Consider the following 144179-nt stretch of genomic DNA (forward strand, 5'->3'; position numbering starts at 1 on the left):
TGCGGCCTGTGTCTTCTCGATTCTTGTCTTCTCAAGTGAGAGGTCCATTGGTGCGCCTGCTGGAGTGAATGGTACCTCCATTTTTACTTTTAAACACAGCTCCTTTCTGTTCTCATTATTGGCTGTTACCCCTTTACGTCTCACCAGCAGGTAGAGGGTACACAGTTCCCTAAAACCCCTTCAGCATTTATTGTTTGTAGACTTTTTGCTCATGGTCAGTCGACTGGTGTAAGTTGAAACTTTTTGTAGATTAGATTGCATGGGTCTAACACTCCCTGAGGTTGAGCTTTTATCCATTTTCCTTTTTTTTAAAAGAGCGTGAGTAAAACTTAACTCTTCATACTCTCTTCTTGAAACATTTGCCTGTTTTGAATTGTTTTGTCCATTCCCTCCTTCAGCACAATTTTTTAGGGCAGGTGTCCTTTACAGCCCTGAGTCCTTGGGAATGTTAAGTGACCATTAGCTGTGAGTTTAAAGCTGTTCTTGGAGGAAACGGCCACAAGGTGGCAGCATTTCCCCTTTACCATATTTGGTTACTAGGGAAACAGAGCCTTAATGGAAGTGGTGTTGTAGGTTGTAAATTAGAATGGAATGTGCCAGGGAAAAGCCCTTTAAGTTTATGTCTCATTACTTCTTGTTCATATTTGTAGTTTACTTTTTATTTTTTATCCCAGTAAATATGATTACAATGGTTTGTTTGTTCTAGGTGTGCAAGATGTGGTTCTTTCACACATATACATGTATCTATTGTTCCTCGCATCCTTTTCCCATGTAGGTTATGACACAATGTTGAGTAGTCTTCTCCTGGTCTTCCGTACGTCTTTGGTGGTTATATATTTCACATGGTTTGTATATCTCTGTTAACCCCAATGTGGCAATGTATCCAATCCTCATCCCTTTCTATTTGGTGAACCATAAGTTTTTTAATGAATCTGTGATTGCCTTTCTCTGTGGAAATATCTTCATTGGTATCAATTTTTAAGTAACTCTTAAAAGTGATATGATAGGATATGTGTCTTTTGCTTTCTCACTTACTACACGTGGCGTGATTACGTCTAGACTCATCTATGGTGCTGCAAACGGCATTGTTTCATTTTTTTCACTAGCGAATATTCCATCTGTACATGGAGGAGTTCTTCTTTGTCCATCCATCTGTTGGTGGACTTTTCGGTTACTTCCATATCTTGGCTATTGTAATACTGTGCAGTGCAGATTTGCCTGCCTGTGTCTTTCCAATTCTCTCTTCTTAGGTTTTACGTCGAGGAGTGGGCCTGCTGGATCATATAGTAGCTCAATGTTTACCTTTTAAGGCACCTGCATTCTGTTCTCATTCGTGGCCCTTTCCAAGTTACGTCCCCTTTGAAGTTGAGGGTATGCATTTCTCCACAACACCTTCAGCATTTAGTGTTTGTAGTTTTCTTGCTGATGGTTATTCTGACAAGTGTGAGCTGATACCTCTCTGTGGTTGAATTCGAATGTGCCACATAATCTGTTGAAATTGAGCTTTAAGGCATGTCCTTTTCTATTTTTCAAGCTGTGATTACCCCTTAGTTCTTCAAAGTGTTCTCTTTAAGTATGTGTCATATTTTGAAATGTTTTGGCCTTTACCTCCCTCAAGACATTTTGAGGGCCTGTTTCATTTACAGTTCTGCAGTACTTGTTCCTATGAAGTGACCATTAGCACAGGCTTTAAAGCTGCTTTTGCAGGTAACTGCCAGAGGGCGGCAGCCTTTCTAGGTCCCCCACCCTGGTAACTAGGGAAAAGCCCTTGCGGCCTGTGGTGTTTCTCGGTTATAAATTAGAGTGGAGTGTGCCCGGACAAACCCACACAAGCTGATGTCTCCTTACTTTTGTTGGATTTTTACATTTAATTTTTATTTTTTATTGGAGTAATTTTCCACTGTGTACGTGGACCACTTCTACTTTGTGCATTCCTCGGTTGATGGACATTTTCATTGCTTCCAAGTGTTGGCTATGGTAAATATTGTTGGAGTGCAGGATTGCCAGCCTGTGACTTTTTGATTCTCATTTTCTCAGGTGATAGGCCCAGCAGTGGGTGTGATTGATTGACTGGTAGCACCGTGTTTCCCTTTTCAAAGCACCTTCTTTGTGTTTTCATTAGTGGCTCTTACCACGTCCCCCTTAGAATCCAGGGTACGCATTTCTCCACAATCGCTTCAGCATTTATTGTTTGCAGCATTTATGCTAATGGCCCTTCTGGCTGCTGTGAGCTGATAGGTTTTTGTAATTTGGGTTTGCATGTCTTTGAAAATTCGTAAAACTCATCATTTTTCTCCACCGTTTTCTTTTCTGTTAAAAAAAAGGAAACAATTGGGAGTACAATAGAACTCTTGAAATTGTGTTCTTGGAAGGTTGCCCTCTTTTGAAATTTTTGGTCGATTTTCCACCCCAGAATTTTTTTAGAAAGCAGGTGTCTTTTAGCGAACTGCAAGTTTGGTGAATATTTAGTGACCTTTAGCAATGGGTTTAAATCTGCTGTTGTGGGAAGTGGCCTCAAGCAGGCAGCATATCTCCATTCCCATATCTGGGTACTAGGGCAGCAGAGCCTTTCTGGAGGTCGTGTTCCTAGTTTGTAAATTACATTGGAATGTGCATGGAGAAAGCCCCATAAGTTTATGTCTCATTATTTCTTCTTGGTTTTAAAATTTTTTTTAATTGGGGTAAAGCTTAGAATATTGTTTGTCCTAGGTGTACACCATCTGGTTCGTTTGTACATTATATATGTCTATTCAAGTACAGATACTCTTCCCATGTAAAATGTTACTGAGGGTTCCGCAGACCTCCCTTGTTATATGGTTGGGCTTTTTGAGATATGTATATAATATGTGTTTGTATACATATAGTAACAGTAATCTTAATTTATCCATTCCCCCAACCTTTCCTTTTAGATGAGCATAGTTGGTTTTCTAAGTCTGTGAGTGTCTTTCTCTGTGGAAATATGTTCCTTTGTGTCAGTTATTAGATAACGCCTATAAGTGATATCATAGAATATAGGTCTTTTGCTTTCCGACTTACCTCATGTTTTGTGATTATCTCCAGACTCATTTGTGGTGCCTCAGAGAGCAGTGGTTCATTGTTTTCCATGGCTATTATTCCATTGTGTACATGGACCACTTCTTCTTTATCCATTTACCGGTTGTTGGACATTTTGATTGCTTCACTGTCTTGGCTATTGTGAATAAGGCTGCACTGCAACTTTTGCGGCCTGTGTCTTCTCGATTCTTGTCTTCTCAAGTGAGAGGTCCATTGGTGCGCCTGCTGGAGTGAATGGTACCTCCATTTTTACTTTTAAACACAGCTCCTTTCTGTTCTCATTATTGGCTGTTACCCCTTTACGTCTCACCAGCAGGTAGAGGGTACACAGTTCCCTAAAACCCCTTCAGCATTTATTGTTTGTAGACTTTTTGCTCATGGTCAGTCGACTGGTGTAAGTTGAAACTTTTTGTAGATTAGATTGCATGGGTCTAACACTCCCTGAGGTTGAGCTTTTATCCATTTTCCTTTTTTTTAAAAGAGCGTGAGTAAAACTTAACTCTTCATACTCTCTTCTTGAAACATTTGCCTGTTTTGAATTGTTTTGTCCATTCCCTCCTTCAGCACAATTTTTTAGGGCAGGTGTCCTTTACAGCCCTGAGTCCTTGGGAATGTTAAGTGACCATTAGCTGTGAGTTTAAAGCTGCTCTTGGAGGAAACGGCCACAAGGTGGCAGCATTTCCCCTTTACCATATTTGGTTACTAGGGAAACAGAGCCTTAATGGAAGTGGTGTTGTAGGTTGTAAATTAGAATGGAATGTGCCAGGGAAAAGCCCTTTAAGTTTATGTCTCATTACTTCTTGTTCATATTTGTAGTTTACTTTTTATTTTTTATCCCAGTAAATATGATTACAATGGTTTGTTTGTTCTAGGTGTGCAAGATGTGGTTCTTTCACACATATACATGTATCTATTGTTCCTCGCATCCTTTTCCCATGTAGGTTATGACACAATGTTGAGTAGTCTTCTCCTGGTCTTCCGTACGTCTTTGGTGGTTATATATTTCACATGGTTTGTATATCTCTGTTAACCCCAATGTGGCAATGTATCCAATCCTCATCCCTTTCTATTTGGTGAACCATAAGTTTTTTAATGAATCTGTGATTGCCTTTCTCTGTGGAAATATCTTCATTGGTATCAATTTTTAAGTAACTCTTAAAAGTGATATGATAGGATATGTGTCTTTTGCTTTCTCACTTACTACACGTGGCGTGATTACGTCTAGACTCATCTATGGTGCTGCAAACGGCATTGTTTCATTTTTTTCACTAGCGAATATTCCATCTGTACATGGAGGAGTTCTTCTTTGTCCATCCATCTGTTGGTGGACTTTTCGGTTACTTCCATATCTTGGCTATTGTAATACTGTGCAGTGCAGATTTGCCTGCCTGTGTCTTTCCAATTCTCTCTTCTTAGGTTTTACGTCGAGGAGTGGGCCTGCTGGATCATATAGTAGCTCAATGTTTACCTTTTAAGGCACCTGCATTCTGTTCTCATTCGTGGCCCTTTCCAAGTTACGTCCCCTTTGAAGTTGAGGGTATGCATTTCTCCACAACACCTTCAGCATTTATTGTTTGTAGTTTTCTTGCTGATGGTTATTCTGACAAGTGTGAGCTGATACCTCTCTGTGGTTGAATTCGAATGTGCCACATAATCTGTTGAAATTGAGCTTTAAGGCATGTCCTTTTCTATTTTTCAAGCTGTGATTACCCCTTAGTTCTTCAAAGTGTTCTCTTTAAGTATGTGTCATATTTTGAAATGTTTTGGCCTTTACCTCCCTCAAGACATTTTGAGGGCCTGTTTCATTTACAGTTCTGCAGTACTTGTTCCTATGAAGTGACCATTAGCACAGGCTTTAAAGCTGCTTTTGCAGGTAACTGCCAGAGGGCGGCAGCCTTTCTAGGTCCCCCACCCTGGTAACTAGGGAAAAGCCCTTGCGGCCTGTGGTGTTTCTCGGTTATAAATTAGAGTGGAGTGTGCCCGGACAAACCCACACAAGCTGATGTCTCCTTACTTTTGTTGGATTTTTACATTTAATTTTTATTTTTTATTGGAGTAATTTTCCACTGTGTACGTGGACCACTTCTACTTTGTGCATTCCTCGGTTGATGGACATTTTCATTGCTTCCAAGTGTTGGCTATGGTAAATATTGTTGGAGTGCAGGATTGCCAGCCTGTGACTTTTCGATTCTCATTTTCTCAGGTGATAGGCCCAGCAGTGGGTGTGATTGATTGACTGGTAGCACCGTGTTTCCCTTTTCAAAGCACCTTCTTTGTGTTTTCATTAGTGGCTCTTACCACGTCCCCCTTAGAATCCAGGCTACGCATTTCTCCACAATCGCTTCAGCATTTATTGTTTGCAGCATTTATGCTAATGGCCCTTCTGGCTGCTGTGAGCTGACAGGTTTTTGTAATTTGGGTTTGCATGTCTTTGAAAATTCGTAAAACTCATCATTTTTCTCCACCGTTTTCTTTTCTGTTAAAAAAAAGGAAACAATTGGGAGTACAATAGAACTCTTGAAATTGTGTTCTTGGAAGGTTGCCCTCTTTTGAAATTTTTGGTCGGTTTTTCACCCCAGAATTTTTTTAGAAAGCAGATGTCTTTTACCGAACTGCAAGTTTGGTGAATATTTAGTGACCTTTAGCAATGGGTTTAAATCTGCTGTTGTGGGAAGTGGCCTCAAGCAGGCAGCATATCTCCATTCCCATATCTGGGTACTAGGGCAGCAGAGCCTTTCTGGAGGTCGTGTTCCTAGTTTGTAAATTACATTGGAATGTGCATGGAGAAAGCCCCATAAGTTTATGTCTCATTATTTCTTCTTGGTTTTAAAATTTTTTTTAATTGGGGTAAAGCTTAGAATATTGTTTGTCCTAGGTGTACACCATCTGGTTCGTTTGTACATTATATATGTCTATTCAAGTACAGATACTCTTCCCATGTAAAATGTTACTGAGGGTTCCGCAGACCTCCCTTGTTATATGGTTGGTCTTTTTGAGATATGTATATAATATGTGTTTGTATACATATAGTAACACTAATCTTAATTTATCCATTCCCCCCACCTTTCCTTTTAGATGAGCATAGTTGGTTTTCTAAGTCTGTGAGTGTCTTTCTCTGTGGAAATATGTTCCTTTGTGTCAGTTATTAGATAACGCCTATAAGTGATATCATAGAATATAGGTCTTTTGCTTTCCGACTTACCTCATGTTTTGTGATTATCTCCAGACTCATTTGTGGTGCCTCAGAGAGCAGTGGTTCATTGTTTTCCATGGCTATTATTCCATTGTGTACATGGACCACTTCTTCTTTATCCATTTACCGGTTGTTGGACATTTTGATTGCTTCACTGTCTTGGCTATTGTGAATAAGGCTGCACTGCAACTTTTGCGGCCTGTGTCTTCTCGATTCTTGTCTTCTCAAGTGAGAGGTCCATTGGTGCGCCTGCTGGAGTGAATGGTACCTCCATTTTTACTTTTAAACACAGCTCCTTTCTGTTCTCATTATTGGCTGTTACCCCTTTACGTCTCACCAGCAGGTAGAGGGTACACAGTTCCCTAAAACCCCTTCAGCATTTATTGTTTGTAGACTTTTTGCTCATGGTCAGTCGACTGGTGTAAGTTGAAACTTTTTGTAGATTAGATTGCATGGGTCTAACACTCCCTGAGGTTGAGCTTTTATCCATTTTCCTTTTTTTTAAAAGAGCGTGAGTAAAACTTAACTCTTCATACTCTCTTCTTGAAACATTTGCCTGTTTTGAATTGTTTTGTCCATTCCCTCCTTCAGCACAATTTTTTAGGGCAGGTGTCCTTTACAGCCCTGAGTCCTTGGGAATGTTAAGTGACCATTAGCTGTGAGTTTAAAGCTGTTCTTGGAGGAAACGGCCACAAGGTGGCAGCATTTCCCCTTTACCATATTTGGTTACTAGGGAAACAGAGCCTTAATGGAAGTGGTGTTGTAGGTTGTAAATTAGAATGGAATGTGCCAGGGAAAAGCCCTTTAAGTTTATGTCTCATTACTTCTTGTTCATATTTGTAGTTTACTTTTTATTTTTTATCCCAGTAAATATGATTACAATGGTTTGTTTGTTCTAGGTGTGCAAGATGTGGTTCTTTCACACATATACATGTATCTATTGTTCCTCGCATCCTTTTCCCATGTAGGTTATGACACAATGTTGAGTAGTCTTCTCCTGGTCTTCCGTACGTCTTTGGTGGTTATATATTTCACATGGTTTGTATATCTCTGTTAACCCCAATGTGGCAATGTATCCAATCCTCATCCCTTTCTATTTGGTGAACCATAAGTTTTTTAATGAATCTGTGATTGCCTTTCTCTGTGGAAATATCTTCATTGGTATCAATTTTTAAGTAACTCTTAAAAGTGATATGATAGGATATGTGTCTTTTGCTTTCTCACTTACTACACGTGGCGTGATTACGTCTAGACTCATCTATGGTGCTGCAAACGGCATTGTTTCATTTTTTTCACTAGCGAATATTCCATCTGTACATGGAGGAGTTCTTCTTTGTCCATCCATCTGTTGGTGGACTTTTCGGTTACTTCCATATCTTGGCTATTGTAATACTGTGCAGTGCAGATTTGCCTGCCTGTGTCTTTCCAATTCTCTCTTCTTAGGTTTTACGTCGAGGAGTGGGCCTGCTGGATCATATAGTAGCTCAATGTTTACCTTTTAAGGCACCTGCATTCTGTTCTCATTCGTGGCCCTTTCCAAGTTACGTCCCCTTTGAAGTTGAGGGTATGCATTTCTCCACAACACCTTCAGCATTTAGTGTTTGTAGTTTTCTTGCTGATGGTTATTCTGACAAGTGTGAGCTGATACCTCTCTGTGGTTGAATTCGAATGTGCCACATAATCTGTTGAAATTGAGCTTTAAGGCATGTCCTTTTCTATGTTTCAAGCTGTGATTACCCCTTAGTTCTTCAAAGTGTTCTCTTTAAGTATGTGTCATATTTTGAAATGTTTTGGCCTTTACCTCCCTCAAGACATTTTGAGGGCCTGTTTCATTTAGAGTTCTGCAGTACTTGTTCCTATGAAGTGACCATTAGCACAGGCTTTAAAGCTGCTTTTGCAGGTAACTGCCAGAGGGCGGCAGCCTTTCTAGGTCCCCCACCCTGGTAACTAGGGAAAAGCCCTTGCGGCCTGTGGTGTTTCTCGGTTATAAATTAGAGTGGAGTGTGCCCGGACAAACCCACACAAGCTGATGTCTCCTTACTTTTGTTGGATTTTTACATTTAATTTTTATTTTTTATTGGAGTAATTTTCCACTGTGTACGTGGACCACTTCTACTTTGTGCATTCCTCGGTTGATGGACATTTTCATTGCTTCCAAGTGTTGGCTATGGTAAATATTGTTGGAGTGCAGGATTGCCAGCCTGTGACTTTTCGATTCTCATTTTCTCAGGTGATAGGCCCAGCAGTGGGTGTGATTGATTGACTGGTAGCACCGTGTTTCCCTTTTCAAAGCACCTTCTTTGTGTTTTCATTAGTGGCTCTTACCACGTCCCCCTTAGAATCCAGGCTACGCATTTCTCCACAATCGCTTCAGCATTTATTGTTTGCAGCATTTATGCTAATGGCCCTTCTGGCTGCTGTGAGCTGACAGGTTTTTGTAATTTGGGTTTGCATGTCTTTGAAAATTCGTAAAACTCATCATTTTTCTCCACCGTTTTCTTTTCTGTTAAAAAAAAGGAAACAATTGGGAGTACAATAGAACTCTTGAAATTGTGTTCTTGGAAGGTTGCCCTCTTTTGAAATTTTTGGTCGGTTTTTCACCCCAGAATTTTTTTAGAAAGCAGATGTCTTTTACCGAACTGCAAGTTTGGTGAATATTTAGTGACCTTTAGCAATGGGTTTAAATCTGCTGTTGTGGGAAGTGGCCTCAAGCAGGCAGCATATCTCCATTCCCATATCTGGGTACTAGGGCAGCAGAGCCTTTCTGGAGGTCGTGTTCCTAGTTTGTAAATTACATTGGAATGTGCATGGAGAAAGCCCCATAAGTTTATGTCTCATTATTTCTTCTTGGTTTTAAAATTTTTTTTAATTGGGGTAAAGCTTAGAATATTGTTTGTCCTAGGTGTACACCATCTGGTTCGTTTGTACATTATATATGTCTATTCAAGTACAGATACTCTTCCCATGTAAAATGTTACTGAGGGTTCCGCAGACCTCCCTTGTTATATGGTTGGTCTTTTTGAGATATGTATATAATATGTGTTTGTATACATATAGTAACACTAATCTTAATTTATCCATTCCCCCCACCTTTCCTTTTAGATGAGCATAGTTGGTTTTCTAAGTCTGTGAGTGTCTTTCTCTGTGGAAATATGTTCCTTTGTGTCAGTTATTAGATAACGCCTATAAGTGATATCATAGAATATAGGTCTTTTGCTTTCCGACTTACCTCATGTTTTGTGATTATCTCCAGACTCATTTGTGGTGCCTCAGAGAGCAGTGGTTCATTGTTTTCCATGGCTATTATTCCATTGTGTACATGGACCACTTCTTCTTTATCCATTTACCGGTTGTTGGACATTTTGATTGCTTCACTGTCTTGGCTATTGTGAATAAGGCTGCACTGCAACTTTTGCGGCCTGTGTCTTCTCGATTCTTGTCTTCTCAAGTGAGAGGTCCATTGGTGCGCCTGCTGGAGTGAATGGTACCTCCATTTTTACTTTTAAACACAGCTCCTTTCTGTTCTCATTATTGGCTGTTACCCCTTTACGTCTCACCAGCAGGTAGAGGGTACACAGTTCCCTAAAACCCCTTCAGCATTTATTGTTTGTAGACTTTTTGCTCATGGTCAGTCGACTGGTGTAAGTTGAAACTTTTTGTAGATTAGATTGCATGGGTCTAACACTCCCTGAGGTTGAGCTTTTATCCATTTTCCTTTTTTTTAAAAGAGCGTGAGTAAAACTTAACTCTTCATACTCTCTTCTTGAAACATTTGCCTGTTTTGAATTGTTTTGTCCATTCCCTCCTTCAGCACAATTTTTTAGGGCAGGTGTCCTTTACAGCCCTGAGTCCTTGGGAATGTTAAGTGACCATTAGCTGTGAGTTTAAAGCTGTTCTTGGAGGAAACGGCCACAAGGTGGCAGCATTTCCCCTTTACCATATTTGGTTACTAGGGAAACAGAGCCTTAATGGAAGTGGTGTTGTAGGTTGTAAATTAGAATGGAATGTGCCAGGGAAAAGCCCTTTAAGTTTATGTCTCATTACTTCTTGTTCATATTTGTAGTTTACTTTTTATTTTTTATCCCAGTAAATATGATTACAATGGTTTGTTTGTTCTAGGTGTGCAAGATGTGGTTCTTTCACACATATACATGTATCTATTGTTCCTCGCATCCTTTTCCCATGTAGGTTATGACACAATGTTGAGTAGTCTTCTCCTGGTCTTCCGTACGTCTTTGGTGGTTATATATTTCACATGGTTTGTATATCTCTGTTAACCCCAATGTGGCAATGTATCCAATCCTCATCCCTTTCTATTTGGTGAACCATAAGTTTTTTAATGAATCTGTGATTGCCTTTCTCTGTGGAAATATCTTCATTGGTATCAATTTTTAAGTAACTCTTAAAAGTGATATGATAGGATATGTGTCTTTTGCTTTCTCACTTACTACACGTGGCGTGATTACGTCTAGACTCATCTATGGTGCTGCAAACGGCATTGTTTCATTTTTTTCACTAGCGAATATTCCATCTGTACATGGAGGAGTTCTTCTTTGTCCATCCATCTGTTGGTGGACTTTTCGGTTACTTCCATATCTTGGCTATTGTAATACTGTGCAGTGCAGATTTGCCTGCCTGTGTCTTTCCAATTCTCTCTTCTTAGGTTTTACGTCGAGGAGTGGGCCTGCTGGATCATATAGTAGCTCAATGTTTACCTTTTAAGGCACCTGCATTCTGTTCTCATTCGTGGCCCTTTCCAAGTTACGTCCCCTTTGAAGTTGAGGGTATGCATTTCTCCACAACACCTTCAGCATTTAGTGTTTGTAGTTTTCTTGCTGATGGTTATTCTGACAAGTGTGAGCTGATACCTCTCTGTGGTTGAATTCGAATGTGCCACATAATCTGTTGAAATTGAGCTTTAAGGCATGTCCTTTTCTATTTTTCAAGCTGTGATTACCCCTTAGTTCTTCAAAGTGTTCTCTTTAAGTATGTGTCATATTTTGAAATGTTTTGGCCTTTACCTCCCTCAAGACATTTTGAGGGCCTGTTTCATTTACAGTTCTGCAGTACTTGTTCCTATGAAGTGACCATTAGCACAGGCTTTAAAGCTGCTTTTGCAGGTAACTGCCAGAGGGCGGCAGCCTTTCTAGGTCCCCCACCCTGGTAACTAGGGAAAAGCCCTTGCGGCCTGTGGTGTTTCTCGGTTATAAATTAGAGTGGAGTGTGCCCGGACAAACCCACACAAGCTGATGTCTCCTTACTTTTGTTGGATTTTTACATTTAATTTTTATTTTTTATTGGAGTAATTTTCCACTGTGTACGTGGACCACTTCTACTTTGTGCATTCCTCGGTTGATGGACATTTTCATTGCTTCCAAGTGTTGGCTATGGTAAATATTGTTGGAGTGCAGGATTGCCAGCCTGTGACTTTTTGATTCTCATTTTCTCAGGTGATAGGCCCAGCAGTGGGTGTGATTGATTGACTGGTAGCACCGTGTTTCCCTTTTCAAAGCACCTTCTTTGTGTTTTCATTAGTGGCTCTTACCACGTCCCCCTTAGAATCCAGGGTACGCATTTCTCCACAATCGCTTCAGCATTTATTGTTTGCAGCATTTATGCTAATGGCCCTTCTGGCTGCTGTGAGCTGATAGGTTTTTGTAATTTGGGTTTGCATGTCTTTGAAAATTCGTAAAACTCATCATTTTTCTCCACCGTTTTCTTTTCTGTTAAAAAAAAGGAAACAATTGGGAGTACAATAGAACTCTTGAAATTGTGTTCTTGGAAGGTTGCCCTCTTTTGAAATTTTTGGTCGATTTTCCACCCCAGAATTTTTTTAGAAAGCAGGTGTCTTTTAGCGAACTGCAAGTTTGGTGAATATTTAGTGACCTTTAGCAATGGGTTTAAATCTGCTGTTGTGGGAAGTGGCCTCAAGCAGGCAGCATATCTCCATTCCCATATCTGGGTACTAGGGCAGCAGAGCCTTTCTGGAGGTCGTGTTCCTAGTTTGTAAATTACATTGGAATGTGCATGGAGAAAGCCCCATAAGTTTATGTCTCATTATTTCTTCTTGGTTTTAAAATTTTTTTTAATTGGGGTAAAGCTTAGAATATTGTTTGTCCTAGGTGTACACCATCTGGTTCGTTTGTACATTATATATGTCTATTCAAGTACAGATACTCTTCCCATGTAAAATGTTACTGAGGGTTCCGCAGACCTCCCTTGTTATATGGTTGGGCTTTTTGAGATATGTATATAATATGTGTTTGTATACATATAGTAACAGTAATCTTAATTTATCCATTCCCCCCACCTTTCCTTTTAGATGAGCATAGTTGGTTTTCTAAGTCTGTGAGTGTCTTTCTCTGTGGAAATATGTTCCTTTGTGTCAGTTATTAGATAACGCCTATAAGTGATATCATAGAATATAGGTCTTTTGCTTTCCGACTTACCTCATGTTTTGTGATTATCTCCAGACTCATTTGTGGTGCCTCAGAGAGCAGTGGTTCATTGTTTTCCATGGCTATTATTCCATTGTGTACATGGACCACTTCTTCTTTATCCATTTACCGGTTGTTGGACATTTTGATTGCTTCACTGTCTTGGCTATTGTGAATAAGGCTGCACTGCAACTTTTGCGGCCTGTGTCTTCTCGATTCTTGTCTTCTCAAGTGAGAGGTCCATTGGTGCGCCTGCTGGAGTGAATGGTACCTCCATTTTTACTTTTAAACACAGCTCCTTTCTGTTCTCATTATTGGCTGTTACCCCTTTACGTCTCACCAGCAGGTAGAGGGTACACAGTTCCCTAAAACCCCTTCAGCATTTATTGTTTGTAGACTTTTTGCTCATGGTCAGTCGACTGGTGTAAGTTGAAACTTTTTGTAGATTAGATTGCATGGGTCTAACACTCCCTGAGGTTGAGCTTTTATCCATTTTCCTTTTTTTTAAAAGAGCGTGAGTAAAACTTAACTCTTCATACTCTCTTCTTGAAACATTTGCCTGTTTTGAATTGTTTTGTCCATTCCCTCCTTCAGCACAATTTTTTAGGGCAGGTGTCCTTTACAGCCCTGAGTCCTTGGGAATGTTAAGTGACCATTAGCTGTGAGTTTAAAGCTGCTCTTGGAGGAAACGGCCACAAGGTGGCAGCATTTCCCCTTTACCATATTTGGTTACTAGGGAAACAGAGCCTTAATGGAAGTGGTGTTGTAGGTTGTAAATTAGAATGGAATGTGCCAGGGAAAAGCCCTTTAAGTTTATGTCTCATTACTTCTTGTTCATATTTGTAGTTTACTTTTTATTTTTTATCCCAGTAAATATGATTACAATGGTTTGTTTGTTCTAGGTGTGCAAGATGTGGTTCTTTCACACATATACATGTATCTATTGTTCCTCGCATCCTTTTCCCATGTAGGTTATGACACAATGTTGAGTAGTCTTCTCCTGGTCTTCCGTACGTCTTTGGTGGTTATATATTTCACATGGTTTGTATATCTCTGTTAACCCCAATGTGGCAATGTATCCAATCCTCATCCCTTTCTATTTGGTGAACCATAAGTTTTTTAATGAATCTGTGATTGCCTTTCTCTGTGGAAATATCTTCATTGGTATCAATTTTTAAGTAACTCTTAAAAGTGATATGATAGGATATGTGTCTTTTGCTTTCTCACTTACTACACGTGGCGTGATTACGTCTAGACTCATCTATGGTGCTGCAAACGGCATTGTTTCATTTTTTTCACTAGCGAATATTCCATCTGTACATGGAGGAGTTCTTCTTTGTCCATCCATCTGTTGGTGGACTTTTCGGTTACTTCCATATCTTGGCTATTGTAATACTGTGCAGTGCAGATTTGCCTGCCTGTGTCTTTCCAATTCTCTCTTCTTAGGTTTTACGTCGAGGAGTGGGCCTGCTGGATCATATAGTAGCTCAATGTTTACCTTTTAAGGCACCTGCATTCTGTTCTCATTCGTGGCCCTTTCCAAGTTACGTCCCCTTTGAAGTTGAGGGTATGCATTTCTCCACAACACCTTCAGCATTTATTGTTTGTAGTTTTCTTGCTGATGGTTATTCTGACAAGTGTGAGCTGATACCTCTCTGTGGTTGAATTCGAATGTGCCACATAATCTGTTGAAATTGAGCTTTAAGGCATGTCCTTTTCTATTTTTCAAGCTGTGATTACCCCTTAGTTCTTCAAAGTGTTCTCTTTAAGTATGTGTCATATTTTGAAATGTTTTGGCCTTTACCTCCCTCAAGACATTTTGAGGGCCTGTTTCATTTACAGTTCTGCAGTACTTGTTCCTATGAAGTGACCATTAGCACAGGCTTTAAAGCTGCTTTTGCAGGTAACTGCCAGAGGGCGGCAGCCTTTCTAGGTCCCCCACCCTGGTAACTAGGGAAAAGCCCTTGCGGCCTGTGGTGTTTCTCGGTTATAAATTAGAGTGGAGTGTGCCCGGACAAACCCACACAAGCTGATGTCTCCTTACTTTTGTTGGATTTTTACATTTAATTTTTATTTTTTATTGGAGTAATTTTCCACTGTGTACGTGGACCACTTCTACTTTGTGCATTCCTCGGTTGATGGACATTTTCATTGCTTCCAAGTGTTGGCTATGGTAAATATTGTTGGAGTGCAGGATTGCCAGGCTGTGACTTTTCGATTCTCATTTTCTCAGGTGATAGGCCCAGCAGTGGGTGTGATTGATTGACTGGTAGCACCGTGTTTCCCTTTTCAAAGCACCTTCTTTGTGTTTTCATTAGTGGCTCTTACCACGTCCCCCTTAGAATCCAGGCTACGCATTTCTCCACAATCGCTTCAGCATTTATTGTTTGCAGCATTTATGCTAATGGCCCTTCTGGCTGCTGTGAGCTGATAGGTTTTTGTAATTTGGGTTTGCATGTCTTTGAAAATTCGTAAAACTCATCATTTTTCTCCACCGTTTTCTTTTCTGTTAAAAAAAAGAAAACAATTGGGAGTACAATAGAACTCTTGAAATTGTGTTCTTGGAAGGTTGCCCTCTTTTGAAATTTTTGGTCGATTTTCCACCCCAGAATTTTTTTAGAAAGCAGGTGTCTTTTAGCGAACTGCAAGTTTGGTGAATATTTAGTGACCTTTAGCAATGGGTTTAAATCTGCTGTTGTGGGAAGTGGCCTCAAGCAGGCAGCATATCTCCATTCCCATATCTGGGTACTAGGGCAGCAGAGCCTTTCTGGAGGTCGTGTTCCTAGTTTGTAAATTACATTGGAATGTGCATGGAGAAAGCCCCATAAGTTTATGTCTCATTATTTCTTCTTGGTTTTAAAATTTTTTTTAATTGGGGTAAAGCTTAGAATATTGTTTGTCCTAGGTGTACACCATCTGGTTCGTTTGTACATTATATATGTCTATTCAAGTACAGATACTCTTCCCATGTAAAATGTTACTGAGGGTTCCGCAGACCTCCCTTGTTATATGGTTGGGCTTTTTGAGATATGTATATAATATGTGTTTGTATACATATAGTAACAGTAATCTTAATTTATCCATTCCCCCCACCTTTCCTTTTAGATGAGCATAGTTGGTTTTCTAAGTCTGTGAGTGTCTTTCTCTGTGGAAATATGTTCCTTTGTGTCAGTTATTAGATAACGCCTATAAGTGATATCATAGAATATAGGTCTTTTGCTTTCCGACTTACCTCATGTTTTGTGATTATCTCCAGACTCATTTGTGGTGCCTCAGAGAGCAGTGGTTCATTGTTTTCCATGGCTATTATTCCATTGTGTACATGGACCACTTCTTCTTTATCCATTTACCGGTTGTTGGACATTTTGATTGCTTCACTGTCTTGGCTATTGTGAATAAGGCTGCACTGCAACTTTTGCGGCCTGTGTCTTCTCGATTCTTGTCTTCTCAAGTGAGAGGTCCATTGGTGCGCCTGCTGGAGTGAATGGTACCTCCATTTTTACTTTTAAACACAGCTCCTTTCTGTTCTCATTATTGGCTGTTACCCCTTTACGTCTCACCAGCAGGTAGAGGGTACACAGTCCCCTAAAACCCCTTCAGCATTTATTGTTTGTAGACTTTTTGCTCATGGTCAGTCGACTGGTGTAAGTTGAAACTTTTTGTAGATTAGATTGCATGGGTCTAACACTCCCTGAGGTTGAGCTTTTATCCATTTTCCTTTTTTTTAAAAGAGCGTGAGTAAAACTTAACTCTTCATACTCTCTTCTTGAAACATTTGCCTGTTTTGAATTGTTTTGTCCATTCCCTCCTTCAGCACAATTTTTTAGGGCAGGTGTCCTTTACAGCCCTGAGTCCTTGGGAATGTTAAGTGACCATTAGCTGTGAGTTTAAAGCTGCTCTTGGAGGAAACGGCCACAAGGTGGCAGCATTTCCCCTTTACCATATTTGGTTACTAGGGAAACAGAGCCTTAATGGAAGTGGTGTTGTAGGTTGTAAATTAGAATGGAATGTGCCAGGGAAAAGCCCTTTAAGTTTATGTCTCATTACTTCTTGTTCATATTTGTAGTTTACTTTTTATTTTTTATCCCAGTAAATATGATTACAATGGTTTGTTTGTTCTAGGTGTGCAAGATGTGGTTCTTTCACACATATACATGTATCTATTGTTCCTCGCATCCTTTTCCCATGTAGGTTATGACACAATGTTGAGTAGTCTTCTCCTGGTCTTCCGTACGTCTTTGGTGGTTATATATTTCACATGGTTTGTATATCTCTGTTAACCCCAATGTGGCAATGTATCCAATCCTCATCCCTTTCTATTTGGTGAACCATAAGTTTTTTAATGAATCTGTGATTGCCTTTCTCTGTGGAAATATCTTCATTGGTATCAATTTTTAAGTAACTCTTAAAAGTGATATGATAGGATATGTGTCTTTTGCTTTCTCACTTACTACACGTGGCGTGATTACGTCTAGACTCATCTATGGTGCTGCAAACGGCATTGTTTCATTTTTTTCACTAGCGAATATTCCATCTGTACATGGAGGAGTTCTTCTTTGTCCATCCATCTGTTGGTGGACTTTTCGGTTACTTCCATATCTTGGCTATTGTAATACTGTGCAGTGCAGATTTGCCTGCCTGTGTCTTTCCAATTCTCTCTTCTTAGGTTTTACGTCGAGGAGTGGGCCTGCTGGATCATATAGTAGCTCAATGTTTACCTTTTAAGGCACCTGCATTCTGTTCTCATTCGTGGCCCTTTCCAAGTTACGTCCCCTTTGAAGTTGAGGGTATGCATTTCTCCACAACACCTTCAGCATTTATTGTTTGTAGTTTTCTTGCTGATGGTTATTCTGACAAGTGTGAGCTGATACCTCTCTGTGGTTGAATTCGAATGTGCCACATAATCTGTTGAAATTGAGCTTTAAGGCATGTCCTTTTCTATTTTTCAAGCTGTGATTACCCCTTAGTTCTTCAAAGTGTTCTCTTTAAGTATGTGTCATATTTTGAAATGTTTTGGCCTTTACCTCCCTCAAGACATTTTGAGGGCCTGTTTCATTTACAGTTCTGCAGTACTTGTTCCTATGAAGTGACCATTAGCACAGGCTTTAAAGCTGCTTTTGCAGGTAACTGCCAGAGGGCGGCAGCCTTTCTAGGTCCCCCACCCTGGTAACTAGGGAAAAGCCCTTGCGGCCTGTGGTGTTTCTCGGTTATAAATTAGAGTGGAGTGTGCCCGGACAAACCCACACAAGCTGATGTCTCCTTACTTTTGTTGGATTTTTACATTTAATTTTTATTTTTTATTGGAGTAATTTTCCACTGTGTACGTGGACCACTTCTACTTTGTGCATTCCTCGGTTGATGGACATTTTCATTGCTTCCAAGTGTTGGCTATGGTAAATATTGTTGGAGTGCAGGATTGCCAGGCTGTGACTTTTCGATTCTCATTTTCTCAGGTGATAGGCCCAGCAGTGGGTGTGATTGATTGACTGGTAGCACCGTGTTTCCCTTTTCAAAGCACCTTCTTTGTGTTTTCATTAGTGGCTCTTACCACGTCCCCCTTAGAATCCAGGCTACGCATTTCTCCACAATCGCTTCAGCATTTATTGTTTGCAGCATTTATGCTAATGGCCCTTCTGGCTGCTGTGAGCTGATAGGTTTTTGTAATTTGGGTTTGCATGTCTTTGAAAATTCGTAAAACTCATCATTTTTCTCCACCGTTTTCTTTTCTGTTAAAAAAAAGGAAACAATTGGGAGTACAATAGAACTCTTGAAATTGTGTTCTTGGAAGGTTGCCCTCTTTTGAAATTTTTGGTCGATTTTCCACCCCAGAATTTTTTTAGAAAGCAGGTGTCTTTTAGCGAACTGCAAGTTTGGTGAATATTTAGTGACCTTTAGCAATGGGTTTAAATCTGCTGTTGTGGGAAGTGGCCTCAAGCAGGCAGCATATCTCCATTCCCATATCTGGGTACTAGGGCAGCAGAGCCTTTCTGGAGGTCGTGTTCCTAGTTTGTAAATTACATTGGAATGTGCATGGAGAAAGCCCCATAAGTTTATGTCTCATTATTTCTTCTTGGTTTTAAAATTTTTTTTAATTGGGGTAAAGCTTAGAATATTGTTTGTCCTAGGTGTACACCATCTGGTTCGTTTGTACATTATATATGTCTATTCAAGTACAGATACTCTTCCCATGTAAAATGTTACTGAGGGTTCCGCAGACCTCCCTTGTTATATGGTTGGGCTTTTTGAGATATGTATATAATATGTGTTTGTATACATATAGTAACAGTAATCTTAATTTATCCATTCCCCCCACCTTTCCTTTTAGATGAGCATAGTTGGTTTTCTAAGTCTGTGAGTGTCTTTCTCTGTGGAAATATGTTCCTTTGTGTCAGTTATTAGATAACGCCTATAAGTGATATCATAGAATATAGGTCTTTTGCTTTCCGACTTACCTCATGTTTTGTGATTATCTCCAGACTCATTTGTGGTGCCTCAGAGAGCAGTGGTTCATTGTTTTCCATGGCTATTATTCCATTGTGTACATGGACCACTTCTTCTTTATCCATTTACCGGTTGTTGGACATTTTGATTGCTTCACTGTCTTGGCTATTGTGAATAAGGCTGCACTGCAACTTTTGCGGCCTGTGTCTTCTCGATTCTTGTCTTCTCAAGTGAGAGGTCCATTGGTGCGCCTGCTGGAGTGAATGGTACCTCCATTTTTACTTTTAAACACAGCTCCTTTCTGTTCTCATTATTGGCTGTTACCCCTTTACGTCTCACCAGCAGGTAGAGGGTACACAGTCCCCTAAAACCCCTTCAGCATTTATTGTTTGTAGACTTTTTGCTCATGGTCAGTCGACTGGTGTAAGTTGAAACTTTTTGTAGATTAGATTGCATGGGTCTAACACTCCCTGAGGTTGAGCTTTTATCCATTTTCCTTTTTTTTAAAAGAGCGTGAGTAAAACTTAACTCTTCATACTCTCTTCTTGAAACATTTGCCTGTTTTGAATTGTTTTGTCCATTCCCTCCTTCAGCACAATTTTTTAGGGCAGGTGTCCTTTACAGCCCTGAGTCCTTGGGAATGTTAAGTGACCACTAGCTGTGAGTTTAAAGCTGCTCTTGGAGGAAACGGCCACAAGGTGGCAGCATTTCCCCTTTACCATATTTGGTTACTAGGGAAACAGAGCCTTAATGGAAGTGGTGTTGTAGGTTGTAAATTAGAATGGAATGTGCCAGGGAAAAGCCCTTTAAGTTTATGTCTCATTACTTCTTGTTCATATTTGTAGTTTACTTTTTATTTTTTATCCCAGTAAATATGATTACAATGGTTTGTTTGTTCTAGGTGTGCAAGATGTGGTTCTTTCACACATATACATGTATCTATTGTTCCTCGCATCCTTTTCCCATGTAGGTTATGACACAATGTTGAGTAGTCTTCTCCTGGTCTTCCGTACGTCTTTGGTGGTTATATATTTCACATGGTTTGTATATCTCTGTTAACCCCAATGTGGCAATGTATCCAATCCTCATCCCTTTCTATTTGGTGAACCATAAGTTTTTTAATGAATCTGTGATTGCCTTTCTCTGTGGAAATATCTTCATTGGTATCAATTTTTAAGTAACTCTTAAAAGTGATATGATAGGATATGTGTCTTTTGCTTTCTCACTTACTACACGTGGCGTGATTACGTCTAGACTCATCTATGGTGCTGCAAACGGCATTGTTTCATTTTTTTCACTAGCGAATATTCCATCTGTACATGGAGGAGTTCTTCTTTGTCCATCCATCTGTTGGTGGACTTTTCGGTTACTTCCATATCTTGGCTATTGTAATACTGTGCAGTGCAGATTTGCCTGCCTGTGTCTTTCCAATTCTCTCTTCTTAGGTTTTACGTCGAGGAGTGGGCCTGCTGGATCATATAGTAGCTCAATGTTTACCTTTTAAGGCACCTGCATTCTGTTCTCATTCGTGGCCCTTTCCAAGTTACGTCCCCTTTGAAGTTGAGGGTATGCATTTCTCCACAACACCTTCAGCATTTAGTGTTTGTAGTTTTCTTGCTGATGGTTATTCTGACAAGTGTGAGCTGATACCTCTCTGTGGTTGAATTCGAATGTGCCACATAATCTGTTGAAATTGAGCTTTAAGGCATGTCCTTTTCTATTTTTCAAGCTGTGATTACCCCTTAGTTCTTCAAAGTGTTCTCTTTAAGTATGTGTCATATTTTGAAATGTTTTGGCCTTTACCTCCCTCAAGACATTTTGAGGGCCTGTTTCATTTACAGTTCTGCAGTACTTGTTCCTATGAAGTGACCATTAGCACAGGCTTTAAAGCTGCTTTTGCAGGTAACTGCCAGAGGGCGGCAGCCTTTCTAGGTCCCCCACCCTGGTAACTAGGGAAAAGCCCTTGCGGCCTGTGGTGTTTCTCGGTTATAAATTAGAGTGGAGTGTGCCCGGACAAACCCACACAAGCTGATGTCTCCTTACTTTTGTTGGATTTTTACATTTAATTTTTATTTTTTATTGGAGTAATTTTCCACTGTGTACGTGGACCACTTCTACTTTGTGCATTCCTCGGTTGATGGACATTTTCATTGCTTCCAAGTGTTGGCTATGGTAAATATTGTTGGAGTGCAGGATTGCCAGGCTGTGACTTTTCGATTCTCATTTTCTCAGGTGATAGGCCCAGCAGTGGGTGTGATTGATTGACTGGTAGCACCGTGTTTCCCTTTTCAAAGCACCTTCTTTGTGTTTTCATTAGTGGCTCTTACCACGTCCCCCTTAGAATCCAGGGTACGCATTTCTCCACAATCGCTTCAGCATTTATTGTTTGCAGCATTTATGCTAATGGCCCTTCTGGCTGCTGTGAGCTGATAGGTTTTTGTAATTTGGGTTTGCATGTCTTTGAAAATTCGTAAAACTCATCATTTTTCTCCACCGTTTTCTTTTCTGTTAAAAAAAAGGAAACAATTGGGAGTACAATAGAACTCTTGAAATTGTGTTCTTGGAAGGTTGCCCTCTTTTGAAATTTTTGGTCGATTTTCCACCCCAGAATTTTTTTAGAAAGCAGGTGTCTTTTAGCGAACTGCAAGTTTGGTGAATATTTAGTGACCTTTAGCAATGGGTTTAAATCTGCTGTTGTGGGAAGTGGCCTCAAGCAGGCAGCATATCTCCATTCCCATATCTGGGTACTAGGGCAGCAGAGCCTTTCTGGAGGTCGTGTTCCTAGTTTGTAAATTACATTGGAATGTGCATGGAGAAAGCCCCATAAGTTTATGTCTCATTATTTCTTCTTGGTTTTAAAATTTTTTTTAATTGGGGTAAAGCTTAGAATATTGTTTGTCCTAGGTGTACACCATCTGGTTCGTTTGTACATTATATATGTCTATTCAAGTACAGATACTCTTCCCATGTAAAATGTTACTGAGGGTTCCGCAGACCTCCCTTGTTATATGGTTGGGCTTTTTGAGATATGTATATAATATGTGTTTGTATACATATAGTAACAGTAATCTTAATTTATCCATTCCCCCCACCTTTCCTTTTAGATGAGCATAGTTGGTTTTCTAAGTCTGTGAGTGTCTTTCTCTGTGGAAATATGTTCCTTTGTGTCAGTTATTAGATAACGCCTATAAGTGATATCATAGAATATAGGTCTTTTGCTTTCCGACTTACCTCATGTTTTGTGATTATCTCCAGACTCATTTGTGGTGCCTCAGAGAGCAGTGGTTCATTGTTTTCCATGGCTATTATTCCATTGTGTACATGGACCACTTCTTCTTTATCCATTTACCGGTTGTTGGACATTTTGATTGCTTCACTGTCTTGGCTATTGTGAATAAGGCTGCACTGCAACTTTTGCGGCCTGTGTCTTCTCGATTCTTGTCTTCTCAAGTGAGAGGTCCATTGGTGCGCCTGCTGGAGTGAATGGTACCTCCATTTTTACTTTTAAACACAGCTCCTTTCTGTTCTCATTATTGGCTGTTACCCCTTTACGTCTCACCAGCAGGTAGAGGGTACACAGTTCCCTAAAACCCCTTCAGCATTTATTGTTTGTAGACTTTTTGCTCATGGTCAGTCGACTGGTGTAAGTTGAAACTTTTTGTAGATTAGATTGCATGGGTCTAACACTCCCTGAGGTTGAGCTTTTATCCATTTTCCTTTTTTTTAAAAGAGCGTGAGTAAAACTTAACTCTTCATACTCTCTTCTTGAAACATTTGCCTGTTTTGAATTGTTTTGTCCATTCCCTCCTTCAGCACAATTTTTTAGGGCAGGTGTCCTTTACAGCCCTGAGTCCTTGGGAATGTTAAGTGACCATTAGCTGTGAGTTTAAAGCTGCTCTTGCAGGAAACGGCCACAAGGTGGCAGCATTTCCCCTTTACCATATTTGGTTACTAGGGAAACAGAGCCTTAATGGAAGTGGTGTTGTAGGTTGTAAATTAGAATGGAATGTGCCAGGGAAAAGCCCTTTAAGTTTATGTCTCATTACTTCTTGTTCATATTTGTAGTTTACTTTTTATTTTTTATCCCAGTAAATATGATTACAATGGTTTGTTTGTTCTAGGTGTGCAAGATGTGGTTCTTTCACACATATACATGTATCTATTCTTCCTCGCATCCTTTTCCCATGTAGGTTATGACACAATGTTGAGTAGTCTTCTCCTGGTCTTCCGTACGTCTTTGCTGGTTATATATTTCACATGGTTTGTATATCTCTGTTAACCCCAATGTGGCAATGTATCCAATCCTCATCCCTTTCTATTTGGTGAACCATAAGTTTTTTAATGAATCTGTGATTGCCTTTCTCTGTGGAAATATCTTCATTGGTATCAATTTTTAAGTAACTCTTAAAAGTGATATGATAGGATATGTGTCTTTTGCTTTCTCACTTACTACACGTGGCGTGATTACGTCTAGACTCATCTATGGTGCTGCAAACGGCATTGTTTCATTTTTTTCACTAGCGAATATTCCATCTGTACATGGAGGAGTTCTTCTTTGTCCATCCATCTGTTGGTGGACTTTTTGGTTACTTCCATATCTTGCTATTATAATACTGTGCAGTGCAGATTTGCCTGCCTGTGTCTTTCCAATTCTCTCTTCTTAGGTTTTACGTCGAGGAGTGGGCCTGCTGGATCATATAGTAGCTCAATGTTTACCTTTTTAAGGCACCTTCATTCTGTTCTCATTCGTGGCCCTTTCCAAGTTACGTCCCCTTTGAAGTTGAGGGTATGCATTTCTCCACAACACCTTCAGCATTTATTCTTTGTAGTTTTCTTGCTGATGTTTATTCTGACAAGTGTGAGCTGATACCTCTCTGTGGTTGAATTCGAATGTGCCACATAATCTGTTGAAATTGAGCTTTAAGGCATGTCCTTTTCTATGTTTCAAGCTGTGATTACCCCTTAGTTCTTCAAAGTGTTCTCTTTAAGTATGTGTCACATTTTGAAATGTTTTGGCCTTTGCCTCCCTCAAGACATTTTGAGGGCCTGTTTCATTTACAGTTCTGCAGTACTTGTTCCTATGAAGTGACCATTAGCACAGGCTTAAAAGCTGCTTTTGCAGGTAACTGCCAGAGGGCGGCAGCCTTTCTAGGTCCCCCACCCTGGTAACTAGGGAAAAGCCCTTGCGGCCTGTGGTGTTTCTCGGTTATAAATTAGAGTGGAGTGTGCCCGGACAAACCCACACAAGCTGATGTCTCCTTACTTTTGTTGGATTTTTACATTTAATTTTTATTTTTTATTGGAGTAATTTTCCACTGTGTACGTGGACCACTTCTACTTTGTGCATTCCTCGGTTGATGGACATTTTCATTGCTTCCAAGTGTTGGCTATGGTAAATATTGTTGGAGTGCAGGATTGCCAGCCTGTGACTTTTTGATTCTCATTTTCTCAGGTGATAGGCCCAGCAGTGGGTGTGATTGATTGACTGGTAGCACCGTGTTTCCCTTTTCAAAGCACCTTCTTTGTGTTTTCATTAGTGGCTCTTACCACGAACCCCCTTAGAATCCAGGGAACGCATTTCTCCACAATCGCTTCAGCATTTATTGTTTGCAGCATTTATGCTAATGGCCCTTCTGGCTGCTGTGAGCTGATAGGTTTTTGTAATTTGGGTTTGCATGTCTTTGAAAATTCGTAAAACTCATCATTTTTCTCCACCGTTTTCTTTTCTGTTAAAAAAAAGGAAACAATTGGGAGTACAATAGAACTCTTGAAATTGTGTTCTTGGAAGGTTGCCCTCTTTGGAAATTTTTGGTCGATTTTCCACCCCAGAATTTTTTTAGAAAGCAGGTGTCTTTTACCAAACTGCAAGTTTGGTGAATATTTAGTGACCTTTAGCAATGGGTTTAAATCTGCTGTTGTGGGAAGTGGCCTCAAGCAGGCAGCATATCTCCATTCCCATATCTGGGTACTAGGGCAGCAGAGCCTTTCTGGAGGTCGTGTTCCTAGTTTGTATATTACATTGGAATGTGCATGGAGAAAGCCCCATAAGTTTATGTCTCATTATTTCTTCTTGGTTTTAAAATTTTTTTTAATTGGGGTAAAGCTTAGAATATTGTTTGTCCTAGGTGTACACCATCTGGTTCGTTTGTACATTATATATGTCTATTCAATTACAGATACTCTTCCCATGTAAAATATTACTGAGGGTTCCGCAGACCTCCCTTGTTATATGGTTGGTCTTTTTGAGATATGTATATAATATGTGTTTGTATACATATAGTAACACTAATCTTAATTTATCCATTCCCCCTACCTTTCCTTTTAGATGAGCATAGTTGGTTTTCTAAGTCTGTGAGTGTCTTTCTCTGTGGAAATATGTTCCTTTGTGTCAGTTATTAGATAACGCCTATAAGTGATATCATAGAATATAGGTCTTTTGCTTTCCGACTTACCTCATGTTTTGTGATTATCTCCAGACTCATTTGTGGTGCCTCAGAGAGCAGTGGTTCATTGTTTTCCATGGCTATTATTCCATTGTGTACATGGACCACTTCTTCTTTATCCATTTACCGGTTGTTGGACATTTTGATTGCTTCACTGTCTTGGCTATTGTGAATAAGGCTGCACTGCAACTTTTGCGGCCTGTGTCTTCTCGATTCTTGTCTTCTCAAGTGAGAGGTCCATTGGTGCGCCTGCTGGAGTGAATGGTACCTCCATTTTTACTTTTAAACACAGCTCCTTTCTGTTCTCATTATTGGCTGTTACCCCTTTACGTCTCACCAGCAGGTAGAGGGTACACAGTTCCCTAAAACCCCTTCAGCATTTATTGTTTGTAGACTTTTTGCTCATGGTCAGTCGACTGGTGTAAGTTGAAACTTTTTGTAGATTAGATTGCATGGGTCTAACACTCCCTGAGGTTGAGCTTTTATCCATTTTCCTTTTTTTTAAAAGAGCGTGAGTAAAACTTAACTCTTCATACTCTCTTCTTGAAACATTTGCCTGTTTTGAATTGTTTTGTCCATTCCCTCCTTCAGCACAATTTTTTAGGGCAGGTGTCCTTTACAGCCCTGAGTCCTTGGGAATGTTAAGTGACCATTAGCTGTGAGTTTAAAGCTGCTCTTGCAGGAAACGGCCACAAGGTGGCAGCATTTCCCCGTTACCATATTTGGTTACTAGGGAAACAGAGCCTTAATGGAAGTGGTGTTGTAGGTTGTAAATTAGAATGGAATGTGCCAGGGAAAAGCCCTTTAAGTTTATGTCTCATTACTTCTTGTTCATATTTGTAGTTTACTTTTTATTTTTTATCCCAGTAAATATGATTACAATGGTTTGTTTGTTCTAGGTGTGCAAGATGTGGTTCTTTCACACATATACATGTATCTATTCTTCCTCGCATCCTTTTCCCATGTAGGTTATGACACAATGTTGAGTAGTCTTCTCCTGGTCTTCCGTACGTCTTTGGTGGTTATATATTTCACATGGTTTGTATATCTCTGTTAACCCCAATGTGGCAATGTATCCAATCCTCATCCCTTTCTATTTGGTGAACCATAAGTTTTTTAATGAATCTGTGATTGCCTTTCTCTGTGGAAATATCTTCATTGGTATCAATTTTTAAGTAACTCTTAAAAGTGATATGATAGGATATGTGTCTTTTGCTTTCTCACTTACTACACGTGGCGTGATTACGTCTAGACTCATCTATGGTGCTGCAAACGGCATTGTTTCATTTTTTTCACTAGCGAATATTCCATCTGTACATGGAGGAGTTCTTCTTTGTCCATCCATCTGTTGGTGGACTTTTTGGTTACTTCTATATCTTGCTATTATAATACTGTGCAGTGCAGATTTGCCTGCCTGTGTCTTTCCAATTCTCTCTTCTTAGGTTTTACGTCGAGGAGTGGGCCTGCTGGATCATATAGTAGCTCAATGTTTACCTTTTTAAGGCACCTTCATTCTATTCTCATTCGTGGCCCTTTCCAAGTTACGTCCCCTTTGAAGTTGAGGGTATGCATTTCTCCACAACACCTTCAGCATTTATTCTTTGTAGTTTTCTTGCTGATGTTTATTCTGACAAGTGTGAGCTGATACCTCTCTGTGGTTGAATTCGAATGTGCCACATAATCTGTTGAAATTGAGCTTTAAGGCATGTCCTTTTCTATGTTTCAAGCTGTGATTACCCCTTAGTTCTTCAAAGTGTTCTCTTTAAGTATGTGTCACATTTTGAAATGTTTTGGCCTTTGCCTCCCTCAAGACATTTTGAGGGCCTGTTTCATTTACAGTTCTGCAGTACTTGTTCCTATGAAGTGACCATTAGCACAGGCTTAAAAGCTGCTTTTGCAGGTAACTGCCAGAGGGCGGCAGCCTTTCTAGGTCCCCCACCCTGGTAACTAGGGAAAAGCCCTTGCGGCCTGTGGTGTTTCTCGGTTATAAATTAGAGTGGAGTGTGCCCGGACAAACCCACACAAGCTGATGTCTCCTTACTTTTGTTGGATTTTTACATTTAATTTTTATTTTTTATTGGAGTAATTTTCCACTGTGTACGTGGACCACTTCTACTTTGTGCATTCCTCGGTTGATGGACATTTTCATTGCTTCCAAGTGTTGGCTATGGTAAATATTGTTGGAGTGCAGGATTGCCAGCCTGTGACTTTTTGATTCTCATTTTCTCAGGTGATAGGCCCAGCAGTGGGTGTGATTGATTGACTGGTAGCACCGTGTTTCCCTTTTCAAAGCACCTTCTTTGTGTTTTCATTAGTGGCTCTTACCACGAACCCCCTTAGAATCCAGGGAACGCATTTCTCCACAATCGCTTCAGCATTTATTGTTTGCAGCATTTATGCTAATGGCCCTTCTGGCTGCTGTGAGCTGATAGGTTTTTGTAATTTGGGTTTGCATGTCTTTGAAAATTCGTAAAACTCATCATTTTTCTCCACCGTTTTCTTTTCTTTTAAAAAAAAGGAAACAATTGGGAGTACAATAGAACTCTTGAAATTGTGTTCTTGGAAGGTTGCCCTCTTTTGAAATTTTTGGTCGATTTTCCACCCCAGAATTTTTTTAGAAAGCAGGTGTCTTTTAGCGAACTGCAAGTTTGGTGAATATTTAGTGACCTTTAGCAATGGGTTTAAATCTGCTGTTGTGGGAAGTGACCTCAAGCAGGCAGCATATCTCCATTCCCATATCTGGGTACTAGGGCAGCAGAGCCTTTCTGGAGGTCGTGTTCCTAGTTTGTAAATTACATTGGAATGTGCATGGAGAAAGCCCCATAAGTTTATGTCTCATTATTTCTTCTTGGTTTTAAAATTTTTTTTAATTGGGGTAAAGCTTAGAATATTGTTTGTCCTAGGTGTACACCATCTGGTTCGTTTGTACATTATATATGTCTATTCAATTACAGATACTCTTCCCATGTAAAATGTTACTGAGGGTTCCGCAGACCTCCCTTGTTATATGGTTGGTCTTTTTGAGATATGTATATAATATGTGTTTGTATACATATAGTAACACTAATCTTAATTTATCCATTCCCCCTACCTTTCCTTTTAGATGAGCATAGTTGGTTTTCTAAGTCTGTGAGTGTCTTTCTCTGTGGAAATATGTTCCTTTGTGTCAGTTATTAGATAACGCCTATAAGTGATATCATAGAATATAGGTCTTTTGCTTTCCGACTTACCTCATGTTTTGTGATTATCTCCAGACTCATTTGTGGTGCCTCAGAGAGCAGTGGTTCATTGTTTTCCATGGCTATTATTCCATTGTGTACATGGACCACTTCTTCTTTATCCATTTACCGGTTGTTGGACATTTTGATTGCTTCACTGTCTTGGCTATTGTGAATAAGGCTGCACTGCAACTTTTGCGGCCTGTGTCTTCTCGATTCTTGTCTTCTCAAGTGAGAGGTCCATTGGTGCGCCTGCTGGAGTGAATGGTACCTCCATTTTTACTTTTAAACACAGCTCCTTTCTGTTCTCATTATTGGCTGTTACCCCTTTACGTCTCACCAGCAGGTAGAGGGTACACAGTTCCCTAAAACCCCTTCAGCATTTATTGTTTGTAGACTTTTTGCTCATGGTCAGTCGACTGGTGTAAGTTGAAACTTTTTGTAGATTAGATTGCATGGGTCTAACACTCCCTGAGGTTGAGCTTTTATCCATTTTCCTTTTTTTTAAAAGAGCATGAGTAAAACTTAACTCTTCATACTCTCTTCTTGAAACATTTGCCTGTTTTGAATTGTTTTGTCCATTCCCTCCTTCAGCACAATTTTTTAGGGCAGGTGTCCTTTACAGCCCTGAGTCCTTGGGAATGTTAAGTGACCATTAGCTGTGAGTTTAAAGCTGCTCTTGCAGGAAACGGCCACAAGGTGGCAGCATTTCCCCTTTACCATATTTGGTTACTAGGGAAACAGAGCCTTAATGGAAGTGGTGTTGTAGGTTGTAAATTAGAATGGAATGTGCCAGGGAAAAGCCCTTTAAGTTTATGTCTCATTACTTCTTGTTCATATTTGTAATTTACTTTTTATTTTTTATCCCAGCAAATATGATTACAATGGTTTGTTTGTTCTAGGTGTGCAAGATGTGGTTCTTTCACACATATACATGTATCTATTGTTCCTCGCATCCTTTTCCCATGTAGGTTATGACACAATGTTGAGTAGTCTTCTCCTGGTCTTCCGTACGTCTTTGCTGGTTATATATTTCACATGGTTTATATATCTCTGTTAACCCCAATGTGGTAATGTATCCAATCCTCATCCCTTTCTATTTGGTGAACCATAAGTTTTTTAACGAATCTGTGATTGCCTTTCTCTGTTGAAATATCTTCATTGGTATCAATTTTTAAGTAACTCTTAAATATGATATGATAGGATATGTGCCTTTTGCTTTCTCACTTACTACACGTGACGTGATTACGTCTAGACTCATCTATGGTGCTTCAAATAGCATTGCTTCATTTTTTTCACTAGCGAATATTCCATCTGTACATGGAGGAGTTCTTCTTTGTCCATCCATCTTTTGGTGGACTTTTTGGTTACTTCCATATCTTGGCTATTGTAATGGTGTGCAATGCAGATTTGCCTGCCTGTGTCTTTCCAATTCTCTCTTCTTAGGTTATACGTCAAGGAGTGGGCCTGCTGGATCATGTGGTAGCTCAATGTTTACCTTTTTAAGGCACCTCCATTCTGTACTCATTCGTGGCCCTTTCCAAGTTACGTCCCCTTTGAAGTTGAGGGTATGCATTTCTCCACAACACCTTCAGCATTTATTGTTTGTAGTTTTCTTGCTGATGGTTATTCTGACAAGTGTGAGCTGATACCTCTCTGTGGTTGAATTCGAATGTGCCACATAATCTGTTGAAATTGAGCTTTAAGGCATGTCCTTTTCTATGTTTCAAGCTATGATTACCCCTTAGTTCTTCAAAGTGTTCTCTTTAAGTATGTGTCATATTTTGAAATGTTTTGGCCTTTACCTCCCTCAAGACATTTTGAGGGCCTGTTTCATTTACAGTTCTGCAGTACTTGTTCGTATGAAGTGACCATTAGCACAGGCTTTAAAGCTGCTTTTGCAGGTAACTGCCAGAGGGCGGCAGCCTTTCTTGGTCCCCCACCCTGGTAACTAGGGAAAAGCCCTTGCGGCCTGTGGTGTTTCTCGGTTATAAATTAGAGTGGAGTGTGCCCGGACAAACCCACACAAGCTGATGTCTCCTTACTTTTGTTGGATTTTTACATTTAATTTTTATTTTTTATTGGAGTAATTTTCCACTGTGTACGTGGACCACTTCTACTTTGTGCATTCCTCGGTTGATGGACATTTTCATTGCTTCCAAGTGTTGGCTATGGTAAATATTGTTGGAGTGCAGGATTGCCAGCCTGTGACTTTTTGATTCTCATTTTCTCAGGTGATAGGCCCAGCAGTGGGTGTGATTGATTGACTGGTAGCACCGTGTTTCCCTTTTCAAAGCACCTTCTTTGTGTTTTCATTAGTGGCTCTTACCACGTCCCCCTTAGAATCCAGGGTACGCATTTCTCCACAATCGCTTCAGCATTTATTGTTTGCAGCATTTATGCTAATGGCCCTTCTGGCTGCTGTGAGCTGATAGGTTTTTGTAATTTGGGTTTGCATGTCTTTGAAAATTCGTAAAACTCATCATTTTTCTCCACCGTTTTCTTTTCTGTTAAAAAAAAGGAAACAATTGGGAGTACAATAGAACTCTTGAAATTGTGTTCTTGGAAGGTTGCCCTCTTTTGAAATTTTTGGTCGATTTTTCACCCCAGAATTTTTTTAGAAAGCAGGTGTCTTTTACCAAACTGCAAGTTTGGTGAATATTTAGTGACCTTTAGCAATGGGTTTAAATCTGCTGTTGTGGGAAGTGGCCTCAAGCAGGCAGCATATCTCCATTCCCATATCTGGGTACTAGGGCAGCAGAGCCTTTCTGGAGGTCGTGTTCCTAGTTTGTAAATTACATTGGAATGTGCATGGAGAAAGCCCCATAAGTTTATGTCTCATTATTTCTTCTTGGTTTTAAAATTTTTTTTATTTGGGGTAAAGCTTAGAATATTGTTTGTCCTAGGTGTACACCATCTGGTTCGTTTGTACATTATATATGTCTATTCAATTACAGATACTCTTCCCATGTAAAATGTTACTGAGGGTTCCGCAGACCTCCCTTGTTATATGGTTGGTCTTTTTGAGATATGTATATAATATGTGTTTGTATACATATAGTAACACTAATCTTAATTTATCCATTCCCCCTACCTTTCCTTTTAGATGAGCATAGTTGGTTTTCTAAGTCTGTGAGTGTCTTTCTCTGTGGAAATATGTTCCTTTGTGTCAGTTATTAGATAACGCCTATAAGTGATATCATAGAATATAGGTCTTTTGCTTTCCGACTTACCTCATGTTTTGTGATTATCTCCAGACTCATTTGTGGTGCCTCAGAGAGCAGTGGTTCATTGTTTTCCATGGCTATTATTCCATTGTGTACATGGACCACTTCTTCTTTATCCATTTACCGGTTGTTGGACATTTTGATTGCTTCACTGTCTTGGCTATTGTGAATAAGGCTGCACTGCAACTTTTGCGGCCTGTGTCTTCTCGATTCTTGTCTTCTCAAGTGAGAGGTCCATTGGTGCGCCTGCTGGAGTGAATGGTACCTCCATTTTTACTTTTAAACACAGCTCCTTTCTGTTCTCATTATTGGCTGTTACCCCTTTACGTCTCACCAGCAGGTAGAGGGTACACAGTTCCCTAAAACCCCTTCAGCATTTATTGTTTGTAGACTTTTTGCTCATGGTCAGTCGACTGGTGTAAGTTGAAACTTTTTGTAGATTAGATTGCATGGGTCTAACACTCCCTGAGGTTGAGCTTTTATCCATTTTCCTTTTTTTTAAAAGAGCGTGAGTAAAACTTAACTCTTCATACTCTCTTCTTGAAACATTTGCCTGTTTTGAATTGTTTTGTCCATTCCCTCCTTCAGCACAATTTTTTAGGGCAGGTGTCCTTTACAGCCCTGAGTCCTTGGGAATGTTAAGTGACCATTAGCTGTGAGTTTAAAGCTGCTCTTGCAGGAAACGGCCACAAGGTGGCAGCATTTCCCCTTTACCATATTTGGTTACTAGGGAAACAGAGCCTTAATGGAAGTGGTGTTGTAGGTTGTAAATTAGAATGGAATGTGCCAGGGAAAAGCCCTTTAAGTTTATGTCTCATTACTTCTTGTTCATATTTGTAATTTACTTTTTATTTTTTATCCCAGCAAATATGATTACAATGGTTTGTTTGTTCTAGGTGTGCAAGATGTGGTTCTTTCACACATATACATGTATCTATTGTTCCTCGCATCCTTTTCCCATGTAGGTTATGACACAATGTTGAGTAGTCTTCTCCTGGTCTTCCGTACGTCTTTGCTGGTTATATATTTCACATGGTTTGTATATCTCTGTTAACCCCAATGTGGTAATGTATCCAATCCTCATCCCTTTCTATTTGGTGAACCATAAGTTTTTTAACGAATCTGTGATTGCCTTTCTCTGTTGAAATATCTTCATTGGTATCAATTTTTAAGTAACTCTTAAATATGATATGATAGGATATGTGCCTTTTGCTTTCTCACTTACTACACGTGACGTGATTACGTCTAGACTCATCTATGGTGCTTCAAATAGCATTGCTTCATTTTTTTCACTAGCGAATATTCCATCTGTACATGGAGGAGTTCTTCTTTGTCCATCCATCTTTTGGTGGACTTTTTGGTTACTTCCATATCTTGGCTATTGTAATGGTGTGCAATGCAGATTTGCCTGCCTGTGTCTTTCCAATTCTCTCTTCTTAGGTTATACGTCAAGGAGTGGGCCTGCTGGATCATGTGGTAGCTCAATGTTTACCTTTTTAAGGCACCTCCATTCTGTACTCATTCGTGGCCCTTTCCAAGTTACGTCCCCTTTGATGTTGAGGGTATGCATTTCTCCACAACACCTTCAGCATTTATTGTTTGTAGTTTTCTTGCTGATGGTTATTCTGACAAGTGTGAGCTGATACCTCTCTGTGGTTGAATTCGAATGTGCCACATAATCTGTTGAAATTGAGCTTTAAGGCATGTCCTTTTCTATGTTTCAAGCTATGATTACCCCTTAGTTCTTCAAAGTGTTCTCTTTAAGTATGTGTCATATTTTGAAATGTTTTGGCCTTTACCTCCCTCAAGACATTTTGAGGGCCTGTTTCATTTACAGTTCTGCAGTACTTGTTCGTATGAAGTGACCATTAGCACAGGCTTTAAAGCTGCTTTTGCAGGTAACTGCCAGAGGGCGGCAGCCTTTCTTGGTCCCCCACCCTGGTAACTAGGGAAAAGCCCTTGCGGCCTGTGGTGTTTCTCGGTTATAAATTAGAGTGGAGTGTGCCCGGACAAACCCACACAAGCTGATGTCTCCTTACTTTTGTTGGATTTTTACATTTAATTTTTATTTTTTATTGGAGTAATTTTCCACTGTGTACGTGGACCACTTCTACTTTGTGCATTCCTCGGTTGATGGACATTTTCATTGCTTCCAAGTGTTGGCTATGGTAAATATTGTTGGAGTGCAGGATTGCCAGGCTGTGACTTTTCGATTCTCATTTTCTCAGGTGATAGGCCCAGCAGTGGGTGTGATTGATTGACTGGTAGCACCGTGTTTCCCTTTTCAAAGCACCTTCTTTGTGTTTTCATTAGTGGCTCTTACCACGTCCCCCTTAGAATCCAGGGTACGCATTTCTCCACAATCGCTTCAGCATTTATTGTTTGCAGCATTTATGCTAATGGCCCTTCTGGCTGCTGTGAGCTGATAGGTTTTTGTAATTTGGGTTTGCATGTCTTTGAAAATTCGTAAAACTCATCATTTTTCTCCACCGTTTTCTTTTCTGTTAAAAAAAAGGAAACAATTGGGAGTACAATAGAACTCTTGAAATTGTGTTCTTGGAAGGTTGCCCTCTTTTGAAATTTTTGGTCGATTTTTCACCCCAGAATTTTTTTAGAAAGCAGGTGTCTTTTACCAAACTGCAAGTTTGGTGAATATTTAGTGACCTTTAGCAATGGGTTTAAATCTGCTGTTGTGGGAAGTGGCCTCAAGCAGGCAGCATATCTCCATTCCCATATCTGGGTACTAGGGCAGCAGAGCCTTTCTGGAGGTCGTGTTCCTAGTTTGTATATTACATTGGAATGTGCATGGAGAAAGCCCCATAAGTTTATGTCTCATTATTTCTTCTTGGTTTTAAAATTTTTTTTAATTGGGGTAAAGCTTAGAATATTGTTTGTCCTAGGTGTACACCATCTGGTTCGTTTGTACATTATATATGTCTATTGAAGTACAGATACTCTTCCCATGTAAAATGTTACTGAGGGTTCCGCAGACCTCCCTTGTTATATGGTTCGGCTTTTTGAGATATGTATATAATATGTGTTTGTATACATATAGTAACAGTATTCTTAATTTATCCATTCCCCCAACCTTTCCTTTTAGATGAGCATAGTTGGTTTTCTAAGTCTGTGAGTGTCTTTCTCTGTGGAAATATGTTCCTTTGTGTCAGTTATTAGATAACGCCTATAAGTGATATCATAGAATATAGGTCTTTTGCTTTCCGACTTACCTCATGTTTTGTGATTATCTCCAGACTCATTTGTGGTGCCTCAGAGAGCAGTGGTTCATTGTTTTCCATGGCTATTATTCCATTGTGTACATGGACCACTTCTTCTTTATCCATTTACCGGTTGTTGGACATTTTGATTGCTTCACTGTCTTGGCTATTGTGAATAAGGCTGCACTGCAACTTTTGCGGCCTGTGTCTTCTCGATTCTTGTCTTCTCAAGTGAGAGGTCCATTGGTGCGCCTGCTGGAGTGAATGGTACCTCCATTTTTACTTTTAAACACAGCTCCTTTCTGTTCTCATTATTGGCTGTTACCCCTTTACGTCTCACCAGCAGGTAGAGGGTACACAGTTCCCTAAAACCCCTTCAGCATTTATTGTTTGTAGACTTTTTGCTCATGGTCAGTCGACTGGTGTAAGTTGAAACTTTTTGTAGATTAGATTGCATGGGTCTAACACTCCCTGAGGTTGAGCTTTTATCCATTTTCCTTTTTTTTAAAAGAGCGTGAGTAAAACTTAACTCTTCATACTCTCTTCTTGAAACATTTGCCTGTTTTGAATTGTTTTGTCCATTCCCTCCTTCAGCACAATTTTTTAGGGCAGGTGTCCTTTACAGCCCTGAGTCCTTGGGAATGTTAAGTGACCATTAGCTGTGAGTTTAAAGCTGCTCTTGCAGGAAACGGCCACAAGGTGGCAGCATTTCCCCGTTACCATATTTGGTTACTAGGGAAACAGAGCCTTAATGGAAGTGGTGTTGTAGGTTGTAAATTAGAATGGAATGTGCCAGGGAAAAGCCCTTTAAGTTTATGTCTCATTACTTCTTGTTCATATTTGTAGTTTACTTTTTATTTTTTATCCCAGTAAATATGATTACAATGGTTTGTTTGTTCTAGGTGTGCAAGATGTGGTTCTTTCACACATATACATGTATCTATTCTTCCTCGCATCCTTTTCCCATGTAGGTTATGACACAATGTTGAGTAGTCTTCTCCTGGTCTTCCGTACGTCTTTGGTGGTTATATATTTCACATGGTTTGTATATCTCTGTTAACCCCAATGTGGCAATGTATCCAATCCTCATCCCTTTCTATTTGGTGAACCATAAGTTTTTTAATGAATCTGTGATTGCCTTTCTCTGTGGAAATATCTTCATTGGTATCAATTTTTAAGTAACTCTTAAAAGTGATATGATAGGATATGTGTCTTTTGCTTTCTCACTTACTACACGTGGCGTGATTACGTCTAGACTCATCTATGGTGCTGCAAACGGCATTGTTTCATTTTTTTCACTAGCGAATATTCCATCTGTACATGGAGGAGTTCTTCTTTGTCCATCCATCTGTTGGTGGACTTTTCGGTTACTTCCATATCTTGGCTATTGTAATACTGTGCAGTGCAGATTTGCCTGCCTGTGTCTTTCCAATTCTCTCTTCTTAGGTTTTACGTCGAGGAGTGGGCCTGCTGGATCATATAGTAGCTCAATGTTGACCTTTTTAAGGCACCTCCATTCTGTTCTCATTCGTGGCCCTTTCCAAGTTACGTCCCCTTTGAAGTTGAGGGTATGCATTTCTCCACAACACCTTCAGCATTTATTCTTTGTAGTTTTCTTGCTGATGTTTATTCTGACAAGTGTGAGCTGATACCTCTCTGTGGTTGAATTCGAATGTGCCACATAATCTGTTGAAATTGAGCTTTAAGGCATGTCCTTTTCTATTTTTCAAGCTGTGATTACCCCTTAGTTCTTCAAAGTGTTCTCTTTAAGTATGTGTCATATTTTGAAATGTTTTGGCCTTTGCCTCCCTCAAGACATTTTGAGGGCCTGTTTCATTTACAGTTCTGCAGTACTTGTTCCTATGAAGTGACCATTAGCACAGGCTTAAAAGCTGCTTTTGCAGGTAACTGCCAGAGGGCGGCAGCCTTTCTAGGTCCCCCACCCTGGTAACTAGGGAAAAGCCCTTGCGGCCTGTGGTGTTTCTCGGTTATAAATTAGAGTGGAGTGTGCCCGGACAAACCCACACAAGCTGATGTCTCCTTACTTTTGTTGGATTTTTACATTTAATTTTTATTTTTTATTGGAGTAATTTTCCACTGTGTACGTGGACCACTTCTACTTTGTGCATTCCTCGGTTGATGGACATTTTCATTGCTTCCAAGTGTTGGCTATGGTAAATATTGTTGGAGTGCAGGATTGCCAGCCTGTGACTTTTTGATTCTCATTTTCTCAGGTGATAGGCCCAGCAGTGGGTGTGATTGATTGACTGGTAGCACCGTGTTTCCCTTTTCAAAGCACCTTCTTTGTGTTTTCATTAGTGGCTCTTACCACGAACCCCCTTAGAATCCAGGGAACGCATTTCTCCACAATCGCTTCAGCATTTATTGTTTGCAGCATTTATGCTAATGGCCCTTCTGGCTGCTGTGAGCTGATAGGTTTTTGTAATTTGGGTTTGCATGTCTTTGAAAATTCGTAAAACTCATCATTTTTCTCCACCGTTTTCTTTTCTGTTAAAAAAAAGGAAACAATTGGGAGTACAATAGAACTCTTGAAATTGTGTTCTTGGAAGGTTGCCCTCTTTTGAAATTTTTGGTCGATTTTCCACCCCAGAATTTTTTTAGAAAGCAGGTGTCTTTTACCAAACTGCAAGTTTGGTGAATATTTAGTGACCTTTAGCAATGGGTTTAAATCTGCTGTTGTGGGAAGTGGCCTCAAGCAGGCAGCATATCTCCATTCCCATATCTGGGTACTAGGGCAGCAGAGCCTTTCTGGAGGTCGTGTTCCTAGTTTGTAAATTACATTGGAATGTGCATGGAGAAAGCCCCATAAGTTTATGTCTCATTATTTCTTCTTGGTTTTAAAATTTTTTTTAATTGGGGTAAAGCTTAGAATATTGTTTGTCCTAGGTGTACACCATCTGGTTCGTTTGTACATTATATATGTCTATTCAATTACAGATACTCTTCCCATGTAAAATATTACTGAGGGTTCCGCAGACCTCCCTTGTTATATGGTTGGTCTTTTTGAGATATGTATATAATATGTGTTTGTATACATATAGTAACACTAATCTTAATTTATCCATTCCCCCTACCTTTCCTTTTAGATGAGCATAGTTGGTTTTCTAAGTCTGTGAGTGTCTTTCTCTGTGGAAATATGTTCCTTTGTGTCAGTTATTAGATAACGCCTATAAGTGATATCATAGAATATAGGTCTTTTGCTTTCCGACTTACCTCATGTTTTGTGATTATCTCCAGACTCATTTGTGGTGCCTCAGAGAGCAGTGGTTCATTGTTTTCCATGGCTATTATTCCATTGTGTACATGGACCACTTCTTCTTTATCCATTTACCGGTTGTTGGACATTTTGATTGCTTCACTGTCTTGGCTATTGTGAATAAGGCTGCACTGCAACTTTTGCGGCCTGTGTCTTCTCGATTCTTGTCTTCTCAAGTGAGAGGTCCATTGGTGCGCCTGCTGGAGTGAATGGTACCTCCATTTTTACTTTTAAACACAGCTCCTTTCTGTTCTCATTATTGGCTGTTACCCCTTTACGTCTCACCAGCAGGTAGAGGGTACACAGTTCCCTAAAACCCCTTCAGCATTTATTGTTTGTAGACTTTTTGCTCATGGTCAGTCGACTGGTGTAAGTTGAAACTTTTTGTAGATTAGATTGCATGGGTCTAACACTCCCTGAGGTTGAGCTTTTATCCATTTTCCTTTTTTTTAAAAGAGCGTGAGTAAAACTTAACTCTTCATACTCTCTTCTTGAAACATTTGCCTGTTTTGAATTGTTTTGTCCATTCCCTCCTTCAGCACAATTTTTTAGGGCAGGTGTCCTTTACAGCCCTGAGTCCTTGGGAATGTTAAGTGACCATTAGCTGTGAGTTTAAAGCTGCTCTTGCAGGAAACGGCCACAAGGTGGCAGCATTTCCCCTTTACCATATTTGGTTACTAGGGAAACAGAGCCTTAATGGAAGTGGTGTTGTAGGTTGTAAATTAGAATGGAATGTGCCAGGGAAAAGCCCTTTAAGTTTATGTCTCATTACTTCTTGTTCATATTTGTAATTTACTTTTTATTTTTTATCCCAGCAAATATGATTACAATGGTTTGTTTGTTCTAGGTGTGCAAGATGTGGTTCTTTCACACATATACATGTATCTATTGTTCCTCGCATCCTTTTCCCATGTAGGTTATGACACAATGTTGAGTAGTCTTCTCCTGGTCTTCCGTACGTCTTTGCTGGTTATATATTTCACATGGTTTGTATATCTCTGTTAACCCCAATGTGGTAATGTATCCAATCCTCATCCCTTTCTATTTGGTGAACCATAAGTTTTTTAACGAATCTGTGATTGCCTTTCTCTGTTGAAATATCTTCATTGGTATCAATTTTTAAGTAACTCTTAAATATGATATGATAGGATATGTGCCTTTTGCTTTCTCACTTACTACACGTGACGTGATTACGTCTAGACTCATCTATGGTGCTTCAAATAGCATTGTTTCATTTTTTTCACTAGCGAATATTCCATCTGTACATGGAGGAGTTCTTCTTTGTCCATCCATCTTTTGGTGGACTTTTTGGTTACTTCCATATCTTGGCTATTGTAATGGTGTGCAATGCAGATTTGCCTGCCTGTGTCTTTCCAATTCTCTCTTCTTAGGTTATACGTCAAGGAGTGGGCCTGCTGGATCATGTGGTAGCTCAATGTTTACCTTTTTAAGGCACCTCCATTCTGTACTCATTCGTGGCCCTTTCCAAGTTACGTCCCCTTTGAAGTTGAGGGTATGCATTTCTCCACAACACCTTCAGCATTTATTCTTTGTAGTTTTCTTGCTGATGTTTATTCTGACAAGTGTGAGCTGATACCTCTCTGTGGTTGAATTCGAATGTGCCACATAATCTGTTGAAATTGAGCTTTAAGGCATGTCCTTTTCTATGTTTCAAGCTGTGATTACCCCTTAGTTCTTCAAAGTGTTCTCTTTAAGTATGTGTCATATTTTGAAATGTTTTGGCCTTTGCCTCCCTCAAGACATTTTGAGGGCCTGTTTCATTTACAGTTCTGCAGTACTTGTTCGTATGAAGTGACCATTAGCACAGGCTTAAAAGCTGCTTTTGCAGGTAACTGCCAGAGGGCGGCAGCCTTTCTAGGTCCCCCACCCTGGTAACTAGGGAAAAGCCCTTGCAGCCTGTGGTGTTTCTCGGTTATAAATTAGAGTGGAGTGTGCCCGGACAAACCCACACAAGCTGATGTCTCCTTACTTTTGTTGGATTTTTACATTTAATTTTTATTTTTTATTGGAGTAATTTTCCACTGTGTACGTGGACCACTTCTACTTTGTGCATTCCTCGGTTGATGGACATTTTCATTGCTTCCAAGTGTTGGCTATGGTAAATATTGTTGGAGTGCAGGATTGCCAGCCTGTGACTTTTTGATTCTCATTTTCTCAGGTGATAGGCCCAGCAGTGGGTGTGATTGATTGACTGGTAGCACCGTGTTTCCCTTTTCAAAGCACCTTCTTTGTGTTTTCATTAGTGGCTCTTACCACGAACCCCCTTAGAATCCAGGGAACGCATTTCTCCACAATCGCTTCAGCATTTATTGTTTGCAGCATTTATGCTAATGGCCCTTCTGGCTGCTGTGAGCTGATAGGTTTTTGTAATTTGGGTTTGCATGTCTTTGAAAATTCGTAAAACTCATCATTTTTCTCCACCGTTTTCTTTTCTGTTAAAAAAAAGGAAACAATTGGGAGTACAATAGAACTCTTGAAATTGTGTTCTTGGAAGGTTGCCCTCTTTTGAAATTTTTGGTCGATTTTCCACCCCAGAATTTTTTTAGAAAGCAGGTGTCTTTTACCAAACTGCAAGTTTGGTGAATATTTAGTGACCTTTAGCAATGGGTTTAAATCTGCTGTTGTGGGAAGTGGCCTCAAGCAGGCAGCATATCTCCATTCCCATATCTGGGTACTAGGGCAGCAGAGCCTTTCTGGAGGTCGTGTTCCTAGTTTGTAAATTACATTGGAATGTGCATGGAGAAAGCCCCATAAGTTTATGTCTCATTATTTCTTCTTGGTTTTAAAATTTTTTTTAATTGGGGTAAAGCTTAGAATATTGTTTGTCCTAGGTGTACACCATCTGGTTCGTTTGTACATTATATATGTCTATTCAATTACAGATACTCTTCCCATGTAAAATATTACTGAGGGTTCCGCAGACCTCCCTTGTTATATGGTTGGTCTTTTTGAGATATGTATATAATATGTGTTTGTATACATATAGTAACACTAATCTTAATTTATCCATTCCCCCTACCTTTCCTTTTAGATGAGCATAGTTGGTTTTCTAAGTCTGTGAGTGTCTTTCTCTGTGGAAATATGTTCCTTTGTGTCAGTTATTAGATAACGCCTATAAGTGATATCATAGAATATAGGTCTTTTGCTTTCCGACTTACCTCATGTTTTGTGATTATCTCCAGACTCATTTGTGGTGCCTCAGAGAGCAGTGGTTCATTGTTTTCCATGGCTATTATTCCATTGTGTACATGGACCACTTCTTCTTTATCCATTTACCGGTTGTTGGACATTTTGATTGCTTCACTGTCTTGGCTATTGTGAATAAGGCTGCACTGCAACTTTTGCGGCCTGTGTCTTCTCGATTCTTGTCTTCTCAAGTGAGAGGTCCATTGGTGCGCCTGCTGGAGTGAATGGTACCTCCATTTTTACTTTTAAACACAGCTCCTTTCTGTTCTCATTATTGGCTGTTACCCCTTTACGTCTCACCAGCAGGTAGAGGGTACACAGTTCCCTAAAACCCCTTCAGCATTTATTGTTTGTAGACTTTTTGCTCATGGTCAGTCGACTGGTGTAAGTTGAAACTTTTTGTAGATTAGATTGCATGGGTCTAACACTCCCTGAGGTTGAGCTTTTATCCATTTTCCTTTTTTTTAAAAGAGCGTGAGTAAAACTTAACTCTTCATACTCTCTTCTTGAAACATTTGCCTGTTTTGAATTGTTTTGTCCATTCCCTCCTTCAGCACAATTTTTTAGGGCAGGTGTCCTTTACAGCCCTGAGTCCTTGGGAATGTTAAGTGACCATTAGCTGTGAGTTTAAAGCTGCTCTTGCAGGAAACGGCCACAAGGTGGCAGCATTTCCCCTTTACCATATTTGGTTACTAGGGAAACAGAGCCTTAATGGAAGTGGTGTTGTAGGTTGTAAATTAGAATGGAATGTGCCAGGGAAAAGCCCTTTAAGTTTATGTCTCATTACTTCTTGTTCATATTTGTAATTTACTTTTTATTTTTTATCCCAGCAAATATGATTACAATGGTTTGTTTGTTCTAGGTGTGCAAGATGTGGTTCTTTCACACATATACATGTATCTATTGTTCCTCGCATCCTTTTCCCATGTAGGTTATGACACAATGTTGAGTAGTCTTCTCCTGGTCTTCCGTACGTCTTTGCTGGTTATATATTTCACATGGTTTGTATATCTCTGTTAACCCCAATGTGGTAATGTATCCAATCCTCATCCCTTTCTATTTGGTGAACCATAAGTTTTTTAACGAATCTGTGATTGCCTTTCTCTGTTGAAATATCTTCATTGGTATCAATTTTTAAGTAACTCTTAAATATGATATGATAGGATATGTGCCTTTTGCTTTCTCACTTACTACACGTGACGTGATTACGTCTAGACTCATCTATGGTGCTTCAAATAGCATTGTTTCATTTTTTTCACTAGCGAATATTCCATCTGTACATGGAGGAGTTCTTCTTTGTCCATCCATCTTTTGGTGGACTTTTTGGTTACTTCCATATCTTGGCTATTGTAATGGTGTGCAATGCAGATTTGCCTGCCTGTGTCTTTCCAATTCTCTCTTCTTAGGTTATACGTCAAGGAGTGGGCCTGCTGGATCATGTGGTAGCTCAATGTTTACCTTTTTAAGGCACCTCCATTCTGTTCTCATTCGTGGCCCTTTCCAAGTTACGTCCCCTTTGAAGTTGAGGGTATGCATTTCTCCACAACACCTTCAGCATTTATTCTTTGTAGTTTTCTTGCTGATGTTTATTCTGACAAGTGTGAGCTGATACCTCTCTGTGGTTGAATTCGAATGTGCCACATAATCTGTTGAAATTGAGCTTTAAGGCATGTCCTTTTCTATGTTTCAAGCTGTGATTACCCCTTAGTTCTTCAAAGTGTTCTCTTTAAGTATGTGTCATATTTTGAAATGTTTTGGCCTTTGCCTCCCTCAAGACATTTTGAGGGCCTGTTTCATTTACAGTTCTGCAGTACTTGTTCCTATGAAGTGACCATTAGCACAGGCTTAAAAGCTGCTTTTGCAGGTAACTGCCAGAGGGCGGCAGCCTTTCTAGGTCCCCCACCCTGGTAACTAGGGAAAAGCCCTTGCAGCCTGTGGTGTTTCTCGGTTATAAATTAGAGTGGAGTGTGCCCGGACAAACCCACACAAGCTGATGTCTCCTTACTTTTGTTGGATTTTTACATTTAATTTTTATTTTTTATTGGAGTAATTTTCCACTGTGTACGTGGACCACTTCTACTTTGTGCATTCCTCGGTTGATGGACATTTTCATTGCTTCCAAGTGTTGGCTATGGTAAATATTGTTGGAGTGCAGGATTGCCAGCCTGTGACTTTTTGATTCTCATTTTCTCAGGTGATAGGCCCAGCAGTGGGTGTGATTGATTGACTGGTAGCACCGTGTTTCCCTTTTCAAAGCACCTTCTTTGTGTTTTCATTAGTGGCTCTTACCACGAACCCCCTTAGAATCCAGGGAACGCATTTCTCCACAATCGCTTCAGCATTTATTGTTTGCAGCATTTATGCTAATGGCCCTTCTGGCTGCTGTGAGCTGATAGGTTTTTGTAATTTGGGTTTGCATGTCTTTGAAAATTCGTAAAACTCATCATTTTTCTCCACCGTTTTCTTTTCTGTTAAAAAAAAGGAAACAATTGGGAGTACAATAGAACTCTTGAAATTGTGTTCTTGGAAGGTTGCCCTCTTTTGAAATTTTTGGTCGATTTTCCACCCCAGAATTTTTTTAGAAAGCAGGTGTCTTTTACCAAACTGCAAGTTTGGTGAATATTTAGTGACCTTTAGCAATGGGTTTAAATCTGCTGTTGTGGGAAGTGGCCTCAAGCAGGCAGCATATCTCCATTCCCATATCTGGGTACTAGGGCAGCAGAGCCTTTCTGGAGGTCGTGTTCCTAGTTTGTAAATTACATTGGAATGTGCATGGAGAAAGCCCCATAAGTTTATGTCTCATTATTTCTTCTTGGTTTTAAAATTTTTTTTAATTGGGGTAAAGCTTAGAATATTGTTTGTCCTAGGTGTACACCATCTGGTTCGTTTGTACATTATATATGTCTATTCAATTACAGATACTCTTCCCATGTAAAATATTACTGAGGGTTCCGCAGACCTCCCTTGTTATATGGTTGGTCTTTTTGAGATATGTATATAATATGTGTTTGTATACATATAGTAACACTAATCTTAATTTATCCATTCCCCCTACCTTTCCTTTTAGATGAGCATAGTTGGTTTTCTAAGTCTGTGAGTGTCTTTCTCTGTGGAAATATGTTCCTTTGTGTCAGTTATTAGATAACGCCTATAAGTGATATCATAGAATATAGGTCTTTTGCTTTCCGACTTACCTCATGTTTTGTGATTATCTCCAGACTCATTTGTGGTGCCTCAGAGAGCAGTGGTTCATTGTTTTCCATGGCTATTATTCCATTGTGTACATGGACCACTTCTTCTTTATCCATTTACCGGTTGTTGGACATTTTGATTGCTTCACTGTCTTGGCTATTGTGAATAAGGCTGCACTGCAACTTTTGCGGCCTGTGTCTTCTCGATTCTTGTCTTCTCAAGTGAGAGGTCCATTGGTGCGCCTGCTGGAGTGAATGGTACCTCCATTTTTACTTTTAAACACAGCTCCTTTCTGTTCTCATTATTGGCTGTTACCCCTTTACGTCTCACCAGCAGGTAGAGGGTACACAGTTCCCTAAAACCCCTTCAGCATTTATTGTTTGTAGACTTTTTGCTCATGGTCAGTCGACTGGTGTAAGTTGAAACTTTTTGTAGATTAGATTGCATGGGTCTAACACTCCCTGAGGTTGAGCTTTTATCCATTATCCTTTTTTTTAAAAGAGCGTGAGTAAAACTTAACTCTTCATACTCTCTTCTTGAAACATTTGCCTGTTTTGAATTGTTTTGTCCATTCCCTCCTTCAGCACAATTTTTTAGGGCAGGTGTCCTTTACAGCCCTGAGTCCTTGGGAATGTTAAGTGACCATTAGCTGTGAGTTTAAAGCTGCTCTTGCAGGAAACGGCCACAAGGTGGCAGCATTTCCCCTTTACCATATTTGGTTACTAGGGAAACAGAGCCTTAATGGAAGTGGTGTTGTAGGTTGTAAATTAGAATGGAATGTGCCAGGGAAAAGCCCTTTAAGTTTATGTCTCATTACTTCTTGTTCATATTTGTAATTTACTTTTTATTTTTTATCCCAGCAAATATGATTACAATGGTTTGTTTGTTCTAGGTGTGCAAGATGTGGTTCTTTCACACATATACATGTATCTATTGTTCCTCGCATCCTTTTCCCATGTAGGTTATGACACAATGTTGAGTAGTCTTCTCCTGGTCTTCCGTACGTCTTTGCTGGTTATATATTTCACATGGTTTGTATATCTCTGTTAACCCCAATGTGGTAATGTATCCAATCCTCATCCCTTTCTATTTGGTGAACCATAAGTTTTTTAACGAATCTGTGATTGCCTTTCTCTGTTGAAATATCTTCATTGGTATCAATTTTTAAGTAACTCTTAAATATGATATGATAGGATATGTGCCTTTTGCTTTCTCACTTACTACACGTGACGTGATTACGTCTAGACTCATCTATGGTGCTTCAAATAGCATTGTTTCATTTTTTTCACTAGCGAATATTCCATCTGTACATGGAGGAGTTCTTCTTTGTCCATCCATCTTTTGGTGGACTTTTTGGTTACTTCCATATCTTGGCTATTGTAATGGTGTGCAATGCAGATTTGCCTGCCTGTGTCTTTCCAATTCTCTCTTCTTAGGTTATACGTCAAGGAGTGGGCCTGCTGGATCATGTGGTAGCTCAATGTTTACCTTTTTAAGGCACCTCCATTCTGTACTCATTCGTGGCCCTTTCCAAGTTACGTCCCCTTTGAAGTTGAGGGTATGCATTTCTCCACAACACCTTCAGCATTTATTCTTTGTAGTTTTCTTGCTGATGTTTATTCTGACAAGTGTGAGCTGATACCTCTCTGTGGTTGAATTCGAATGTGCCACATAATCTGTTGAAATTGAGCTTTAAGGCATGTCCTTTTCTATGTTTCAAGCTGTGATTACCCCTTAGTTCTTCAAAGTGTTCTCTTTAAGTATGTGTCATATTTTGAAATGTTTTGGCCTTTGCCTCCCTCAAGACATTTTGAGGGCCTGTTTCATTTACAGTTCTGCAGTACTTGTTCCTATGAAGTGACCATTAGCACAGGCTTAAAAGCTGCTTTTGCAGGTAACTGCCAGAGGGCGGCAGCCTTTCTAGGTCCCCCACCCTGGTAACTAGGGAAAAGCCCTTGCAGCCTGTGGTGTTTCTCGGTTATAAATTAGAGTGGAGTGTGCCCGGACAAACCCACACAAGCTGATGTCTCCTTACTTTTGTTGGATTTTTACATTTAATTTTTATTTTTTATTGGAGTAATTTTCCACTGTGTACGTGGACCACTTCTACTTTGTGCATTCCTCGGTTGATGGACATTTTCATTGCTTCCAAGTGTTGGCTATGGTAAATATTGTTGGAGTGCAGGATTGCCAGCCTGTGACTTTTTGATTCTCATTTTCTCAGGTGATAGGCCCAGCAGTGGGTGTGATTGATTGACTGGTAGCACCGTGTTTCCCTTTTCAAAGCACCTTCTTTGTGTTTTCATTAGTGGCTCTTACCACGAACCCCCTTAGAATCCAGGGAACGCATTTCTCCACAATCGCTTCAGCATTTATTGTTTGCAGCATTTATGCTAATGGCCCTTCTGGCTGCTGTGAGCTGATAGGTTTTTGTAATTTGGGTTTGCATGTCTTTGAAAATTCGTAAAACTCATCATTTTTCTCCACCGTTTTCTTTTCTGTTAAAAAAAAGGAAACAATTGGGAGTACAATAGAACTCTTGAAATTGTGTTCTTGGAAGGTTGCCCTCTTTTGAAATTTTTGGTCGATTTTCCACCCCAGAATTTTTTTAGAAAGCAGGTGTCTTTTACCAAACTGCAAGTTTGGTGAATATTTAGTGACCTTTAGCAATGGGTTTAAATCTGCTGTTGTGGGAAGTGGCCTCAAGCAGGCAGCATATCTCCATTCCCATATCTGGGTACTAGGGCAGCAGAGCCTTTCTGGAGGTCGTGTTCCTAGTTTGTAAATTACATTGGAATGTGCATGGAGAAAGCCCCATAAGTTTATGTCTCATTATTTCTTCTTGGTTTTAAAATTTTTTTTAATTGGGGTAAAGCTTAGAATATTGTTTGTCCTAGGTGTACACCATCTGGTTCGTTTGTACATTATATATGTCTATTCAATTACAGATACTCTTCCCATGTAAAATATTACTGAGGGTTCCGCAGACCTCCCTTGTTATATGGTTGGTCTTTTTGAGATATGTATATAATATGTGTTTGTATACATATAGTAACACTAATCTTAATTTATCCATTCCCCCTACCTTTCCTTTTAGATGAGCATAGTTGGTTTTCTAAGTCTGTGAGTGTCTTTCTCTGTGGAAATATGTTCCTTTGTGTCAGTTATTAGATAACGCCTATAAGTGATATCATAGAATATAGGTCTTTTGCTTTCCGACTTACCTCATGTTTTGTGATTATCTCCAGACTCATTTGTGGTGCCTCAGAGAGCAGTGGTTCATTGTTTTCCATGGCTATTATTCCATTGTGTACATGGACCACTTCTTCTTTATCCATTTACCGGTTGTTGGACATTTTGATTGCTTCACTGTCTTGGCTATTGTGAATAAGGCTGCACTGCAACTTTTGCGGCCTGTGTCTTCTCGATTCTTGTCTTCTCAAGTGAGAGGTCCATTGGTGCGCCTGCTGGAGTGAATGGTACCTCCATTTTTACTTTTAAACACAGCTCCTTTCTGTTCTCATTATTGGCTGTTACCCCTTTACGTCTCACCAGCAGGTAGAGGGTACACAGTTCCCTAAAACCCCTTCAGCATTTATTGTTTGTAGACTTTTTGCTCATGGTCAGTCGACTGGTGTAAGTTGAAACTTTTTGTAGATTAGATTGCATGGGTCTAACACTCCCTGAGGTTGAGCTTTTATCCATTTTCCTTTTTTTTAAAAGAGCGTGAGTAAAACTTAACTCTTCATACTCTCTTCTTGAAACATTTGCCTGTTTTGAATTGTTTTGTCCATTCCCTCCTTCAGCACAATTTTTTAGGGCAGGTGTCCTTTACAGCCCTGAGTCCTTGGGAATGTTAAGTGACCATTAGCTGTGAGTTTAAAGCTGCTCTTGCAGGAAACGGCCACAAGGTGGCAGCATTTCCCCTTTACCATATTTGGTTACTAGGGAAACAGAGCCTTAATGGAAGTGGTGTTGTAGGTTGTAAATTAGAATGGAATGTGCCAGGGAAAAGCCCTTTAAGTTTATGTCTCATTACTTCTTGTTCATATTTGTAATTTACTTTTTATTTTTTATCCCAGCAAATATGATTACAATGGTTTGTTTGTTCTAGGTGTGCAAGATGTGGTTCTTTCACACATATACATGTATCTATTGTTCCTCGCATCCTTTTCCCATGTAGGTTATGACACAATGTTGAGTAGTCTTCTCCTGGTCTTCCGTACGTCTTTGCTGGTTATATATTTCACATGGTTTGTATATCTCTGTTAACCCCAATGTGGTAATGTATCCAATCCTCATCCCTTTCTATTTGGTGAACCATAAGTTTTTTAACGAATCTGTGATTGCCTTTCTCTGTTGAAATATCTTCATTGGTATCAATTTTTAAGTAACTCTTAAATATGATATGATAGGATATGTGCCTTTTGCTTTCTCACTTACTACACGTGACGTGATTACGTCTAGACTCATCTATGGTGCTTCAAATAGCATTGTTTCATTTTTTTCACTAGCGAATATTCCATCTGTACATGGAGGAGTTCTTCTTTGTCCATCCATCTTTTGGTGGACTTTTTGGTTACTTCCATATCTTGGCTATTGTAATGGTGTGCAATGCAGATTTGCCTGCCTGTGTCTTTCCAATTCTCTCTTCTTAGGTTATACGTCAAGGAGTGGGCCTGCTGGATCATGTGGTAGCTCAATGTTTACCTTTTTAAGGCACCTCCATTCTGTTCTCATTCGTGGCCCTTTCCAAGTTACGTCCCCTTTGAAGTTGAGGGTATGCATTTCTCCACAACACCTTCAGCATTTATTCTTTGTAGTTTTCTTGCTGATGTTTATTCTGACAAGTGTGAGCTGATACCTCTCTGTGGTTGAATTCGAATGTGCCACATAATCTGTTGAAATTGAGCTTTAAGGCATGTCCTTTTCTATGTTTCAAGCTGTGATTACCCCTTAGTTCTTCAAAGTGTTCTCTTTAAGTATGTGTCATATTTTGAAATGTTTTGGCCTTTGCCTCCCTCAAGACATTTTGAGGGCCTGTTTCATTTACAGTTCTGCAGTACTTGTTCCTATGAAGTGACCATTAGCACAGGCTTAAAAGCTGCTTTTGCAGGTAACTGCCAGAGGGCGGCAGCCTTTCTAGGTCCCCCACCCTGGTAACTAGGGAAAAGCCCTTGCAGCCTGTGGTGTTTCTCGGTTATAAATTAGAGTGGAGTGTGCCCGGACAAACCCACACAAGCTGATGTCTCCTTACTTTTGTTGGATTTTTACATTTAATTTTTATTTTTTATTGGAGTAATTTTCCACTGTGTACGTGGACCACTTCTACTTTGTGCATTCCTCGGTTGATGGACATTTTCATTGCTTCCAAGTGTTGGCTATGGTAAATATTGTTGGAGTGCAGGATTGCCAGCCTGTGACTTTTTGATTCTCATTTTCTCAGGTGATAGGCCCAGCAGTGGGTGTGATTGATTGACTGGTAGCACCGTGTTTCCCTTTTCAAAGCACCTTCTTTGTGTTTTCATTAGTGGCTCTTACCACGAACCCCCTTAGAATCCAGGGAACGCATTTCTCCACAATCGCTTCAGCATTTATTGTTTGCAGCATTTATGCTAATGGCCCTTCTGGCTGCTGTGAGCTGATAGGTTTTTGTAATTTGGGTTTGCATGTCTTTGAAAATTCGTAAAACTCATCATTTTTCTCCACCGTTTTCTTTTCTGTTAAAAAAAAGGAAACAATTGGGAGTACAATAGAACTCTTGAAATTGTGTTCTTGGAAGGTTGCCCTCTTTTGAAATTTTTGGTCGATTTTCCACCCCAGAATTTTTTTAGAAAGCAGGTGTCTTTTACCAAACTGCAAGTTTGGTGAATATTTAGTGACCTTTAGCAATGGGTTTAAATCTGCTGTTGTGGGAAGTGGCCTCAAGCAGGCAGCATATCTCCATTCCCATATCTGGGTACTAGGGCAGCAGAGCCTTTCTGGAGGTCGTGTTCCTAGTTTGTAAATTACATTGGAATGTGCATGGAGAAAGCCCCATAAGTTTATGTCTCATTATTTCTTCTTGGTTTTAAAATTTTTTTTAATTGGGGTAAAGCTTAGAATATTGTTTGTCCTAGGTGTACACCATCTGGTTCGTTTGTACATTATATATGTCTATTCAAGTACAGATACTCTTCCCATGTAAAATATTACTGAGGGTTCCGCAGACCTCCCTTGTTATATGGTTGGTCTTTTTGAGATATGTATATAATATGTGTTTGTATACATATAGTAACACTAATCTTAATTTATCCATTCCCCCTACCTTTCCTTTTAGATGAGCATAGTTGGTTTTCTAAGTCTGTGAGTGTCTTTCTCTGTGGAAATATGTTCCTTTGTGTCAGTTATTAGATAACGCCTATAAGTGATATCATAGAATATAGGTCTTTTGCTTTCCGACTTACCTCATGTTTTGTGATTATCTCCAGACTCATTTGTGGTGCCTCAGAGAGCAGTGGTTCATTGTTTTCCATGGCTATTATTCCATTGTGTACATGGACCACTTCTTCTTTATCCATTTACCGGTTGTTGGACATTTTGATTGCTTCACTGTCTTGGCTATTGTGAATAAGGCTGCACTGCAACTTTTGCGGCCTGTGTCTTCTCGATTCTTGTCTTCTCAAGTGAGAGGTCCATTGGTGCGCCTGCTGGAGTGAATGGTACCTCCATTTTTACTTTTAAACACAGCTCCTTTCTGTTCTCATTATTGGCTGTTACCCCTTTACGTCTCACCAGCAGGTAGAGGGTACACAGTTCCCTAAAACCCCTTCAGCATTTATTGTTTGTAGACTTTTTGCTCATGGTCAGTCGACTGGTGTAAGTTGAAACTTTTTGTAGATTAGATTGCATGGGTCTAACACTCCCTGAGGTTGAGCTTTTATCCATTATCCTTTTTTTTAAAAGAGCGTGAGTAAAACTTAACTCTTCATACTCTCTTCTTGAAACATTTGCCTGTTTTGAATTGTTTTGTCCATTCCCTCCTTCAGCACAATTTTTTAGGGCAGGTGTCCTTTACAGCCCTGAGTCCTTGGGAATGTTAAGTGACCATTAGCTGTGAGTTTAAAGCTGCTCTTGCAGGAAACGGCCACAAGGTGGCAGCATTTCCCCTTTACCATATTTGGTTACTAGGGAAACAGAGCCTTAATGGAAGTGGTGTTGTAGGTTGTAAATTAGAATGGAATGTGCCAGGGAAAAGCCCTTTAAGTTTATGTCTCATTACTTCTTGTTCATATTTGTAATTTACTTTTTATTTTTTATCCCAGCAAATATGATTACAATGGTTTGTTTGTTCTAGGTGTGCAAGATGTGGTTCTTTCACACATATACATGTATCTATTGTTCCTCGCATCCTTTTCCCATGTAGGTTATGACACAATGTTGAGTAGTCTTCTCCTGGTCTTCCGTACGTCTTTGCTGGTTATATATTTCACATGGTTTGTATATCTCTGTTAACCCCAATGTGGTAATGTATCCAATCCTCATCCCTTTCTATTTGGTGAACCATAAGTTTTTTAACGAATCTGTGATTGCCTTTCTCTGTTGAAATATCTTCATTGGTATCAATTTTTAAGTAACTCTTAAATATGATATGATAGGATATGTGCCTTTTGCTTTCTCACTTACTACACGTGACGTGATTACGTCTAGACTCATCTATGGTGCTTCAAATAGCATTGTTTCATTTTTTTCACTAGCGAATATTCCATCTGTACATGGAGGAGTTCTTCTTTGTCCATCCATCTTTTGGTGGACTTTTTGGTTACTTCCATATCTTGGCTATTGTAATGGTGTGCAATGCAGATTTGCCTGCCTGTGTCTTTCCAATTCTCTCTTCTTAGGTTATACGTCAAGGAGTGGGCCTGCTGGATCATGTGGTAGCTCAATGTTTACCTTTTTAAGGCACCTCCATTCTGTTCTCATTCGTGGCCCTTTCCAAGTTACGTCCCCTTTGAAGTTGAGGGTATGCATTTCTCCACAACACCTTCAGCATTTATTCTTTGTAGTTTTCTTGCTGATGTTTATTCTGACAAGTGTGAGCTGATACCTCTCTGTGGTTGAATTCGAATGTGCCACATAATCTGTTGAAATTGAGCTTTAAGGCATGTCCTTTTCTATGTTTCAAGCTGTGATTACCCCTTAGTTCTTCAAAGTGTTCTCTTTAAGTATGTGTCATATTTTGAAATGTTTTGGCCTTTGCCTCCCTCAAGACATTTTGAGGGCCTGTTTCATTTACAGTTCTGCAGTACTTGTTCCTATGAAGTGACCATTAGCACAGGCTTAAAAGCTGCTTTTGCAGGTAACTGCCAGAGGGCGGCAGCCTTTCTAGGTCCCCCACCCTGGTAACTAGGGAAAAGCCCTTGCAGCCTGTGGTGTTTCTCGGTTATAAATTAGAGTGGAGTGTGCCCGGACAAACCCACACAAGCTGATGTCTCCTTACTTTTGTTGGATTTTTACATTTAATTTTTATTTTTTATTGGAGTAATTTTCCACTGTGTACGTGGACCACTTCTACTTTGTGCATTCCTCGGTTGATGGACATTTTCATTGCTTCCAAGTGTTGGCTATGGTAAATATTGTTGGAGTGCAGGATTGCCAGCCTGTGACTTTTTGATTCTCATTTTCTCAGGTGATAGGCCCAGCAGTGGGTGTGATTGATTGACTGGTAGCACCGTGTTTCCCTTTTCAAAGCACCTTCTTTGTGTTTTCATTAGTGGCTCTTACCACGAACCCCCTTAGAATCCAGGGAACGCATTTCTCCACAATCGCTTCAGCATTTATTGTTTGCAGCATTTATGCTAATGGCCCTTCTGGCTGCTGTGAGCTGATAGGTTTTTGTAATTTGGGTTTGCATGTCTTTGAAAATTCGTAAAACTCATCATTTTTCTCCACCGTTTTCTTTTCTGTTAAAAAAAAGGAAACAATTGGGAGTACAATAGAACTCTTGAAATTGTGTTCTTGGAAGGTTGCCCTCTTTTGAAATTTTTGGTCGATTTTCCACCCCAGAATTTTTTTAGAAAGCAGGTGTCTTTTACCAAACTGCAAGTTTGGTGAATATTTAGTGACCTTTAGCAATGGGTTTAAATCTGCTGTTGTGGGAAGTGGCCTCAAGCAGGCAGCATATCTCCATTCCCATATCTGGGTACTAGGGCAGCAGAGCCTTTCTGGAGGTCGTGTTCCTAGTTTGTAAATTACATTGGAATGTGCATGGAGAAAGCCCCATAAGTTTATGTCTCATTATTTCTTCTTGGTTTTAAAATTTTTTTTAATTGGGGTAAAGCTTAGAATATTGTTTGTCCTAGGTGTACACCATCTGGTTCGTTTGTACATTATATATGTCTATTCAAGTACAGATACTCTTCCCATGTAAAATATTACTGAGGGTTCCGCAGACCTCCCTTGTTATATGGTTGGTCTTTTTGAGATATGTATATAATATGTGTTTGTATACATATAGTAACACTAATCTTAATTTATCCATTCCCCCTACCTTTCCTTTTAGATGAGCATAGTTGGTTTTCTAAGTCTGTGAGTGTCTTTCTCTGTGGAAATATGTTCCTTTGTGTCAGTTATTAGATAACGCCTATAAGTGATATCATAGAATATAGGTCTTTTGCTTTCCGACTTACCTCATGTTTTGTGATTATCTCCAGACTCATTTGTGGTGCCTCAGAGAGCAGTGGTTCATTGTTTTCCATGGCTATTATTCCATTGTGTACATGGACCACTTCTTCTTTATCCATTTACCGGTTGTTGGACATTTTGATTGCTTCACTGTCTTGGCTATTGTGAATAAGGCTGCACTGCAACTTTTGCGGCCTGTGTCTTCTCGATTCTTGTCTTCTCAAGTGAGAGGTCCATTGGTGCGCCTGCTGGAGTGAATGGTACCTCCATTTTTACTTTTAAACACAGCTCCTTTCTGTTCTCATTATTGGCTGTTACCCCTTTACGTCTCACCAGCAGGTAGAGGGTACACAGTTCCCTAAAACCCCTTCAGCATTTATTGTTTGTAGACTTTTTGCTCATGGTCAGTCGACTGGTGTAAGTTGAAACTTTTTGTAGATTAGATTGCATGGGTCTAACACTCCCTGAGGTTGAGCTTTTATCCATTATCCTTTTTTTTAAAAGAGCGTGAGTAAAACTTAACTCTTCATACTCTCTTCTTGAAACATTTGCCTGTTTTGAATTGTTTTGTCCATTCCCTCCTTCAGCACAATTTTTTAGGGCAGGTGTCCTTTACAGCCCTGAGTCCTTGGGAATGTTAAGTGACCATTAGCTGTGAGTTTAAAGCTGCTCTTGCAGGAAACGGCCACAAGGTGGCAGCATTTCCCCTTTACCATATTTGGTTACTAGGGAAACAGAGCCTTAATGGAAGTGGTGTTGTAGGTTGTAAATTAGAATGGAATGTGCCAGGGAAAAGCCCTTTAAGTTTATGTCTCATTACTTCTTGTTCATATTTGTAATTTACTTTTTATTTTTTATCCCAGCAAATATGATTACAATGGTTTGTTTGTTCTAGGTGTGCAAGATGTGGTTCTTTCACACATATACATGTATCTATTGTTCCTCGCATCCTTTTCCCATGTAGGTTATGACACAATGTTGAGTAGTCTTCTCCTGGTCTTCCGTACGTCTTTGCTGGTTATATATTTCACATGGTTTGTATATCTCTGTTAACCCCAATGTGGTAATGTATCCAATCCTCATCCCTTTCTATTTGGTGAACCATAAGTTTTTTAACGAATCTGTGATTGCCTTTCTCTGTTGAAATATCTTCATTGGTATCAATTTTTAAGTAACTCTTAAATATGATATGATAGGATATGTGCCTTTTGCTTTCTCACTTACTACACGTGACGTGATTACGTCTAGACTCATCTATGGTGCTTCAAATAGCATTGTTTCATTTTTTTCACTAGCGAATATTCCATCTGTACATGGAGGAGTTCTTCTTTGTCCATCCATCTTTTGGTGGACTTTTTGGTTACTTCCATATCTTGGCTATTGTAATGGTGTGCAATGCAGATTTGCCTGCCTGTGTCTTTCCAATTCTCTCTTCTTAGGTTATACGTCAAGGAGTGGGCCTGCTGGATCATGTGGTAGCTCAATGTTTACCTTTTTAAGGCACCTCCATTCTGTTCTCATTCGTGGCCCTTTCCAAGTTACGTCCCCTTTGAAGTTGAGGGTATGCATTTCTCCACAACACCTTCAGCATTTATTCTTTGTAGTTTTCTTGCTGATGTTTATTCTGACAAGTGTGAGCTGATACCTCTCTGTGGTTGAATTCGAATGTGCCACATAATCTGTTGAAATTGAGCTTTAAGGCATGTCCTTTTCTATGTTTCAAGCTGTGATTACCCCTTAGTTCTTCAAAGTGTTCTCTTTAAGTATGTGTCATATTTTGAAATGTTTTGGCCTTTGCCTTCCTCAAGACATTTTGAGGGCCTGTTTCATTTACAGTTCTGCAGTACTTGTTCCTATGAAGTGACCATTAGCACAGGCTTAAAAGCTGCTTTTGCAGGTAACTGCCAGAGGGCGGCAGCCTTTCTAGGTCCCCCACCCTGGTAACTAGGGAAAAGCCCTTGCAGCCTGTGGTGTTTCTCGGTTATAAATTAGAGTGGAGTGTGCCCGGACAAACCCACACAAGCTGATGTCTCCTTACTTTTGTTGGATTTTTACATTTAATTTTTATTTTTTATTGGAGTAATTTTCCACTGTGTACGTGGACCACTTCTACTTTGTGCATTCCTCGGTTGATGGACATTTTCATTGCTTCCAAGTGTTGGCTATGGTAAATATTGTTGGAGTGCAGGATTGCCAGCCTGTGACTTTTTGATTCTCATTTTCTCAGGTGATAGGCCCAGCAGTGGGTGTGATTGATTGACTGGTAGCACCGTGTTTCCCTTTTCAAAGCACCTTCTTTGTGTTTTCATTAGTGGCTCTTACCACGAACCCCCTTAGAATCCAGGGAACGCATTTCTCCACAATCGCTTCAGCATTTATTGTTTGCAGCATTTATGCTAATGGCCCTTCTGGCTGCTGTGAGCTGATAGGTTTTTGTAATTTGGGTTTGCATGTCTTTGAAAATTCGTAAAACTCATCATTTTTCTCCACCGTTTTCTTTTCTGTTAAAAAAAAGGAAACAATTGGGAGTACAATAGAACTCTTGAAATTGTGTTCTTGGAAGGTTGCCCTCTTTTGAAATTTTTGGTCGATTTTCCACCCCAGAATTTTTTTAGAAAGCAGGTGTCTTTTACCAAACTGCAAGTTTGGTGAATATTTAGTGACCTTTAGCAATGGGTTTAAATCTGCTGTTGTGGGAAGTGGCCTCAAGCAGGCAGCATATCTCCATTCCCATATCTGGGTACTAGGGCAGCAGAGCCTTTCTGGAGGTCGTGTTCCTAGTTTGTAAATTACATTGGAATGTGCATGGAGAAAGCCCCATAAGTTTATGTCTCATTATTTCTTCTTGGTTTTAAAATTTTTTTTAATTGGGGTAAAGCTTAGAATATTGTTTGTCCTAGGTGTACACCATCTGGTTCGTTTGTACATTATATATGTCTATTCAATTACAGATACTCTTCCCATGTAAAATATTACTGAGGGTTCCGCAGACCTCCCTTGTTATATGGTTGGTCTTTTTGAGATATGTATATAATATGTGTTTGTATACATATAGTAACACTAATCTTAATTTATCCATTCCCCCTACCTTTCCTTTTAGATGAGCATAGTTGGTTTTCTAAGTCTGTGAGTGTCTTTCTCTGTGGAAATATGTTCCTTTGTGTCAGTTATTAGATAACGCCTATAAGTGATATCATAGAATATAGGTCTTTTGCTTTCCGACTTACCTCATGTTTTGTGATTATCTCCAGACTCATTTGTGGTGCCTCAGAGAGCAGTGGTTCATTGTTTTCCATGGCTATTATTCCATTGTGTACATGGACCACTTCTTCTTTATCCATTTACCAGTTGTTGGACATTTTGATTGCTTCACTGTCTTGGCTATTGTGAATAAGGCTGCACTGCAACTTTTGCGGCCTGTGTCTTCTCGATTCTTGTCTTCTCAAGTGAGAGGTCCATTGGTGCGCCTGCTGGAGTGAATGGTACCTCCATTTTTACTTTTAAACACAGCTCCTTTCTGTTCTCATTATTGGCTGTTACCCCTTTACGTCTCACCAGCAGGTAGAGGGTACACAGTTCCCTAAAACCCCTTCAGCATTTATTGTTTGTAGACTTTTTGCTCATGGTCAGTCGACTGGTGTAAGTTGAAACTTTTTGTAGATTAGATTGCATGGGTCTAACACTCCCTGAGGTTGAGCTTTTATCCATTTTCCTTTTTTTTAAAAGAGCGTGAGTAAAACTTAACTCTTCATACTCTCTTCTTGAAACATTTGCCTGTTTTGAATTGTTTTGTCCATTCCCTCCTTCAGCACAATTTTTTAGGGCAGGTGTCCTTTACAGCCCTGAGTCCTTGGGAATGTTAAGTGACCATTAGCTGTGAGTTTAAAGCTGCTCTTGCAGGAAACGGCCACAAGGTGGCAGCATTTCCCCTTTACCATATTTGGTTACTAGGGAAACAGAGCCTTAATGGAAGTGGTGTTGTAGGTTGTAAATTAGAATGGAATGTGCCAGGGAAAAGCCCTTTAAGTTTATGTCTCATTACTTCTTGTTCATATTTGTAATTTACTTTTTATTTTTTATCCCAGCAAATATGATTACAATGGTTTGTTTGTTCTAGGTGTGCAAGATGTGGTTCTTTCACACATATACATGTATCTATTGTTCCTCGCATCCTTTTCCCATGTAGGTTATGACACAATGTTGAGTAGTCTTCTCCTGGTCTTCCGTACGTCTTTGCTGGTTATATATTTCACATGGTTTGTATATCTCTGTTAACCCCAATGTGGTAATGTATCCAATCCTCATCCCTTTCTATTTGGTGAACCATAAGTTTTTTAACGAATCTGTGATTGCCTTTCTCTGTTGAAATATCTTCATTGGTATCAATTTTTAAGTAACTCTTAAATATGATATGATAGGATATGTGCCTTTTGCTTTCTCACTTACTACACGTGACGTGATTACGTCTAGACTCATCTATGGTGCTTCAAATAGCATTGCTTCATTTTTTTCACTAGCGAATATTCCATCTGTACATGGAGGAGTTCTTCTTTGTCCATCCATCTTTTGGTGGACTTTTTGGTTACTTCCATATCTTGGCTATTGTAATGGTGTGCAATGCAGATTTGCCTGCCTGTGTCTTTCCAATTCTCTCTTCTTAGGTTATACGTCAAGGAGTGGGCCTGCTGGATCATGTGGTAGCTCAATGTTTACCTTTTTAAGGCACCTCCATTCTGTACTCATTCGTGGCCCTTTCCAAGTTACGTCCCCTTTGATGTTGAGGGTATGCATTTCTCCACAACACCTTCAGCATTTATTGTTTGTAGTTTTCTTGCTGATGGTTATTCTGACAAGTGTGAGCTGATACCTCTCTGTGGTTGAATTCGAATGTGCCACATAATCTGTTGAAATTGAGCTTTAAGGCATGTCCTTTTCTATGTTTCAAGCTATGATTACCCCTTAGTTCTTCAAAGTGTTCTCTTTAAGTATGTGTCATATTTTGAAATGTTTTGGCCTTTACCTCCCTCAAGACATTTTGAGGGCCTGTTTCATTTACAGTTCTGCAGTACTTGTTCCTATGAAGTGACCATTAGCACAGGCTTTAAAGCTGCTTTTGCAGGTAACTGCCAGAGGGCGGCAGCCTTTCTAGGTCCCCCACCCTGGTAACTAGGGAAAAGCCCTTGCGGCCTGTGGTGTTTCTCGGTTATAAATTAGAGTGGAGTGTGCCCGGACAAACCCACACAAGCTGATGTCTCCTTACTTTTGTTGGATTTTTACATTTAATTTTTATTTTTTATTGGAGTAATTTTCCACTGTGTACGTGGACCACTTCTACTTTGTGCATTCCTCGGTTGATGGACATTTTCATTGCTTCCAAGTGTTGGCTATGGTAAATATTGTTGGAGTGCAGGATTGCCAGCCTGTGACTTTTTGATTCTCATTTTCTCAGGTGATAGGCCCAGCAGTGGGTGTGATTGATTGACTGGTAGCACCGTGTTTCCCTTTTCAAAGCACCTTCTTTGTGTTTTCATTAGTGGCTCTTACCACGTCCCCCTTAGAATCCAGGGTACGCATTTCTCCACAATCGCTTCAGCATTTATTGTTTGCAGCATTTATGCTAATGGCCCTTCTGGCTGCTGTGAGCTGATAGGTTTTTGTAATTTGGGTTTGCATGTCTTTGAAAATTCGTAAAACTCATCATTTTTCTCCACCGTTTTCTTTTCTGTTAAAAAAAAGGAAACAATTGGGAGTACAATAGAACTCTTGAAATTGTGTTCTTGGAAGGTTGCCCTCTTTTGAAATTTTTGGTCGATTTTTCACCCCAGAATTTTTTTAGAAAGCAGGTGTCTTTTACCAAACTGCAAGTTTGGTGAATATTTAGTGACCTTTAGCAATGGGTTTAAATCTGCTGTTGTGGGAAGTGGCCTCAAGCAGGCAGCATATCTCCATTCCCATATCTGGGTACTAGGGCAGCAGAGCCTTTCTGGAGGTCGTGTTCCTAGTTTGTAAATTACATTGGAATGTGCATGGAGAAAGCCCCATAAGTTTATGTCTCATTATTTCTTCTTGGTTTTAAAATTTTTTTTAATTGGGGTAAAGCTTAGAATATTGTTTGTCCTAGGTGTACACCATCTGGTTCGTTTGTACATTATATATGTCTATTGAAGTACAGATACTCTTCCCATGTAAAATGTTACTGATGGTTCCGCAGACCTCCCTTGTTATATGGTTGGGCTTTTTGAGATATGTATATAATATGTGTTTGTATACATATAGTAACAGTATTCTTAATTTATCCATTCCCCCCACCTTTCCTTTTAGATGAGCATAGTTGGTTTTCTAAGTCTGTGAGTGTCTTTCTCTGTGGAAATATGTTCCTTTGTGTCAGTTATTAGATAACGCCTATAAGTGATATCATAGAATATAGGTCTTTTGCTTTCCGACTTACCTCATGTTTTGTGATTATCTCCAGACTCATTTGTGGTGCCTCAGAGAGCAGTGGTTCATTGTTTTCCATGGCTATTATTCCATTGTGTACATGGACCACTTCTTCTTTATCCATTTACCGGTTGTTGGACATTTTGATTGCTTCACTGTCTTGGCTATTGTGAATAAGGCTGCACTGCAACTTTTGCGGCCTGTGTCTTCTCGATTCTTGTCTTCTCAAGTGAGAGGTCCATTGGTGCGCCTGCTGGAGTGAATGGTACCTCCATTTTTACTTTTAAACACAGCTCCTTTCTGTTCTCATTATTGGCTGTTACCCCTTTACGTCTCACCAGCAGGTAGAGGGTACACAGTTCCCTAAAACCCCTTCAGCATTTATTGTTTGTAGACTTTTTGCTCATGGTCAGTCGACTGGTGTAAGTTGAAACTTTTTGTAGATTAGATTGCATGGGTCTAACACTCCCTGAGGTTGAGCTTTTATCCATTTTCCTTTTTTTTAAAAGAGCGTGAGTAAAACTTAACTCTTCATACTCTCTTCTTGAAACATTTGCCTGTTTTGAATTGTTTTGTCCATTCCCTCCTTCAGCACAATTTTTTAGGGCAGGTGTCCTTTACAGCCCTGAGTCCTTGGGAATGTTAAGTGACCATTAGCTGTGAGTTTAAAGCTGCTCTTGCAGGAAACGGCCACAAGGTGGCAGCATTTCCCCTTTACCATATTTGGTTACTAGGGAAACAGAGCCTTAATGGAAGTGGTGTTGTAGGTTGTAAATTAGAATGGAATGTGCCAGGGAAAAGCCCTTTAAGTTTATGTCTCATTACTTCTTGTTCATATTTGTAATTTACTTTTTATTTTTTATCCCAGCAAATATGATTACAATGGTTTGTTTGTTCTAGGTGTGCAAGATGTGGTTCTTTCACACATATACATGTATCTATTGTTCCTCGCATCCTTTTCCCATGTAGGTTATGACACAATGTTGAGTAGTCTTCTCCTGGTCTTCCGTACGTCTTTGCTGGTTATATATTTCACATGGTTTGTATATCTCTGTTAACCCCAATGTGGTAATGTATCCAATCCTCATCCCTTTCTATTTGGTGAACCATAAGTTTTTTAACGAATCTGTGATTGCCTTTCTCTGTTGAAATATCTTCATTGGTATCAATTTTTAAGTAACTCTTAAATATGATATGATAGGATATGTGCCTTTTGCTTTCTCACTTACTACACGTGACGTGATTACGTCTAGACTCATCTATGGTGCTTCAAATAGCATTGCTTCATTTTTTTCACTAGCGAATATTCCATCTGTACATGGAGGAGTTCTTCTTTGTCCATCCATCTTTTGGTGGACTTTTTGGTTACTTCCATATCTTGGCTATTGTAATGGTGTGCAATGCAGATTTGCCTGCCTGTGTCTTTCCAATTCTCTCTTCTTAGGTTATACGTCAAGGAGTGGGCCTGCTGGATCATGTGGTAGCTCAATGTTTACCTTTTTAAGGCACCTCCATTCTGTACTCATTCGTGGCCCTTTCCAAGTTACGTCCCCTTTGATGTTGAGGGTATGCATTTCTCCACAACACCTTCAGCATTTATTGTTTGTAGTTTTCTTGCTGATGGTTATTCTGACAAGTGTGAGCTGATACCTCTCTGTGGTTGAATTCGAATGTGCCACATAATCTGTTGAAATTGAGCTTTAAGGCATGTCCTTTTCTATGTTTCAAGCTATGATTACCCCTTAGTTCTTCAAAGTGTTCTCTTTAAGTATGTGTCATATTTTGAAATGTTTTGGCCTTTACCTCCCTCAAGACATTTTGAGGGCCTGTTTCATTTACAGTTCTGCAGTACTTGTTCCTATGAAGTGACCATTAGCACAGGCTTTAAAGCTGCTTTTGCAGGTAACTGCCAGAGGGCGGCAGCCTTTCTAGGTCCCCCACCCTGGTAACTAGGGAAAAGCCCTTGCGGCCTGTGGTGTTTCTCGGTTATAAATTAGAGTGGAGTGTGCCCGGACAAACCCACACAAGCTGATGTCTCCTTACTTTTGTTGGATTTTTACATTTAATTTTTATTTTTTATTGGAGTAATTTTCCACTGTGTACGTGGACCACTTCTACTTTGTGCATTCCTCGGTTGATGGACATTTTCATTGCTTCCAAGTGTTGGCTATGGTAAATATTGTTGGAGTGCAGGATTGCCAGCCTGTGACTTTTTGATTCTCATTTTCTCAGGTGATAGGCCCAGCAGTGGGTGTGATTGATTGACTGGTAGCACCGTGTTTCCCTTTTCAAAGCACCTTCTTTGTGTTTTCATTAGTGGCTCTTACCACGTCCCCCTTAGAATCCAGGGTACGCATTTCTCCACAATCGCTTCAGCATTTATTGTTTGCAGCATTTATGCTAATGGCCCTTCTGGCTGCTGTGAGCTGATAGGTTTTTGTAATTTGGGTTTGCATGTCTTTGAAAATTCGTAAAACTCATCATTTTTCTCCACCGTTTTCTTTTCTGTTAAAAAAAAGGAAACAATTGGGAGTACAATAGAACTCTTGAAATTGTGTTCTTGGAAGGTTGCCCTCTTTTGAAATTTTTGGTCGATTTTTCACCCCAGAATTTTTTTAGAAAGCAGGTGTCTTTTACCAAACTGCAAGTTTGGTGAATATTTAGTGACCTTTAGCAATGGGTTTAAATCTGCTGTTGTGGGAAGTGGCCTCAAGCAGGCAGCATATCTCCATTCCCATATCTGGGTACTAGGGCAGCAGAGCCTTTCTGGAGGTCGTGTTCCTAGTTTGTAAATTACATTGGAATGTGCATGGAGAAAGCCCCATAAGTTTATGTCTCATTATTTCTTCTTGGTTTTAAAATTTTTTTTAATTGGGGTAAAGCTTAGAATATTGTTTGTCCTAGGTGTACACCATCTGGTTCGTTTGTACATTATATATGTCTATTGAAGTACAGATACTCTTCCCATGTAAAATGTTACTGATGGTTCCGCAGACCTCCCTTGTTATATGGTTGGGCTTTTTGAGATATGTATATAATATGTGTTTGTATACATATAGTAACAGTATTCTTAATTTATCCATTCCCCCCACCTTTCCTTTTAGATGAGCATAGTTGGTTTTCTAAGTCTGTGAGTGTCTTTCTCTGTGGAAATATGTTCCTTTGTGTCAGTTATTAGATAACGCCTATAAGTGATATCATAGAATATAGGTCTTTTGCTTTCCGACTTACCTCATGTTTTGTGATTATCTCCAGACTCATTTGTGGTGCCTCAGAGAGCAGTGGTTCATTGTTTTCCATGGCTATTATTCCATTGTGTACATGGACCACTTCTTCTTTATCCATTTACCGGTTGTTGGACATTTTGATTGCTTCACTGTCTTGGCTATTGTGAATAAGGCTGCACTGCAACTTTTGCGGCCTGTGTCTTCTCGATTCTTGTCTTCTCAAGTGAGAGGTCCATTGGTGCGCCTGCTGGAGTGAATGGTACCTCCATTTTTACTTTTAAACACAGCTCCTTTCTGTTCTCATTATTGGCTGTTACCCCTTTACGTCTCACCAGCAGGTAGAGGGTACACAGTTCCCTAAAACCCCTTCAGCATTTATTGTTTGTAGACTTTTTGCTCATGGTCAGTCGACTGGTGTAAGTTGAAACTTTTTGTAGATTAGATTGCATGGGTCTAACACTCCCTGAGGTTGAGCTTTTATCCATTTTCCTTTTTTTTAAAAGAGCGTGAGTAAAACTTAACTCTTCATACTCTCTTCTTGAAACATTTGCCTGTTTTGAATTGTTTTGTCCATTCCCTCCTTCAGCACAATTTTTTAGGGCAGGTGTCCTTTACAGCCCTGAGTCCTTGGGAATGTTAAGTGACCATTAGCTGTGAGTTTAAAGCTGCTCTTGCAGGAAACGGCCACAAGGTGGCAGCATTTCCCCTTTACCATATTTGGTTACTAGGGAAACAGAGCCTTAATGGAAGTGGTGTTGTAGGTTGTAAATTAGAATGGAATGTGCCAGGGAAAAGCCCTTTAAGTTTATGTCTCATTACTTCTTCTTCATATTTGTAATTTACTTTTTATTTTTTATCCCAGCAAATATGATTACAATGGTTTGTTTGTTCTAGGTGTGCACGATGTGGTTCTTTCACACATATACATGTATCTATTGTTCCTCGCATCCTTTTCCCATGTAGGTTATGACACAATGTTGAGTAGTCTTCTCCTGGTCTTCCGTACGTCTTTGCTGGTTATATATTTCACATGGTTTGTATATCTCTGTTAACCCCAATGTGGTAATGTATCCAATCCTCATCCCTTTCTATTTGGTGAACCATAAGTTTTTTAACGAATCTGTGATTGCCTTTCTCTGTTGAAATATCTTCATTGGTATCAATTTTTAAGTAACTCTTAAATATGATATGATAGGATATGTGCCTTTTGCTTTCTCACTTACTACACGTGACGTGATTACGTCTAGACTCATCTATGGTGCTTCAAATAGCATTGCTTCATTTTTTTCACTAGCGAATATTCCATCTGTACATGGAGGAGTTCTTCTTTGTCCATCCATCTTTTGGTGGACTTTTTGGTTACTTCCATATCTTGGCTATTGTAATGGTGTGCAATGCAGATTTGCCTGCCTGTGTCTTTCCAATTCTCTCTTCTTAGGTTATACGTCAAGGAGTGGGCCTGCTGGATCATGTGGTAGCTCAATGTTTACCTTTTTAAGGCACCTCCATTCTGTACTCATTCGTGGCCCTTTCCAAGTTACGTCCCCTTTGATGTTGAGGGTATGCATTTCTCCACAACACCTTCAGCATTTATTGTTTGTAGTTTTCTTGCTGATGGTTATTCTGACAAGTGTGAGCTGATACCTCTCTGTGGTTGAATTCGAATGTGCCACATAATCTGTTGAAATTGAGCTTTAAGGCATGTCCTTTTCTATGTTTCAAGCTATGATTACCCCTTAGTTCTTCAAAGTGTTCTCTTTAAGTATGTGTCATATTTTGAAATGTTTTGGCCTTTACCTCCCTCAAGACATTTTGAGGGCCTGTTTCATTTACAGTTCTGCAGTACTTGTTCGTATGAAGTGACCATTAGCACAGGCTTTAAAGCTGCTTTTGCAGGTAACTGCCAGAGGGCGGCATCCTTTCTAGGTCCCCCACCCTGGTAACTAGGGAAAAGCCCTTGCGGCCTGTGGTGTTTCTCGGTTATAAATTAGAGTGGAGTGTGCCCGGACAAACCCACACAAGCTGATGTCTCCTTACTTTTGTTGGATTTTTACATTTAATTTTTATTTTTTATTGGAGTAATTTTCCACTGTGTACGTGGACCACTTCTACTTTGTGCATTCCTCGGTTGATGGACATTTTCATTGCTTCCAAGTGTTGGCTATGGTAAATATTGTTGGAGTGCAGGATTGCCAGCCTGTGACTTTTTGATTCTCATTTTCTCAGGTGATAGGCCCAGCAGTGGGTGTGATTGATTGACTGGTAGCACCGTGTTTCCCTTTTCAAAGCACCTTCTTTGTGTTTTCATTAGTGGCTCTTACCACGTCCCCCTTAGAATCCAGGGTACGCATTTCTCCACAATCGCTTCAGCATTTATTGTTTGCAGCATTTATGCTAATGGCCCTTCTGGCTGCTGTGAGCTGATAGGTTTTTGTAATTTGGGTTTGCATGTCTTTGAAAATTCGTAAAACTCATCATTTTTCTCCACCGTTTTCTTTTCTGTTAAAAAAAAGGAAACAATTGGGAGTACAATAGAACTCTTGAAATTGTGTTCTTGGAAGGTTGCCCTCTTTTGAAATTTTTGGTCGATTTTTCACCCCAGAATTTTTTTAGAAAGCAGGTGTCTTTTACCAAACTGCAAGTTTGGTGAATATTTAGTGACCTTTAGCAATGGGTTTAAATCTGCTGTTGTGGGAAGTGGCCTCAAGCAGGCAGCATATCTCCATTCCCATATCTGGGTACTAGGGCAGCAGAGCCTTTCTGGAGGTCGTGTTCCTAGTTTGTATATTACATTGGAATGTGCATGGAGAAAGCCCCATAAGTTTATGTCTCATTATTTCTTCTTGGTTTTAAAATTTTTTTTAATTGGGGTAAAGCTTAGAATATTGTTTGTCCTAGGTGTACACCATCTGGTTCGTTTGTACATTATATATGTCTATTCAATTACAGATACTCTTCCCATGTAAAATGTTACTGAGGGTTCCGCAGACCTCCCTTGTTATATGGTTGGGCTTTTTGAGATATGTATATAATATGTGTTTGTATACATATAGTAACAGTATTCTTAATTTATCCATTCCCCCCACCTTTCCTTTTAGATGAGCATAGTTGGTTTTCTAAGTCTGTGAGTGTCTTTCTCTGTGGAAATATGTTCCTTTGTGTCAGTTATTAGATAACGCCTATAAGTGATATCATAGAATATAGGTCTTTTGCTTTCCGACTTACCTCATGTTTTGTGATTATCTCCAGACTCATTTGTGGTGCCTCAGAGAGCAGTGGTTCATTGTTTTCCATGGCTATTATTCCATTGTGTACATGGACCACTTCTTCTTTATCCATTTACCGGTTGTTGGACATTTTGATTGCTTCACTGTCTTGGCTATTGTGAATAAGGCTGCACTGCAACTTTTGCGGCCTGTGTCTTCTCGATTCTTGTCTTCTCAAGTGAGAGGTCCATTGGTGCGCCTGCTGGAGTGAATGGTACCTCCATTTTTACTTTTAAACACAGCTCCTTTCTGTTCTCATTATTGGCTGTTACCCCTTTACGTCTCACCAGCAGGTAGAGGGTACACAGTTCCCTAAAACCCCTTCAGCATTTATTGTTTGTAGACTTTTTGCTCATGGTCAGTCGACTGGTGTAAGTTGAAACTTTTTGTAGATTAGATTGCATGGGTCTAACACTCCCTGAGGTTGAGCTTTTATCCATTTTCCTTTTTTTTAAAAGAGCGTGAGTAAAACTTAACTCTTCATACTCTCTTCTTGAAACATTTGCCTGTTTTGAATTGTTTTGTCCATTCCCTCCTTCAGCACAATTTTTTAGGGCAGGTGTCCTTTACAGCCCTGAGTCCTTGGGAATGTTAAGTGACCATTAGCTGTGAGTTTAAAGCTGCTCTTGCAGGAAACGGCCACAAGGTGGCAGCATTTCCCCTTTACCATATTTGGTTACTAGGGAAACAGAGCCTTAATGGAAGTGGTGTTGTAGGTTGTAAATTAGAATGGAATGTGCCAGGGAAAAGCCCTTTAAGTTTATGTCTCATTACTTCTTGTTCATATTTGTAATTTACTTTTTATTTTTTATCCCAGCAAATATGATTACAATGGTTTGTTTGTTCTAGGTGTGCAAGATGTGGTTCTTTCACACATATACATGTATCTATTGTTCCTCGCATCCTTTTCCCATGTAGGTTATGACACAATGTTGAGTAGTCTTCTCCTGGTCTTCCGTACGTCTTTGCTGGTTATATATTTCACATGGTTTGTATATCTCTGTTAACCCCAATGTGGTAATGTATCCAATCCTCATCCCTTTCTATTTGGTGAACCATAAGTTTTTTAACGAATCTGTGATTGCCTTTCTCTGTTGAAATATCTTCATTGGTATCAATTTTTAAGTAACTCTTAAATATGATATGATAGGATATGTGCCTTTTGCTTTCTCACTTACTACACGTGACGTGATTACGTCTAGACTCATCTATGGTGCTTCAAATAGCATTGCTTCATTTTTTTCACTAGCGAATATTCCATCTGTACATGGAGGAGTTCTTCTTTGTCCATCCATCTTTTGGTGGACTTTTTGGTTACTTCCATATCTTGGCTATTGTAATGGTGTGCAATGCAGATTTGCCTGCCTGTGTCTTTCCAATTCTCTCTTCTTAGGTTATACGTCAAGGAGTGGGCCTGCTGGATCATGTGGTAGCTCAATGTTTACCTTTTTAAGGCACCTCCATTCTGTACTCATTCGTGGCCCTTTCCAAGTTACGTCCCCTTTGATGTTGAGGGTATGCATTTCTCCACAACACCTTCAGCATTTATTGTTTGTAGTTTTCTTGCTGATGGTTATTCTGACAAGTGTGAGCTGATACCTCTCTGTGGTTGAATTCGAATGTGCCACATAATCTGTTGAAATTGAGCTTTAAGGCATGTCCTTTTCTATGTTTCAAGTTATGATTACCCCTTAGTTCTTCAAAGTGTTCTCTTTAAGTATGTGTCATATTTTGAAATGTTTTGGCCTTTACCTCCCTCAAGACATTTTGAGGGCCTGTTTCATTTACAGTTCTGCAGTACTTGTTCGTATGAAGTGACCATTAGCACAGGCTTTAAAGCTGCTTTTGCAGGTAACTGCCAGAGGGCGGCAGCCTTTCTAGGTCCCCCACCCTGGTAACTAGGGAAAAGCCCTTGCGGCCTGTGGTGTTTCTCGGTTATAAATTAGAGTGGAGTGTGCCCGGACAAACCCACACAAGCTGATGTCTCCTTACTTTTGTTGGATTTTTACATTTAATTTTTATTTTTTATTGGAGTAATTTTCCACTGTGTACGTGGACCACTTCTACTTTGTGCATTCCTCGGTTGATGGACATTTTCATTGCTTCCAAGTGTTGGCTATGGTAAATATTGTTGGAGTGCAGGATTGCCAGCCTGTGACTTTTTGATTCTCATTTTCTCAGGTGATAGGCCCAGCAGTGGGTGTGATTGATTGACTGGTAGCACCGTGTTTCCCTTTTCAAAGCACCTTCTTTGTGTTTTCATTAGTGGCTCTTACCACGTCCCCCTTAGAATCCAGGGTACGCATTTCTCCACAATCGCTTCAGCATTTATTGTTTGCAGCATTTATGCTAATGGCCCTTCTGGCTGCTGTGAGCTGATAGGTTTTTGTAATTTGGGTTTGCATGTCTTTGAAAATTCGTAAAACTCATCATTTTTCTCCACCGTTTTCTTTTCTGTTAAAAAAAAGGAAACAATTGGGAGTACAATAGAACTCTTGAAATTGTGTTCTTGGAAGGTTGCCCTCTTTTGAAATTTTTGGTCGATTTTTCACCCCAGAATTTTTTTAGAAAGCAGGTGTCTTTTACCAAACTGCAAGTTTGGTGAATATTTAGTGACCTTTAGCAATGGGTTTAAATCTGCTGTTGTGGGAAGTGGCCTCAAGCAGGCAGCATATCTCCATTCCCATATCTGGGTACTAGGGCAGCAGAGCCTTTCTGGAGGTCGTGTTCCTAGTTTGTAAATTACATTGGAATGTGCATGGAGAAAGCCCCATAAGTTTATGTCTCATTATTTCTTCTTGGTTTTAAAATTTTTTTTTAATTGGGGTAAAGCTTAGAATATTGTTTGTCCTAGGTGTACACCATCTGGTTCGTTTGTACATTATATATGTCTATTCAATTACAGATACTCTTCCCATGTAAAATGTTACTGAGGGTTCCGCAGACCTCCCTTGTTATATGGTTGGTCTTTTTGAGATATGTATATAATATGTGTTTGTATACATATAGTAACACTAATCTTAATTTATCCATTCCCCCCACCTTTCCTTTTAGATGAGCATAGTTGGTTTTCTAAGTCTGTGAGTGTCTTTCTCTGTGGAAATATGTTCCTTTGTGTCAGTTATTAGATAACGCCTATAAGTGATATCATAGAATATAGGTCTTTTGCTTTCCGACTTACCTCATGTTTTGTGATTATCTCCAGACTCATTTGTGGTGCCTCAGAGAGCAGTGGTTCATTGTTTTCCATGGCTATTATTCCATTGTGTACATGGACCACTTCTTCTTTATCCATTTACCGGTTGTTGGACATTTTGATTGCTTCACTGTCTTGGCTATTGTGAATAAGGCTGCACTGCAACTTTTGCGGCCTGTGTCTTCTCGATTCTTGTCTTCTCAAGTGAGAGGTCCATTGGTGCGCCTGCTGGAGTGAATGGTACCTCCATTTTTACTTTTAAACACAGCTCCTTTCTGTTCTCATTATTGGCTGTTACCCCTTTACGTCTCACCAGCAGGTAGAGGGTACACAGTTCCCTAAAACCCCTTCAGCATTTATTGTTTGTAGACTTTTTGCTCATGGTCAGTCGACTGGTGTAAGTTGAAACTTTTTGTAGATTAGATTGCATGGGTCTAACACTCCCTGAGGTTGAGCTTTTATCCATTTTCCTTTTTTTTAAAAGAGCGTGAGTAAAACTTAACTCTTCATACTCTCTTCTTGAAACATTTGCCTGTTTTGAATTGTTTTGTCCATTCCCTCCTTCAGCACAATTTTTTAGGGCAGGTGTCCTTTACAGCCCTGAGTCCTTGGGAATGTTAAGTGACCATTAGCTGTGAGTTTAAAGCTGCTCTTGCAGGAAACGGCCACAAGGTGGCAGCATTTCCCCTTTACCATATTTGGTTACTAGGGAAACAGAGCCTTAATGGAAGTGGTGTTGTAGGTTGTAAATTAGAATGGAATGTGCCAGGGAAAAGCCCTTTAAGTTTATGTCTCATTACTTCTTCTTCATATTTGTAATTTACTTTTTATTTTTTATCCCAGCAAATATGATTACAATGGTTTGTTTGTTCTAGGTGTGCAAGATGTGGTTCTTTCACACATATACATGTATCTATTGTTCCTCGCATCCTTTTCCCATGTAGGTTATGACACAATGTTGAGTAGTCTTCTCCTGGTCTTCCGTACGTCTTTGCTGGTTATATATTTCACATGGTTTGTATATCTCTGTTAACCCCAATGTGGCAATGTATCCAATCCTCATCCCTTTCTATTTGGTGAACCATAAGTTTTTTAATGAATCTGTGATTGCCTTTCTCTGTGGAAATATCTTCACTGGTATCAATTTTTAAGTAACTCTTAAATATGATATGATAGGATATGTGCCTTTTGCTTTCTCACTTACTACACGTGACGTGATTACGTCTAGACTCATCTATGGTGCTGCAAATGGCATTGTTTCATTTTTTTCACTAGCGAATATTCCATCTGTACATGGAGGAGTTCTTCTTTGTCCATCCATCTGTTGGTGGACTTTTTGGTTACTTCCATATCTTGGCTATTGTAATACTGTGCAGTGCAGATTTGCCTGCCTGTGTCTTTCCAATTCTCTCTTCTTAGGTTATACGTCGAGTAGTGGGCCTGCTGGATCATATAGTAGCTCAATGTTTACCTTTTTAAGGCACCTCCATTCTGTTCTCATTCGTGGCCCTTTCCAAGTTACGTCCCCTTTGAAGTTGAGGGTATGCATTTCTCCACAACACCTTCAGCATTTATTGTTTGTAGTTTTCTTGCTGTTGGTTATTCTGACAAGTGTGAGCTGATACCTCTCTGTGGTTGAATTCGAATGTGCCACATAATCTGTTGAAATTGAGCTTTAAGGCATGTCCTTTTCTATGTTTCATGCTGTGGTTACCCCTTAGTTCTTCAAAGTGTTCTCTTTAAGTATGTGTCAAATTTTGAAATGTTTTGGCCTTTACCTCCCTCAAGACATTTTGAGGGCCTGTTTCATTTACAGTTCTGCAGTACTTGTTCCTATGAAGTGACCATTAGCACAGGCTTTAAAGCTGCTTTTGCAGGTAACTGCCAGAGGGTGGCAGCCTTTCTATGTCCCCCACCCTGGTAACTAGGGAAAAGCCCTTGCGGCCTGTGGTGTTTCTCGGTTATAAATTAGAGTGGAGTGTGCCCGGACAAACCCACACAAGCTGATGTCTCCTTACTTTTGTTGGATTTTTACATTTAATTTTTATTTTTTATTGGAGTAATTTTCCACTGTGTACGTGGACCACTTCTACTTTGTGCATTCCTCGGTTGATGGACATTTTCATTGCCTCCAAGTGTTGGCTATGGTAAATATTGTTGGAGTGCAGGATTGCCAGCCTGTGACTTTTCGATTCTCATTTTCTCAGGTGATAGGCCCAGCCGTGGTTGTGATTGACTGACTAGTAGCACAGTGTTTCCCTTTTCAAAGCACCTTCTTTGTGATTCCATTAGTGGGACTTATCACGTCCCCCTTAGAATGGAGTTTACACATTTCTCCACAATCGCTTCAGCATTTATTGTTTGCAGCATTTATGCTAATGGCCCTTCTGGCTGCTGTGAGCTGATAGGTTTTTGTAATTTGGGTTTGCATGTCTTTGAAAATTCGTTAAACTCATCATTTCTCTCCGCCCTTTTCTTTTCTGTTAAAAAAAGGAAACAATTGGGAGTACAATATAACTCTTGATATTGTCTTCTTGGAAGGTTGCTCTCTTTTGTATTTTTTGGTCGATTTTCCACCTCAGACTTCTTTAGAAAGCAGGTGTCATTTACTGAACTGCAATTTTGATGAATATTTAGTTACCTTTAGCAATGGGTTTAAAGCTCCTGTTGTGGGATGTGGCCTGAAGCAGGCAGCATTTCTCCATTCCCAAATCTGGGTACTAGGGCAGCAGATTCTTTCTGGAAGTCGTGTTCCTAGGTTGTAAATTACATTGGAATATGCATGGAGAAACCCCCTTTAGTTTATGTCTCATTTTTTTTTCTTGGTTTTAAAAAATTTTTTAATTGGGGTAAAGCTTAGAATATTGTTTTTCTTAGGTGTACACAATCTGGTTCATTTGTACATTATATTTGTCTATCCAAGTAGAGATCCTCTTCCCATGTAAAATGTTACTGAGGGTTCCGCAGACCTCCCTTGCTATATGGTCGGTCTTTTTGAGATATGTATATAATATGTGTTTGTATACATATAGTAACACTAATCTTAATGTATCCATTTCCCACACCTTTCCTTTTAGATGAGCATAGTTTTTTTTCTAAGTCTGTGAGTGTCTTTCTCAGTGGAAATATGTTCATTTGTGTCAGTTACTAGATAACGCCTGTAAGTGATATCATAGAATAGAGGTGTTTTGCTTTTCGACTTACCTCATGTTTCGTGATTATCTCCAGACTCATTTGTGGTGCCTCAGAGACCAATGGTTCATTGTTTTCCATGGCTAATATTCCATTGTGTACATGGACCACTTCTTCTTTATCCATTCACCTCTTGTTGGACATTTTGATTGCTTCACTGTCTTGGTTATTGAGAATAAGGCTGCACTGCAGTTTTGTGGCCTGTGTCTTTGCGATTCTTGTCTTCTCAGGTGAGAGGTCCATTGGTGCACCTGCTGGATTGAATGGTACCTCCATTTTTACTTTTAAACACAGCTCCTTTCTGTTCTCATTATTGGCTGTTACCCCTTTACGTCTCACCAGCAGGTAGAGGGTACACAGTTCTCTAAAACCCCTTCAGCATTTATTGTTTGTAGCCTTTTGGTGATGGTCAGTCGACTGGTGTAAGTTGAAACTTTTTGTAGATTAGATTGCATGGCTCTAACACTCCCTGAGGTTGAGCTTTTATCCATTTTCCTTGTTTTTAAAAGAGCGTGAGTAATACTTAACTCTTCATACTCTCTTCTTGAAACATTTGCCTGTTTTGAATTGTTTTGTCCATTCCCTCCTCAGCACAATTTTTTAGGGCAGGTGTCCTTTACAGCCCTGAGTCCTTGGGAATGTTAAGTGGCCATTCCCTGTGAGTTTAAAGCTGCTCTTGCAGGAAACGGCCACAAGGTGGCAGCATTTCTCATTTACCATATTTGGTACCTGGGGAAACAGAGCCTTAATGGAAGTGGTGTTGTAGGTTGTAAATTAGAATGGAATGTGCCAGGGAAAAGCCCTTTAAGTTTATGTCTCATTACTTCTTGTTCATATTTGTAGTTTACTTTTTATTTTTTATCCCAGTAAATATGATTACAATGGTTTGTTTGTTCTAGGTGTGCAAGATGTGGTTCTTTCACACATATACATGTATCTATTCTTCCTCGCATCCTTTTCCCATGTAGGTTATGACACAATGTTGAGTAGTCTTCTCCTGGTCTTCCGTACGTCTTTGGTGGTTATATATTTCACATGGTTTGTATATCTCTGTTAACCCCAATGTGGCAATGTATCCAATCCTCATCCCTTTCTATTTGGTGAACCATAAGTTTTTTAATGAATCTGTGATTGCCTTTCTCTGTGGAAATATCTTCATTGGTATCAATTTTTAAGTAACTCTTAAAAGTGATATGATAGGATATGTGTCTTTTGCTTTCTCACTTACTACACGTGGCGTGATTACGTCTAGACTCATCTATGGTGCTGCAAACGGCATTGTTTCATTTTTTTCACTAGCGAATATTCCATCTGTACATGGAGGAGTTCTTCTTTGTCCATCCATCTGTTGGTGGACTTTTTGGTTACTTCCATATCTTGGCTATTGTAATACTGTGCAGTGCAGATTTGCCTGCCTGTGTCTTTCCAATTCTCTCTTCTTAGGTTTTACGTCGAGGAGTGGGCCTGCTGGATCATATAGTAGCTCAATGTTTACCTTTTTAAGGCACCTCCATTCTGTTCTCATTCGTGGCCCTTTCCAAGTTACGTCCCCTTTGAAGTTGAGGGTATGCATTTCTCCACAACACCTTCAGCATTTATTCTTTGTAGTTTTCTTGCTGATGTTTATTCTGACAAGTGTGAGCTGATACCTCTCTGTGGTTGAATTCGAATGTGCCACATAATCTGTTGAAATTGAGCTTTAAGGCATGTCCTTTTCTATGTTTCAAGCTGTGATTACCCCTTAGTTCTTCAAAGTGTTCTCTTTAAGTATGTGTCATATTTTGAAATGTTTTGGCCTTTGCCTCCCTCAAGACATTTTGAGGGCCTGTTTCATTTACAGTTCTGCAGTACTTGTTCCTATGAAGTGACCATTAGCACAGGCTTAAAAGCTGCTTTTGCAGGTAACTGCCAGAGGGCAGCAGCCTTTCTAGGTCCCCCACCCTGGTAACTAGGGAAAAGCCCTTGCGGCCTGTGGTGTTTCTCGGTTATAAATTAGAGTGGAGTGTGCCCGGACAAACCCACACAAGCTGATGTCTCCTTACTTTTGTTGGATTTTTACATTTAATTTTTATTTTTTATTGGAGTAATTTTCCACTGTGTACGTGGACCACTTCTACTTTTGTGCATTCCTCGGTTGATGGACATTTTCATTGCTTCCAAGTGTTGGCTATGGTAAATATTGTTGGAGTGCAGGATTGCCAGCCTGTGACTTTTTGATTCTCATTTTCTCAGGTGATAGGCCCAGCAGTGGGTGTGATTGATTGACTGGTAGCACCGTGTTTCCCTTTTCAAAGCACCTTCTTTGTGTTTTCATTAGTGGCTCTTACCACGAACCCCCTTAGAATCCAGGGAACGCATTTCTCCACAATCGCTTCAGCATTTATTGTTTGCAGCATTTATGCTAATGGCCCTTCTGGCTGCTGTGAGCTGATAGGTTTTTGTAATTTGGGTTTGCATGTCTTTGAAAATTCGTAAAACTCATCATTTTTCTCCACCGTTTTCTTTTCTGTTAAAAAAAAGGAAACAATTGGGAGTACAATAGAACTCTTGAAATTGTGTTCTTGGAAGGTTGCCCTCTTTTGAAATTTTTGGTCGATTTTCCACCCCAGAATTTTTTTAGAAAGCAGGTGTCTTTTACCAAACTGCAAGTTTGGTGAATATTTAGTGACCTTTAGCAATGGGTTTAAATCTGCTGTTGTGGGAAGTGGCCTCAAGCAGGCAGCATATCTCCATTCCCATATCTGGGTACTAGGGCAGCAGAGCCTTTCTGGAGGTCGTGTTCCTAGTTTGTAAATTACATTGGAATGTGCATGGAGAAAGCCCCATAAGTTTATGTCTCATTATTTCTTCTTGGTTTTAAAATTTTTTTTAATTGGGGTAAAGCTTAGAATATTGTTTGTCCTAGGTGTACACCATCTGGTTCGTTTGTACATTATATATGTCTATTCAATTACAGATACTCGTCCCATGTAAAATATTACTGAGGGTTCCGCAGACCTCCCTTGTTATATGGTTGGTCTTTTTGAGATATGTATATAATATGTGTTTGTATACATATAGTAACACTAATCTTAATTTATCCATTCCCCCCACCTTTCCTTTTAGATGAGCATAGTTGGTTTTCTAAGTCTGTGAGTGTCTTTCTCTGTGGAAATATGTTCCTTTGTGTCAGTTATTAGATAACGCCTATAAGTGATATCATAGAATATAGGTCTTTTGCTTTCCGACTTACCTCATGTTTTGTGATTATCTCCAGACTCATTTGTGGTGCCTCAGAGAGCAGTGGTTCATTGTTTTCCATGGCTATTATTCCATTGTGTACATGGACCACTTCTTCTTTATCCATTTACCGGTTGTTGGACATTTTGATTGCTTCACTGTCTTGGCTATTGTGAATAAGGCTGCACTGCAACTTTTGCGGCCTGTGTCTTCTCGATTCTTGTCTTCTCAAGTGAGAGGTCCATTGGTGCGCCTGCTGGAGTGAATGGTACCTCCATTTTTACTTTTAAACACAGCTCCTTTCTGTTCTCATTATTGGCTGTTACCCCTTTACGTCTCACCAGCAGGTAGAGGGTACACAGTTCCCTAAAACCCCTTCAGCATTTATTGTTTGTAGACTTTTTGCTCATGGTCAGTCGACTGGTGTAAGTTGAAACTTTTTGTAGATTAGATTGCATGGGTCTAACACTCCCTGAGGTTGAGCTTTTATCCATTTTCCTTTTTTTTAAAAGAACGTGAGTAAAACTTAACTCTTCATACTCTCTTCTTGAAACATTTGCCTGTTTTGAATTGTTTTGTCCATTCCCTCCTTCAGCACAATTTTTTAGGGCAGGTGTCCTTTACAGCCCTGAGTCCTTGGGAATGTTAAGTGACCATTAGCTGTGAGTTTAAAGCTGCTCTTGCAGGAAACGGCCACAAGGTGGCAGCATTTCCCCTTTACCATATTTGGTTACTAGGGAAACAGAGCCTTAATGGAAGTGGTGTTGTAGGTTGTAAATTAGAATGGAATGTGCCAGGGAAAAGCCCTTTAAGTTTATGTCTCCTTACTTTTTGTTCATATTTGTAGTTTACTTTTTATTTTTTATCCCAGTAAATATGATTACAATGGTTTGTTTGTTCTAGGTGTGCAAGATGTGGTTCTTTCACACATATACATGTATCTATTCTTCCTCGCATCCTTTTCCCATGTAGGTTATGACACAATGTTGAGTAGTCTTCTCCTGGTCTTCCGTACGTCTTTGCTGGTTATATATTTCACATGGTTTGTATATCTCTGTTAACCCCAATGTGGCAATGTATCCAATCCTCATCCCTTTCTATTTGGTGAACCATAAGTTTTTTAATGAATCTGTGATTGCCTTTCTCTGTGGAAATATCTTCATTGGTATCAATTTTTAAGTAACTCTTAAAAGTGATATGATAGGATATGTGTCTTTTGCTTTCTCACTTACTACACGTGGCGTGATTACGTCTAGACTCATCTATGGTGCTGCAAACGGCATTGTTTCATTTTTTTCACTAGCGAATATTCCATCTGTACATGGAGGAGTTCTTCTTTGTCCATCCATCTGTTGGTGGACTTTTTGGTTACTTCCATATCTTGGCTATTGTAATACTGTGCAGTGCAGATTTGCCTGCCTGTGTCTTTCCAATTCTCTCTTCTTAGGTTTTACGTCGAGGAGTGGGCCTGCTGGATCATATAGTAGCTCAATGTTTACCTTTTTAAGGCACCTCCATTCTGTTCTCATTCGTGGCCCTTTCCAAGTTACGTCCCCTTTGAAGTTGAGGGTATGCATTTCTCCACAACACCTTCAGCATTTATTCTTTGTAGTTTTCTTGCTGATGTTTATTCTGACAAGTGTGAGCTGATACCTCTCTGTGGTTGAATTCGAATGTGCCACATAATCTGTTGAAATTGAGCTTTAAGGCATGTCCTTTTCTATGTTTCAAGCTGTGATTACCCCTTAGTTCTTCAAAGTGTTCTCTTTAAGTATGTGTCATATTTTGAAATGTTTTGGCCTTTGCCTCCCTCAAGACATTTTGAGGGCCTGTTTCATTTACAGTTCTGCAGTACTTGTTCCTATGAAGTGACCATTAGCACAGGCTTAAAAGCTGCTTTTGCAGGTAACTGCCAGAGGGCAGCAGCCTTTCTAGGTCCCCCACCCTGGTAACTAGGGAAAAGCCCTTGCGGCCTGTGGTGTTTCTCGGTTATAAATTAGAGTGGAGTGTGCCCGGACAAACCCACACAAGCTGATGTCTCCTTACTTTTGTTGGATTTTTACATTTAATTTTTATTTTTTATTGGAGTAATTTTCCACTGTGTACGTGGACCACTTCTACTTTTGTGCATTCCTCGGTTGATGGACATTTTCATTGCTTCCAAGTGTTGGCTATGGTAAATATTGTTGGAGTGCAGGATTGCCAGCCTGTGACTTTTTGATTCTCATTTTCTCAGGTGATAGGCCCAGCAGTGGGTGTGATTGATTGACTGGTAGCACCGTGTTTCCCTTTTCAAAGCACCTTCTTTGTGTTTTCATTAGTGGCTCTTACCACGAACCCCCTTAGAATCCAGGGAACGCATTTCTCCACAATCGCTTCAGCATTTATTGTTTGCAGCATTTATGCTAATGGCCCTTCTGGCTGCTGTGAGCTGATAGGTTTTTGTAATTTGGGTTTGCATGTCTTTGAAAATTCGTAAAACTCATCATTTTTCTCCACCGTTTTCTTTTCTGTTAAAAAAAAGGAAACAATTGGGAGTACAATAGAACTCTTGAAATTGTGTTCTTGGAAGGTTGCCCTCTTTTGAAATTTTTGGTCGATTTTCCACCCCAGAATTTTTTTAGAAAGCAGGTGTCTTTTACCAAACTGCAAGTTTGGTGAATATTTAGTGACCTTTAGCAATGGGTTTAAATCTGCTGTTGTGCGAAGTGGCCTCAAGCAGGCAGCATATCTCCATTCCCATATCTGGGTACTAGGGCAGCAGAGCCTTTCTGGAGGTCGTGTTCCTAGTTTGTAAATTACATTGGAATGTGCATGGAGAAAGCCCCATAAGTTTATGTCTCATTATTTCTTCTTGGTTTTAAAATTTTTTTTAATTGGGGTAAAGCTTAGAATATTGTTTGTCCTAGGTGTACACCATCTGGTTCGTTTGTACATTATATATGTCTATTCAATTACAGATACTCTTCCCATGTAAAATATTACTGAGGGTTCCGCAGACCTCCCTTGTTATATGGTTGGTCTTTTTGAGATATGTATATAATATGTGTTTGTATACATATAGTAACACTAATCTTAATTTATCCATTCCCCCCACCTTTCCTTTTAGATGAGCATAGTTGGTTTTCTAAGTCTGTGAGTGTCTTTCTCTGTGGAAATATGTTCCTTTGTGTCAGTTATTAGATAACGCCTATAAGTGATATCATAGAATATAGGTCTTTTGCTTTCCGACTTACCTCATGTTTTGTGATTATCTCCAGACTCATTTGTGGTGCCTCAGAGAGCAGTGGTTCATTGTTTTCCATGGCTATTATTCCATTGTGTACATGGACCACTTCTTCTTTATCCATTTACCGGTTGTTGGACATTTTGATTGCTTCACTGTCTTGGCTATTGTGAATAAGGCTGCACTGCAACTTTTGCGGCCTGTGTCTTCTCGATTCTTGTCTTCTCAAGTGAGAGGTCCATTGGTGCGCCTGCTGGATTGAATGGTACCTCCATTTTTACTTTTAAACACAGCTCCTTTCTGTTCTCATTATTGGCTGTTACCCCTTTACGTCTCACCAGCAGGTAGAGGGTACACAGTTCCCTAAAACCCCTTCAGCATTTATTGTTTGTAGACTTTTTGCTCATGGTCAGTCGACTGGTGTAAGTTGAAACTTTTTGTAGATTAGATTGCATGGGTCTAACACTCCCTGAGGTTGAGCTTTTATCCATTTTCCTTTTTTTTAAAAGAACGTGAGTAAAACTTAACTCTTCATACTCTCTTCTTGAAACATTTGCCTGTTTTGAATTGTTTTGTCCATTCCCTCCTTCAGCACAATTTTTTAGGGCAGGTGTCCTTTACAGCCCTGAGTCCTTGGGAATGTTAAGTGACCATTAGCTGTGAGTTTAAAGCTGCTCTTGCAGGAAACGGCCACAAGGTGGCAGCATTTCCCCTTTACCATATTTGGTTACTAGGGAAACAGAGCCTTAATGGAAGTGGTGTTGTAGGTTGTAAATTAGAATGGAATGTGCCAGGGAAAAGCCCTTTAAGTTTATGTCTCCTTACTTCTTGTTCATATTTGTAGTTTACTTTTTATTTTTTATCCCAGTAAATATGATTACAATGGTTTGTTTGTTCTAGGTGTGCAAGATGTGGTTCTTTCACACATATACATGTATCTATTCTTCCTCGCATCCTTTTCCCATGTAGGTTATGACACAATGTTGAGTAGTCTTCTCCTGGTCTTCCGTACGTCTTTGGTGGTTATATATTTCACATGGTTTGTATATCTCTGTTAACCCCAATGTGGCAATGTATCCAATCCTCATCCCTTTCTATTTGGTGAACCATAAGTTTTTTAATGAATCTGTGATTGCCTTTCTCTGTGGAAATATCTTCATTGGTATCAATTTTTAAGTAACTCTTAAAAGTGATATGATAGGATATGTGTCTTTTGCTTTCTCACTTACTACACGTGGCGTGATTACGTCTAGACTCATCTATGGTGCTGCAAACGGCATTGTTTCATTTTTTTCACTAGCGAATATTCCATCTGTACATGGAGGAGTTCTTCTTTGTCCATCCATCTGTTGGTGGACTTTTTGGTTACTTCCATATCTTGGCTATTGTAATACTGTGCAGTGCAGATTTGCCTGCCTGTGTCTTTCCAATTCTCTCTTCTTAGGTTTTACGTCGAGGAGTGGGCCTGCTGGATCATATAGTAGCTCAATGTTTACCTTTTTAAGGCACCTCCATTCTGTTCTCATTCGTGGCCCTTTCCAAGTTACGTCCCCTTTGAAGTTGAGGGTATGCATTTCTCCACAACACCTTCAGCATTTATTCTTTGTAGTTTTCTTGCTGATGTTTATTCTGACAAGTGTGAGCTGATACCTCTCTGTGGTTGAATTCGAATGTGCCACATAATCTGTTGAAATTGAGCTTTAAGGCATGTCCTTTTCTATGTTTCAAGCTGTGATTACCCCTTAGTTCTTCAAAGTGTTCTCTTTAAGTATGTGTCATATTTTGAAATGTTTTGGCCTTTGCCTCCCTCAAGACATTTTGAGGGCCTGTTTCATTTACAGTTCTGCAGTACTTGTTCCTATGAAGTGACCATTAGCACAGGCTTAAAAGCTGCTTTTGCAGGTAACTGCCAGAGGGCAGCAGCCTTTCTAGGTCCCCCACCCTGGTAACTAGGGAAAAGCCCTTGCGGCCTGTGGTGTTTCTCGGTTATAAATTAGAGTGGAGTGTGCCCGGACAAACCCACACAAGCTGATGTCTCCTTACTTTTGTTGGATTTTTACATTTAATTTTTATTTTTTATTGGAGTAATTTTCCACTGTGTACGTGGACCACTTCTACTTTTGTGCATTCCTCGGTTGATGGACATTTTCATTGCTTCCAAGTGTTGGCTATGGTAAATATTGTTGGAGTGCAGGATTGCCAGCCTGTGACTTTTTGATTCTCATTTTCTCAGGTGATAGGCCCAGCAGTGGGTGTGATTGATTGACTGGTAGCACCGTGTTTCCCTTTTCAAAGCACCTTCTTTGTGTTTTCATTAGTGGCTCTTACCACGAACCCCCTTAGAATCCAGGGAACGCATTTCTCCACAATCGCTTCAGCATTTATTGTTTGCAGCATTTATGCTAATGGCCCTTCTGGCTGCTGTGAGCTGATAGGTTTTTGTAATTTGGGTTTGCATGTCTTTGAAAATTCGTAAAACTCATCATTTTTCTCCACCGTTTTCTTTTCTGTTAAAAAAAAGGAAACAATTGGGAGTACAATAGAACTCTTGAAATTGTGTTCTTGGAAGGTTGCCCTCTTTTGAAATTTTTGGTCGATTTTCCACCCCAGAATTTTTTTAGAAAGCAGGTGTCTTTTACCAAACTGCAAGTTTGGTGAATATTTAGTGACCTTTAGCAATGGGTTTAAATCTGCTGTTGTGCGAAGTGGCCTCAAGCAGGCAGCATATCTCCATTCCCATATCTGGGTACTAGGGCAGCAGAGCCTTTCTGGAGGTCGTGTTCCTAGTTTGTAAATTACATTGGAATGTGCATGGAGAAAGCCCCATAAGTTTATGTCTCATTATTTCTTCTTGGTTTTAAAATTTTTTTTAATTGGGGTAAAGCTTAGAATATTGTTTGTCCTAGGTGTACACCATCTGGTTCGTTTGTACATTATATATGTCTATTCAATTACAGATACTCTTCCCATGTAAAATATTACTGAGGGTTCCGCAGACCTCCCTTGTTATATGGTTGGTCTTTTTGAGATATGTATATAATATGTGTTTGTATACATATAGTAACACTAATCTTAATTTATCCATTCCCCCCACCTTTCCTTTTAGATGAGCATAGTTGGTTTTCTAAGTCTGTGAGTGTCTTTCTCTGTGGAAATATGTTCCTTTGTGTCAGTTATTAGATAACGCCTATAAGTGATATCATAGAATATAGGTCTTTTGCTTTCCGACTTACCTCATGTTTTGTGATTATCTCCAGACTCATTTGTGGTGCCTCAGAGAGCAGTGGTTCATTGTTTTCCATGGCTATTATTCCATTGTGTACATGGACCACTTCTTCTTTATCCATTTACCGGTTGTTGGACATTTTGATTGCTTCACTGTCTTGGCTATTGTGAATAAGGCTGCACTGCAACTTTTGCGGCCTGTGTCTTCTCGATTCTTGTCTTCTCAAGTGAGAGGTCCATTGGTGCGCCTGCTGGATTGAATGGTACCTCCATTTTTACTTTTAAACACAGCTCCTTTCTGTTCTCATTATTGGCTGTTACCCCTTTACGTCTCACCAGCAGGTAGAGGGTACACAGTTCCCTAAAACCCCTTCAGCATTTATTGTTTGTAGACTTTTTGCTCATGGTCAGTCGACTGGTGTAAGTTGAAACTTTTTGTAGATTAGATTGCATGGGTCTAACACTCCCTGAGGTTGAGCTTTTATCCATTTTCCTTTTTTTTAAAAGAACGTGAGTAAAACTTAACTCTTCATACTCTCTTCTTGAAACATTTGCCTGTTTTGAATTGTTTTGTCCATTCCCTCCTTCAGCACAATTTTTTAGGGCAGGTGTCCTTTACAGCCCTGAGTCCTTGGGAATGTTAAGTGACCATTAGCTGTGAGTTTAAAGCTGCTCTTGCAGGAAACGGCCACAAGGTGGCAGCATTTCCCCTTTACCATATTTGGTTACTAGGGAAACAGAGCCTTAATGGAAGTGGTGTTGTAGGTTGTAAATTAGAATGGAATGTGCCAGGGAAAAGCCCTTTAAGTTTATGTCTCCTTACTTCTTGTTCATATTTGTAGTTTACTTTTTATTTTTTATCCCAGTAAATATGATTACAATGGTTTGTTTGTTCTAGGTGTGCAAGATGTGGTTCTTTCACACATATACATGTATCTATTCTTCCTCGCATCCTTTTCCCATGTAGGTTATGACACAATGTTGAGTAGTCTTCTCCTGGTCTTCCGTACGTCTTTGCTGGTTATATATTTCACATGGTTTGTATATCTCTGTTAACCCCAATGTGGCAATGTATCCAATCCTCATCCCTTTCTATTTGGTGAACCATAAGTTTTTTAATGAATCTGTGATTGCCTTTCTCTGTGGAAATATCTTCATTGGTATCAATTTTTAAGTAACTCTTAAAAGTGATATGATAGGATATGTGTCTTTTGCTTTCTCACTTACTACACGTGGCGTGATTACGTCTAGACTCATCTATGGTGCTGCAAACGGCATTGTTTCATTTTTTTCACTAGCGAATATTCCATCTGTACATGGAGGAGTTCTTCTTTGTCCATCCATCTGTTGGTGGACTTTTTGGTTACTTCCATATCTTGGCTATTGTAATACTGTGCAGTGCAGATTTGCCTGCCTGTGTCTTTCCAATTCTCTCTTCTTAGGTTTTACGTCGAGGAGTGGGCCTGCTGGATCATATAGTAGCTCAATGTTTACCTTTTTAAGGCACCTCCATTCTGTTCTCATTCGTGGCCCTTTCCAAGTTACGTCCCCTTTGAAGTTGAGGGTATGCATTTCTCCACAACACCTTCAGCATTTATTCTTTGTAGTTTTCTTGCTGATGGTTATTCTGACAAGTGTGAGCTGATACCTCTCTGTGGTTGAATTCGAATGTGCCACATAATCTGTTGAAATTGAGCTTTAAGGCATGTCCTTTTCTATGTTTCAAGCTGTGATTACCCCTTAGTTCTTCAAAGTGTTCTCTTTAAGTATGTGTCATATTTTGAAATGTTTTGGCCTTTGCCTCCCTCAAGACATTTTGAGGGCCTGTTTCATTTACAGTTCTGCAGTACTTGTTCCTATGAAGTGACCATTAGCACAGGCTTAAAAGCTGCTTTTGCAGGTAACTGCCAGAGGGCAGCAGCCTTTCTAGGTCCCCCACCCTGGTAACTAGGGAAAAGCCCTTGCGGCCTGTGGTGTTTCTCGGTTATAAATTAGAGTGGAGTGTGCCCGGACAAACCCACACAAGCTGATGTCTCCTTACTTTTGTTGGATTTTTACATTTAATTTTTATTTTTTATTGGAGTAATTTTCCACTGTGTACGTGGACCACTTCTACTTTTGTGCATTCCTCGGTTGATGGACATTTTCATTGCTTCCAAGTGTTGGCTATGGTAAATATTGTTGGAGTGCAGGATTGCCAGCCTGTGACTTTTTGATTCTCATTTTCTCAGGTGATAGGCCCAGCAGTGGGTGTGATTGATTGACTGGTAGCACCGTGTTTCCCTTTTCAAAGCACCTTCTTTGTGTTTTCATTAGTGGCTCTTACCACGAACCCCCTTAGAATCCAGGGAACGCATTTCTCCACAATCGCTTCAGCATTTATTGTTTGCAGCATTTATGCTAATGGCCCTTCTGGCTGCTGTGAGCTGATAGGTTTTTGTAATTTGGGTTTGCATGTCTTTGAAAATTCGTAAAACTCATCATTTTTCTCCACCGTTTTCTTTTCTGTTAAAAAAAAGGAAACAATTGGGAGTACAATAGAACTCTTGAAATTGTGTTCTTGGAAGGTTGCCCTCTTTTGAAATTTTTGGTCGATTTTCCACCCCAGAATTTTTTTAGAAAGCAGGTGTCTTTTACCAAACTGCAAGTTTGGTGAATATTTAGTGACCTTTAGCAATGGGTTTAAATCTGCTGTTGTGCGAAGTGGCCTCAAGCAGGCAGCATATCTCCATTCCCATATCTGGGTACTAGGGCAGCAGAGCCTTTCTGGAGGTCGTGTTCCTAGTTTGTAAATTACATTGGAATGTGCATGGAGAAAGCCCCATAAGTTTATGTCTCATTATTTCTTCTTGGTTTTAAAATTTTTTTTAATTGGGGTAAAGCTTAGAATATTGTTTGTCCTAGGTGTACACCATCTGGTTCGTTTGTACATTATATATGTCTATTGAAGTACAGATACTCTTCCCATGTAAAATGTTACTGAGGGTTCCGCAGACCTCCCTTGTTATATGGTTCGGCTTTTTGAGATATGTATATAATATGTGTTTGTATACATATAGTAACAGTATTCTTAATTTATCCATTCCCCCAACCTTTCCTTTTAGATGAGCATAGTTGGTTTTCTAAGTCTGTGAGTGTCTTTCTCTGTGGAAATATGTTCCTTTGTGTCAGTTATTAGATAACGCCTATAAGTGATATCATAGAATATAGGTCTTTTGCTTTCCGACTTACCTCATGTTTTGTGATTATCTCCAGACTCATTTGTGGTGCCTCAGAGAGCAGTGGTTCATTGTTTTCCATGGCTATTATTCCATTGTGTACATGGACCACTTCTTCTTTATCCATTTACCGGTTGTTGGACATTTTGATTGCTTCACTGTCTTGGCTATTGTGAATAAGGCTGCACTGCAACTTTTGCGGCCTGTGTCTTCTCGATTCTTGTCTTCTCAAGTGAGAGGTCCATTGGTGCGCCTGCTGGAGTGAATGGTACCTCCATTTTTACTTTTAAACACAGCTCCTTTCTGTTCTCATTATTGGCTGTTACCCCTTTACGTCTCACCAGCAGGTAGAGGGTACACAGTTCCCTAAAACCCCTTCAGCATTTATTGTTTGTAGACTTTTTGCTCATGGTCAGTCGACTGGTGTAAGTTGAAACTTTTTGTAGATTAGATTGCATGGGTCTAACACTCCCTGAGGTTGAGCTTTTATCCATTTTCCTTTTTTTTAAAAGAGCGTGAGTAAAACTTAACTCTTCATACTCTCTTCTTGAAACATTTGCCTGTTTTGAATTGTTTTGTCCATTCCCTCCTTCAGCACAATTTTTTAGGGCAGGTGTCCTTTACAGCCCTGAGTCCTTGGGAATGTTAAGTGACCATTAGCTGTGAGTTTAAAGCTGCTCTTGCAGGAAACGGCCACAAGGTGGCAGCATTTCCCCTTTACCATATTTGGTTACTAGGGAAACAGAGCCTTAATGGAAGTGGTGTTGTAGGTTGTAAATTAGAATGGAATGTGCCAGGGAAAAGCCCTTTAAGTTTATGTCTCATTACTTCTTGTTCATATTTGTAGTTTACTTTTTATTTTTTATCCCAGTAAATATGATTACAATGGTTTGTTTGTTCTAGGTGTGCAAGATGTGGTTCTTTCACACATATACATGTATCTATTCTTCCTCGCATCCTTTTCCCATGTAGGTTATGACACAATGTTGAGTAGTCTTCTCCTGGTCTTCCGTACGTCTTTGGTGGTTATATATTTCACATGGTTTGTATATCTCTGTTAACCCCAATGTGGCAATGTATCCAATCCTCATCCCTTTCTATTTGGTGAACCATAAGTTTTTTAATGAATCTGTGATTGCCTTTCTCTGTGGAAATATCTTCATTGGTATCAATTTTTAAGTAACTCTTAAAAGTGATATGATAGGATATGTGTCTTTTGCTTTCTCACTTACTACACGTGGCGTGATTACGTCTAGACTCATCTATGGTGCTGCAAACGGCATTGTTTCATTTTTTTCACTAGCGAATATTCCATCTGTACATGGAGGAGTTCTTCTTTGTCCATCCATCTGTTGGTGGACTTTTCGGTTACTTCCATATCTTGGCTATTGTAATACTGTGCAGTGCAGATTTGCCTGCCTGTGTCTTTCCAATTCTCTCTTCTTAGGTTTTACGTCGAGGAGTGGGCCTGCTGGATCATATAGTAGCTCAATGTTTACCTTTTTAAGGCACCTCCATTCTGTTCTCATTCGTGGCCCTTTCCAAGTTACGTCCCCTTTGAAGTTGAGGGTATGCATTTCTCCACAACACCTTCAGCATTTATTCTTTGTAGTTTTCTTGCTGATGGTTATTCTGACAAGTGTGAGCTGATACCTCTCTGTGGTTGAATTCGAATGTGCCACATAATCTGTTGAAATTGAGCTTTAAGGCATGTCCTTTTCTATGTTTCAAGCTGTGATTACCCCTTAGTTCTTCAAAGTGTTCTCTTTAAGTATGTGTCATATTTTGAAATGTTTTGGCCTTTGCCTCCCTCAAGACATTTTGAGGGCCTGTTTCATTTACAGTTCTGCAGTACTTGTTCCTATGAAGTGACCATTAGCACAGGCTTAAAAGCTGCTTTTGCAGGTAACTGCCAGAGGGCGGCAGCCTTTCTAGGTCCCCCACCCTGGTAACTAGGGAAAAGCCCTTGCGGCCTGTGGTGTTTCTCGGTTATAAATTAGAGTGGAGTGTGCCCGGACAAACCCACACAAGCTGATGTCTCCTTACTTTTGTTGGATTTTTACATTTAATTTTTATTTTTTATTGGAGTAATTTTCCACTGTGTACGTGGACCACTTCTACTTTGTGCATTCCTCGGTTGATGGACATTTTCATTGCTTCCAAGTGTTGGCTATGGTAAATATTGTTGGAGTGCAGGATTGCCAGCCTGTGACTTTTTGATTCTCATTTTCTCAGGTGATAGGCCCAGCAGTGGGTGTGATTGATTGACTGGTAGCACCGTGTTTCCCTTTTCAAAGCACCTTCTTTGTGTTTTCATTAGTGGCTCTTACCACGAACCCCCTTAGAATCCAGGGAACGCATTTCTCCACAATCGCTTCAGCATTTATTGTTTGCAGCATTTATGCTAATGGCCCTTCTGGCTGCTGTGAGCTGATAGGTTTTTGTAATTTGGGTTTGCATGTCTTTGAAAATTCGTAAAACTCATCATTTTTCTCCACCGTTTTCTTTTCTGTTAAAAAAAAGGAAACAATTGGGAGTACAATAGAACTCTTGAAATTGTGTTCTTGGAAGGTTGCCCTCTTTTGAAATTTTTGGTCGATTTTCCACCCCAGAATTTTTTTAGAAAGCAGGTGTCTTTTACCAAACTGCAAGTTTGGTGAATATTTAGTGACCTTTAGCAATGGGTTTAAATCTGCTGTTGTGGGAAGTGGCCTCAAGCAGGCAGCATATCTCCATTCCCATATCTGGGTACTAGGGCAGCAGAGCCTTTCTGGAGGTCGTGTTCCTAGTTTGTAAATTACATTGGAATGTGCATGGAGAAAGCCCCATAAGTTTATGTCTCATTATTTCTTCTTGGTTTTAAAATTTTTTTTAATTGGGGTAAAGCTTAGAATATTGTTTGTCCTAGGTGTACACCATCTGGTTCGTTTGTACATTATATATGTCTATTCAATTACAGATACTCTTCCCATGTAAAATATTACTGAGGGTTCCGCAGACCTCCCTTGTTATATGGTTGGTCTTTTTGAGATATGTATATAATATGTGTTTGTATACATATAGTAACACTAATCTTAATTTATCCATTCCCCCTACCTTTCCTTTTAGATGAGCATAGTTGGTTTTCTAAGTCTGTGAGTGTCTTTCTCTGTGGAAATATGTTCCTTTGTGTCAGTTATTAGATAACGCCTATAAGTGATATCATAGAATATAGGTCTTTTGCTTTCCGACTTACCTCATGTTTTGTGATTATCTCCAGACTCATTTGTGGTGCCTCAGAGAGCAGTGGTTCATTGTTTTCCATGGCTATTATTCCATTGTGTACATGGACCACTTCTTCTTTATCCATTTACCGGTTGTTGGACATTTTGATTGCTTCACTGTCTTGGCTATTGTGAATAAGGCTGCACTGCAACTTTTGCGGCCTGTGTCTTCTCGATTCTTGTCTTCTCAAGTGAGAGGTCCATTGGTGCGCCTGCTGGAGTGAATGGTACCTCCATTTTTACTTTTAAACACAGCTCCTTTCTGTTCTCATTATTGGCTGTTACCCCTTTACGTCTCACCAGCAGGTAGAGGGTACACAGTTCCCTAAAACCCCTTCAGCATTTATTGTTTGTAGACTTTTTGCTCATGGTCAGTCGACTGGTGTAAGTTGAAACTTTTTGTAGATTAGATTGCATGGGTCTAACACTCCCTGAGGTTGAGCTTTTATCCATTTTCCTTTTTTTTAAAAGAGCGTGAGTAAAACTTAACTCTTCATACTCTCTTCTTGAAACATTTGCCTGTTTTGAATTGTTTTGTCCATTCCCTCCTTCAGCACAATTTTTTAGGGCAGGTGTCCTTTACAGCCCTGAGTCCTTGGGAATGTTAAGTGACCATTAGCTGTGAGTTTAAAGCTGCTCTTGCAGGAAACGGCCACAAGGTGGCAGCATTTCCCCTTTACCATATTTGGTTACTAGGGAAACAGAGCCTTAATGGAAGTGGTGTTGTAGGTTGTAAATTAGAATGGAATGTGCCAGGGAAAAGCCCTTTAAGTTTATGTCTCATTACTTCTTGTTCATATTTGTAATTTACTTTTTATTTTTTATCCCAGCAAATATGATTACAATGGTTTGTTTGTTCTAGGTGTGCAAGATGTGGTTCTTTCACACATATACATGTATCTATTGTTCCTCGCATCCTTTTCCCATGTAGGTTATGACACAATGTTGAGTAGTCTTCTCCTGGTCTTCCGTACGTCTTTGCTGGTTATATATTTCACATGGTTTGTATATCTCTGTTAACCCCAATGTGGTAATGTATCCAATCCTCATCCCTTTCTATTTGGTGAACCATAAGTTTTTTAACGAATCTGTGATTGCCTTTCTCTGTTGAAATATCTTCATTGGTATCAATTTTTAAGTAACTCTTAAATATGATATGATAGGATATGTGCCTTTTGCTTTCTCACTTACTACACGTGACGTGATTACGTCTAGACTCATCTATGGTGCTTCAAATAGCATTGTTTCATTTTTTTCACTAGCGAATATTCCATCTGTACATGGAGGAGTTCTTCTTTGTCCATCCATCTTTTGGTGGACTTTTTGGTTACTTCCATATCTTGGCTATTGTAATGGTGTGCAATGCAGATTTGCCTGCCTGTGTCTTTCCAATTCTCTCTTCTTAGGTTATACGTCAAGGAGTGGGCCTGCTGGATCATGTGGTAGCTCAATGTTTACCTTTTTAAGGCACCTCCATTCTGTTCTCATTTGTGGCCCTTTCCAAGTTACGTCCCCTTTGAAGTTGAGGGTATGCATTTCTCCACAACACCTTCAGCATTTATTCTTTGTAGTTTTCTTGCTGATGTTTATTCTGACAAGTGTGAGCTGATACCTCTCTGTGGTTGAATTCGAATGTGCCACATAATCTGTTGAAATTGAGCTTTAAGGCATGTCCTTTTCTATGTTTCAAGCTGTGATTACCCCTTAGTTCTTCAAAGTGTTCTCTTTAAGTATGTGTCATATTTTGAAATGTTTTGGCCTTTGCCTCCCTCAAGACATTTTGAGGGCCTGTTTCATTTACAGTTCTGCAGTACTTGTTCCTATGAAGTGACCATTAGCACAGGCTTAAAAGCTGCTTTTGCAGGTAACTGCCAGAGGGCGGCAGCCTTTCTAGGTCCCCCACCCTGGTAACTAGGGAAAAGCCCTTGCAGCCTGTGGTGTTTCTCGGTTATAAATTAGAGTGGAGTGTGCCCGGACAAACCCACACAAGCTGATGTCTCCTTACTTTTGTTGGATTTTTACATTTAATTTTTATTTTTTATTGGAGTAATTTTCCACTGTGTACGTGGACCACTTCTACTTTGTGCATTCCTCGGTTGATGGACATTTTCATTGCTTCCAAGTGTTGGCTATGGTAAATATTGTTGGAGTGCAGGATTGCCAGCCTGTGACTTTTTGATTCTCATTTTCTCAGGTGATAGGCCCAGCAGTGGGTGTGATTGATTGACTGGTAGCACCGTGTTTCCCTTTTCAAAGCACCTTCTTTGTGTTTTCATTAGTGGCTCTTACCACGAACCCCCTTAGAATCCAGGGAACGCATTTCTCCACAATCGCTTCAGCATTTATTGTTTGCAGCATTTATGCTAATGGCCCTTCTGGCTGCTGTGAGCTGATAGGTTTTTGTAATTTGGGTTTGCATGTCTTTGAAAATTCGTAAAACTCATCATTTTTCTCCACCGTTTTCTTTTCTGTTAAAAAAAAGGAAACAATTGGGAGTACAATAGAACTCTTGAAATTGTGTTCTTGGAAGGTTGCCCTCTTTTGAAATTTTTGGTCGATTTTCCACCCCAGAATTTTTTTAGAAAGCAGGTGTCTTTTACCAAACTGCAAGTTTGGTGAATATTTAGTGACCTTTAGCAATGGGTTTAAATCTGCTGTTGTGGGAAGTGGCCTCAAGCAGGCAGCATATCTCCATTCCCATATCTGGGTACTAGGGCAGCAGAGCCTTTCTGGAGGTCGTGTTCCTAGTTTGTAAATTACATTGGAATGTGCATGGAGAAAGCCCCATAAGTTTATGTCTCATTATTTCTTCTTGGTTTTAAAATTTTTTTTAATTGGGGTAAAGCTTAGAATATTGTTTGTCCTAGGTGTACACCATCTGGTTCGTTTGTACATTATATATGTCTATTCAATTACAGATACTCTTCCCATGTAAAATATTACTGAGGGTTCCGCAGACCTCCCTTGTTATATGGTTGGTCTTTTTGAGATATGTATATAATATGTGTTTGTATACATATAGTAACACTAATCTTAATTTATCCATTCCCCCTACCTTTCCTTTTAGATGAGCATAGTTGGTTTTCTAAGTCTGTGAGTGTCTTTCTCTGTGGAAATATGTTCCTTTGTGTCAGTTATTAGATAACGCCTATAAGTGATATCATAGAATATAGGTCTTTTGCTTTCCGACTTACCTCATGTTTTGTGATTATCTCCAGACTCATTTGTGGTGCCTCAGAGAGCAGTGGTTCATTGTTTTCCATGGCTATTATTCCATTGTGTACATGGACCACTTCTTCTTTATCCATTTACCGGTTGTTGGACATTTTGATTGCTTCACTGTCTTGGCTATTGTGAATAAGGCTGCACTGCAACTTTTGCGGCCTGTGTCTTCTCGATTCTTGTCTTCTCAAGTGAGAGGTCCATTGGTGCGCCTGCTGGAGTGAATGGTACCTCCATTTTTACTTTTAAACACAGCTCCTTTCTGTTCTCATTATTGGCTGTTACCCCTTTACGTCTCACCAGCAGGTAGAGGGTACACAGTTCCCTAAAACCCCTTCAGCATTTATTGTTTGTAGACTTTTTGCTCATGGTCAGTCGACTGGTGTAAGTTGAAACTTTTTGTAGATTAGATTGCATGGGTCTAACACTCCCTGAGGTTGAGCTTTTATCCATTATCCTTTTTTTTAAAAGAGCGTGAGTAAAACTTAACTCTTCATACTCTCTTCTTGAAACATTTGCCTGTTTTGAATTGTTTTGTCCATTCCCTCCTTCAGCACAATTTTTTAGGGCAGGTGTCCTTTACAGCCCTGAGTCCTTGGGAATGTTAAGTGACCATTAGCTGTGAGTTTAAAGCTGCTCTTGCAGGAAACGGCCACAAGGTGGCAGCATTTCCCCTTTACCATATTTGGTTACTAGGGAAACAGAGCCTTAATGGAAGTGGTGTTGTAGGTTGTAAATTAGAATGGAATGTGCCAGGGAAAAGCCCTTTAAGTTTATGTCTCATTACTTCTTGTTCATATTTGTAATTTACTTTTTATTTTTTATCCCAGCAAATATGATTACAATGGTTTGTTTGTTCTAGGTGTGCAAGATGTGGTTCTTTCACACATATACATGTATCTATTGTTCCTCGCATCCTTTTCCCATGTAGGTTATGACACAATGTTGAGTAGTCTTCTCCTGGTCTTCCGTACGTCTTTGCTGGTTATATATTTCACATGGTTTGTATATCTCTGTTAACCCCAATGTGGTAATGTATCCAATCCTCATCCCTTTCTATTTGGTGAACCATAAGTTTTTTAACGAATCTGTGATTGCCTTTCTCTGTTGAAATATCTTCATTGGTATCAATTTTTAAGTAACTCTTAAATATGATATGATAGGATATGTGCCTTTTGCTTTCTCACTTACTACACGTGACGTGATTACGTCTAGACTCATCTATGGTGCTTCAAATAGCATTGTTTCATTTTTTTCACTAGCGAATATTCCATCTGTACATGGAGGAGTTCTTCTTTGTCCATCCATCTTTTGGTGGACTTTTTGGTTACTTCCATATCTTGGCTATTGTAATGGTGTGCAATGCAGATTTGCCTGCCTGTGTCTTTCCAATTCTCTCTTCTTAGGTTATACGTCAAGGAGTGGGCCTGCTGGATCATGTGGTAGCTCAATGTTTACCTTTTTAAGGCACCTCCATTCTGTTCTCATTCGTGGCCCTTTCCAAGTTACGTCCCCTTTGAAGTTGAGGGTATGCATTTCTCCACAACACCTTCAGCATTTATTCTTTGTAGTTTTCTTGCTGATGTTTATTCTGACAAGTGTGAGCTGATACCTCTCTGTGGTTGAATTCGAATGTGCCACATAATCTGTTGAAATTGAGCTTTAAGGCATGTCCTTTTCTATGTTTCAAGCTGTGATTACCCCTTAGTTCTTCAAAGTGTTCTCTTTAAGTATGTGTCATATTTTGAAATGTTTTGGCCTTTGCCTCCCTCAAGACATTTTGAGGGCCTGTTTCATTTACAGTTCTGCAGTACTTGTTCCTATGAAGTGACCATTAGCACAGGCTTAAAAGCTGCTTTTGCAGGTAACTGCCAGAGGGCGGCAGCCTTTCTAGGTCCCCCACCCTGGTAACTAGGGAAAAGCCCTTGCAGCCTGTGGTGTTTCTCGGTTATAAATTAGAGTGGAGTGTGCCCGGACAAACCCACACAAGCTGATGTCTCCTTACTTTTGTTGGATTTTTACATTTAATTTTTATTTTTTATTGGAGTAATTTTCCACTGTGTACGTGGACCACTTCTACTTTGTGCATTCCTCGGTTGATGGACATTTTCATTGCTTCCAAGTGTTGGCTATGGTAAATATTGTTGGAGTGCAGGATTGCCAGCCTGTGACTTTTTGATTCTCATTTTCTCAGGTGATAGGCCCAGCAGTGGGTGTGATTGATTGACTGGTAGCACCGTGTTTCCCTTTTCAAAGCACCTTCTTTGTGTTTTCATTAGTGGCTCTTACCACGAACCCCCTTAGAATCCAGGGAACGCATTTCTCCACAATCGCTTCAGCATTTATTGTTTGCAGCATTTATGCTAATGGCCCTTCTGGCTGCTGTGAGCTGATAGGTTTTTGTAATTTGGGTTTGCATGTCTTTGAAAATTCGTAAAACTCATCATTTTTCTCCACCGTTTTCTTTTCTGTTAAAAAAAAGGAAACAATTGGGAGTACAATAGAACTCTTGAAATTGTGTTCTTGGAAGGTTGCCCTCTTTTGAAATTTTTGGTCGATTTTCCACCCCAGAATTTTTTTAGAAAGCAGGTGTCTTTTACCAAACTGCAAGTTTGGTGAATATTTAGTGACCTTTAGCAATGGGTTTAAATCTGCTGTTGTGGGAAGTGGCCTCAAGCAGGCAGCATATCTCCATTCCCATATCTGGGTACTAGGGCAGCAGAGCCTTTCTGGAGGTCGTGTTCCTAGTTTGTAAATTACATTGGAATGTGCATGGAGAAAGCCCCATAAGTTTATGTCTCATTATTTCTTCTTGGTTTTAAAATTTTTTTTAATTGGGGTAAAGCTTAGAATATTGTTTGTCCTAGGTGTACACCATCTGGTTCGTTTGTACATTATATATGTCTATTCAATTACAGATACTCTTCCCATGTAAAATATTACTGAGGGTTCCGCAGACCTCCCTTGTTATATGGTTGGTCTTTTTGAGATATGTATATAATATGTGTTTGTATACATATAGTAACACTAATCTTAATTTATCCATTCCCCCTACCTTTCCTTTTAGATGAGCATAGTTGGTTTTCTAAGTCTGTGAGTGTCTTTCTCTGTGGAAATATGTTCCTTTGTGTCAGTTATTAGATAACGCCTATAAGTGATATCATAGAATATAGGTCTTTTGCTTTCCGACTTACCTCATGTTTTGTGATTATCTCCAGACTCATTTGTGGTGCCTCAGAGAGCAGTGGTTCATTGTTTTCCATGGCTATTATTCCATTGTGTACATGGACCACTTCTTCTTTATCCATTTACCGGTTGTTGGACATTTTGATTGCTTCACTGTCTTGGCTATTGTGAATAAGGCTGCACTGCAACTTTTGCGGCCTGTGTCTTCTCGATTCTTGTCTTCTCAAGTGAGAGGTCCATTGGTGCGCCTGCTGGAGTGAATGGTACCTCCATTTTTACTTTTAAACACAGCTCCTTTCTGTTCTCATTATTGGCTGTTACCCCTTTACGTCTCACCAGCAGGTAGAGGGTACACAGTTCCCTAAAACCCCTTCAGCATTTATTGTTTGTAGACTTTTTGCTCATGGTCAGTCGACTGGTGTAAGTTGAAACTTTTTGTAGATTAGATTGCATGGGTCTAACACTCCCTGAGGTTGAGCTTTTATCCATTATCCTTTTTTTTAAAAGAGCGTGAGTAAAACTTAACTCTTCATACTCTCTTCTTGAAACATTTGCCTGTTTTGAATTGTTTTGTCCATTCCCTCCTTCAGCACAATTTTTTAGGGCAGGTGTCCTTTACAGCCCTGAGTCCTTGGGAATGTTAAGTGACCATTAGCTGTGAGTTTAAAGCTGCTCTTGCAGGAAACGGCCACAAGGTGGCAGCATTTCCCCTTTACCATATTTGGTTACTAGGGAAACAGAGCCTTAATGGAAGTGGTGTTGTAGGTTGTAAATTAGAATGGAATGTGCCAGGGAAAAGCCCTTTAAGTTTATGTCTCATTACTTCTTGTTCATATTTGTAATTTACTTTTTATTTTTTATCCCAGCAAATATGATTACAATGGTTTGTTTGTTCTAGGTGTGCAAGATGTGGTTCTTTCACACATATACATGTATCTATTGTTCCTCGCATCCTTTTCCCATGTAGGTTATGACACAATGTTGAGTAGTCTTCTCCTGGTCTTCCGTACGTCTTTGCTGGTTATATATTTCACATGGTTTGTATATCTCTGTTAACCCCAATGTGGTAATGTATCCAATCCTCATCCCTTTCTATTTGGTGAACCATAAGTTTTTTAACGAATCTGTGATTGCCTTTCTCTGTTGAAATATCTTCATTGGTATCAATTTTTAAGTAACTCTTAAATATGATATGATAGGATATGTGCCTTTTGCTTTCTCACTTACTACACGTGACGTGATTACGTCTAGACTCATCTATGGTGCTTCAAATAGCATTGTTTCATTTTTTTCACTAGCGAATATTCCATCTGTACATGGAGGAGTTCTTCTTTGTCCATCCATCTTTTGGTGGACTTTTTGGTTACTTCCATATCTTGGCTATTGTAATGGTGTGCAATGCAGATTTGCCTGCCTGTGTCTTTCCAATTCTCTCTTCTTAGGTTATACGTCAAGGAGTGGGCCTGCTGGATCATGTGGTAGCTCAATGTTTACCTTTTTAAGGCACCTCCATTCTGTTCTCATTCGTGGCCCTTTCCAAGTTACGTCCCCTTTGAAGTTGAGGGTATGCATTTCTCCACAACACCTTCAGCATTTATTCTTTGTAGTTTTCTTGCTGATGTTTATTCTGACAAGTGTGAGCTGATACCTCTCTGTGGTTGAATTCGAATGTGCCACATAATCTGTTGAAATTGAGCTTTAAGGCATGTCCTTTTCTATGTTTCAAGCTGTGATTACCCCTTAGTTCTTCAAAGTGTTCTCTTTAAGTATGTGTCATATTTTGAAATGTTTTGGCCTTTGCCTTCCTCAAGACATTTTGAGGGCCTGTTTCATTTACAGTTCTGCAGTACTTGTTCCTATGAAGTGACCATTAGCACAGGCTTAAAAGCTGCTTTTGCAGGTAACTGCCAGAGGGCGGCAGCCTTTCTAGGTCCCCCACCCTGGTAACTAGGGAAAAGCCCTTGCAGCCTGTGGTGTTTCTCGGTTATAAATTAGAGTGGAGTGTGCCCGGACAAACCCACACAAGCTGATGTCTCCTTACTTTTGTTGGATTTTTACATTTAATTTTTATTTTTTATTGGAGTAATTTTCCACTGTGTACGTGGACCACTTCTACTTTGTGCATTCCTCGGTTGATGGACATTTTCATTGCTTCCAAGTGTTGGCTATGGTAAATATTGTTGGAGTGCAGGATTGCCAGCCTGTGACTTTTTGATTCTCATTTTCTCAGGTGATAGGCCCAGCAGTGGGTGTGATTGATTGACTGGTAGCACCGTGTTTCCCTTTTCAAAGCACCTTCTTTGTGTTTTCATTAGTGGCTCTTACCACGAACCCCCTTAGAATCCAGGGAACGCATTTCTCCACAATCGCTTCAGCATTTATTGTTTGCAGCATTTATGCTAATGGCCCTTCTGGCTGCTGTGAGCTGATAGGTTTTTGTAATTTGGGTTTGCATGTCTTTGAAAATTCGTAAAACTCATCATTTTTCTCCACCGTTTTCTTTTCTGTTAAAAAAAAGGAAACAATTGGGAGTACAATAGAACTCTTGAAATTGTGTTCTTGGAAGGTTGCCCTCTTTTGAAATTTTTGGTCGATTTTCCACCCCAGAATTTTTTTAGAAAGCAGGTGTCTTTTACCAAACTGCAAGTTTGGTGAATATTTAGTGACCTTTAGCAATGGGTTTAAATCTGCTGTTGTGGGAAGTGGCCTCAAGCAGGCAGCATATCTCCATTCCCATATCTGGGTACTAGGGCAGCAGAGCCTTTCTGGAGGTCGTGTTCCTAGTTTGTAAATTACATTGGAATGTGCATGGAGAAAGCCCCATAAGTTTATGTCTCATTATTTCTTCTTGGTTTTAAAATTTTTTTTTAATTGGGGTAAAGCTTAGAATATTGTTTGTCCTAGGTGTACACCATCTGGTTCGTTTGTACATTATATATGTCTATTCAATTACAGATACTCTTCCCATGTAAAATATTACTGAGGGTTCCGCAGACCTCCCTTGTTATATGGTTGGTCTTTTTGAGATATGTATATAATATGTGTTTGTATACATATAGTAACACTAATCTTAATTTATCCATTCCCCCTACCTTTCCTTTTAGATGAGCATAGTTGGTTTTCTAAGTCTGTGAGTGTCTTTCTCTGTGGAAATATGTTCCTTTGTGTCAGTTATTAGATAACGCCTATAAGTGATATCATAGAATATAGGTCTTTTGCTTTCCGACTTACCTCATGTTTTGTGATTATCTCCAGACTCATTTGTGGTGCCTCAGAGAGCAGTGGTTCATTGTTTTCCATGGCTATTATTCCATTGTGTACATGGACCACTTCTTCTTTATCCATTTACCGGTTGTTGGACATTTTGATTGCTTCACTGTCTTGGCTATTGTGAATAAGGCTGCACTGCAACTTTTGCGGCCTGTGTCTTCTCGATTCTTGTCTTCTCAAGTGAGAGGTCCATTGGTGCGCCTGCTGGAGTGAATGGTACCTCCATTTTTACTTTTAAACACAGCTCCTTTCTGTTCTCATTATTGGCTGTTACCCCTTTACGTCTCACCAGCAGGTAGAGGGTACACAGTTCCCTAAAACCCCTTCAGCATTTATTGTTTGTAGACTTTTTGCTCATGGTCAGTCGACTGGTGTAAGTTGAAACTTTTTGTAGATTAGATTGCATGGGTCTAACACTCCCTGAGGTTGAGCTTTTATCCATTTTCCTTTTTTTTAAAAGAGCGTGAGTAAAACTTAACTCTTCATACTCTCTTCTTGAAACATTTGCCTGTTTTGAATTGTTTTGTCCATTCCCTCCTTCAGCACAATTTTTTAGGGCAGGTGTCCTTTACAGCCCTGAGTCCTTGGGAATGTTAAGTGACCATTAGCTGTGAGTTTAAAGCTGCTCTTGCAGGAAACGGCCACAAGGTGGCAGCATTTCCCCTTTACCATATTTGGTTACTAGGGAAACAGAGCCTTAATGGAAGTGGTGTTGTAGGTTGTAAATTAGAATGGAATGTGCCAGGGAAAAGCCCTTTAAGTTTATGTCTCATTACTTCTTGTTCATATTTGTAATTTACTTTTTATTTTTTATCCCAGCAAATATGATTACAATGGTTTGTTTGTTCTAGGTGTGCAAGATGTGGTTCTTTCACACATATACATGTATCTATTGTTCCTCGCATCCTTTTCCCATGTAGGTTATGACACAATGTTGAGTAGTCTTCTCCTGGTCTTCCGTACGTCTTTGCTGGTTATATATTTCACATGGTTTGTATATCTCTGTTAACCCCAATGTGGTAATGTATCCAATCCTCATCCCTTTCTATTTGGTGAACCATAAGTTTTTTAACGAATCTGTGATTGCCTTTCTCTGTTGAAATATCTTCATTGGTATCAATTTTTAAGTAACTCTTAAATATGATATGATAGGATATGTGCCTTTTGCTTTCTCACTTACTACACGTGACGTGATTACGTCTAGACTCATCTATGGTGCTTCAAATAGCATTGCTTCATTTTTTTCACTAGCGAATATTCCATCTGTACATGGAGGAGTTCTTCTTTGTCCATCCATCTTTTGGTGGACTTTTTGGTTACTTCCATATCTTGGCTATTGTAATGGTGTGCAATGCAGATTTGCCTGCCTGTGTCTTTCCAATTCTCTCTTCTTAGGTTATACGTCAAGGAGTGGGCCTGCTGGATCATGTGGTAGCTCAATGTTTACCTTTTTAAGGCACCTCCATTCTGTACTCATTCGTGGCCCTTTCCAAGTTACGTCCCCTTTGATGTTGAGGGTATGCATTTCTCCACAACACCTTCAGCATTTATTGTTTGTAGTTTTCTTGCTGATGGTTATTCTGACAAGTGTGAGCTGATACCTCTCTGTGGTTGAATTCGAATGTGCCACATAATCTGTTGAAATTGAGCTTTAAGGCATGTCCTTTTCTATGTTTCAAGCTATGATTACCCCTTAGTTCTTCAAAGTGTTCTCTTTAAGTATGTGTCATATTTTGAAATGTTTTGGCCTTTACCTCCCTCAAGACATTTTGAGGGCCTGTTTCATTTACAGTTCTGCAGTACTTGTTCCTATGAAGTGACCATTAGCACAGGCTTTAAAGCTGCTTTTGCAGGTAACTGCCAGAGGGCGGCAGCCTTTCTTGGTCCCCCACCCTGGTAACTAGGGAAAAGCCCTTGCGGCCTGTGGTGTTTCTCGGTTATAAATTAGAGTGGAGTGTGCCCGGACAAACCCACACAAGCTGATGTCTCCTTACTTTTGTTGGATTTTTACATTTAATTTTTATTTTTTATTGGAGTAATTTTCCACTGTGTACGTGGACCACTTCTACTTTGTGCATTCCTCGGTTGATGGACATTTTCATTGCTTCCAAGTGTTGGCTATGGTAAATATTGTTGGAGTGCAGGATTGCCAGCCTGTGACTTTTTGATTCTCATTTTCTCAGGTGATAGGCCCAGCAGTGGGTGTGATTGATTGACTGGTAGCACCGTGTTTCCCTTTTCAAAGCACCTTCTTTGTGTTTTCATTAGTGGCTCTTACCACGTCCCCCTTAGAATCCAGGGTACGCATTTCTCCACAATCGCTTCAGCATTTATTGTTTGCAGCATTTATGCTAATGGCCCTTCTGGCTGCTGTGAGCTGATAGGTTTTTGTAATTTGGGTTTGCATGTCTTTGAAAATTCGTAAAACTCATCATTTTTCTCCACCGTTTTCTTTTCTGTTAAAAAAAAGGAAACAATTGGGAGTACAATAGAACTCTTGAAATTGTGTTCTTGGAAGGTTGCCCTCTTTTGAAATTTTTGGTCGATTTTTCACCCCAGAATTTTTTTAGAAAGCAGGTGTCTTTTACCAAACTGCAAGTTTGGTGAATATTTAGTGACCTTTAGCAATGGGTTTAAATCTGCTGTTGTGGGAAGTGGCCTCAAGCAGGCAGCATATCTCCATTCCCATATCTGGGTACTAGGGCAGCAGAGCCTTTCTGGAGGTCGTGTTCCTAGTTTGTATATTACATTGGAATGTGCATGGAGAAAGCCCCATAAGTTTATGTCTCATTATTTCTTCTTGGTTTTAAAATTTTTTTTAATTGGGGTAAAGCTTAGAATATTGTTTGTCCTAGGTGTACACCATCTGGTTCGTTTGTACATTATATATGTCTATTGAAGTACAGATACTCTTCCCATGTAAAATGTTACTGAGGGTTCCGCAGACCTCCCTTGTTATATGGTTGGGCTTTTTGAGATATGTATATAATATGTGTTTGTATACATATAGTAACAGTATTCTTAATTTATCCATTCCCCCCACCTTTCCTTTTAGATGAGCATAGTTGGTTTTCTAAGTCTGTGAGTGTCTTTCTCTGTGGAAATATGTTCCTTTGTGTCAGTTATTAGATAACGCCTATAAGTGATATCATAGAATATAGGTCTTTTGCTTTCCGACTTACCTCATGTTTTGTGATTATCTCCAGACTCATTTGTGGTGCCTCAGAGAGCAGTGGTTCATTGTTTTCCATGGCTATTATTCCATTGTGTACATGGACCACTTCTTCTTTATCCATTTACCGGTTGTTGGACATTTTGATTGCTTCACTGTCTTGGCTATTGTGAATAAGGCTGCACTGCAACTTTTGCGGCCTGTGTCTTCTCGATTCTTGTCTTCTCAAGTGAGAGGTCCATTGGTGCGCCTGCTGGAGTGAATGGTACCTCCATTTTTACTTTTAAACACAGCTCCTTTCTGTTCTCATTATTGGCTGTTACCCCTTTACGTCTCACCAGCAGGTAGAGGGTACACAGTTCCCTAAAACCCCTTCAGCATTTATTGTTTGTAGACTTTTTGCTCATGGTCAGTCGACTGGTGTAAGTTGAAACTTTTTGTAGATTAGATTGCATGGGTCTAACACTCCCTGAGGTTGAGCTTTTATCCATTTTCCTTTTTTTTAAAAGAGCGTGAGTAAAACTTAACTCTTCATACTCTCTTCTTGAAACATTTGCCTGTTTTGAATTGTTTTGTCCATTCCCTCCTTCAGCACAATTTTTTAGGGCAGGTGTCCTTTACAGCCCTGAGTCCTTGGGAATGTTAAGTGACCATTAGCTGTGAGTTTAAAGCTGCTCTTGCAGGAAACGGCCACAAGGTGGCAGCATTTCCCCTTTACCATATTTGGTTACTAGGGAAACAGAGCCTTAATGGAAGTGGTGTTGTAGGTTGTAAATTAGAATGGAATGTGCCAGGGAAAAGCCCTTTAAGTTTATGTCTCATTACTTCTTGTTCATATTTGTAATTTACTTTTTATTTTTTATCCCAGCAAATATGATTACAATGGTTTGTTTGTTCTAGGTGTGCAAGATGTGGTTCTTTCACACATATACATGTATCTATTGTTCCTCGCATCCTTTTCCCATGTAGGTTATGACACAATGTTGAGTAGTCTTCTCCTGGTCTTCCGTACGTCTTTGCTGGTTATATATTTCACATGGTTTGTATATCTCTGTTAACCCCAATGTGGTAATGTATCCAATCCTCATCCCTTTCTATTTGGTGAACCATAAGTTTTTTAACGAATCTGTGATTGCCTTTCTCTGTTGAAATATCTTCATTGGTATCAATTTTTAAGTAACTCTTAAATATGATATGATAGGATATGTGCCTTTTGCTTTCTCACTTACTACACGTGACGTGATTACGTCTAGACTCATCTATGGTGCTTCAAATAGCATTGCTTCATTTTTTTCACTAGCGAATATTCCATCTGTACATGGAGGAGTTCTTCTTTGTCCATCCATCTTTTGGTGGACTTTTTGGTTACTTCCATATCTTGGCTATTGTAATGGTGTGCAATGCAGATTTGCCTGCCTGTGTCTTTCCAATTCTCTCTTCTTAGGTTATACGTCAAGGAGTGGGCCTGCTGGATCATGTGGTAGCTCAATGTTTACCTTTTTAAGGCACCTCCATTCTGTACTCATTCGTGGCCCTTTCCAAGTTACGTCCCCTTTGATGTTGAGGGTATGCATTTCTCCACAACACCTTCAGCATTTATTGTTTGTAGTTTTCTTGCTGATGGTTATTCTGACAAGTGTGAGCTGATACCTCTCTGTGGTTGAATTCGAATGTGCCACATAATCTGTTGAAATTGAGCTTTAAGGCATGTCCTTTTCTATGTTTCAAGCTATGATTACCCCTTAGTTCTTCAAAGTGTTCTCTTTAAGTATGTGTCATATTTTGAAATGTTTTGGCCTTTACCTCCCTCAAGACATTTTGAGGGCCTGTTTCATTTACAGTTCTGCAGTACTTGTTCCTATGAAGTGACCATTAGCACAGGCTTTAAAGCTGCTTTTGCAGGTAACTGCCAGAGGGCGGCAGCCTTTCTAGGTCCCCCACCCTGGTAACTAGGGAAAAGCCCTTGCGGCCTGTGGTGTTTCTCGGTTATAAATTAGAGTGGAGTGTGCCCGGACAAACCCACACAAGCTGATGTCTCCTTACTTTTGTTGGATTTTTACATTTAATTTTTATTTTTTATTGGAGTAATTTTCCACTGTGTACGTGGACCACTTCTACTTTGTGCATTCCTCGGTTGATGGACATTTTCATTGCTTCCAAGTGTTGGCTATGGTAAATATTGTTGGAGTGCAGGATTGCCAGCCTGTGACTTTTTGATTCTCATTTTCTCAGGTGATAGGCCCAGCAGTGGGTGTGATTGATTGACTGGTAGCACCGTGTTTCCCTTTTCAAAGCACCTTCTTTGTGTTTTCATTAGTGGCTCTTACCACGTCCCCCTTAGAATCCAGGGTACGCATTTCTCCACAATCGCTTCAGCATTTATTGTTTGCAGCATTTATGCTAATGGCCCTTCTGGCTGCTGTGAGCTGATAGGTTTTTGTAATTTGGGTTTGCATGTCTTTGAAAATTCGTAAAACTCATCATTTTTCTCCACCGTTTTCTTTTCTGTTAAAAAAAAGGAAACAATTGGGAGTACAATAGAACTCTTGAAATTGTGTTCTTGGAAGGTTGCCCTCTTTTGAAATTTTTGGTCGATTTTTCACCCCAGAATTTTTTTAGAAAGCAGGTGTCTTTTACCAAACTGCAAGTTTGGTGAATATTTAGTGACCTTTAGCAATGGGTTTAAATCTGCTGTTGTGGGAAGTGGCCTCAAGCAGGCAGCATATCTCCATTCCCATATCTGGGTACTAGGGCAGCAGAGCCTTTCTGGAGGTCGTGTTCCTAGTTTGTAAATTACATTGGAATGTGCATGGAGAAAGCCCCATAAGTTTATGTCTCATTATTTCTTCTTGGTTTTAAAATTTTTTTTAATTGGGGTAAAGCTTAGAATATTGTTTGTCCTAGGTGTACACCATCTGGTTCGTTTGTACATTATATATGTCTATTGAAGTACAGATACTCTTCCCATGTAAAATGTTACTGAGGGTTCCGCAGACCTCCCTTGTTATATGGTTGGGCTTTTTGAGATATGTATATAATATGTGTTTGTATACATATAGTAACAGTATTCTTAATTTATCCATTCCCCCCACCTTTCCTTTTAGATGAGCATAGTTGGTTTTCTAAGTCTGTGAGTGTCTTTCTCTGTGGAAATATGTTCCTTTGTGTCAGTTATTAGATAACGCCTATAAGTGATATCATAGAATATAGGTCTTTTGCTTTCCGACTTACCTCATGTTTTGTGATTATCTCCAGACTCATTTGTGGTGCCTCAGAGAGCAGTGGTTCATTGTTTTCCATGGCTATTATTCCATTGTGTACATGGACCACTTCTTCTTTATCCATTTACCGGTTGTTGGACATTTTGATTGCTTCACTGTCTTGGCTATTGTGAATAAGGCTGCACTGCAACTTTTGCGGCCTGTGTCTTCTCGATTCTTGTCTTCTCAAGTGAGAGGTCCATTGGTGCGCCTGCTGGAGTGAATGGTACCTCCATTTTTACTTTTAAACACAGCTCCTTTCTGTTCTCATTATTGGCTGTTACCCCTTTACGTCTCACCAGCAGGTAGAGGGTACACAGTTCCCTAAAACCCCTTCAGCATTTATTGTTTGTAGACTTTTTGCTCATGGTCAGTCGACTGGTGTAAGTTGAAACTTTTTGTAGATTAGATTGCATGGGTCTAACACTCCCTGAGGTTGAGCTTTTATCCATTTTCCTTTTTTTTAAAAGAGCGTGAGTAAAACTTAACTCTTCATACTCTCTTCTTGAAACATTTGCCTGTTTTGAATTGTTTTGTCCATTCCCTCCTTCAGCACAATTTTTTAGGGCAGGTGTCCTTTACAGCCCTGAGTCCTTGGGAATGTTAAGTGACCATTAGCTGTGAGTTTAAAGCTGCTCTTGCAGGAAACGGCCACAAGGTGGCAGCATTTCCCCTTTACCATATTTGGTTACTAGGGAAACAGAGCCTTAATGGAAGTGGTGTTGTAGGTTGTAAATTAGAATGGAATGTGCCAGGGAAAAGCCCTTTAAGTTTATGTCTCATTACTTCTTGTTCATATTTGTAATTTACTTTTTATTTTTTATCCCAGCAAATATGATTACAATGGTTTGTTTGTTCTAGGTGTGCAAGATGTGGTTCTTTCACACATATACATGTATCTATTGTTCCTCGCATCCTTTTCCCATGTAGGTTATGACACAATGTTGAGTAGTCTTCTCCTGGTCTTCCGTACGTCTTTGCTGGTTATATATTTCACATGGTTTGTATATCTCTGTTAACCCCAATGTGGTAATGTATCCAATCCTCATCCCTTTCTATTTGGTGAACCATAAGTTTTTTAACGAATCTGTGATTGCCTTTCTCTGTTGAAATATCTTCATTGGTATCAATTTTTAAGTAACTCTTAAATATGATATGATAGGATATGTGCCTTTTGCTTTCTCACTTACTACACGTGACGTGATTACGTCTAGACTCATCTATGGTGCTTCAAATAGCATTGCTTCATTTTTTTCACTAGCGAATATTCCATCTGTACATGGAGGAGTTCTTCTTTGTCCATCCATCTTTTGGTGGACTTTTTGGTTACTTCCATATCTTGGCTATTGTAATGGTGTGCAATGCAGATTTGCCTGCCTGTGTCTTTCCAATTCTCTCTTCTTAGGTTATACGTCAAGGAGTGGGCCTGCTGGATCATGTGGTAGCTCAATGTTTACCTTTTTAAGGCACCTCCATTCTGTACTCATTTGTGGCCCTTTCCAAGTTACGTCCCCTTTGATGTTGAGGGTATGCATTTCTCCACAACACCTTCAGCATTTATTGTTTGTAGTTTTCTTGCTGATGGTTATTCTGACAAGTGTGAGCTGATACCTCTCTGTGGTTGAATTCGAATGTGCCACATAATCTGTTGAAATTGAGCTTTAAGGCATGTCCTTTTCTATGTTTCAAGCTATGATTACCCCTTAGTTCTTCAAAGTGTTCTCTTTAAGTATGTGTCATATTTTGAAATGTTTTGGCCTTTACCTCCCTCAAGACATTTTGAGGGCCTGTTTCATTTACAGTTCTGCAGTACTTGTTCCTATGAAGTGACCATTAGCACAGGCTTTAAAGCTGCTTTTGCAGGTAACTGCCAGAGGGCGGCAGCCTTTCTAGGTCCCCCACCCTGGTAACTAGGGAAAAGCCCTTGCGGCCTGTGGTGTTTCTCGGTTATAAATTAGAGTGGAGTGTGCCCGGACAAACCCACACAAGCTGATGTCTCCTTACTTTTGTTGGATTTTTACATTTAATTTTTATTTTTTATTGGAGTAATTTTCCACTGTGTACGTGGACCACTTCTACTTTGTGCATTCCTCGGTTGATGGACATTTTCATTGCTTCCAAGTGTTGGCTATGGTAAATATTGTTGGAGTGCAGGATTGCCAGCCTGTGACTTTTTGATTCTCATTTTCTCAGGTGATAGGCCCAGCAGTGGGTGTGATTGATTGACTGGTAGCACCGTGTTTCCCTTTTCAAAGCACCTTCTTTGTGTTTTCATTAGTGGCTCTTACCACGTCCCCCTTAGAATCCAGGGTACGCATTTCTCCACAATCGCTTCAGCATTTATTGTTTGCAGCATTTATGCTAATGGCCCTTCTGGCTGCTGTGAGCTGATAGGTTTTTGTAATTTGGGTTTGCATGTCTTTGAAAATTCGTAAAACTCATCATTTTTCTCCACCGTTTTCTTTTCTGTTAAAAAAAAGGAAACAATTGGGAGTACAATAGAACTCTTGAAATTGTGTTCTTGGAAGGTTGCCCTCTTTTGAAATTTTTGGTCGATTTTTCACCCCAGAATTTTTTTAGAAAGCAGGTGTCTTTTACCAAACTGCAAGTTTGGTGAATATTTAGTGACCTTTAGCAATGGGTTTAAATCTGCTGTTGTGGGAAGTGGCCTCAAGCAGGCAGCATATCTCCATTCCCATATCTGGGTACTAGGGCAGCAGAGCCTTTCTGGAGGTCGTGTTCCTAGTTTGTAAATTACATTGGAATGTGCATGGAGAAAGCCCCATAAGTTTATGTCTCATTATTTCTTCTTGGTTTTAAAATTTTTTTTAATTGGGGTAAAGCTTAGAATATTGTTTGTCCTAGGTGTACACCATCTGGTTCGTTTGTACATTATATATGTCTATTGAAGTACAGATACTCTTCCCATGTAAAATGTTACTGAGGGTTCCACAGACCTCCCTTGTTATATGGTTGGGCTTTTTGAGATATGTATATAATATGTGTTTGTATACATATAGTAACAGTATTCTTAATTTATCCATTCCCCCCACCTTTCCTTTTAGATGAGCATAGTTGGTTTTCTAAGTCTGTGAGTGTCTTTCTCTGTGGAAATATGTTCCTTTGTGTCAGTTATTAGATAACGCCTATAAGTGATATCATAGAATATAGGTCTTTTGCTTTCCGACTTACCTCATGTTTTGTGATTATCTCCAGACTCATTTGTGGTGCCTCAGAGAGCAGTGGTTCATTGTTTTCCATGGCTATTATTCCATTGTGTACATGGACCACTTCTTCTTTATCCATTTACCGGTTGTTGGACATTTTGATTGCTTCACTGTCTTGGCTATTGTGAATAAGGCTGCACTGCAACTTTTGCGGCCTGTGTCTTCTCGATTCTTGTCTTCTCAAGTGAGAGGTCCATTGGTGCGCCTGCTGGAGTGAATGGTACCTCCATTTTTACTTTTAAACACAGCTCCTTTCTGTTCTCATTATTGGCTGTTACCCCTTTACGTCTCACCAGCAGGTAGAGGGTACACAGTTCCCTAAAACCCCTTCAGCATTTATTGTTTGTAGACTTTTTGCTCATGGTCAGTCGACTGGTGTAAGTTGAAACTTTTTGTAGATTAGATTGCATGGGTCTAACACTCCCTGAGGTTGAGCTTTTATCCATTTTCCTTTTTTTTAAAAGAGCGTGAGTAAAACTTAACTCTTCATACTCTCTTCTTGAAACATTTGCCTGTTTTGAATTGTTTTGTCCATTCCCTCCTTCAGCACAATTTTTTAGGGCAGGTGTCCTTTACAGCCCTGAGTCCTTGGGAATGTTAAGTGACCATTAGCTGTGAGTTTAAAGCTGCTCTTGCAGGAAACGGCCACAAGGTGGCAGCATTTCCCCTTTACCATATTTGGTTACTAGGGAAACAGAGCCTTAATGGAAGTGGTGTTGTAGGTTGTAAATTAGAATGGAATGTGCCAGGGAAAAGCCCTTTAAGTTTATGTCTCATTACTTCTTGTTCATATTTGTAATTTACTTTTTATTTTTTATCCCAGCAAATATGATTACAATGGTTTGTTTGTTCTAGGTGTGCAAGATGTGGTTCTTTCACACATATACATGTATCTATTGTTCCTCGCATCCTTTTCCCATGTAGGTTATGACACAATGTTGAGTAGTCTTCTCCTGGTCTTCCGTACGTCTTTGCTGGTTATATATTTCACATGGTTTGTATATCTCTGTTAACCCCAATGTGGTAATGTATCCAATCCTCATCCCTTTCTATTTGGTGAACCATAAGTTTTTTAACGAATCTGTGATTGCCTTTCTCTGTTGAAATATCTTCATTGGTATCAATTTTTAAGTAACTCTTAAATATGATATGATAGGATATGTGCCTTTTGCTTTCTCACTTACTACACGTGACGTGATTACGTCTAGACTCATCTATGGTGCTTCAAATAGCATTGCTTCATTTTTTTCACTAGCGAATATTCCATCTGTACATGGAGGAGTTCTTCTTTGTCCATCCATCTTTTGGTGGACTTTTTGGTTACTTCCATATCTTGGCTATTGTAATGGTGTGCAATGCAGATTTGCCTGCCTGTGTCTTTCCAATTCTCTCTTCTTAGGTTATACGTCAAGGAGTGGGCCTGCTGGATCATGTGGTAGCTCAATGTTTACCTTTTTAAGGCACCTCCATTCTGTACTCATTCGTGGCCCTTTCCAAGTTACGTCCCCTTTGATGTTGAGGGTATGCATTTCTCCACAACACCTTCAGCATTTATTGTTTGTAGTTTTCTTGCTGATGGTTATTCTGACAAGTGTGAGCTGATACCTCTCTGTGGTTGAATTCGAATGTGCCACATAATCTGTTGAAATTGAGCTTTAAGGCATGTCCTTTTCTATGTTTCAAGCTATGATTACCCCTTAGTTCTTCAAAGTGTTCTCTTTAAGTATGTGTCATATTTTGAAATGTTTTGGCCTTTACCTCCCTCAAGACATTTTGAGGGCCTGTTTCATTTACAGTTCTGCAGTACTTGTTCCTATGAAGTGACCATTAGCACAGGCTTTAAAGCTGCTTTTGCAGGTAACTGCCAGAGGGCGGCAGCCTTTCTAGGTCCCCCACCCTGGTAACTAGGGAAAAGCCCTTGCGGCCTGTGGTGTTTCTCGGTTATAAATTAGAGTGGAGTGTGCCCGGACAAACCCACACAAGCTGATGTCTCCTTACTTTTGTTGGATTTTTACATTTAATTTTTATTTTTTATTGGAGTAATTTTCCACTGTGTACGTGGACCACTTCTACTTTGTGCATTCCTCGGTTGATGGACATTTTCATTGCTTCCAAGTGTTGGCTATGGTAAATATTGTTGGAGTGCAGGATTGCCAGCCTGTGACTTTTTGATTCTCATTTTCTCAGGTGATAGGCCCAGCAGTGGGTGTGATTGATTGACTGGTAGCACCGTGTTTCCCTTTTCAAAGCACCTTCTTTGTGTTTTCATTAGTGGCTCTTACCACGTCCCCCTTAGAATCCAGGGTACGCATTTCTCCACAATCGCTTCAGCATTTATTGTTTGCAGCATTTATGCTAATGGCCCTTCTGGCTGCTGTGAGCTGATAGGTTTTTGTAATTTGGGTTTGCATGTCTTTGAAAATTCGTAAAACTCATCATTTTTCTCCACCGTTTTCTTTTCTGTTAAAAAAAAGGAAACAATTGGGAGTACAATAGAACTCTTGAAATTGTGTTCTTGGAAGGTTGCCCTCTTTTGAAATTTTTGGTCGATTTTTCACCCCAGAATTTTTTTAGAAAGCAGGTGTCTTTTACCAAACTGCAAGTTTGGTGAATATTTAGTGACCTTTAGCAATGGGTTTAAATCTGCTGTTGTGGGAAGTGGCCTCAAGCAGGCAGCATATCTCCATTCCCATATCTGGGTACTAGGGCAGCAGAGCCTTTCTGGAGGTCGTGTTCCTAGTTTGTAAATTACATTGGAATGTGCATGGAGAAAGCCCCATAAGTTTATGTCTCATTATTTCTTCTTGGTTTTAAAATTTTTTTTAATTGGGGTAAAGCTTAGAATATTGTTTGTCCTAGGTGTACACCATCTGGTTCGTTTGTACATTATATATGTCTATTGAAGTACAGATACTCTTCCCATGTAAAATGTTACTGATGGTTCCGCAGACCTCCCTTGTTATATGGTTGGGCTTTTTGAGATATGTATATAATATGTGTTTGTATACATATAGTAACAGTATTCTTAATTTATCCATTCCCCCCACCTTTCCTTTTAGATGAGCATAGTTGGTTTTCTAAGTCTGTGAGTGTCTTTCTCTGTGGAAATATGTTCCTTTGTGTCAGTTATTAGATAACGCCTATAAGTGATATCATAGAATATAGGTCTTTTGCTTTCCGACTTACCTCATGTTTTGTGATTATCTCCAGACTCATTTGTGGTGCCTCAGAGAGCAGTGGTTCATTGTTTTCCATGGCTATTATTCCATTGTGTACATGGACCACTTCTTCTTTATCCATTTACCGGTTGTTGGACATTTTGATTGCTTCACTGTCTTGGCTATTGTGAATAAGGCTGCACTGCAACTTTTGCGGCCTGTGTCTTCTCGATTCTTGTCTTCTCAAGTGAGAGGTCCATTGGTGCGCCTGCTGGAGTGAATGGTACCTCCATTTTTACTTTTAAACACAGCTCCTTTCTGTTCTCATTATTGGCTGTTACCCCTTTACGTCTCACCAGCAGGTAGAGGGTACACAGTTCCCTAAAACCCCTTCAGCATTTATTGTTTGTAGACTTTTTGCTCATGGTCAGTCGACTGGTGTAAGTTGAAACTTTTTGTAGATTAGATTGCATGGGTCTAACACTCCCTGAGGTTGAGCTTTTATCCATTTTCCTTTTTTTTAAAAGAGCGTGAGTAAAACTTAACTCTTCATACTCTCTTCTTGAAACATTTGCCTGTTTTGAATTGTTTTGTCCATTCCCTCCTTCAGCACAATTTTTTAGGGCAGGTGTCCTTTACAGCCCTGAGTCCTTGGGAATGTTAAGTGACCATTAGCTGTGAGTTTAAAGCTGCTCTTGCAGGAAACGGCCACAAGGTGGCAGCATTTCCCCTTTACCATATTTGGTTACTAGGGAAACAGAGCCTTAATGGAAGTGGTGTTGTAGGTTGTAAATTAGAATGGAATGTGCCAGGGAAAAGCCCTTTAAGTTTATGTCTCATTACTTCTTGTTCATATTTGTAATTTACTTTTTATTTTTTATCCCAGCAAATATGATTACAATGGTTTGTTTGTTCTAGGTGTGCAAGATGTGGTTCTTTCACACATATACATGTATCTATTGTTCCTCGCATCCTTTTCCCATGTAGGTTATGACACAATGTTGAGTAGTCTTCTCCTGGTCTTCCGTACGTCTTTGCTGGTTATATATTTCACATGGTTTGTATATCTCTGTTAACCCCAATGTGGTAATGTATCCAATCCTCATCCCTTTCTATTTGGTGAACCATAAGTTTTTTAACGAATCTGTGATTGCCTTTCTCTGTTGAAATATCTTCATTGGTATCAATTTTTAAGTAACTCTTAAATATGATATGATAGGATATGTGCCTTTTGCTTTCTCACTTACTACACGTGACGTGATTACGTCTAGACTCATCTATGGTGCTTCAAATAGCATTGCTTCATTTTTTTCACTAGCGAATATTCCATCTGTACATGGAGGAGTTCTTCTTTGTCCATCCATCTTTTGGTGGACTTTTTGGTTACTTCCATATCTTGGCTATTGTAATGGTGTGCAATGCAGATTTGCCTGCCTGTGTCTTTCCAATTCTCTCTTCTTAGGTTATACGTCAAGGAGTGGGCCTGCTGGATCATGTGGTAGCTCAATGTTTACCTTTTTAAGGCACCTCCATTCTGTACTCATTCGTGGCCCTTTCCAAGTTACGTCCCCTTTGATGTTGAGGGTATGCATTTCTCCACAACACCTTCAGCATTTATTGTTTGTAGTTTTCTTGCTGATGGTTATTCTGACAAGTGTGAGCTGATACCTCTCTGTGGTTGAATTCGAATGTGCCACATAATCTGTTGAAATTGAGCTTTAAGGCATGTCCTTTTCTATGTTTCAAGCTATGATTACCCCTTAGTTCTTCAAAGTGTTCTCTTTAAGTATGTGTCATATTTTGAAATGTTTTGGCCTTTACCTCCCTCAAGACATTTTGAGGGCCTGTTTCATTTACAGTTCTGCAGTACTTGTTCCTATGAAGTGACCATTAGCACAGGCTTTAAAGCTGCTTTTGCAGGTAACTGCCAGAGGGCGGCAGCCTTTCTAGGTCCCCCACCCTGGTAACTAGGGAAAAGCCCTTGCGGCCTGTGGTGTTTCTCGGTTATAAATTAGAGTGGAGTGTGCCCGGACAAACCCACACAAGCTGATGTCTCCTTACTTTTGTTGGATTTTTACATTTAATTTTTATTTTTTATTGGAGTAATTTTCCACTGTGTACGTGGACCACTTCTACTTTGTGCATTCCTCGGTTGATGGACATTTTCATTGCTTCCAAGTGTTGGCTATGGTAAATATTGTTGGAGTGCAGGATTGCCAGCCTGTGACTTTTTGATTCTCATTTTCTCAGGTGATAGGCCCAGCAGTGGGTGTGATTGATTGACTGGTAGCACCGTGTTTCCCTTTTCAAAGCACCTTCTTTGTGTTTTCATTAGTGGCTCTTACCACGTCCCCCTTAGAATCCAGGGTACGCATTTCTCCACAATCGCTTCAGCATTTATTGTTTGCAGCATTTATGCTAATGGCCCTTCTGGCTGCTGTGAGCTGATAGGTTTTTGTAATTTGGGTTTGCATGTCTTTGAAAATTCGTAAAACTCATCATTTTTCTCCACCGTTTTCTTTTCTGTTAAAAAAAAGGAAACAATTGGGAGTACAATAGAACTCTTGAAATTGTGTTCTTGGAAGGTTGCCCTCTTTTGAAATTTTTGGTCGATTTTTCACCCCAGAATTTTTTTAGAAAGCAGGTGTCTTTTACCAAACTGCAAGTTTGGTGAATATTTAGTGACCTTTAGCAATGGGTTTAAATCTGCTGTTGTGGGAAGTGGCCTCAAGCAGGCAGCATATCTCCATTCCCATATCTGGGTACTAGGGCAGCAGAGCCTTTCTGGAGGTCGTGTTCCTAGTTTGTAAATTACATTGGAATGTGCATGGAGAAAGCCCCATAAGTTTATGTCTCATTATTTCTTCTTGGTTTTAAAATTTTTTTTTAATTGGGGTAAAGCTTAGAATATTGTTTGTCCTAGGTGTACACCATCTGGTTCGTTTGTACATTATATATGTCTATTCAATTAACAGATACTCTTCCCATGTAAAATGTTACTGAGGGTTCCGCAGACCTCCCTTGTTATATGGTTGGGCTTTTTGAGATATGTATATAATATGTGTTTGTATACATATAGTAACAGTATTCTTAATTTATCCATTCCCCCCACCTTTCCTTTTAGATGAGCATAGTTGGTTTTCTAAGTCTGTGAGTGTCTTTCTCTGTGGAAATATGTTCCTTTGTGTCAGTTATTAGATAACGCCTATAAGTGATATCATAGAATATAGGTCTTTTGCTTTCCGACTTACCTCATGTTTTGTGATTATCTCCAGACTCATTTGTGGTGCCTCAGAGAGCAGTGGTTCATTGTTTTCCATGGCTATTATTCCATTGTGTACATGGACCACTTCTTCTTTATCCATTTACCGGTTGTTGGACATTTTGATTGCTTCACTGTCTTGGCTATTGTGAATAAGGCTGCACTGCAACTTTTGCGGCCTGTGTCTTCTCGATTCTTGTCTTCTCAAGTGAGAGGTCCATTGGTGCGCCTGCTGGAGTGAATGGTACCTCCATTTTTACTTTTAAACACAGCTCCTTTCTGTTCTCATTATTGGCTGTTACCCCTTTACGTCTCACCAGCAGGTAGAGGGTACACAGTTCCCTAAAACCCCTTCAGCATTTATTGTTTGTAGACTTTTTGCTCATGGTCAGTCGACTGGTGTAAGTTGAAACTTTTTGTAGATTAGATTGCATGGGTCTAACACTCCCTGAGGTTGAGCTTTTATCCATTTTCCTTTTTTTTAAAAGAGCGTGAGTAAAACTTAACTCTTCATACTCTCTTCTTGAAACATTTGCCTGTTTTGAATTGTTTTGTCCATTCCCTCCTTCAGCACAATTTTTTAGGGCAGGTGTCCTTTACAGCCCTGAGTCCTTGGGAATGTTAAGTGACCATTAGCTGTGAGTTTAAAGCTGCTCTTGCAGGAAACGGCCACAAGGTGGCAGCATTTCCCCTTTACCATATTTGGTTACTAGGGAAACAGAGCCTTAATGGAAGTGGTGTTGTAGGTTGTAAATTAGAATGGAATGTGCCAGGGAAAAGCCCTTTAAGTTTATGTCTCATTACTTCTTGTTCATATTTGTAATTTACTTTTTATTTTTTATCCCAGCAAATATGATTACAATGGTTTGTTTGTTCTAGGTGTGCAAGATGTGGTTCTTTCACACATATACATGTATCTATTGTTCCTCGCATCCTTTTCCCATGTAGGTTATGACACAATGTTGAGTAGTCTTCTCCTGGTCTTCCGTACGTCTTTGCTGGTTATATATTTCACATGGTTTGTATATCTCTGTTAACCCCAATGTGGTAATGTATCCAATCCTCATCCCTTTCTATTTGGTGAACCATAAGTTTTTTAACGAATCTGTGATTGCCTTTCTCTGTTGAAATATCTTCATTGGTATCAATTTTTAAGTAACTCTTAAATATGATATGATAGGATATGTGCCTTTTGCTTTCTCACTTACTACACGTGACGTGATTACGTCTAGACTCATCTATGGTGCTTCAAATAGCATTGCTTCATTTTTTTCACTAGCGAATATTCCATCTGTACATGGAGGAGTTCTTCTTTGTCCATCCATCTTTTGGTGGACTTTTTGGTTACTTCCATATCTTGGCTATTGTAATGGTGTGCAATGCAGATTTGCCTGCCTGTGTCTTTCCAATTCTCTCTTCTTAGGTTATACGTCAAGGAGTGGGCCTGCTGGATCATGTGGTAGCTCAATGTTTACCTTTTTAAGGCACCTCCATTCTGTACTCATTCGTGGCCCTTTCCAAGTTACGTCCCCTTTGATGTTGAGGGTATGCATTTCTCCACAACACCTTCAGCATTTATTGTTTGTAGTTTTCTTGCTGATGGTTATTCTGACAAGTGTGAGCTGATACCTCTCTGTGGTTGAATTCGAATGTGCCACATAATCTGTTGAAATTGAGCTTTAAGGCATGTCCTTTTCTATGTTTCAAGTTATGATTACCCCTTAGTTCTTCAAAGTGTTCTCTTTAAGTATGTGTCATATTTTGAAATGTTTTGGCCTTTACCTCCCTCAAGACATTTTGAGGGCCTGTTTCATTTACAGTTCTGCAGTACTTGTTCGTATGAAGTGACCATTAGCACAGGCTTTAAAGCTGCTTTTGCAGGTAACTGCCAGAGGGCGGCAGCCTTTCTAGGTCCCCCACCCTGGTAACTAGGGAAAAGCCCTTGCGGCCTGTGGTGTTTCTCGGTTATAAATTAGAGTGGAGTGTGCCCGGACAAACCCACACAAGCTGATGTCTCCTTACTTTTGTTGGATTTTTACATTTAATTTTTATTTTTTATTGGAGTAATTTTCCACTGTGTACGTGGACCACTTCTACTTTGTGCATTCCTCGGTTGATGGACATTTTCATTGCTTCCAAGTGTTGGCTATGGTAAATATTGTTGGAGTGCAGGATTGCCAGCCTGTGACTTTTTGATTCTCATTTTCTCAGGTGATAGGCCCAGCAGTGGGTGTGATTGATTGACTGGTAGCACCGTGTTTCCCTTTTCAAAGCACCTTCTTTGTGTTTTCATTAGTGGCTCTTACCACGTCCCCCTTAGAATCCAGGGTACGCATTTCTCCACAATCGCTTCAGCATTTATTGTTTGCAGCATTTATGCTAATGGCCCTTCTGGCTGCTGTGAGCTGATAGGTTTTTGTAATTTGGGTTTGCATGTCTTTGAAAATTCGTAAAACTCATCATTTTTCTCCACCGTTTTCTTTTCTGTTAAAAAAAAGGAAACAATTGGGAGTACAATAGAACTCTTGAAATTGTGTTCTTGGAAGGTTGCCCTCTTTTGAAATTTTTGGTCGATTTTTCACCCCAGAATTTTTTTAGAAAGCAGGTGTCTTTTACCAAACTGCAAGTTTGGTGAATATTTAGTGACCTTTAGCAATGGGTTTAAATCTGCTGTTGTGGGAAGTGGCCTCAAGCAGGCAGCATATCTCCATTCCCATATCTGGGTACTAGGGCAGCAGAGCCTTTCTGGAGGTCGTGTTCCTAGTTTGTAAATTACATTGGAATGTGCATGGAGAAAGCCCCATAAGTTTATGTCTCATTATTTCTTCTTGGTTTTAAAATTTTTTTTTAATTGGGGTAAAGCTTAGAATATTGTTTGTCCTAGGTGTACACCATCTGGTTCGTTTGTACATTATATATGTCTATTCAATTACAGATACTCTTCCCATGTAAAATGTTACTGAGGGTTCCGCAGACCTCCCTTGTTATATGGTTGGTCTTTTTGAGATATGTATATAATATGTGTTTGTATACATATAGTAACACTAATCTTAATTTATCCATTCCCCCCACCTTTCCTTTTAGATGAGCATAGTTGGTTTTCTAAGTCTGTGAGTGTCTTTCTCTGTGGAAATATGTTCCTTTGTGTCAGTTATTAGATAACGCCTATAAGTGATATCATAGAATATAGGTCTTTTGCTTTCCGACTTACCTCATGTTTTGTGATTATCTCCAGACTCATTTGTGGTGCCTCAGAGAGCAGTGGTTCATTGTTTTCCATGGCTATTATTCCATTGTGTACATGGACCACTTCTTCTTTATCCATTTACCGGTTGTTGGACATTTTGATTGCTTCACTGTCTTGGCTATTGTGAATAAGGCTGCACTGCAACTTTTGCGGCCTGTGTCTTCTCGATTCTTGTCTTCTCAAGTGAGAGGTCCATTGGTGCGCCTGCTGGAGTGAATGGTACCTCCATTTTTACTTTTAAACACAGCTCCTTTCTGTTCTCATTATTGGCTGTTACCCCTTTACGTCTCACCAGCAGGTAGAGGGTACACAGTTCCCTAAAACCCCTTCAGCATTTATTGTTTGTAGACTTTTTGCTCATGGTCAGTCGACTGGTGTAAGTTGAAACTTTTTGTAGATTAGATTGCATGGGTCTAACACTCCCTGAGGTTGAGCTTTTATCCATTTTCCTTTTTTTTAAAAGAGCGTGAGTAAAACTTAACTCTTCATACTCTCTTCTTGAAACATTTGCCTGTTTTGAATTGTTTTGTCCATTCCCTCCTTCAGCACAATTTTTTAGGGCAGGTGTCCTTTACAGCCCTGAGTCCTTGGGAATGTTAAGTGACCATTAGCTGTGAGTTTAAAGCTGCTCTTGCAGGAAACGGCCACAAGGTGGCAGCATTTCCCCTTTACCATATTTGGTTACTAGGGAAACAGCCTTAATGGAAGTGGTGTTGTAGGTTGTAAATTAGAATGGAATGTGCCAGGGAAAAGCCCTTTAAGTTTATGTCTCATTACTTCTTCTTCATATTTGTAATTTACTTTTTATTTTTTATCCCAGCAAATATGATTACAATGGTTTGTTTGTTCTAGGTGTGCAAGATGTGGTTCTTTCACACATATACATGTATCTATTGTTCCTCGCATCCTTTTCCCATGTAGGTTATGACACAATGTTGAGTAGTCTTCTCCTGGTCTTCCGTACGTCTTTGCTGGTTATATATTTCACATGGTTTGTATATCTCTGTTAACCCCAATGTGGTAATGTATCCAATCCTCATCCCTTTCTATTTGGTGAACCATAAGTTTTTTAACGAATCTGTGATTGCCTTTCTCTGTTGAAATATCTTCATTGGTATCAATTTTTAAGTAACTCTTAAATATGATATGATAGGATATGTGCCTTTTGCTTTCTCACTTACTACACGTGACGTGATTACGTCTAGACTCATCTATGGTGCTTCAAATAGCATTGCTTCATTTTTTTCACTAGCGAATATTCCATCTGTACATGGAGGAGTTCTTCTTTGTCCATCCATCTTTTGGTGGACTTTTTGGTTACTTCCATATCTTGGCTATTGTAATGGTGTGCAATGCAGATTTGCCTGCCTGTGTCTTTCCAATTCTCTCTTCTTAGGTTATACGTCAAGGAGTGGGCCTGCTGGATCATGTGGTAGCTCAATGTTTACCTTTTTAAGGCACCTCCATTCTGTACTCATTCGTGGCCCTTTCCAAGTTACGTCCCCTTTGATGTTGAGGGTATGCATTTCTCCACAACACCTTCAGCATTTATTGTTTGTAGTTTTCTTGCTGATGGTTATTCTGACAAGTGTGAGCTGATACCTCTCTGTGGTTGAATTCGAATGTGCCACATAATCTGTTGAAATTGAGCTTTAAGGCATGTCCTTTTCTATGTTTCAAGTTATGATTACCCCTTAGTTCTTCAAAGTGTTCTCTTTAAGTATGTGTCATATTTTGAAATGTTTTGGCCTTTACCTCCCTCAAGACATTTTGAGGGCCTGTTTCATTTACAGTTCTGCAGTACTTGTTCGTATGAAGTGACCATTAGCACAGGCTTTAAAGCTGCTTTTGCAGGTAACTGCCAGAGGGCGGCAGCCTTTCTAGGTCCCCCACCCTGGTAACTAGGGAAAAGCCCTTGCGGCCTGTGGTGTTTCTCGGTTATAAATTAGAGTGGAGTGTGCCCGGACAAACCCACACAAGCTGATGTCTCCTTACTTTTGTTGGATTTTTACATTTAATTTTTATTTTTTATTGGAGTAATTTTCCACTGTGTACGTGGACCACTTCTACTTTGTGCATTCCTCGGTTGATGGACATTTTCATTGCTTCCAAGTGTTGGCTATGGTAAATATTGTTGGAGTGCAGGATTGCCAGCCTGTGACTTTTTGATTCTCATTTTCTCAGGTGATAGGCCCAGCAGTGGGTGTGATTGATTGACTGGTAGCACCGTGTTTCCCTTTTCAAAGCACCTTCTTTGTGTTTTCATTAGTGGCTCTTACCACGTCCCCCTTAGAATCCAGGGTACGCATTTCTCCACAATCGCTTCAGCATTTATTGTTTGCAGCATTTATGCTAATGGCCCTTCTGGCTGCTGTGAGCTGATAGGTTTTTGTAATTTGGGTTTGCATGTCTTTGAAAATTCGTAAAACTCATCATTTTTCTCCACCGTTTTCTTTTCTGTTAAAAAAAAGGAAACAATTGGGAGTACAATAGAACTCTTGAAATTGTGTTCTTGGAAGGTTGCCCTCTTTTGAAATTTTTGGTCGATTTTTCACCCCAGAATTTTTTTAGAAAGCAGGTGTCTTTTACCAAACTGCAAGTTTGGTGAATATTTAGTGACCTTTAGCAATGGGTTTAAATCTGCTGTTGTGGGAAGTGGCCTCAAGCAGGCAGCATATCTCCATTCCCATATCTGGGTACTAGGGCAGCAGAGCCTTTCTGGAGGTCGTGTTCCTAGTTTGTAAATTACATTGGAATGTGCATGGAGAAAGCCCCATAAGTTTATGTCTCATTATTTCTTCTTGGTTTTAAAATTTTTTTTTAATTGGGGTAAAGCTTAGAATATTGTTTGTCCTAGGTGTACACCATCTGGTTCGTTTGTACATTATATATGTCTATTCAATTACAGATACTCTTCCCATGTAAAATGTTACTGAGGGTTCCGCAGACCTCCCTTGTTATATGGTTGGTCTTTTTGAGATATGTATATAATATGTGTTTGTATACATATAGTAACACTAATCTTAATTTATCCATTCCCCCCACCTTTCCTTTTAGATGAGCATAGTTGGTTTTCTAAGTCTGTGAGTGTCTTTCTCTGTGGAAATATGTTCCTTTGTGTCAGTTATTAGATAACGCCTATAAGTGATATCATAGAATATAGGTCTTTTGCTTTCCGACTTACCTCATGTTTTGTGATTATCTCCAGACTCATTTGTGGTGCCTCAGAGAGCAGTGGTTCATTGTTTTCCATGGCTATTATTCCATTGTGTACATGGACCACTTCTTCTTTATCCATTTACCGGTTGTTGGACATTTTGATTGCTTCACTGTCTTGGCTATTGTGAATAAGGCTGCACTGCAACTTTTGCGGCCTGTGTCTTCTCGATTCTTGTCTTCTCAAGTGAGAGGTCCATTGGTGCGCCTGCTGGAGTGAATGGTACCTCCATTTTTACTTTTAAACACAGCTCCTTTCTGTTCTCATTATTGGCTGTTACCCCTTTACGTCTCACCAGCAGGTAGAGGGTACACAGTTCCCTAAAACCCCTTCAGCATTTATTGTTTGTAGACTTTTTGCTCATGGTCAGTCGACTGGTGTAAGTTGAAACTTTTTGTAGATTAGATTGCATGGGTCTAACACTCCCTGAGGTTGAGCTTTTATCCATTTTCCTTTTTTTTAAAAGAGCGTGAGTAAAACTTAACTCTTCATACTCTCTTCTTGAAACATTTGCCTGTTTTGAATTGTTTTGTCCATTCCCTCCTTCAGCACAATTTTTTAGGGCAGGTGTCCTTTACAGCCCTGAGTCCTTGGGAATGTTAAGTGACCATTAGCTGTGAGTTTAAAGCTGCTCTTGCAGGAAACGGCCACAAGGTGGCAGCATTTCCCCTTTACCATATTTGGTTACTAGGGAAACAGCCTTAATGGAAGTGGTGTTGTAGGTTGTAAATTAGAATGGAATGTGCCAGGGAAAAGCCCTTTAAGTTTATGTCTCATTACTTCTTCTTCATATTTGTAATTTACTTTTTATTTTTTATCCCAGCAAATATGATTACAATGGTTTGTTTGTTCTAGGTGTGCAAGATGTGGTTCTTTCACACATATACATGTATCTATTGTTCCTCGCATCCTTTTCCCATGTAGGTTATGACACAATGTTGAGTAGTCTTCTCCTGGTCTTCCGTACGTCTTTGCTGGTTATATATTTCACATGGTTTGTATATCTCTGTTAACCCCAATGTGGCAATGTATCCAATCCTCATCCCTTTCTATTTGGTGAACCATAAGTTTTTTAATGAATCTGTGATTGCCTTTCTCTGTGGAAATATCTTCACTGGTATCAATTTTTAAGTAACTCTTAAATATGATATGATAGGATATGTGCCTTTTGCTTTCTCACTTACTACACGTGACGTGATTACGTCTAGACTCATCTATGGTGCTGCAAATGGCATTGTTTCATTTTTTTCACTAGCGAATATTCCATCTGTACATGGAGGAGTTCTTCTTTGTCCATCCATCTGTTGGTGGACTTTTTGGTTACTTCCATATCTTGGCTATTGTAATACTGTGCAGTGCAGATTTGCCTGCCTGTGTCTTTCCAATTCTCTCTTCTTAGGTTATACGTCGAGTAGTGGGCCTGCTGTATCATATAGTAGCTCAATGTTTACCTTTTTAAGGCACCTCCATTCTGTTCTCATTCGTGGCCCTTTCCAAGTTACGTCCCCTTTGAAGTTGAGGGTATGCATTTCTCCACAACACCTTCAGCATTTATTGTTTGTAGTTTTCTTGCTGTTGGTTATTCTGACAAGTGTGAGCTGATACCTCTCTGTGGTTGAATTCGAATGTGCCACATAATCTGTTGAAATTGAGCTTTAAGGCATGTCCTTTTCTATGTTTCATGCTGTGGTTACCCCTTAGTTCTTCAAAGTGTTCTCTTTAAGTATGTGTCAAATTTTGAAATGTTTTGGCCTTTACCTCCCTCAAGACATTTTGAGGGCCTGTTTCATTTACAGTTCTGCAGTACTTGTTCCTATGAAGTGACCATTAGCACAGGCTTTAAAGCTGCTTTTGCAGGTAACTGCCAGAGGGTGGCAGCCTTTCTATGTCCCCCACCCTGGTAACTAGGGAAAAGCCCTTGCGGCCTGTGGTGTTTCTCGGTTATAAATTAGAGTGGAGTGTGCCCGGACAAACCCACACAAGCTGATGTCTCCTTACTTTTGTTGGATTTTTACATTTAATTTTTATTTTTTATTGGAGTAATTTTCCACTGTGTACGTGGACCACTTCTACTTTGTGCATTCCTCGGTTGATGGACATTTTCATTGCCTCCAAGTGTTGGCTATGGTAAATATTGTTGGAGTGCAGGATTGCCAGCCTGTGACTTTTTGATTCTCATTTTCTCAGGTGATAGGCCCAGCCGTGGTTGTGATTGACTGACTAGTAGCACAGTGTTTCCCTTTTCAAAGCACCTTCTTTGTGATTCCATTAGTGGGACTTATCACGTCCCCCTTAGAATGGAGTTTACACATTTCTCCACAATCGCTTCAGCATTTATTGTTTGCAGCATTTATGCTAATGGCCCTTCTGGCTGCTGTGAGCTGATAGGTTTTTGTAATTTGGGTTTGCATGTCTTTGAAAATTCGTTAAACTCATCATTTCTCTCCGCCCTTTTCTTTTCTGTTAAAAAAAGGAAACAATTGGGAGTACAATATAACTCTTGATATTGTCTTCTTGGAAGGTTGCTCTCTTTTGTATTTTTTGGTCGATTTTCCACCTCAGACTTCTTTAGAAAGCAGGTGTCATTTACTGAACTGCAATTTTGATGAATATTTAGTTACCTTTAGCAATGGGTTTAAAGCTCCTGTTGTGGGATGTGGCCTGAAGCAGGCAGCATTTCTCCATTCCCAAATCTGGGTACTAGGGCAGCAGAGTCTTTCTGGAAGTCGTGTTCCTAGGTTGTAAATTACATTGGAATATGCATGGAGAAACCCCCTTTAGTTTATGTCTCATTTTTTTTTCTTGGTTTTAAAAAATTTTTTAATTGGGGTAAAGCTTAGAATATTGTTTTTCTTAGGTGTACACAATCTGGTTCATTTGTACATTATATTTGTCTATCCAAGTAGAGATCCTCTTCCCATGTAAAATGTTACTGAGGGTTCCGCAGACCTCCCTTGCTATATGGTCGGTCTTTTTGAGATATGTATATAATATGTGTTTGTATACATATAGTAACACTAATCTTAATGTATCCATTTCCCACACCTTTCCTTTTAGATGAGCATAGTTTTTTTTCTAAGTCTGTGAGTGTCTTTCTCAGTGGAAATATGTTCATTTGTGTCAGTTACTAGATAACGCCTGTAAGTGATATCATAGAATAGAGGTGTTTTGCTTTTCGACTTACCTCATGTTTCGTGATTATCTCCAGACTCATTTGTGGTGCCTCAGAGACCAATGGTTCATTGTTTTCCATGGCTAATATTCCATTGTGTACATGGACCACTTCTTCTTTATCCATTCACCTCTTGTTGGACATTTTGATTGCTTCACTGTCTTGGTTATTGAGAATAAGGCTGCACTGCAGTTTTGTGGCCTGTGTCTTTGCGATTCTTGTCTTCTCAGGTGAGAGGTCCATTGGTGCACCTGCTGGATTGAATGGTACCTCCATTTTTACTTTTAAACACAGCTCCTTTCTGTTCTCATTATTGGCTGTTACCCCTTTACGTCTCACCAGCAGGTAGAGGGTACACAGTTCTCTAAAACCCCTTCAGCATTTATTGTTTGTAGCCTTTTGGTGATGGTCAGTCGACTGGTGTAAGTTGAAACTTTTTGTAGATTAGATTGCATGGCTCTAACACTCCCTGAGGTTGAGCTTTTATCCATTTTCCTTGTTTTTAAAAGAGCGTGAGTAATACTTAACTCTTCATACTCTCTTCTTGAAACATTTGCCTGTTTTGAATTGTTTTGTCCATTCCCTCCTCAGCACAATTTTTTAGGGCAGGTGTCCTTTACAGCCCTGAGTCCTTGGGAATGTTAAGTGGCCATTCCCTGTGAGTTTAAAGCTGCTCTTGCAGGAAACGGCCACAAGGTGGCAGCATTTCTCATTTACCATATTTGGTACCTGGGGAAACAGAGCCTTAATGGAAGTGGTGTTGTAGGTTGTAAATTAGAATGGAATGTGCCAGGGAAAAGCCCTTTAAGTTTATGTCTCATTACTTCTTGTTCATATTTGTAGTTTACTTTTTATTTTTTATCCCAGTAAATATGATTACAATGGTTTGTTTGTTCTAGGTGTGCAAGATGTGGTTCTTTCACACATATACATGTATCTATTCTTCCTCGCATCCTTTTCCCATGTAGGTTATGACACAATGTTGAGTAGTCTTCTCCTGGTCTTCCGTACGTCTTTGGTGGTTATATATTTCACATGGTTTGTATATCTCTGTTAACCCCAATGTGGCAATGTATCCAATCCTCATCCCTTTCTATTTGGTGAACCATAAGTTTTTTAATGAATCTGTGATTGCCTTTCTCTGTGGAAATATCTTCATTGGTATCAATTTTTAAGTAACTCTTAAAAGTGATATGATAGGATATGTGTCTTTTGCTTTCTCACTTACTACACGTGGCGTGATTACGTCTAGACTCATCTATGGTGCTGCAAACGGCATTGTTTCATTTTTTTCACTAGCGAATATTCCATCTGTACATGGAGGAGTTCTTCTTTGTCCATCCATCTGTTGGTGGACTTTTTGGTTACTTCCATATCTTGGCTATTGTAATACTGTGCAGTGCAGATTTGCCTGCCTGTGTCTTTCCAATTCTCTCTTCTTAGGTTTTACGTCGAGGAGTGGGCCTGCTGGATCATATAGTAGCTCAATGTTTACCTTTTTAAGGCACCTCCATTCTGTTCTCATTCGTGGCCCTTTCCAAGTTACGTCCCCTTTGAAGTTGAGGGTATGCATTTCTCCACAACACCTTCAGCATTTATTCTTTGTAGTTTTCTTGCTGATGTTTATTCTGACAAGTGTGAGCTGATACCTCTCTGTGGTTGAATTCGAATGTGCCACATAATCTGTTGAAATTGAGCTTTAAGGCATGTCCTTTTCTATGTTTCAAGCTGTGATTACCCCTTAGTTCTTCAAAGTGTTCTCTTTAAGTATGTGTCATATTTTGAAATGTTTTGGCCTTTGCCTCCCTCAAGACATTTTGAGGGCCTGTTTCATTTACAGTTCTGCAGTACTTGTTCCTATGAAGTGACCATTAGCACAGGCTTAAAAGCTGCTTTTGCAGGTAACTGCCAGAGGGCAGCAGCCTTTCTAGGTCCCCCACCCTGGTAACTAGGGAAAAGCCCTTGCGGCCTGTGGTGTTTCTCGGTTATAAATTAGAGTGGAGTGTGCCCGGACAAACCCACACAAGCTGATGTCTCCTTACTTTTGTTGGATTTTTACATTTAATTTTTATTTTTTATTGGAGTAATTTTCCACTGTGTACGTGGACCACTTCTACTTTTGTGCATTCCTCGGTTGATGGACATTTTCATTGCTTCCAAGTGTTGGCTATGGTAAATATTGTTGGAGTGCAGGATTGCCAGCCTGTGACTTTTTGATTCTCATTTTCTCAGGTGATAGGCCCAGCAGTGGGTGTGATTGATTGACTGGTAGCACCGTGTTTCCCTTTTCAAAGCACCTTCTTTGTGTTTTCATTAGTGGCTCTTACCACGAACCCCCTTAGAATCCAGGGAACGCATTTCTCCACAATCGCTTCAGCATTTATTGTTTGCAGCATTTATGCTAATGGCCCTTCTGGCTGCTGTGAGCTGATAGGTTTTTGTAATTTGGGTTTGCATGTCTTTGAAAATTCGTAAAACTCATCATTTTTCTCCACCGTTTTCTTTTCTGTTAAAAAAAAGGAAACAATTGGGAGTACAATAGAACTCTTGAAATTGTGTTCTTGGAAGGTTGCCCTCTTTTGAAATTTTTGGTCGATTTTCCACCCCAGAATTTTTTTAGAAAGCAGGTGTCTTTTACCAAACTGCAAGTTTGGTGAATATTTAGTGACCTTTAGCAATGGGTTTAAATCTGCTGTTGTGGGAAGTGGCCTCAAGCAGGCAGCATATCTCCATTCCCATATCTGGGTACTAGGGCAGCAGAGCCTTTCTGGAGGTCGTGTTCCTAGTTTGTAAATTACATTGGAATGTGCATGGAGAAAGCCCCATAAGTTTATGTCTCATTATTTCTTCTTGGTTTTAAAATTTTTTTTAATTGGGGTAAAGCTTAGAATATTGTTTGTCCTAGGTGTACACCATCTGGTTCGTTTGTACATTATATATGTCTATTCAATTACAGATACTCTTCCCATGTAAAATATTACTGAGGGTTCCGCAGACCTCCCTTGTTATATGGTTGGTCTTTTTGAGATATGTATATAATATGTGTTTGTATACATATAGTAACACTAATCTTAATTTATCCATTCCCCCCACCTTTCCTTTTAGATGAGCATAGTTGGTTTTCTAAGTCTGTGAGTGTCTTTCTCTGTGGAAATATGTTCCTTTGTGTCAGTTATTAGATAACGCCTATAAGTGATATCATAGAATATAGGTCTTTTGCTTTCCGACTTACCTCATGTTTTGTGATTATCTCCAGACTCATTTGTGGTGCCTCAGAGAGCAGTGGTTCATTGTTTTCCATGGCTATTATTCCATTGTGTACATGGACCACTTCTTCTTTATCCATTTACCGGTTGTTGGACATTTTGATTGCTTCACTGTCTTGGCTATTGTGAATAAGGCTGCACTGCAACTTTTGCGGCCTGTGTCTTCTCGATTCTTGTCTTCTCAAGTGAGAGGTCCATTGGTGCGCCTGCTGGAGTGAATGGTACCTCCATTTTTACTTTTAAACACAGCTCCTTTCTGTTCTCATTATTGGCTGTTACCCCTTTACGTCTCACCAGCAGGTAGAGGGTACACAGTTCCCTAAAACCCCTTCAGCATTTATTGTTTGTAGACTTTTTGCTCATGGTCAGTCGACTGGTGTAAGTTGAAACTTTTTGTAGATTAGATTGCATGGGTCTAACACTCCCTGAGGTTGAGCTTTTATCCATTTTCCTTTTTTTTAAAAGAACGTGAGTAAAACTTAACTCTTCATACTCTCTTCTTGAAACATTTGCCTGTTTTGAATTGTTTTGTCCATTCCCTCCTTCAGCACAATTTTTTAGGGCAGGTGTCCTTTACAGCCCTGAGTCCTTGGGAATGTTAAGTGACCATTAGCTGTGAGTTTAAAGCTGCTCTTGCAGGAAACGGCCACAAGGTGGCAGCATTTCCCCTTTACCATATTTGGTTACTAGGGAAACAGAGCCTTAATGGAAGTGGTGTTGTAGGTTGTAAATTAGAATGGAATGTGCCAGGGAAAAGCCCTTTAAGTTTATGTCTCCTTACTTCTTGTTCATATTTGTAGTTTACTTTTTATTTTTTATCCCAGTAAATATGATTACAATGGTTTGTTTGTTCTAGGTGTGCAAGATGTGGTTCTTTCACACATATACATGTATCTATTCTTCCTCGCATCCTTTTCCCATGTAGGTTATGACACAATGTTGAGTAGTCTTCTCCTGGTCTTCCGTACGTCTTTGCTGGTTATATATTTCACATGGTTTGTATATCTCTGTTAACCCCAATGTGGCAATGTATCCAATCCTCATCCCTTTCTATTTGGTGAACCATAAGTTTTTTAATGAATCTGTGATTGCCTTTCTCTGTGGAAATATCTTCATTGGTATCAATTTTTAAGTAACTCTTAAAAGTGATATGATAGGATATGTGTCTTTTGCTTTCTCACTTACTACACGTGGCGTGATTACGTCTAGACTCATCTATGGTGCTGCAAACGGCATTGTTTCATTTTTTTCACTAGCGAATATTCCATCTGTACATGGAGGAGTTCTTCTTTGTCCATCCATCTGTTGGTGGACTTTTTGGTTACTTCCATATCTTGGCTATTGTAATACTGTGCAGTGCAGATTTGCCTGCCTGTGTCTTTCCAATTCTCTCTTCTTAGGTTTTACGTCGAGGAGTGGGCCTGCTGGATCATATAGTAGCTCAATGTTTACCTTTTTAAGGCACCTCCATTCTGTTCTCATTCGTGGCCCTTTCCAAGTTACGTCCCCTTTGAAGTTGAGGGTATGCATTTCTCCACAACACCTTCAGCATTTATTCTTTGTAGTTTTCTTGCTGATGTTTATTCTGACAAGTGTGAGCTGATACCTCTCTGTGGTTGAATTCGAATGTGCCACATAATCTGTTGAAATTGAGCTTTAAGGCATGTCCTTTTCTATGTTTCAAGCTGTGATTACCCCTTAGTTCTTCAAAGTGTTCTCTTTAAGTATGTGTCATATTTTGAAATGTTTTGGCCTTTGCCTCCCTCAAGACATTTTGAGGGCCTGTTTCATTTACAGTTCTGCAGTACTTGTTCCTATGAAGTGACCATTAGCACAGGCTTAAAAGCTGCTTTTGCAGGTAACTGCCAGAGGGCAGCAGCCTTTCTAGGTCCCCCACCCTGGTAACTAGGGAAAAGCCCTTGCGGCCTGTGGTGTTTCTCGGTTATAAATTAGAGTGGAGTGTGCCCGGACAAACCCACACAAGCTGATGTCTCCTTACTTTTGTTGGATTTTTACATTTAATTTTTATTTTTTATTGGAGTAATTTTCCACTGTGTACGTGGACCACTTCTACTTTTGTGCATTCCTCGGTTGATGGACATTTTCATTGCTTCCAAGTGTTGGCTATGGTAAATATTGTTGGAGTGCAGGATTGCCAGCCTGTGACTTTTTGATTCTCATTTTCTCAGGTGATAGGCCCAGCAGTGGGTGTGATTGATTGACTGGTAGCACCGTGTTTCCCTTTTCAAAGCACCTTCTTTGTGTTTTCATTAGTGGCTCTTACCACGAACCCCCTTAGAATCCAGGGAACGCATTTCTCCACAATCGCTTCAGCATTTATTGTTTGCAGCATTTATGCTAATGGCCCTTCTGGCTGCTGTGAGCTGATAGGTTTTTGTAATTTGGGTTTGCATGTCTTTGAAAATTCGTAAAACTCATCATTTTTCTCCACCGTTTTCTTTTCTGTTAAAAAAAAGGAAACAATTGGGAGTACAATAGAACTCTTGAAATTGTGTTCTTGGAAGGTTGCCCTCTTTTGAAATTTTTGGTCGATTTTCCACCCCAGAATTTTTTTAGAAAGCAGGTGTCTTTTACCAAACTGCAAGTTTGGTGAATATTTAGTGACCTTTAGCAATGGGTTTAAATCTGCTGTTGTGCGAAGTGGCCTCAAGCAGGCAGCATATCTCCATTCCCATATCTGGGTACTAGGGCAGCAGAGCCTTTCTGGAGGTCGTGTTCCTAGTTTGTAAATTACATTGGAATGTGCATGGAGAAAGCCCCATAAGTTTATGTCTCATTATTTCTTCTTGGTTTTAAAATTTTTTTTAATTGGGGTAAAGCTTAGAATATTGTTTGTCCTAGGTGTACACCATCTGGTTCGTTTGTACATTATATATGTCTATTCAATTACAGATACTCTTCCCATGTAAAATATTACTGAGGGTTCCGCAGACCTCCCTTGTTATATGGTTGGTCTTTTTGAGATATGTATATAATATGTGTTTGTATACATATAGTAACACTAATCTTAATTTATCCATTCCCCCCACCTTTCCTTTTAGATGAGCATAGTTGGTTTTCTAAGTCTGTGAGTGTCTTTCTCTGTGGAAATATGTTCCTTTGTGTCAGTTATTAGATAACGCCTATAAGTGATATCATAGAATATAGGTCTTTTGCTTTCCGACTTACCTCATGTTTTGTGATTATCTCCAGACTCATTTGTGGTGCCTCAGAGAGCAGTGGTTCATTGTTTTCCATGGCTATTATTCCATTGTGTACATGGACCACTTCTTCTTTATCCATTTACCGGTTGTTGGACATTTTGATTGCTTCACTGTCTTGGCTATTGTGAATAAGGCTGCACTGCAACTTTTGCGGCCTGTGTCTTCTCGATTCTTGTCTTCTCAAGTGAGAGGTCCATTGGTGCGCCTGCTGGATTGAATGGTACCTCCATTTTTACTTTTAAACACAGCTCCTTTCTGTTCTCATTATTGGCTGTTACCCCTTTACGTCTCACCAGCAGGTAGAGGGTACACAGTTCCCTAAAACCCCTTCAGCATTTATTGTTTGTAGACTTTTTGCTCATGGTCAGTCGACTGGTGTAAGTTGAAACTTTTTGTAGATTAGATTGCATGGGTCTAACACTCCCTGAGGTTGAGCTTTTATCCATTTTCCTTTTTTTTAAAAGAACGTGAGTAAAACTTAACTCTTCATACTCTCTTCTTGAAACATTTGCCTGTTTTGAATTGTTTTGTCCATTCCCTCCTTCAGCACAATTTTTTAGGGCAGGTGTCCTTTACAGCCCTGAGTCCTTGGGAATGTTAAGTGACCATTAGCTGTGAGTTTAAAGCTGCTCTTGCAGGAAACGGCCACAAGGTGGCAGCATTTCCCCTTTACCATATTTGGTTACTAGGGAAACAGAGCCTTAATGGAAGTGGTGTTGTAGGTTGTAAATTAGAATGGAATGTGCCAGGGAAAAGCCCTTTAAGTTTATGTCTCCTTACTTCTTGTTCATATTTGTAGTTTACTTTTTATTTTTTATCCCAGTAAATATGATTACAATGGTTTGTTTGTTCTAGGTGTGCAAGATGTGGTTCTTTCACACATATACATGTATCTATTCTTCCTCGCATCCTTTTCCCATGTAGGTTATGACACAATGTTGAGTAGTCTTCTCCTGGTCTTCCGTACGTCTTTGCTGGTTATATATTTCACATGGTTTGTATATCTCTGTTAACCCCAATGTGGCAATGTATCCAATCCTCATCCCTTTCTATTTGGTGAACCATAAGTTTTTTAATGAATCTGTGATTGCCTTTCTCTGTGGAAATATCTTCATTGGTATCAATTTTTAAGTAACTCTTAAAAGTGATATGATAGGATATGTGTCTTTTGCTTTCTCACTTACTACACGTGGCGTGATTACGTCTAGACTCATCTATGGTGCTGCAAACGGCATTGTTTCATTTTTTTCACTAGCGAATATTCCATCTGTACATGGAGGAGTTCTTCTTTGTCCATCCATCTGTTGGTGGACTTTTTGGTTACTTCCATATCTTGGCTATTGTAATACTGTGCAGTGCAGATTTGCCTGCCTGTGTCTTTCCAATTCTCTCTTCTTAGGTTTTACGTCGAGGAGTGGGCCTGCTGGATCATATAGTAGCTCAATGTTTACCTTTTTAAGGCACCTCCATTCTGTTCTCATTCGTGGCCCTTTCCAAGTTACGTCCCCTTTGAAGTTGAGGGTATGCATTTCTCCACAACACCTTCAGCATTTATTCTTTGTAGTTTTCTTGCTGATGTTTATTCTGACAAGTGTGAGCTGATACCTCTCTGTGGTTGAATTCGAATGTGCCACATAATCTGTTGAAATTGAGCTTTAAGGCATGTCCTTTTCTATGTTTCAAGCTGTGATTACCCCTTAGTTCTTCAAAGTGTTCTCTTTAAGTATGTGTCATATTTTGAAATGTTTTGGCCTTTGCCTCCCTCAAGACATTTTGAGGGCCTGTTTCATTTACAGTTCTGCAGTACTTGTTCCTATGAAGTGACCATTAGCACAGGCTTAAAAGCTGCTTTTGCAGGTAACTGCCAGAGGGCAGCAGCCTTTCTAGGTCCCCCACCCTGGTAACTAGGGAAAAGCCCTTGCGGCCTGTGGTGTTTCTCGGTTATAAATTAGAGTGGAGTGTGCCCGGACAAACCCACACAAGCTGATGTCTCCTTACTTTTGTTGGATTTTTACATTTAATTTTTATTTTTTATTGGAGTAATTTTCCACTGTGTACGTGGACCACTTCTACTTTTGTGCATTCCTCGGTTGATGGACATTTTCATTGCTTCCAAGTGTTGGCTATGGTAAATATTGTTGGAGTGCAGGATTGCCAGCCTGTGACTTTTTGATTCTCATTTTCTCAGGTGATAGGCCCAGCAGTGGGTGTGATTGATTGACTGGTAGCACCGTGTTTCCCTTTTCAAAGCACCTTCTTTGTGTTTTCATTAGTGGCTCTTACCACGAACCCCCTTAGAATCCAGGGAACGCATTTCTCCACAATCGCTTCAGCATTTATTGTTTGCAGCATTTATGCTAATGGCCCTTCTGGCTGCTGTGAGCTGATAGGTTTTTGTAATTTGGGTTTGCATGTCTTTGAAAATTCGTAAAACTCATCATTTTTCTCCACCGTTTTCTTTTCTGTTAAAAAAAAGGAAACAATTGGGAGTACAATAGAACTCTTGAAATTGTGTTCTTGGAAGGTTGCCCTCTTTTGAAATTTTTGGTCGATTTTTCACCCCAGAATTTTTTTAGAAAGCAGGTGTCTTTTACCAAACTGCAAGTTTGGTGAATATTTAGTGACCTTTAGCAATGGGTTTAAATCTGCTGTTGTGGGAAGTGGCCTCAAGCAGGCAGCATATCTCCATTCCCATATCTGGGTACTAGGGCAGCAGAGCCTTTCTGGAGGTCGTGTTCCTAGTTTGTAAATTACATTGGAATGTGCATGGAGAAAGCCCCATAAGTTTATGTCTCATTATTTCTTCTTGGTTTAAAATTTTTTTTTTAATTGGGGTAAAGCTTAGAATATTGTTTGTCCTAGGTGTATATCATCTGGTTCGTTTGTACATTATATATGTCTATTCAATTACAGATACTCTTCCCATGTAAAATGTTACTGAGGGTTCCGCAGACCTCCCTTGTTATATGGTTGGTCTTTTTGAGATATGTATATAATATGTGTTTGTATACATATAGTAACACTAATCTTAATTTATCCATTCCCCCCACCTTTCCTTTTAGATGAGCATAGTTGGTTTCCTAAGTCTGTGAGTGTCTTTCTCTGTGGAAATATGTTCCTTTGTGTCAGTTATTAGATAACGCCTATAAGTGATATCATAGAATATAGGTCTTTTGCTTTCCGACTTACCTCATGTTTTGTGATTATCTCCAGACTCATTTGTGGTGCCTCAGAGAGCAGTGGTTCATTGTTTTCCATGGCTATTATTCCATTGTGTACATGGACCACTTCTTCTTTATCCATTTACCGGTTGTTGGACATTTTGATTGCTTCACTGTCTTGGCTATTGTGAATAAGGCTGCACTGCAACTTTTGCGGCCTGTGTCTTCTCGATTCTTGTCTTCTCAAGTGAGAGGTCCATTGGTGCGCCTGCTGGAGTGAATGGTACCTCCATTTTTACTTTTAAACACAGCTCCTTTCTGTTCTCATTATTGGCTGTTACCCCTTTACGTCTCACCAGCAGGTAGAGGGTACACAGTTCCCTAAAACCCCTTCAGCATTTATTGTTTGTAGACTTTTTGCTCATGGTCAGTCGACTGGTGTAAGTTGAAACTTTTTGTAGATTAGATTGCATGGGTCTAACACTCCCTGAGGTTGAGCTTTTATCCATTTTCCTTTTTTTTAAAAGAGCGTGAGTAAAACTTAACTCTTCATACTCTCTTCTTGAAACATTTGCCTGTTTTGAATTGTTTTGTCCATTCCCTCCTTCAGCACAATTTTTTAGGGCAGGTGTCCTTTACAGCCCTGAGTCCTTGGGAATGTTAAGTGACCATTAGCTGTGAGTTTAAAGCTGTTCTTGCAGGAAACGGCCACAAGGTGGCAGCATTTCCCCTTTACCATATTTGGTTACTAGGGAAACAGAGCCTTAATGGAAGTGGTGTTGTAGGTTGTAAATTAGAATGGAATGTGCCAGGGAAAAGCCCTTTAAGTTTATGTCTCATTACTTCTTGTTCATATTTGTAATTTACTTTTTATTTTTTATCCCAGCAAATATGATTACAATGGTTTGTTTGTTCTAGGTGTGCAAGATGTGGTTCTTTCACACATATACATGTATCTATTGTTCCTCGCATCCTTTTCCCATGTAGGTTATGACACAATGTTGAGTAGTCTTCTCCTGGTCTTCCGTACGTCTTTGCTGGTTATATATTTCACATGGTTTGTATATCTCTGTTAACCCCAATGTGGCAATGTATCCAATCCTCATCCCTTTCTATTTGGTGAACCATAAGTTTTTTAATGAATCTGTGATTGCCTTTCTCTGTGGAAATATCTTCACTGGTATCAATTTTTAAGTAACTCTTAAATATGATATGATAGGATATGTGTCTTTTGCTTTCTCACTTACTACACGTGGCGTGATTACGTCTAGACTCATCTATGGTGCTGCAAATGGCATTGTTTCATTTTTTTCACTAGCGAATATTCCATCTGTACATGGAGGAGTTCTTCTTTGTCCATCCATCTGTTGGTGGACTTTTTGGTTACTTCCATATCTTGGCTATTGTAATACTGTGCAGTGCAGATTTGCCTGCCTGTGTCTTTCCAATTCTCTCTTCTTAGGTTTTACGTCGAGGAGTGGGCCTGCTGGATCATATAGTAGCTCAATGTTTACCTTTTTAAGGCACCTCCATTCTGTTCTCATTCGTGGCCCTTTCCAAGTTACGTCCCCTTTGAAGTTGAGGGTATGCATTTCTCCACAACACCTTCAGCATTTATTGTTTGTAGTTTTCTTGCTGTTGGTTATTCTGACAAGTGTGAGCTGATACCTCTCTGTGGTTGAATTCGAATGTGCCACATAATCTGTTGAAATTGAGCTTTAAGGCATGTCCTTTTCTATGTTTCATGCTGTGGTTACCCCTTAGTTCTTCAAAGTGTTCTCTTTAAGTATGTGTCATATTTTGAAATGTTTTGGCCTTTACCTCCCTCAAGACATTTTGAGGGCCTGTTTCATTTACAGTTCTGCAGTACTTGTTCCTATGAAGTGACCATTAGCACAGGCTTTAAAGCTGCTTTTGCAGGTAACTGCCAGAGGGCGGCAGCCTTTCTATGTCCCCCACCCTGGTAACTAGGGAAAAGCCCTTGCGGCCTGTGGTGTTTCTCGGTTATAAATTAGAGTGGAGTGTGCCCGGACAAACCCACACAAGCTGATGTCTCCTTACTTTTGTTGGATTTTTAAATTTAATTTTTATTTTTTATTGGAGTAATTTTCCACTGTGTACGTGGACCACTTCTACTTTGTGCATTCCTCGGTTGACGGACATTTTCATTGCTTCCAAGTGTCGGCTATGGTAAATATTGTTGGAGTGCAGGATTGCCAGCCTGTGACTTTTTGATTCTCATTTTCTCGGGTGATAGGCCCAGCCGTGGTTGTGATTGACTGACTAGTAGCACAGTGTTTCCCTTTTCAAAGCACCTTCTTTGTGATTCCATTAGTGGGACTTATCACGTCCCCCTTAGAATGGAGTTTACACATTTCTCCACAATCGCTTCAGCATTTATTGTTTGCAGCATTTATGCTAATGGCCCTACTGGCTGCTGTGAGCTGATAGGTTTTTGTAATTTGGGTTTGCATGTCTTTGAAAATTCGTAAAACTCATCATTTCTCTCCGCCCTTTTCTTTTCTGTTAAAAAAAGGAAACAATTGGGAGTACAATATAACTCTTGATATTGTCTTCTTGGAAGGTTGCTCTCTTTTGTATTTTTTGGTCGATTTTCCACCTCAGACTTCTTTAGAAAGCAGGTGTCATTTACTGAACTGCAATTTTGATGAATATTTAGTTACCTTTAGCAATGGGTTTAAAGCTCCTGTTGTGGGATGTGGCCTGAAGCAGGCAGCATTTCTCCATTCCCAAATCTGGGTACTAGGGCAGCAGAGTCTTTCTGGAAGTCGTGTTCCTAGGTTGTAAATTACATTGGAATATGCATGGAGAAACCCCCTTTAGTTTATGTCTCATTATTTTTTCTTGGTTTTAAAAAATTCTTTAATTGGGTTAAAGCTTAGAATATTGTTTTTCCTAGGTGTACACAATCGGGTTCATTTGTACATTATATTTGTCTATCCAAGTAGAGATCCTCTTCCCATGTAAAATGTTACTGAGGGTTCCGCAGACCTCCCTTGCTATATGGTCGGTCTTTTTGAGATATGTATATAATATGTGTTTGTATACATATAGTAACACTAATCTTAATGTATCCATTTCCCACACCTTTCCTTTTAGATGAGCATAGTTTTTTTTCTAAGTCTGTGAGTGTCTTTCTCTGTGGAAATATGTTCATTTGTGTCAGTTACTAGATAACGCCTGTAAGTGATATCATAGAATAGAGGTGTTTTGCTTTTCGACTTACCTCATGTTTCGTGATTATCTCCAGACTCATTTGTGGTGCCTCAGAGACCAATGGTTCATTGTTTTCCATGGCTAATATTCCATTGTGTACATGGACCACTTCTTCTTTATCCATTCACCTCTTGTTGGACATTTTGATTGCTTCACTGTCTTGGTTATTGAGAATAAGGCTGCACTGCAGCTTTTGTGGCCTGTGTCTTTGCGATTCTTGTCTTCTCAGGTGAGAGGTCCATTGGTGCACCTGCTGGATTGAATGGTACCTCCATTTTTACTTTTAAACACAGCTCCTTTCTGTTCTCATTATTGGCTGTTACCCCTTTACGTCTCACCAGCAGGTAGAGGGTACACAGTTCTCTAAAACCCCTTCAGCATTTATTGTTTGTAGACTTTTTGCTGATGGTCAGTCGACTGGTGTAAGTTGAAACTTTTTGTAGATTAGATTGCATGGCTCTAACACTCCCTGAGGTTGAGCTTTTATCCATTTTCCTTGTTTTTAAAAGAGCGTGAGTAATACTTAACTCTTCATACTCTCTTCTTGAAACATTTGCCTGTTTTGAATTGTTTTGTCCATTCCCTCCTTCAGCACAATTTTTTAGGGCAGGTGTCCTTTACAGCCCTGAGTCCTTGGGAATGTTAAGTGACCATTAGCTGTGAGTTTAAAGCTGCTCTTGCAGGAAACGGCCACAAGGTGGCAGCATTTCTCATTTACCATATTTGGTACCTGGGGAAACAGAGCCTTAATGGAAGTGGCGTTCTAGGTTGTAAATTAGAATGGAATGTGCCAGGAAAAAGCCCTATAATTTATGTCTCATTACTTCTTGTTCATGTTTGTAATTTACTTTTTATTTTTTATTACAGCACATTTGATTACAAGGGTTTGTTTGTTCTAGGTGTGCAAGATGTGGTTCTTTCACACATATACGTGTATCTATTCTTCCTCGCATCCTTTTCCCATGTAGGTTATGACACAATGTTGAATAGTCTTCTCCTGGTCTTCCGTACGTCTTTGGTGATTATATATTTCGCATGGTTTGTATATCTCTGTTATCCCCAATATGGCAATGTATCCAATCCTCATCCCTTTCTATTTGGTGAACCATAAGTTTTTTAATGAATCTGTGATTGCCTTTCTCTGTGGAAATATCTTCATTGGTATCAATTTTTAAGTAACTCCTAAAAGTGATATGATAGGATATGTGTCTTTTGCTTTCTCACTTACTACAGGTGGCGTGATTACGTCTAGACTCATCTATGGTGCTGCAAATGGCATTGTTTCATTTTTTTCACTAGCGAATATTCCATCTGTACATGGAGGAGTTCTTCTTTGTCCACCCATCTGTTGGTGGACTTTTTGGTTACTTCCATATCTTGGCTATTGTAATACTGTGCAATGCAGATTTGCCTGCCTGTGTCTTGCCCATTCTCTCTTGTTAGATTATAGGTGGAGGAGTGGGCCTGCTGGATCATATGGTAGCTCAATGTTTACCTTTTTAAGGCAGCTCCATTCTCTTCTCATTCATGGCCCTTTCCCACTTACGTCCCACTTGAAGTTGAGGGTATGCATTTCTCCACAACATCTTCAGCATTTATTGTTTGTAGTATTCTTGCTGATGGTTATTCTGACAAGTGTGAGCTGATACTTCTTTGTGGTTGAATTCGCATGTGCCTCATAATCCAGTGAAATTGACCTGTAATGCATGTCCTTTTTATTTTTGAAGCTGTGATTATCCCTTACTTCTTCAAAGTCTTCTCTTTAACTATGTGTCACATTTTGAAATGTTTTGGCCATTACCTCCCTCAAGACATTTTGAGGGCAGTTTTCATTTATAGTTCTGCAGTACTTGTTCCTACGAAATGACCATTAGCACAGGCTTTAAAGCTGCTTTTGCAGGTAACTGCCAGAGGGCGGCAGCCTTTCTATTTTCCCCACCCTGGTATCTAGGGAAAAGTCCTTGCGGCCTGTGGTGTTTCTCGGTTATAAATTAGAGTGGAGTGTGCCCGGAGAAACCCACACAAGCTGATGTCTCCTTACTTTTGTTGGATTTTTACATTTAACTTTTATTTTTTATTGGAGTAATTTTCCACTGTGTACGTGGACCACTTCTGCTTTGGGCATTCCTCGGTTGATGGACATTTTCATTGCTTCCAAGTATTGGCTATGGTAAATATTGTTGCAGTGCAGGATTGCCTGCCTGTGACTTTTTGATTCTCATTTTCTCAGGTGAGAGGCCCAGCAGTGGGTGTGATTGATTGACTGGTAGCACCGTGTTACCCTTTTCAAAGCACCTTCTTTGTGTTTTCATTAGTGGCTCTTACCACGTCCCCCTTAGAATCCAGGGTACGCATTTCTCCACAATCGCTTCAGCATTTATTGTTTGCAGCATTTATGCTAATGGCCCTTCTGGCTGCTGTGAGCTGATAGGTTTTTGTTATTTGGGTTTGCATGTCTTTGAAAATTCGTAAACTCATCATTTTTCTCCGCCGTTTTCTTTTCTGTTAAAAAAAGGAAACAGTAGTGAGTACAATATAACTCTTGAAATTGTCTTCTTGAAAGGTTGCCCTCTTTTGAATTTTTTGCTCGATTTTCCACCCCAGAGTTTTTTTAGGGAACAGGTGTCATTTCCCGCACTGCAAGTTTGGTGAATATTTAGTGACCTTTAGCAATGGGTTTAAATCTGCTGTTGTTGGAAGTGTCCTCAAGCAGGCAGCATTTCTCCACTCCCAAATCTGGGTACTAGGGCAGCAGAGTCTTTCTGGAAGTCATGTTCCTAGGTTGTAAATTACATTGGAATATGCATGGAGAAACCCCCTTTAGTTTATGTCTCATTATTTTTTCTTGGTTTTAAAAAATTTTTTAATTGGGGTAAAGCTTAGAATATTGTTTTTCCAGGTGTACACAATCTGGTTCATTTGTACATTATATTTGTCTATCCAAGTACAGATCCTCTTCCCATGTAAAATGTTACTGAGGGTTCCGCAGACCTCCCTTGCTATATGGTCGGTCTTTTTGAGATATGTATATAATATGTGTTTGTATACATATAGTAACACTAATCTTAATTTATCCATTTCCCACACCTTTCCTTTTAGATGAGCATAGTTTTTTTTTCTAAGTCTGTGAGTGTCTTTCTCTGTGGAAATATGTTCATTTGTGTCAGTTACTAGATAACGCCTGTAAGTGATATCATAGAATAGAGGTGTTTTGCTTTTCGACTTACCTCATGTTTCGTGATTATCTCCAGACTCATTTGTGGTGCCTCAGAGACCAATGGTTCATTGTTTTCCATGGCTAATATTCCATTGTGTACATGGACCACTTCTTCTTTATCCATTCACCTCTTGTTGGACATTTTGATTGCTTCACTGTCTTGGTTATTGAGAATAAGGCTGCACTGCAGTTTTGTGGCCTGTGTCTTTGCGATTCTTGTCTTCTCAGGTGAGAAGTCCATTGGTGCACCTGCTGGATTGAATGGTACCTCCATTTTTACTTTTAAACACAGCTCCTTTCTGTTCTCATTATTGGCTGTTACCCCTTTACGTCTCACCAGCAGGTAGAGGGTACACAGTTCTCTAAAACCCCTTCAGCATTTATTGTTTGTAGACTTTTTGCTGATGGTCAGTCGACTGGTGTAAGTTGAAACTTTTTGTAGATTAGATTGCATGGCTCTAACACTCCCTGAGGTTGAGCTTTTATCCATTTTCCTTGTTTTTAAAAGAGCGTGAGTAAAACTTAACTCTTCATACTCTCTTCTTGAAACATTTGCCTGTTTTGAATTGTTTTGTCCATTCCCTCCTTCAGCACAATTTTTTAGGGCAGGTGTCCTTTACAGCCCTGAGTCCTTGGGAATGTTAAGTGACCATTAGCTGTGAGTTTAAAGCTGTTCTTGCAGGAAACGGCCACAAGGTGGCAGCATTTCCCCTTTACCATATTTGGTTACTAGGGAAACAGAGCCTTAATGGAAGTGGTGTTGTAGGTTGTAAATTAGAATGGAATGTGCCAGGGAAAAGCCCTTTAAGTTTATGTCTCCTTACTTCTTGTTCATATTTGTAGTTTACTTTTTATTTTTTATCCCAGCAAATATGATTAAAATGGTTTGTTTGTTCTAGGTGTGCAAGATGTGGTTCTTTCACACATATACATGCATCTATTCTTCCTCGCATCCTTTTCCCATGTAGGTTATGACACAATGTTGAGTAGTCTTCTCCTGGTCTTCCGTACGTCTTTGGTGGTTATATATTTCACATGGTTTGTATATCTCTGTTAACCCCAATGTGGTAATGTATCCAATCCTCATCCCTTTCTATTTGGTGAACCATAAGTTTTTTAACGAATCTGTGATTGCCTTTCTCTGTTGAAATATCTTCATTGGTATCAATTTTTAAGTAACTCTTAAATATGATATGATAGGATATGTGCCTTTTGCTTTCTCACTTAGTACACGTGACGTGATTACGTCTAGACTCATCTATGGTGCTTCAAATAGCATTGTTTCATTTTTTTCACTAGCGAATATTCCATCTGTACATGGAGGAGTTCTTCTTTGTCCATCCATTTTTGGTGGACTTTTTGGTTACTTCCATATCTTGGCTATTGTAATGGTGTGCAATGCAGATTTGCCTGCCTGTGTCTTTCCAATTCTCTCTTCTTAGGTTATACGTCGAGGAGTGGGCCTGCTGGATCATATGGTAGCTCAATGTTTACCTTTTTAAGGCACCTCCATTCTGTACTCATTCGTGGCCCTTTCCAAGTTACGTCCCCTTTGATGTTGAGGGTATGCATTTCTCCACAACACCTTCAGCATTTATTGTTTGTAGTTTTCTTGCTGATGGTTATTCTGACAAGTGTGAGCTGATACCTCTCTGTGGTTGAATTCGCATGTGCCTCATAATCCAGTGAAACTGACCTGTAATGCATGTCCTTTTTATTTTTGAAGCTGTGATTATCCCTTACTTCTTCAAAGTCTTCTCTTTAACTGTGTGTCACATTTTGAAATGTTTTGGCCATTACCTGCCTCAAGACACTTTGAGGGCAGTTTTCATTTACAGTTCTGCAGTACTTGTTCCTACGAAATGACCATTAGCACAGCCTTTAAAGCTGCTTTTGCAGGTAACTGCCAGAGGGCGGCAGCCTTTCTATGTTCCCAACCCTGGTATCTAGGGAAAAGCCCTTGCGGCCTGTGGTGTTTCTCGGTTATAAATTAGAGTGGAGTGTGCCCGGAGAAACCCACACAAGCTGATGTCTCCTTACTTTTGTTGGATTTTTACATTTAATTTTTATTTTTTATTGGAGTAATTTTCCACTGTGTACGTGGACCACTTCTACTTTGTGCATTCCTCGGTTGATGGACATTTTCATTGCTTCCAAGTATTGGCTATGGTAAATATTGTTGCAGTGCAGGATTGCCTGCCTGTGACTTTTTGATTCTCATTTTCTCAGGTGATAGGCCCAGCAGTGGGTGTGACTGATTGACTGGTAGAACCGTGTTACCCTTTTCAAAGCACCTTCTTTGTGTTTTCATTAGTGGCTCTTACCACGTCCCCCTTAGAATCCAGGGTACGCATTTCTCCACAATCGCTTCAGCATTTATTGTTTGCAGCATTTATGCTAATGGCCCTTCTGGCTGCTGTGAGCTGATAGGTTTTTGTAATTTGGGTTTGCATGTCTTTGAAAATTCGTAAAACTCATCATTTTTCTCCGCCGTTTTCTTTTCTGTTAAAAAAAGGAAACAGTAGTGAGTACAATATAACTCTTGAAATTGTCTTCTTGAAAGGTTGCCCTCTTTTGAATTTTATGCTCGATTTTCCACCCCAGAGTTTTTTTAGAGAACAGGTGTCATTTCCCGCACTGCAAG

This window comes from Balaenoptera borealis, assembly GCF_965194805.1.
Source record: "Balaenoptera borealis genome assembly, chromosome: 7".
NCBI classification, from domain to species: domain Eukaryota; kingdom Metazoa; phylum Chordata; class Mammalia; order Artiodactyla; family Balaenopteridae; genus Balaenoptera; species Balaenoptera borealis.